The 118,503-nt window shown below is 44.3% G+C and overlaps 18 protein-coding genes across 26 annotated transcripts in view; 4 read left to right on the top strand and 14 right to left on the bottom strand.

Annotated features, from left to right (window-relative positions):
• Positions 1–2,484, bottom strand: part of LOC108099076 — a 2,851-nt gene extending 367 nt beyond the window's left edge. Inside the window, 5 exon segments of the mRNA XM_017202373.2 lie at positions 250–607; positions 610–752; positions 754–967; positions 1,109–1,130; positions 1,192–2,484. Of these exon segments, the coding sequence (XP_017057862.1) occupies positions 250–607; positions 610–752; positions 754–833 (581 nt within the window). The 5' untranslated portion in view covers positions 834–967; positions 1,109–1,130; positions 1,192–2,484.
• A 26,639-nt stretch (positions 2,485–29,123) lies between these two features.
• Positions 29,124–32,077, top strand: LOC108099616 (UDP-glucose 4-epimerase). 2 transcript variants are annotated; one of them, XM_017203251.2, is made up of 4 exons: positions 29,124–29,677; positions 29,787–30,027; positions 30,992–31,282; positions 31,348–32,077. In XM_017203251.2, exons 2-4 carry the CDS (start codon positions 29,788–29,790, stop codon positions 31,867–31,869), a joined length of 1,053 nt encoding a protein of 350 aa, XP_017058740.1. In that variant the 5' UTR covers positions 29,124–29,677; position 29,787; the 3' UTR covers positions 31,870–32,077. The 2 variants fall into 2 exon arrangements, with proteins under 2 accessions (XP_017058740.1, XP_017058731.1); XM_017203242.2 differs by having other exon boundaries at positions 29,125–29,646.
• A 283-nt stretch (positions 32,078–32,360) lies between these two features.
• LOC108099641 (tax1-binding protein 3 homolog) lies at positions 32,361–33,619 on the bottom strand. The gene is made up of 3 exons (XM_017203274.2): positions 33,428–33,619; positions 33,143–33,271; positions 32,361–33,074 (listed from the first exon to the last, which is right to left on the bottom strand). Exons 1-3 carry the CDS (start codon positions 33,479–33,481, stop codon positions 32,886–32,888), a joined length of 372 nt encoding a protein of 123 aa, XP_017058763.1. The 5' UTR covers positions 33,482–33,619; the 3' UTR covers positions 32,361–32,885.
• Positions 33,620–33,765: 146 nt separating this feature from the next.
• Positions 33,766–34,869, bottom strand: LOC108099630 (mediator of RNA polymerase II transcription subunit 30). Its single transcript, XM_017203263.2, has one exon. It carries the CDS (start codon positions 34,779–34,781, stop codon positions 33,819–33,821), a length of 963 nt encoding a protein of 320 aa, XP_017058752.1. The 5' UTR covers positions 34,782–34,869; the 3' UTR covers positions 33,766–33,818.
• A 67-nt stretch (positions 34,870–34,936) lies between these two features.
• LOC108099607 (DNA repair protein Rev1) lies at positions 34,937–38,616 on the top strand. Its single transcript, XM_017203232.2, has 6 exons — positions 34,937–35,053; positions 35,115–36,445; positions 36,497–36,779; positions 36,833–37,256; positions 37,324–38,170; positions 38,234–38,616. The coding sequence occupies exons 1-6, from the start codon at positions 35,018–35,020 to the stop codon at positions 38,385–38,387; spliced, it is 3,075 nt and encodes a 1,024-aa protein (XP_017058721.1). The 5' UTR covers positions 34,937–35,017; the 3' UTR covers positions 38,388–38,616.
• A 22,642-nt stretch (positions 38,617–61,258) lies between these two features.
• Positions 61,259–63,134, bottom strand: LOC108100200 (predicted GPI-anchored protein 58). Its single transcript, XM_017203978.2, has 2 exons — positions 61,797–63,134; positions 61,259–61,286 (listed from the first exon to the last, which is right to left on the bottom strand). Exons 1-2 carry the CDS (start codon positions 62,503–62,505, stop codon positions 61,282–61,284), a joined length of 714 nt encoding a protein of 237 aa, XP_017059467.1. The 5' UTR covers positions 62,506–63,134; the 3' UTR covers positions 61,259–61,281.
• Positions 63,134–64,638, bottom strand: LOC108100190. Its single transcript, XM_017203967.2, has 4 exons — positions 64,478–64,638; positions 64,314–64,418; positions 64,148–64,240; positions 63,134–64,083 (listed from the first exon to the last, which is right to left on the bottom strand). Exons 3-4 carry the CDS (start codon positions 64,183–64,185, stop codon positions 63,153–63,155), a joined length of 969 nt encoding a protein of 322 aa, XP_017059456.2. The 5' UTR covers positions 64,186–64,240; positions 64,314–64,418; positions 64,478–64,638; the 3' UTR covers positions 63,134–63,152.
• Positions 64,639–64,956: 318 nt separating this feature from the next.
• LOC108099878 lies at positions 64,957–66,673 on the bottom strand. 2 transcript variants are annotated; one of them, XM_017203540.2, is made up of 3 exons: positions 66,116–66,673; positions 65,635–66,051; positions 64,957–65,568 (listed from the first exon to the last, which is right to left on the bottom strand). In XM_017203540.2, the coding sequence occupies exons 2-3, from the start codon at positions 66,049–66,051 to the stop codon at positions 65,104–65,106; spliced, it is 882 nt and encodes a 293-aa protein (XP_017059029.1). In that variant the 5' UTR covers positions 66,116–66,673; the 3' UTR covers positions 64,957–65,103. The 2 variants fall into 2 exon arrangements, with proteins under 2 accessions (XP_017059029.1, XP_017059021.1); XM_017203532.2 differs by having other exon boundaries at positions 66,103–66,670.
• Positions 66,674–67,000: 327 nt separating this feature from the next.
• LOC108099868 lies at positions 67,001–69,879 on the bottom strand. The gene is given in 3 exon segments (XM_017203519.2): positions 67,001–67,993; positions 67,996–68,932; positions 69,375–69,879. Coding segments are annotated over 3 exon segments (1,740 nt in total). The 5' UTR covers positions 69,489–69,879; the 3' UTR covers positions 67,001–67,304.
• Positions 69,880–71,188: 1,309 nt separating this feature from the next.
• On the top strand, positions 71,189–75,773 carry LOC108099972 (retinoid-inducible serine carboxypeptidase-like). Of its 3 annotated transcripts, none has more exons than XM_017203682.2 (4): positions 71,189–71,286; positions 71,365–72,150; positions 72,212–72,397; positions 75,410–75,773. In XM_017203682.2, exons 1-4 carry the CDS (start codon positions 71,235–71,237, stop codon positions 75,703–75,705), a joined length of 1,320 nt encoding a protein of 439 aa, XP_017059171.1. In that variant the 5' UTR covers positions 71,189–71,234; the 3' UTR covers positions 75,706–75,773. The 3 variants fall into 3 exon arrangements, with proteins under 3 accessions (XP_017059171.1, XP_017059164.1, XP_017059155.1); XM_017203675.2 differs by lacking the exon at positions 75,410–75,773 and adding an exon at positions 72,457–72,820; XM_017203666.2 differs by lacking the exons at positions 71,189–71,286; positions 71,365–72,150; positions 72,212–72,397 and adding exons at positions 74,131–74,240; positions 74,319–75,104; positions 75,166–75,351.
• A 679-nt stretch (positions 75,774–76,452) lies between these two features.
• Positions 76,453–78,603, bottom strand: LOC108100182 (retinoid-inducible serine carboxypeptidase). The gene is made up of 4 exons (XM_017203955.2): positions 78,464–78,603; positions 77,153–77,944; positions 76,909–77,094; positions 76,453–76,804 (listed from the first exon to the last, which is right to left on the bottom strand). The coding sequence occupies exons 1-4, from the start codon at positions 78,528–78,530 to the stop codon at positions 76,509–76,511; spliced, it is 1,341 nt and encodes a 446-aa protein (XP_017059444.1). The 5' UTR covers positions 78,531–78,603; the 3' UTR covers positions 76,453–76,508.
• Positions 78,604–79,141: 538 nt separating this feature from the next.
• Positions 79,142–80,767, bottom strand: LOC108100219 (retinoid-inducible serine carboxypeptidase). The gene is made up of 4 exons (XM_017203999.1): positions 80,693–80,767; positions 79,814–80,599; positions 79,567–79,752; positions 79,142–79,507 (listed from the first exon to the last, which is right to left on the bottom strand). The coding sequence occupies exons 1-4, from the start codon at positions 80,742–80,744 to the stop codon at positions 79,212–79,214; spliced, it is 1,320 nt and encodes a 439-aa protein (XP_017059488.1). The 5' UTR covers positions 80,745–80,767; the 3' UTR covers positions 79,142–79,211.
• Positions 80,768–81,240: 473 nt separating this feature from the next.
• On the top strand, positions 81,241–82,727 carry LOC108100046 (ras-related protein Rab-11A). Its single transcript, XM_017203780.2, has 2 exons — positions 81,241–81,516; positions 81,682–82,727. The coding sequence occupies exons 1-2, from the start codon at positions 81,337–81,339 to the stop codon at positions 82,141–82,143; spliced, it is 642 nt and encodes a 213-aa protein (XP_017059269.1). The 5' UTR covers positions 81,241–81,336; the 3' UTR covers positions 82,144–82,727.
• On the bottom strand, positions 82,197–83,660 carry LOC108100039 (vesicle transport through interaction with t-SNAREs homolog 1A). Its single transcript, XM_017203767.1, has 2 exons — positions 83,465–83,660; positions 82,197–83,406 (listed from the first exon to the last, which is right to left on the bottom strand). The coding sequence occupies exons 1-2, from the start codon at positions 83,556–83,558 to the stop codon at positions 82,808–82,810; spliced, it is 693 nt and encodes a 230-aa protein (XP_017059256.1). The 5' UTR covers positions 83,559–83,660; the 3' UTR covers positions 82,197–82,807.
• A 190-nt stretch (positions 83,661–83,850) lies between these two features.
• LOC108100072 (formin-J) lies at positions 83,851–90,292 on the bottom strand. Its single transcript, XM_017203812.2, has 2 exons — positions 90,042–90,292; positions 83,851–85,750 (listed from the first exon to the last, which is right to left on the bottom strand). The coding sequence occupies exon 2, from the start codon at positions 85,630–85,632 to the stop codon at positions 84,049–84,051; it is 1,584 nt and encodes a 527-aa protein (XP_017059301.1). The 5' UTR covers positions 85,633–85,750; positions 90,042–90,292; the 3' UTR covers positions 83,851–84,048.
• Positions 90,293–97,904: 7,612 nt separating this feature from the next.
• LOC108100126 lies at positions 97,905–100,147 on the bottom strand. Of its 4 annotated transcripts, none has more exons than XM_017203882.2 (3): positions 99,995–100,147; positions 99,813–99,929; positions 97,905–99,648 (listed from the first exon to the last, which is right to left on the bottom strand). In XM_017203882.2, exons 2-3 carry the CDS (start codon positions 99,837–99,839, stop codon positions 98,131–98,133), a joined length of 1,545 nt encoding a protein of 514 aa, XP_017059371.1. In that variant the 5' UTR covers positions 99,840–99,929; positions 99,995–100,147; the 3' UTR covers positions 97,905–98,130. The 4 variants fall into 4 exon arrangements, with proteins under 4 accessions (XP_017059371.1, XP_017059379.1, XP_017059387.1 ...); XM_017203890.1 differs by having other exon boundaries at positions 99,828–99,929; positions 99,995–100,145; XM_017203898.1 differs by having other exon boundaries at positions 97,905–99,606; positions 99,995–100,145.
• Positions 100,148–101,589: 1,442 nt separating this feature from the next.
• Positions 101,590–103,882, bottom strand: LOC108099138. 2 transcript variants are annotated; one of them, XM_017202481.2, is made up of 6 exons: positions 103,227–103,882; positions 103,078–103,143; positions 102,782–103,000; positions 102,062–102,133; positions 101,953–102,003; positions 101,590–101,889 (listed from the first exon to the last, which is right to left on the bottom strand). In XM_017202481.2, exons 1-6 carry the CDS (start codon positions 103,806–103,808, stop codon positions 101,635–101,637), a joined length of 1,245 nt encoding a protein of 414 aa, XP_017057970.1. In that variant the 5' UTR covers positions 103,809–103,882; the 3' UTR covers positions 101,590–101,634. The 2 variants fall into 2 exon arrangements, with proteins under 2 accessions (XP_017057970.1, XP_017057979.1); XM_017202490.2 differs by lacking the exon at positions 102,062–102,133.
• Positions 103,883–104,386: 504 nt separating this feature from the next.
• LOC108099175 lies at positions 104,387–105,414 on the bottom strand. The gene is made up of 2 exons (XM_017202540.2): positions 105,299–105,414; positions 104,387–105,241 (listed from the first exon to the last, which is right to left on the bottom strand). The coding sequence occupies exons 1-2, from the start codon at positions 105,309–105,311 to the stop codon at positions 104,475–104,477; spliced, it is 780 nt and encodes a 259-aa protein (XP_017058029.1). The 5' UTR covers positions 105,312–105,414; the 3' UTR covers positions 104,387–104,474.
• Positions 105,415–118,503: the final 13,089 nt, after the last annotated feature.

The following is a 118,503-nucleotide window of genomic DNA, read 5'->3' on the forward strand; positions in this document are numbered from 1 at the left end:
TTAAAGGAAATATTCAGCATTTCAAAACTATGTCAGGAAAATATTTTTTAGAAATGGAGAGTTGTCCTTAAAGGACTTAGTTTTATAGAATTTATTTAATGAAAGTTTACCGCCAAAATCCAATAACTTGAACTAATGAATGGTATTCTGATCTCAGATCAAACACCAGTTAACCAAATGAGTGCAATTATTTGCAACAACCATATTAAATATAGCAACTGATCAAATATCTTATTTAGAATCACATACTTTAACATATTTAATTTATAAATATTTTTAATTTTTGTTGCAGTCCAATCCTTTTTCTTGAGGTGTAATGATGCATAATGCTGCTGTTGAGATTGCTCGTGTTGCTGTTGTTGGCCGATGATGTTGCCGTAGTTGCTTTTGCTGTTGCTGCTACTTTGGCAATATGTTTTCGTATTTCCCCCGCCGTTCCTGACTTTGCTTTTCGACTGCGTTTTGGGCGGCCGCCCAGAAGAAGGAGGCGGTTGATGATGGTGGGGAGTGCGGAGTCTGAAGCTCCAAAGGCTGGTGGAAGGGGAGATGGGGAATGGAGACCCAGGCCCATAATGAAAGTCGTCTCCATCGTCGTCTGCATCTCCAGTCCGTCGACATCGTCGGCGGTTTGATCAAATGAATGAATATTATCATCGATGCCTCTTGAATGTTGAACGAGCTGACTTGATGACCGTGCACCGGAGCGAAGCTCGTAAAGAATTCTTTTTTGTTGTTCTCCCAGTCTTCCCCTGTTGTTGTATTGTTGCACCCAGCCAAGGTGTGTGTGTGTGTGTGCGTGGTGTGGTGTAAGTTGTTTGATCTAATTGGTTCATCGAACCAAGGCTCCCAGAGCCCCGATCTCGTCTGCCATCTTCGGATCCTGGATTATGATGTTGGAGCACTCTTTGGCTTGCCAATTTTGAGGACAATCATAGGCCAGGCCATAAAAAACGCAGAGTTGCTATAACTGAACAGGATTGGAGTGGGCGAACACTTGGATAAATTTAGAAAAACCATTTCCTAAATACTATGTTGATTATACTTATTCAAGAAATATATGTTTCAATTTAAATATTTATATTAGCTTCCTGATTTTGGCACTTCTTACCGAAAATACAATTATTGGTTTCCTGAAAAATAAACAGAATATAAAAAATAATTTTAAACACAAGTATTTATTTATACAACTACCTGTTTAATCATTCAACTTTCAGTTATGTTCTTCCCTTGGGAAATATTAAATGCCTTGAATCGCGTAGTGATGACCTCTTCGAAATGCATTCCAAACGCATTTCCCGAAATGCATGCCCCATTTTCTCCGAGTGAAGGGCCGGCGACATGAACAAATACAGCAGTTGGTTATTTAACAAGAGCCAAAGTCGAAATTCCAGGAATTTAGGATTGGGCCCTTCTTTGCTTTCCGAGCGAAGGCGATGGCGACGGCGAAGGCACGCGGGGGGGTCATAATTAAGTGGCCCTAAATGCCGCTAAAGGAATTTCTCGCAGGCGACATTATTATCAGTGTTTTCGGTGCCCTGGTACCCGGGTACCCTGGTCTTTTACGGAGCCAACTGATAGGCCAGAAATTTATATTCTCCTCCGCGGCCGATCGGCATCGTTTCATTATTGACTTGGCATTGATCGCTTTTCAAAGAGTGGAATGTGCATGTTGGACAAACGAGGGACAATGGCTCGTCGCTGGATTTATGTGTGTGATTCGACTCGACTCCACTCCACTCCACTCCATTCGATTCGATTGGATTTGATTCGTTTCGTTTCGTTTTGATTCGAGGCAAGGCAAGGCAAGTGCATCTGCATCTGCATCTCGGCGACATTAGAGCGACAATCTTCTAGAGCTTCTGTTCGACTCGTGGTTCGTCATCGGCAACGGCAACGGCTCAGAAATTCCAATCACATGAGTTCATGCTGGAGTACCGAGTACCGAGTACTGAGTACTGAGTGCGGGTACTCGAAGTTGTACTTGTTCTCGGCATGTTCAGTGTTCGGTGTTCAGCTTTTGAGGTTCTCAGGCCGCCAGTCAAGTCAAACCAGTTGCCCCATGACTCAGAATTGCAGAGATGAAGGGGCGGAGGGGAGTTGCCACTAATTGCATATGCATTTTGCATAATCTCGTAGTAATTACAATAGTTCGATCCCGCGTTGCCATTCACAAGCCGCTTCCACCCGTCTCTTTTTCCGTTGCAGTTGCACTCGTTCATTCATAAAACTGGCCGCAGTCGCAGTCGCAGTCGAAGTCACTGCCTCTGCCTCTGCCAGCGTCGGCGTCGGAGTCGGCGCAGGGGCCAGCTGATCGGATCTGGTGTGGCTTATATAGCATAGTGCTCATATTATATGCAGCCGACCGACCGCTTCGGCGCTGCACTCTGCACACCGTGCACTTCATCCGCGTTCTAACTTGGAATACTCTTCATCGAGGTGGGCACAAAGTCTGATGATCTTTGAAAACAGTATATCATAAGAAACTGGAAACCTTAAGTATGTGAGTAGAAGAATTAATTTGCCACCTTGATATGAAACCATTAAAACATATTAACTATTTAGTAATATTGGAAAATACTCCTGGGACCTCGAAGAATCATATACGATCTTTAGAAGGCGGCTTCGAAATCGATTCTGCAAAAACCAATGCATGTAAGTCGAAGATCCATGTTAAGCCGTAATAATTTCTTATTTAAATATGAGTGGCATAATACTTAAATATGGTATTAGCTTAAGGATAAACATTGAATATTTAAATATAAAATTAGATCCCCTTTGGCTTAGGTTGCTAATGCGCTCCACATGCCCTTTGTCTTATGTTCATCTTATTTTAAAATTGCAATTAGAGAAGATTTTCTTGATTTTCTTAACGGCTAAAATGCATTCCTTAAAATATGCTTAGTACAAAACACATTATCTATAAGAGCTTTACAAGAATAGTGAAGGTCTGTAAAGTATAGAAGGGAAATGCTTTATCAATAGAATTAAACGCTTTAATTAAGAAGCATATGATTGATTTGACCTCTTTAATAATCTGCGTTTAAATTTGAAAGGATTGATGGGGGTTTTAAAAAGAAAGCATTTGAGTTTGAATATGAAGACCACCCATTTCTGGTTTCAGCCAACGGATTTCGAAACCACGAATCCTAACACGATCGTAAATCCATCGGCAACTGCGAGATAGATCAGTCAGGGTATTCGAAAGTGCGACCTCAAGTCTCAAAATCTCCAAACCCCGAACCATTCCATTCTTGTTTTTTGACACCAATGCACTCCGGCTCTTATCGCACATAATTCATATCTGGTTTCTCGCACTGTAGTTGTGCGTGTGTTAATCTCCCCTGTTGTTTTCTTCGTTTCGGTTTCAGTTTCGGGTTTTCAGTTTTCGGTTTTCGGGCCTTGGCCCCTGATAAACTCCACCGGGGAGATGGGTGGGTATAAAAATTAAATGCCCGATGCAGCTCATTGTTGGCGCCTAATACTTATTGTACATATATTTCAATTTATTAATTTCGTATGCATAAATCTTGCGCTTTATTTATTCAATTTGAGTCTTTGTTGTCTGCTGATCGCTGGCGGTGGCCCTGGACCCACAGTCTCCGCTCGAAAAGAAAAAACACAATGCATCTGGCTATTGATGATGCTCAGGGGCAGCAGGGGGTTAAAGGGGGAGCTGGGAGGGGGCTGAGGGGGCGGGGCACTATCGTTTGAGCGGCGCACATTCGATCTTTGACTTGTAAATTCTTGGAATGCAGTTAGTGGGGCATTTTAATGGAGGCTGTCGCCCGTCGAATCTTTCGGACTCGGATGCAAACGAGGTGTACGTGCAGCCAAAAGCTGCAGAATGCCAATTATTGGGGTCAAACTTGATTAAATGCCTAATCGGTGTAACTATGCGGCCAACTTGCGACACTTCCTTCTCAAGCCGACAGTCTTTTCGCTGATTAAGGCAATTGCAATCATTTTTGGTCCCCTAAAAACTATAATAAGAATAATTATTTTATAGTGCCTTGAAGAATTACTGTGAAATCAAGCAGCCGCCGTCATTATTTGTGATGCAACGTTGAGCAACTCTCGAGTAACTTATAATTTTATTGACAAACGTGGAAAGTTTTAATTGAAATTCGAGCTCAATTCATTTGTGTATAAGGGCTTTAACCCTCAATTGAACTTTGTGATAAATTTACTAGTATTTGACATATAAGATTTCATAATGCCCCTCTATTTTCCTACAGGTTTTGGTATTGAAAAGTAATGGTTGTTTATATAAAACTTCTACAAAGGAGTTTGTAGGGGTTAATGTAAATTTTAAACTTGTATAGAGAAACCCAATTAAACAGGCAATAACAAGGCCTAGATTATCTGTTTATTATTTACTGTTTATCAAAAATGATTGCAAAGGAAATCTTTATTGTGACGATATCGTATGGAGCTTCTCGGATGCATTCCAGCTCAAAACCGATCGAATATCAAACGAAAATGGCGAAAATATTATTGCAGGGCTCAACTACGAACAAAATCGGCGCCATTCTGGAAAGACGCCATTTTGTAGACGTCCGCTATATAGACTTTATATACATATTTACAGTTAACTGCATATTTTATATTTTTTTTTTTTGTGTGATTTGGGTATTGAAAAATGCAACTGCAAATGGGAGACAAAATGGCCGAAAGTTTTTGGATCTGGAACTAAACACGTCGACAGAAATTTCTACACCTGACGGCCATTTTGTTTTCGACCGCTGTTGTTGTTGTACTCCATTTGTTGTTGTTAATTTTTGTTATATATTTTTTTGCTTGAGTTTCGCTCTCAGCGAGATTATTGCTAATTTCGGGTGCCTCTCTTGTGTGATTGTGAATATTGTGCGTGTGTTTGTGCGAGAGGATTACTGTTTTTTTGTTTTTGATGGGGGGATGTGTGGGGTTTTTGGGGGTTGGGTGACCACGTGATGCGCTCTCGGCTAATAATTTGGGTGGGAGGAATGCGGAAATCCTTGAGGCTCCTCTAGTACCTTTCCATAGGTTCCAGAATTGGCTAAAAGTATTTATTGGAATCGATTTGGGAGCTCTTTTGGAGGATTCCGCTATTTTATTGTATTTATTAAGTCGTAGAAATTTGCGAATTTTTTTCTGCGAGAGTCTTGGCTTTTTGGTTGTGTGTGTGAGAAATGCTCCGAAAAAATAAGTGAAATACCAAGGAACAACAAAGTATCACTGTGTGGTGTTATTTTTTATGGACTGGTATTGGATGTTGTGCACGCCCCTATGAGTTGTCGTATTATTACGTCAGCAGTAGCACGTGGACTCTTATTAAGGCATTTAATTAACTCGAAGCATTTAGGATCAAATTCATAATTGCAGCGACTGCTGAGTTGCGTGTTATCCGAAATGGTTTGCAGGCCCAGTACAAAATCCTCTCAAACAAAATATTTTCCAGCTAAATTAAGGGTGTACTTAAGGTTTTAATTTGTAACTGTTTACATTCATCAACCCCGAGGAGGGTGGGTGCCATATGATTTGATCTGAAATTCATTTTCTAGAAGAAATTGTGCCCCCATGGCACACACACACGCAGTCGAGAACCCTCTCGCCCGCACACACACACAACTCGTAGTATCCGTATCTGTATCTGTATCTTTGTGTCGGTGAGTTGCCAACGTCGCTGTCGCTCGCTTGTGATATGAGCTTGATGTTACATATTTCATATGGCACAGTGTTGTACGACTGGTGTTGTATCTGTATATTCAATGTATGCGTAACTAGCTCCCCAAGTCCCCCAATCCGCCGTTCCCCCGAAAAGTCGTCTTTCGCGCGCCTCTGCCACAGGAATTTGTTCTTCTTCTTTTTGTCAGATTTCTGTTGGGCTTTTTTGTTGCTTTTTTCGGGCTGCCTTTTGATCGTGTGCGTATGTGTGTGAATCTTTACACTGAGCCGAAAGTGGCTAAGTTCGCATCTTCAATTCCAGCTTGTAGTTATGAAAAAAATCTGTATTGAAAAATGTTTCGGTTGTAAATCAGATTCATTTAAATACAGATTTAAGGAGTTCTGGCAATTAAAAAACCTTCTTTGACCTGAATTTGATTGAACCAATCTCTCAATTTCATTCTTTAATTTCGATTCATCCAAAAAGAAATAATTGCATCAAAAGAAACACCTTGAATCAATTCGCTTACCTTTACACAATCGCCAGCACAATTTACAATGCTGAAACCAATAAAAATAAACTTGTTTGACGCTTATTAATAGTAGCATTTAATACTAATTGTTGTTTGCTTTGGGGCTACACGCTATAATACATGAGCATGTACTCATAAGTCAGGTCTGTAAAACGGTAGAAATAATAATAGGTGTCAGTTTAAGACAGTAAAGTTGCAATCGATTTGTTATATTCTATTTTCATAACAAGAAATTCAAGAAACCGCTTTCATCATTAAGAACAGAGCTTGGTTCTTAAAATGGTAACTAGGTTAATTGCAAAATAATCAATCGGACATTCAGAAAAACTGAATGAAAACTCAATTCCTAAACTCCGCTCATTAAATTTGTACAGCAGATTTTGATTTAATTTTTAAAAGGTTATCAATCAGCTTATTTTTTTAAACTTTATAAATTTCAAAAGATAAACAATTGAAGCCTTAAAGAATGTAAAAACGTCAAAGGTTTGTGAAGCATGGAATTTTTAATCGTTGTATTTAAATAGAAATATAAATTATTACCTATTCATTTTATAACCAACTAATGTTTAATGGGTTCTTCAAAAAGCGCGAACAGTGCAAATAACCGTTATGATTGCCTTCGCCAAATCCGCCATTTTGCTTTCGATCGTTTCGTTAATGAAAATTTCTCGCTGTGCTTAGACGCCACTCACGCACACTAAAGCCGCCGAGCAGCTAGGCTTTTCAAGGCAGTCGGGAAGAGAGTCTGCGAGCATGTATATGTGCGAGGTTTGTTTGCTATGTTTTTCAGAACACAGCGGAGCAACAACAAAAGCAGACAGAGCGAGCTAAAAAAATTTCAGATGCCTCCCCCCTCCGAAGGCCCCCGACTCCGAGTCCCCCCAATTGTGTGGCGTTAACCATTACATGCAAACTCACACTTACAGGCGACGCCGACGGCGGCAGAATCGTCGAAAGAGGCGGCATCGGCCACCGCTCATTCATTCATACTTGTTGCTCTGCATCTGTGGCGGTGTACGTTGTATCCGTCGGTGTGTGTCGGTGTGTCTGTGTATCCGTGTCCGTGTTTGTGCTTGGACTCCTCCGCCAGTGTTGGTGTGTCGTTGATTCCGCCGCAAACTAAAGTTTCGTGAGGCATTTGTTTCAGTACGTCACCGACAGCGCCAACGAAAAGAAGGAGGAGGCGGTGAGCCGGACTCAGCACTTGGGAATTGGAGTGCAGAGCGGAATAGGACTGAACTGTCGCTAGCATCTGGTCACACTGTTCAGAGGGTTTCTTCTAGAGTAACGTGCCGGGATTTTCCCTTTTTCAAGTCCAGTTCGAACCTCAAAAGTGCCTCCTAACCAATCGAAAGCAGTCAAAGTGTAGTGTCTCTAATTATTAATTAGCTTGAAGCAGCACAAAAAAACACACAAATTTTTTGCAAATTTTTGCGACGCAGTTGCAAAGAAAACAAAGCAAGCCAGCCAAGAGCAACTTAAACGACGTATTTAACAAACCAAAAAAACAGAAAAAAACGTATAACGAGAGAAACAAAACTAGGGGAACAACAACAATAAACGCGACAACAACAAGAATTGAAAACAAACTCGCTCGCGACTTTTGAGCCTCGCAACTGAATAATTAAAATTAGAAGCGGAAAAGTAAATACAAAAAATAATAAATTTCAAATAAAGAACCCGAAACGCTTATACATACGTATGTACATATGTATTTGGAAAGAACAAAAAATGGCGCACAAAGAAACTGTGAACTTATACAATCAAAATTTTTTTATTTGATTGCATGTACATATATATATGTATGTATGTATGTATGTATATGAACTTTGTACCAGTGACAACGAGACTACGAACGCTGCTGATGATGATTAAGGCAATGCGATGATGAATGAAATTGTGCCCTAGCCTCCGATGTACACGACCATCAATAAAAGAGCCCTAGAATATTGAAGATATATGGAGAAATCAAAACAAATACCCCATAAAAGAGGTGCGGGCCATTTTAGAGGTGATAAGCCCTATATACACACACGCTCTTTTGGCGGCGTGCATTGAACTAATTTGTCGTTGTTGTTGCTCGACTAGTTTTCCTCGTTTCTTTTGCCTTTTTATAATACCCTCTGTGTATTTATTTAAAGCGCAAATGTTTTAGATACGACATATAGCTAGAGAGCCAGCGAGAGGTGCGGAGAGAGGGGGCTGCGAGGGGGCGGGGACCAGACCAAAGCTAGCCAGTCAGACCGCTGTGGACAAATAAAGCAACAAAGTAAACTACAGAAACAACTAAAGGCAAACTCGCCTATCTGCCTGGCCTTGTTGTTGTTGTTGAATTGTTGTAGTTATTCCTGTTGTTGCTGCTGTTGTACTTCGGTGCGTGTGCTCAGCATTTAACTAAACTGGCACACACGCACACCAACACCAACGAGCAACAAAAAAAAAGACGAAAAAAATGAAACACCAACACTCAACAACACACAGACACCCCAACACCATCTCACTTGGTTGTCAGGGCTGGCGGTCTAGTGTGCTTATATAATCACCGTCTAATGGCCTTTGTTTGTAAGTATTGAATGCAATTTGTTTAAAAAATTATTTTATTTCATTATTTCGTGTGGGAAAATGTGCAACGCACGCAGTTGTGTGCGCTTGTGAGTGTGCAACACGAACAGCTGTTTGCCATAACACAAAACAGCTGTTCCACTGCAAGTCCTCAAAGAAAAAAAATGAGTAAACCAACGAACAAAAAAAGGAAAACAAGAAAGAGCGACTGCAACGCCGGCTGCGCAGCCATGTGTCCTTAAAGCGTTCGTTTCATTGGACTTTTTTGCGCACCAAAAAATATCAAGTATACGCAACCGACACCGCCAAGACTGAGAGCCAGAGAGAGCAGCCCAGACGTGGCTCTCTGGCACACACATACAATAGGGTCTCCCACTTTTTGGCGCTCTCACCCACACGCGCAACAAGTTGTTGTTGCTCTGCCATCTCCCTCTCGCTCCCACTCACGCACATACACACACAAACGCACACAGACAGCTCGCCCTTGCTCTCCCTCTCCATGAAGAGTTGCCAGACTGCCATTTACTGTTATTTAAATGAATTCATTTACAGGCGAGCTTCGCTCAAGAGAACTACAATCAATAGTAATCATAAAACATTTAGTGGCATAAAGAAAGATTTTAGAATACTTGAAAACCGATAATCATTTTCTGGGCTTATATTGACGCAATATAGAGTTTTGTTAGGTCAACTTTCATTTTAAATGTTCATTTAGCTACAAGGTCAAATCGTTACAGCAAACCAACCCTTGAACTGAAATTCAAATAATTTGTTTTCCAATTTTATGTGGGCTACCGCAGATCGAGCGCATTTAAACGAATTCACTTAATTCGATAATTGATCAGCGTTTTTCATTATGACGACGAGTATTATTAATATTTTTTGTGTGCCTGGGGTAATTTGAAACCCATTAGGGTTGCCGAAGCGCCGCTGTAATTTGGTGAGCGGGAAAACTAGTGCGCAAAAAGAGTTTTTCGCCCCCCGAAAACCCCTTTTCCCAGCCCCCCTTGCGGATTGTCCATACTATATAGTACACAATAAATAACCAAGGCGCAATATGCGCAGCTTCAATACAGAGCCGACAGATACAGATACAGATGGGCACACACGAAATAGTTTTTCGGAAGGGGTTTATTCCGGGGTTTTCGGGGCAGCGGCAGAGGTACCCAGTTCTGGATGGTTGTTAATGTTATTGTTGTACTTGGAGGCGCCTTTTTCGAGCCTCAAGTTCGCATCGACGGACTGACAAACGGGTCGCCATGTGTATCTGTGTTTATAGTTATTGTTGTGTGGTAGTTTTTTCTTTTCTGTAGTTTCTGTCTTCTATTATATTTAAATGCGCAATTAAGATTGGCACAGCCCGTGGCAGGGCAACAACACTAACAAAAACAACAGCTACAACAACAACAACAGAAGCAGAAACAGCGGTAACAAGATCAAAGTGTTCACAAAATTGAACCAGTTTGAGTGTTACGCATTTATCATTCGTCGTCCGAATCTGATCGAAATCGCATAACCCAAATTCGCGAACAAAAGATATCTCGGCTGTAGATTAAAAAACACGAGCCAAGAATTATAATAATTTGGTTTTTCAAACCTAAATTAAGTTAAATACTTAACCACATGCTCCATATTCCATATTCGTGATTGATCGTTTTGATTTGACACAAATATTTTTCGTAAAGTTTGTGGGAACCAAACCATAATGGCAGAGAAATTAAGAGGTTCAACTACAAATTGATTCGGCTGGATGGTTGGTCAAGCCTCCAATTAGCAAGTTACTTTCTCCCCACAAATTCTTTACAAGAGAAAAACTTTCAGAAGAAAACAACATAAGAAAAATTAGTACAAATAAAAAAAACCTAAGTATGAGCTTATTATAACTTATATTAAGTATACGCCTTGGTAAATGTAGGGCTTTTTATCCATTAGTATAAAAAAATACTACTTATTCTTTAAATCGCTGCCAATTTAAAACTAAATAGCTCTCTTCAGCTTAATTTAAATTTAAAACTAAATAGCTCTCTGAAGTTTTAAAGCTTAATAATATCAAGTATACGCCTGGTGAAACATACAAAGCTTTTTATAACTCCTTGCTTAGTTTGAACTTGGCAAAAAGTACTTGAAAGTCACCCTATATCTCGGATGCTTTATGACATTTTACGGCTTTTAATTGACCAGACGCTGTCGCACATGTCCGACGATAATGATCCGTTTAGTTATTTTCGTATAGACAACAATTTATTTATAAATGCCGCGACGGATCGTTCCTTCTGTTAGCTATACAGCGATTTGGCTATACAACTCGCTCTGCCACAGTGTCTGCCATAATTATGCGCACAGTTGGCGCAATTAAGGCGCTGGCCAAAGTCTTTACAATCGAACGTCATCGAGCCGCATAAATAATCGCAATCTAAATACGCGGCCAAACAAATATTAACAAGATCTGAGGAGGAAAAGGTGGCTGTACGGCTGTACGGCTGGAAATCGTTTAGTTTTCTTCGTATTTCTTTCATTTTTTTTCGGCTCTGACGTAAAATGGCCCGAGCCAATTTCGATTTCATTCAGCTCTCGATGACGTAGGCATTGGCCTCCCATCGCCCACCACCCCCTTTACATCGCCGCGGCAGACAGCCTTGTAAAGTTGTTGTGCGTCATTTGGCCGCTCGTACTTGCCGTTGATTTTGTTCAGCCGCATTTCCACGGCACTTTCCCTTCTTCTGGGCAGTTGTTTTGCAATTTTATCGCCGCCGCATCTCCAATAGTAATATCAACTCGTAAAAGTCCGGGCCCTGCACAAAGTACACAGATATATTCCCGGGTCCGTGCGTCATAGTTTTCACAAAGTTTTGAGGGCTCCGTCGATTTTGTTATTGTTCTGGGCATTTCCATACTTATTTGCGGACTATATATATTCCTAATCTGTCGGCGAGGAGGTCGTTGATCGCAGCCCTTCGCGTGTACTCATTGAGTTTCCCCCAAAAGTGACTAAGTACTTCCCTTCTAGGCGTTTCGGGTTCTATTTGCATATGGCTGGTTCATAGGTCGTTTGTGACTCAACCTGCAAATGTGCCAATCTGGATTGCCATTCCGGGAACTATCAAATCGCGACTGTTCTTAATAAATACCAAAGGGTTCTATAGAATTCTTGGTGAGTAAGCGGAATTAGTAAGACATTTTTGTGACTTTCGCAGAGTTTTGAAATTCCTTTCATGCGCAGAATAAGGAAATGTTCTATGAGGTTCTATTCGGGAAGTTTCTTTAAATAATTTATAAGTATTTATTGTATTCTTTAAAGTATAGTTTATTCATATCTGCTATCGCCTTTATAGGCTTGCGAAGTTCGTATGCCTTGAATGAAACAGACACTAACACTCGTCTATCCAGGACAATTGGGGCAAATAGGAGCGACTCAAGTGGTCGCAGGCGAAGAATGTATTCCGCTGTATAAATATCCATATATGCCGCATCAAATCCTATATAATCCGGACAAGTAGCTGAGAATCAAGCGAGCATTCAAGCGACTTATTTAGACACTCGCATTTCGACTTGAATGAGTTAGTTGTGTTTGTTGTTGCTCGTTTACTTCCGTTACTACTATAATGGGTGTGTGCGTGGGTGTGTTGTTGTGTTGGTGTGTGGGTGCATGTGTGTATTATGTTTTTGTCGCTGCCTGCGATTTTCATTCATTAAATGCGAGCGCAGCACATACACACACACACACACGGCGATTGCGACGGCACGTACACACGAATACGATTTCATTCATTCATAAATTCATGCGGCAACAACATCCACCGCCCCCCACCACGCCCCTAGCCCCTCCTCCCACGCCTCTGCTTCTGCCACGGCCGCTGCCTGCGTCGACGGCGACGCCGACGTCTCGTGTCATCGTTCCAACAACAAAACAGGCAGCAACCTCAAATGCTGCTGCACTGAAAAGAATTCGCGTTGATTGAACCACCGATAAAGCTAGTATTCAAGTATAGTTTGTTTATTATTTAAAAATAGTTTGTCGTGGTGCTTTAATTACTATCAAGTTGCCTCAACAACAACCTGAAAAAGATCGCATTGTTAAAAAAAAAAAAATTGTAGCCTACTTAGCAGCAAATCGATCACATTATTAATATCTCGTCAAGAAACTATTTAAATTGAACTTATCTAAGTTCACCTAATTTTGTTGTTGTATATTTTTGTAAAATAGGTTCCTTTAAATAATTATATACATATTTAAAAAATATTGATATCTACTAGTGATAGGCATTGCTGGGAGAATTACAATTTATTTGAAGTGGCAAAAAAATTAGATTTCTTATTATAGCTTATAATTTGGTTGGTGATATAGTATAGAATTTGTCGCGGTGTCTTGGTTTATCTCTGACAAATATCGCACCGTGGTTCCCGTTTCCAGTCTCCATTTCCACATTTTCCCCATTTCCCCACCCCTTCTGGCTTCGCCTGCTTGCTTCGCTGCATTTTATAGATTCGTTCTAAATTTCAATGAAATTTCATTGAGCACGCATAGCGCAGCAACAAAAACAGCAACAACAACACCATCAACATCAACAATAACTGATAAGTTCGGAACGGATCCGTATCTCTATCGTTTGTCGTTGTTTGTTATGGGGTCAGTCATTCAATACGATCGCCGATCTCTGGGATGGGGGCTGTGGAGCTCTGAAACTGTCGCAATCGCCCCGAACATAACAGAGAATCTCCTCCCCACCCAAATCGCCATACATTATACGATTGAGCTCAAAATTATGGTAATAAAATAATAAAAACTCAATTATACTTATTTCCGGTAGGCGATATGACTTAAAGCCAGCCTAAAAATAAATATAATAAGTCACCAGCTAAAAATGAACCTGGTACAACATACGCAAGCTTAAATAGCTTTATGATTAGTTGTTTATCATTTGACCATATATGTATATATTTTGAATTGGTATTATATATGTATTTAAAACGCTTAATCTAACTATAAACTACTAATGGCAACTACTATTTTGCCCACTACTGTGATTATATACTTCATACATTTATGAATGAATGAAGTTCACCCACACACATACACATACACAGGCACCCACCCACACTGACAGCCGCGTGTTTGGCTCGTCGGTTTGGTTTTGGTCACATTATTTCCGGCCTGGCGGTTTTGGCTTGGGTTTTATTTATAGCTGGGGCGTTCGGAACTTCTTTTTCAGCAGCAGCCGAGTCTTCTGCCTACTTACGGCTCTTCAGCTGCTGCCTCTTCTGCTCTTCCGTTCCGACTCTTTTCCCACACTGCACTGAAAATAAATGTTTGTTATCCATAGTTGAATATCGAAAAATGTTACCCTATCATTTGTTACCTTCGAAAATATTTCACGTTTATTTTTTAATATTTATATGATAAAATTATAAATCTTAAGGTTGAACTACCATCCCATTTTCTTTGCGTGTGCTCGTTGGCTGGCCACTCCAAAAATGCAGTTGGCAGCACTTCCTCATTTGTACGCACCGGAAGTGAGCGGAAATGCTCGCACACTCGCATTAGTCACTTTTGTTTTCACTTCTTGTGGCCCCCTAACCCCCAGGCCCCTCCAAATATCCTCTATGCACACATGTGTACGTATATATCCCCACTTTAGCTTCCGCTGATAAAACCCATGCCTCCTGTCCCGCTCCCACTTGCGGCTATTTATGGCGAAAGTGTTTGGTGGAGTTTGTTTTTGTTGGGCCCCCGAGTTCAATAGTGCTTTGAACTTTAGCTGCGCCCCTCTCGTGTACCTCCCTCCCCTTTACATTTGCCATTGCCGCCGTCTCTGTCGTTCTGTGTGTGTCAGACTTTTCCTTCTTTTTCTGGCTGGGAATGCATCGAAAATAGAGCGGCACATTGTCTGGCTGCTTTGGCGAAAAAGGGCGAATGAATGGGTCTCAGAAAGAGTGGCGATTGTGGGAGGGGCACTACTTCCGCTGCGCCTGCGAGGCTTACGCAAAAAGACGTTAAATTTATGAATATGAATGAGACTCCTCCGTTCGCAGTCCCCCATCCCCCATCCTCCTCCGCTCCCCGCGATCTCCAGCGATCTCCCCCACGCTGCTCTTACATGTCGCTGTCGCCGGCACCGAAACTGGGCCAAATGTCATTAATACATCAGATCCGGACATGCGAGCGGGAAGCAAATCATGCGATGACAGCGGGGGCCACACAAATAGGGGCAGCATGGGGGTATTCCGTAGTGATGCAGTGATGTAGTGGGGCGACGCCCACATTAGGAGCAGATTCCAAACTCCAACTACGACTACTCCTACTTGGCCACAGCAACATCAACATCCATATTCACATCCACATCCACATCCGATTGCAGCCAGTTTGTTGGCCGCGGAATTTGCTATTATTATGCCAACCCAGAGAAGAGAGAGCCACTCCGCATTCTGCATCCGCCTTTTGCGGAATGCCAAAGAACAGGGTACACTCGTGTTTGTGTTTGTGTTTGTGTTAGTGTTTGCCGCAAAGGGGTCTTATACTTTCTAGAGCTGTCTGGTGATTCCCAGCTTTGGTTTCACTGTTTAGCTGGATTTCGTTTGATTTTGATGCTTCAGTTGCACCTATTTCCATATTCACCTGGTTAAGCCCTTGATAAATTGAACATAAAGACGTCTCAGTGTCAGTTCCATCTTTTCTTTTCTGACTTTAATTTGGGAAAACTGAATATTAAGGTCCTCTTTTCCTAGAGAGACGATTATCTGTTCAAAAACTTGGTACTTGATATATAATAAAGTGTACACAAATTATAGTCAAACTATAGTTCTCTTTTAAAAACAATACTTGTGTTTGCAAAAATCAATTAATTTGCCCCGTGTAAAGGCCTGGCGCCTTTGAAGCTATCGGTCGGTCATAGACACAGACTTGGATAAAGATACAGATACAGATACAAATATAGATACAGATGCAACTACAGTGCATCCAAGTGGAATTTGGGTCGGGGTGTAGCGGCAAGACGCTCGACTGCGCTTTCTCCACTTCCACAACCCTTTTCCCATTTCCCATTTCCATATCATCATCCTCCCGTTCATCAGCTTCATCGGGTTCATTCAGGAGCGAATTGGTGGGTGGGGCGGCGTCCGTCGGGCGGTTCGTTAGCGGGCCAATTGTTGTCACTGCCGCCGCTTCTGCTTTTCTTCTTTTTCTGCTTTTCAATTGTGGGACTTTGTGGCGCTGCCCAACACTTTTATGCTAATGCAACATGCCGACAGCCTTCGTTTTTCTAAGCACAGTGTGGCAAAATGAGAAAAGGTTTTTAAAAACGTCCTATTGTCATACAGTTATTAATTTACATCAATAATTTTTGGCAACCCCATTAAGATTTCATTTCAAAATGTATTCAATCTTTTTATTTTTGTTGCACATTATATGTATTAAAAATATTCTTCTAGATCACCAGAAAAAGTTATTTGATTTGTTTCACCCGCACACCTTTTTCCCCTTGGAGTCATCCTTTCAATCATTATCCTTGCCCCACTGTACTTTCCTCGTCGCTGTTGCGATTGCAGTTGCAGTTGATGGCTCTCGAGTGTGCGTGTGCCCATTTGCAGCGGCGTCAGCGTCAGCGGCTTATCTGCAACCTGGCGGCACTGCACCACCAGCGGCGGCGGCGGCGACTGCACCACCGTGCAAATGCAACTGCAACTGCAACTGACGAGCCACTGTTAATTTTGCCAAGTTTTTTTCGCTGCCCAGTTTTTGCTGCTGTGCAAGTCTCTCATGCATAAAATTGTACACGACATAATTTTTCATGAAATGGCTGGGATCCTCCCGGTGCAACAGCGTCGTCGTCGCCGTCGCCGAAGTCTTTTCCTCTGCTCGAAGTCTAACCAACCCGAGTGGTACTATATAGCCCACGGCTATATCTATGTACGTCCATCCCGTTGCCGTTGTTTTGGGCAGGTTCGGTGCACTTTTTGCCGGCTGACCGCGCTCACTCGAGTAGAAATTATGTGCAATTTGTCTAGCCAGGGGTCTGGTCTCTAGTCTCTAGTATCTGGGCTCTGGTCTACAGCTCGATTTCATTTCATTCCGCCTTTAACCGGTGCACTTTAAGAAAATCGCTTATTGAACGGCCCACAGAAATAAAACCAAGAATAGGAATAGAAGTATTCAAGTGATCGCAATAAGCAGAGCTTAGAAAACGAAGTTTTTAGATTGAGTAAATGTTATTTTGGAAAGAGTTCCCAGAAGTGGTTGGCTTGGAAGTAACTCCACTGAAAAGACCCCTCCCAGATGGCAGACGAACATGATTCAGAGCCGGGGGTTTTTCGTAGTGCACCAGCGCTCCTTAATGATCGGTGGGCTGTATGCGCATCACGTGCTCCCTATTAGATCGCGGGTATTATCATTAGGTTCGGTTCGGGCCGACTTTCGACCAAGCCAAAAGTAATTACGCCGGCAGGGGGAATTCTTTGCCATCGAATCGGATCGGATCTACCGTACGATCGTTGACCATGCAACGCACACCGGCTAAAAACGAAAACAGTAATGGTAATGGTAGTGCCAGTCGACAGTGGCAATGCCTCCACGTCATAGGTGACTTCAAGTGGCCTACGTACCGTACTTCACCCCTTACTTCACCCCTTACCCCTCACCACTCCCCGCGGCCACGCTGATAAGGTGTATTAATTATTTTTATGGTCTTGACGTTGCTCTCTCGGTGTTGTAAATAGTACAAACAGTCGAAAGTCCAAAAGCAAAAGCTTTTGATTGGGAAATCTCCTCTGTGGGTTTTCTTTTCATTTTCCTATTGTTTTTGTTTTAACATTTTCCTTTCAGAGAGCGAATCAGAAGCTACAGTTTCCGCCCGGTAAGTGTTGAGCATGTGACTCAAAAAAAAGCCAAACATTTTATGTAGCCCTGCTGTGTGGTATGTTTGTGGCCATGGCATCACATGTCATTTATAGTTTGGCCTTTAAATGGGCCTATCGTGGGCCTTTTGATAAGCCGTAGATTGAGCGCGTGCTTTTTGTCCGGGCCTTCTTCCGAGGGGTTCGCTCCCCACTCGCGCGGACACAGGTGTGTGCACACTTTCGAAATTCCAGAAATTCTTGCGTCAAGTAGCCGCCCCGAAAACCTTATCGCCCAGACGATCGTCCACTAACTGTTCTGTTGCCGCCTCACTGGAGTGGAGTGGGCGCTGCGGAGCTCGGAGTACGAAATACGAAATACGAAAGTTCGTCAATGGATTGCATTGATAGGGGACAGTCGGGTGGATTGATTGGGTTGATTACGGACGGACGGACAAATACACCTGGCGCCCGCGGAATTCAAGGAACCGCTAATCAAACCAAAGGTGCAAAGACTTTCCGATCAAGGAGCCTGAATCACTCGCTGTATTTATAGAAGGAGCTACTTATCGCGCTCACTTAAATAGAAAGCCAATATTTGCATTTAGTAACCTAGTGGAAATTTATGGCAGATTTTTGTATCACAACAATTTCGATTTAATTTTAAATATGTAGCTTGAGTTAATATTCTTGTATTACAATCATTTTAATGTGTCTTACAGATTTGTTTTTTGTGACTAATTAATGTGGAAATATGGTCATATTTTCTGAATTAGTCTGCAGAAAGTCCCCCGATCGACTTGTTTCTAATTTAGTTCCGATTTCGTGATATTTTCCTGACAGTTGGGGATTGTCCCCACTGGCATTTGATATGCATGTCAGCCGATCGACACTCCTCCGCATTTCGGACCTAAAATATATCCCCCCAGCGATCTGCGGCCATAAATAACAACTAAAGCCTATGGAATTTCCTATAAATACGTTCATGACGAATATAACAAAAATTCCCTGAACAACCTTAGCCCCGCGCCCTTCTTTATCGAGTGTGTGTAGGAATGTGTGTGTGTTGTAAATGACCTCGTTCACATAAAGTTCAGAAATTCCATTTACAAACTTGTAATTGAAAAAATCCACACACACGAGCGAGATAGCGAGATTGTCTAGAGACAAAGTCAAACACGTTGGAATTTTTGTTTTTACCGTTCAATGACGAATTTTCCAGTGTGTGTGTTGTTTACGAAAAATGAAAAAACAAAAAAAACCAGAACGCCACCAGCTACAAACATACGAATAGAAAAAAATTCGAAAAAGACACTTACGAAAGCCACACAACATTTTTTATTGTTCCGTAGATTACAACATATAGGAAAAAGGCAAGAAGAAGAGCCTAAAGAATTTCGGTGGCGAGAGCGAGAGGGCGCTATGCACATTGATGTTGTGACAAAATGCAAAAGTAGCACAGATACAGATACAGATACTTTTCTCGCCGGCTTGGAAGGCGGACGACTGGATGGGGGAAGGGGCTGCAGCGGGGCCTGGAAGGGGCAGTGTCAGTTTGTTGTGGAATGCCGTTTTGTAAGTTTCTTATGCATGCGACTTCAAACATAGTTCGGTATCGAAACTTTCTAGCACACAGACACACAGCTACATCGCAGATCCAGTAGATACACACACGCACACAACCACACACGAAAACGACTTTCGAAAGGTACAACTTTTTTCGAAGTCGCTGCCTCTGCTTCAGCCGCTGCCTCTGTCGCAGTTGCTGCCGCAGTCGGCGCCTTGGCCGCGGCCGACTTCGAGTTCCAACTCCAAGACCAAGTCCGTTACCAATACCTTCAATGATTTAGTTAACGGACTAAACCCGAACGAGTTGGTAGACGACGAGACGAACTGATACGTATTCTACCATGACTTCGAGTTCCAACGTCAAGACGAAAGATCGGCGCAAAAGAAAAGAAAATATTCATTCATTAAATTTTCGTAGCTGTAGCCGCATGGTCGTGCGGCTCTCGCCTGCTCCTCGCGATATAAACCCAAAAAGAAAAACCGAACGAAAAAATAAATGCCAAAGTGTTAAGTCAATATTTAACTTGCATCTTAAAAACATAAACCTTTAACTTGTCCAACAAAAAAAACGAAACAAAAAAATAAAGCACTGAAGGTTTCCAAGAAGAGCAGACACAACCGCATTCCAGAAAGTTCAAATATCGCTGGAAGAAGGGGGGAAAGTGGAAAAACTAAACTCGAACTCAGTGTGCCAGTGTATGTGTGTGGAATGCAGAAGAAGAAGCAGCGGCAGCAAATAGAAAAATATGTCTTCAAACTGGTTTTTTGGTTTTTAGACTGTTTGACGACGGCCGATCGCGGGGTTCCATTGACATCCCAAAAACGAACAGAAAAAACCTAACCTTCGATGGGAACACTCGTAAGTCGGAATTCACACACTCACACAACCTCGTTTATTGGCTGAAATTGGATGCTGTGTGTGTGTTACTTAGAAATTCAAATTGAAATTTTTCAAGCGTGAGTCATGCGATTTGAGCGTGGGTTTTCGAGACCAGTTTTTTCCCCAACGATCGAAACCCTTGCTGGGAACAGCGGCAAGAACGGGAATATGGGAACAGAAACGGGAACAGTCATAAAAGTTGCATCACTCAGCAGAAAAAGAAGGCGAAGAGACGGAGACACAAACAACAAGTCAACCACCAGCATAGAATGCGGCTGCCAGACAGGCGAGACGGCAATAGCGGAGGAAAGAGAAGGAGCGCCAAGCAGAAGAACCGTTTTACTGAGCGAAGGGGTGAGCAAAAAGACGGGAAGTAAGCGGAGCAATAACGTAAAGGCGAAGGGAAAAAGGAGCAGTAAACACCGAGAAAAATAGAAGAAAGAATATTAATAGAAACATGCTAGGAAATATAATTAATAAAAAATTATTGCAAGAAAAAATGTTAAACAGGAGTTTTTAAGGAACACCATGAAAGTTTTCTATAAATAGGTCCTAGTGATTTTCAGAAAAACATTTTTAAGATATGAAAAAGTTGGTATTTAAAAGAAGAAAGCTAAATTTTAAAATAAATCATAAGACTTAGTCAAATCATCAGGAGAAAACAAAAGTAATTCAAATGTTAATCCAATCTTAGTTTTACCGTAGTGCTAGTCAAATGAATTAAATTTCATGTCTAATTCTTTTTCAATTTTCCAAAAAAAGTTATTTTTACAATTAGATTTTTATAGTCAAAAACTTTTTTTTTTTAATCAGATAAAACTGTTTGTCTTTAACATTAGTTGATTTGCTTCGAGGAATCCGTAGTCAGCAGATCAGTTCCCCTTAACTGGAGTATCGATATGCTATCGATGGGACACTCAATTACCACCTCTAATTTACAGGGCACTAATTTACATTAAGGAAAACGAAAGAGTTGCAGGGCAGCAAACTTGCCGTTTTTATACCACATCATAAATGTCAATTAAAAATGATATTTGTATTGTCAAGTTCCGCCTGTCGGATTGCCATAAAATGTGCTATAAAAAAGCTAACGGTTAATGCTACGGTCTGCTGAAGTTCGTGTGTGGCTGCAAAAAGTGGAAAAAAAGAGGAACAGAAAAAAAACAAAACTATTCCCCGCTCGATAGAAAGTTTGTGTTAATAAAAAAAATACCTAAAAACTTAAACACACAAAATATGTATGTCGAAATATGGCAGCAGCAACAAAAAAGAGTGAATGAAAAAATGTTGACCTAATTTCGGGGCCCCAGTTGTTGTTGTTTTTTGTTTTTGGTCTTGTTTATTTCAGCGACGTCGACGGCGCATACTTTCCCACACAGCTTCAGCTTCCCTGCCCATTCCCATTTCCATTCCCCCGTACCCGCTCCCGTTCCAGATTCCAGGCCATCATTCCCAGCAGCGTGTGATCATCGCGGGAGCAGCGCCACCGTTCCCTTCGCACGCTCCCCTCTTTCTCCGCCGGAACGACGTCTAAATTAATGATTGTTAAACGGAGATTGTGTATTTGTTGTTTCTGCTAGGCATTCGGCACACCAATACACCGATAGGAATACGGGCGCGCCTGCGCAGAAACTATTTATAAAGGTATGTAATCCCCAGTTTGATAACTCTAAAGCAGTATTTCCCTAAGTGTGGGTCGCGACCCACTGGTGGGTCGCGGGTAGATTTTTGGTGGGTACTAATTGCCATATACAAGAATGTAGATCTTGCAATTTTTTGTGTAGATGGGTCGCGGTCCCGACAAGTTTGGGAAACACTGCTCTAAAGCATTTACAGTTCCCCCAAAAAATAAAAGAAAAACTCAGCGCCACTAATTGTGTGCTATTTTTATTAAACAAAAAACAAAAAAAAAGTAAAGACTAAAACCCTAAGATCATTTTTTCATTCGCGGCGCGTGTGAAAATATTTAGGCTACCCAAGGTATTTTTATTCTCGCTTCTTGTGGACTTCTGAGTTCGTTTTTTCGCCTCTTTCTTGTCGCTCGTTTAAAGTGTTAACTGGCAGCATATAATTTCGGTCGACTTGACATACATTGTAATTATAGTTATTAAATGTGAGCCAGGCACGTGCGTGAAAAACGCACAGATGTTGAGTGTTTACCAAAACCACGATCAGAGGAAAAGAGGAAAAACGGAAAACGAACGAAAAACGTTTGTAACTTCAATGATTTGACTACGAAACCGGTTTTCGATTTGGTTTGACTGTTTTTCATACAAGTGAGATCATTTTGAAAGCTGATTTTGTCAATGAATACCACATTCCACATTCCAATGGCTGATTTTTGTTGTTTGGTGTGCCTACACAGCGATATAGCGATATCGTGTAACAAAGCTTTGAACTAATGCCGACCGATCCGAGTTGGCTCGAAAGACGGAGAGGAAGACGAAGTGGAGTGGAGTGGATATGAAGATGGAGATGGAGATGGAGCTGGGAAGTTGAAGGTGAGTACAATGCTCTGGGATGAGAGACTTCACTGTAGAAAATACATGTTGAAATTAAAACTGCAAAGGCAAAGGAATTTAACCAAACAACTAAAGTAATTTATAATTATACGTATTACATATTCAATTCAGAAAAATCAACCAAAGGATTATCAGTTTCACAAAACTTATTTATTTTTATAACTGTAAAAGTAATGGCTAAATTTCACTTACAACTGCTTAAAGGATTAAAAAACTGCTTTCCATTTTAACAAATTTTTTGAAAACTAACTTTTAACTTAATAAATGAATAGAATTTTGTTGGTATAGAATTATAATCCATAACTTTCTAGTAGAGTCTTCTATTCACACTCAAACTTATTTATTCGGATTTGTTTGCATTTTTTCCACTGTAAGAGCTGCGCCTGCGCCGCTGCTGTTGCTGTATTGTCTCTATTTTTCTTTTTCGACTGTCATCCCAAGGTGAGTTGGAAGTTGGAGCCAAGGGAAGAGGGGGAGGGGGTGGGGAGCTGGGGCGCCCGCCTGGGCAAACAGCATTCCAAGCATGCCAGCGGCGACCGAATCTAAACAACTTGATGTTGGTATTTTATGCTTTGTTTGCCTTTGCCCATTACAAAAGCCCTTTTTCAGTCGTAAACGAAGCGCTGATAACGCGGCGAGGTCTGCGAGGTGATAAGCGGTGTGGTTACAGAATGTAACCTGGTCGTGGAGAAGGGGGAAAGAGGGGTTAACCCACCTGGGCAATGAACTCCCCGTCGAATGCCCGAAAACTCCTGCCAGCGACGATTTTTTCATTCATGAAACGATCGCCAAAGTGGAGCAGGCGGAGTGGAAAGAGGCGGAAAGCTATGCGGCCGAAAAAGTCGTGATAAACATATTTACCAATTGATTATTTTCCAACCCAAACACCCGTTGGCTTACATAAGTAACGGCATACATACATACATACACGGATGGGTATAGCATTATAGCATGTAGCATATAGCACATGCCAAGGTGCTAATCAGCATCACACATACATAAATACATTTCCACATAGGTGCACGTATGAACCATACATACATACATACATACAAGCAAGCAGAGTGTATGCGATGGATTTGGATTTGGAATCGGAATCGGAATGGGAATCGGAGTGCCAATGGGCATTCGGATTTGGGGTGACTTTCTAAATGCCCCGTGGCAGCTGCAGCTGTTCTTCCTCTCCACCCCCCACTTCCCATTCCCTACATTCCACTCCCCACTTCCAGTTCACAGTTCTTGGTTCCCGGTTCCGATTTCCTAGAATCCCATTCTGGAAAACTGGAGCGACGACACCCCGCATGGAGAGCATTTGTAATCCGCCCTGGAATGCATTGTGTAACTAAATTTAAACGTTTTATTAGCCCGAGATGTGCCACTTTACATGGTAATTTAGTGGGCAGTTATTTTGTTATACCTCATTAAGATGCGAGATCAAAGAGGAAAACTATACGAGTCGGCTTGTTTATGTCTTCGGAAATATTTGAATGTTTCAGTGTATGTTTTGAAATGTTGTTATTAGGCTTTTAAGACGTTCGCAAATGATTTGTAATAGTGTTTAATGAAGTTATTTGGTTAAAATAAATTGTTCAAGCCAATAAAATGTATATGTAATGGGAATGTTTTAAGAAGAAAAAGTATTCTGCATCCGATTCGAAAAAAACTTTAGCTTTAGTATGGCATCGAGTCGCGTCGAGAGTTATTTATTGTGGCCCATATATCAAAATGTCTGTTAACGATCTTAATACCTCTAATAAATCCAATGCACGCCGCTCGGGCCTCCGGTCTCTAAGGAATGTCGCTTCTCTGCAATAAAATGCTTATAAATAGAATCGCTCCAAGTGTTGTAAATGGCCAAGATACAGAAATAGTTGGCCAGGAGAAACCTCTGCGGAGCTTAGCTCATCGCATTCCGATTCCTTGGCTTGAACTGTGCCGATATTGTTTAAAATGCGGCACGTATCCAGAGGAGAGTGGCCAAGAGAAAGAGAAACAGCCGAAAGCCGCTCGCAGATACACTCGGATACAGAAACCGAAGCAGAAACAGCAAAAGATACACTAACAGATACAGATACAGATACACTAACAGATACAGATACAGATACAGACTGGCTGCAGACGCTAGACGGCGGTAAATGTGTCTCCGTTTCTTGAAATGAAAAAATTTCACAATCCCGGATACGCATCGGAATGTGGCCGGTGGCACTAACCGGGAAAGTCGCCGGGCGAAAGGGGGGTTTTGGCCATAAAGCCGCGCTCTGCAGACCACTCCACTCCACACCACACAGATGCAGATACAAATACAGATAGAGGTGCAGATACAGATACAGCTGCATCTGTGGGCCAAGAGAAAAGAGCCGCAATTGCCGCAATAGAGAAACACGAAAAAAGCGGTAGAAAAATCACCGGAGGCTCTTTCCATGCACTTTCCATTGTACTCTTGGCCAGGTGATGTGGGCTGGGTCGGGATTTCGATTTGGATTTGGATGTGGATTGGGATTTGTATTTGGGCTCGGCTTTGGGTTGGCCTTCACTCGGCCACGTTGTGGTGCGACTCGCTTCCTCCGCCGATTTCCCACGGAGATTATATCACCAGCGGCGCTCACTCGGATCCTGATTCCGAATTGTTCCGGAAAGTAAGAGGAAATTGCCTGGAGATACTCGTACTTTTCTTTTTTCGAAGTGCGTAAATTGAGACAGGAGATGGCCGGAACTTCACCCTTGCATTATATTCAAATTTATTGTAATTTGTACTGCCCTGCAGTCTCATTTGGAGAAAGCGGACCTAAGTACGATGATTGGGAAACGCCGCCGAATAAAAGCAATTAAAAAAGAGTGTAAGAGCAAAAGGCAGGGGCCAAAGAAAACCTTGTTAATGATCGAGTTGAAACTGTTTTGAGACCCCTGTGAAAATCCTGTTAGCCAAGGGGAAAACAAAGGCAAACTGGGCATAAATTACGGAGGAACAACGCCACTTGAAGTTTGTTTTCGCATCGTGTTCGATCGTGTTTCCCTGCCAGTCAGTCAACATGCAGATGTGTCTCCCGGATCCTCGTCCTTTGTCCTTTTGTGCTCTTCCCATTTCGCTACAATAAACATGCCCGAGGGCAGGCAGCCAACAGACAACTAATTAAATTTTCTATGGTATGAATGCGCTTTTGTCGCATTAGCCCCGCGATCCAGAAGCCAGACCCAAACCCTAAACCCTTAAAGCCCAAACCCAACCGAACTGAAACTGAACCGAACCGAACCGATCGGATCCTCGGCGGAGAAGAAGTCTTATTAAGTTGCCATTACCTCGGCGACTCAGGTAGGAAGTAGGGCGCGCCATTCATATTCATAAGCCCATTGCCACCGCCATCAATAGCTCGTAAAAGTGTGTGAAACCGGGAGGCACTGGGAAACTCCGGGAGGGAGGGTGCCCGAAGGTCCCCGCCTGCCTTTGGTCGATCCAATTCCGTTCAGGGTGGTTGCCCCCTATATCTTGTGCCATATCTCCTCGCGAGAAGAGCAGTAGCACACGTGTTCGTCATTTGTTTGTTGCCTGTTGCTAGGCCGAGTACCCTGAATACCCACCCCATCCTAAGATATTACCCCCTCCCCCCTCTTAACCCCCTTCACCCCTCCCCCTCGCAACTCCTCTCTAAGCCTTTGTGGTAGTTTTGCCAAAAAATACAACGAAATGAGATCACTGACAACTGGAAAGTCGAGAACTTGCGTTAAACTTTGGCCAACCGAGTTGTTGCTTTCTGTCCGTCTCGTTGCTCTGTTGTTGGTTGTACTTGTTGTTGTTGTTATTGGCTGTAGTTGTTGTTTTAGTGGCCGCTTCCCAGTGCCTCCTGTTGGTGAGAAACTTATGCCGAAACGCCGCACATGCGCGTGTACTCCACTTACTGCTGAAACGACCGAGAATCGTACTCGAATTCAAGCCGAGAATCGTACGGGACTCCGCCTCACTGCCCAAAAAACTAGCCACTACTCACTCATGGAATAATTTTATTTCAAAGAGATAAAAATTCTATTAATCAAATAACTTTAAAACGTAATACCCTAATTTCTTATCAGCTTTTACAGAATATTTTACTAAAAGTTCTCAGGAGAGATATTTAAAGTACAAGCTCTCCTCATATTCAATTTCAAACGAGTGCCTCAATAAGAACTATTTAATTTCAAACCATTATTATGCTAGATAGCAGTTTTAAGTACGTATTTATTTCATAATCACTACTAATATTTCTCAGTGCTTTGTCGCCGAGGCAAAGTACTCAAAAGTCCACCCAGATAGCCAAAGCCAGGCACTCGAGTGTGATGAATTTATGTGTGTAGCGCCAACTGGGGATCGCGCATAGAAAAGTTTAGATAATTGGCTAATTATATGTTCATGTGCGTTATGAATTTCATTTTCCATATCTCCAATTTATGAATTGAAAAACGTTCAGTCGCCATCGGGCCATGCGGGTTCTGCCAGGCGAAAAACGGCACGAAAACTAAATTGCTTAATTTGTGATAAACGTTTATGGTGGCCCGGGCGGAGTGCAAGTCCAAGTCGGTCGCCGTCGGATCAGGGCCATGTGAAAAGTGCAGCACTTTCACTGCTTTCCCATTTCCCCGCCCCGAATTCGAATTGAAGTGCCCTGGCGAAGAGTCGAGGTTCGTTTGGGGTGGCCCCTTCCCACAGAATTCAGAATACAGAACTCAGAACCTAGATGCTTATCGGGCGAAAACATTAATGCGGAAAATTGGTTTTATTAAGATGGATAACCGAAATTTACATTTAATCTAACGGAGAAAATTCTATTCGTTCCATGCGCGAACATTTTGGTGTGGGAACTTTTGAGAAGTGGCTTAAATATTTGAGGAAGTGTTTTGGAATTTAAAATCAAAATAAACTATTTTAACTATTAACTCAAGACATGATTTAATATTGTAAGGGTTTTTTTAAATTTTGATTACAACGAATTGGTGCTTAGGGAAGTGAACCTTATAATAGCTTTTTCATTTGGTAATCTTCTCAACTGAAAATCGAGAACTGTTCCGAAACCCAGCTCGATTAAATTGGTACGAATATAGCGTTCGGGCCAGACCCCCCAAAACCTTAACCCCACCAGCCCCACGATTCCCGCGCCGAACTGATAATGCCGATGCCATAACATAACGCTCGCTGTTTAATGTCGCATGTACGCAGGGCTTTCTATATAGCCAGGCGGCACTATATTATATATGTACATAACTGTCGGAGCGACCACGTCCACTTCGAGACTTCTCCGCTCCGTCTGCGTCTTCTCCTCCGTCTCCTCCTCCACCTCCTCCACCTCCTCCTTCTCTTTCAGTTTCAGTTTCTGATTTGTTTCTGTTTCTGTTTCTGTGACTGTGCAAATTATTGTCGCTCACATAAAATTATTGCAGGCCAGCGCCATCCAGAGGCGAGCGGTCGTCGGAAGTTCAACTAACTCATTTCCGGTTGTGTCGGCCGGATCATCAATGTGTGTGTGTGTGCGCCGAGAATCTGGAAATATTTGTACATACGCCCTGTGTGCGGTATGCATGGTCTTATATAGCATACGGCATATAGCATATATGGCACATCGAGTGGGCTCTTCTGCCTTTGCAATTCGATCTTAACGATGATAACCTAAAAAGTAACCGGCATGTAATAATCTTATAATCTATCTGTATATACATTTTCATGGGTATTCAGAGTAAATCAAATTGTTCAAAAGTGATTGCCCAACAGAGCTCATCAGATAGAACTGAACAAACACCTCTGTCGATAATCAAAAACCCCCTAAGATAAACCCAATCAAAGTGCTGGTGGAAACCCAATCTGGGTTAAAGCTCTGAAGCTTTCGATCCATTCATGCATTCCGTTCATTGAGAACCAGCAGCAGGCGCATTTCATTGAGAGACTCGTTGCGGCGCAAATACATTCGTAATTAGTTGTAAACGAAACATGTTGAGGTTGTTTTTAGCTTATTGGGCACATGCACTTAACACTTCAGATTTGAAAGGAATTTGGGTCACCGAAAAGCTGATTCAATTGCCCCACTCAAGAAATCCGGTTATCTACAGTTCTTTGCAAAGAAATTGTGTTTCACTGAAATTTCATGAAGCTCAAAAAACGTCCGTTAGAAATCGATGTAAAATTTGAAAATATCTACACAGATGTAAGCAAGCAGTGCAAAGGGATGCCGGACTGTGGGTAATAGGATGGTGCTCTGCTAGTATGTTATCCGGCATTTAGTATATTTTTTGATTTGAATAATTTTAGTCTACTTACTTAACTGTTCATATTAATACAAATTCAAGCGTTTCCCACAATTGTGTTAGTAGTAATAAGATATTCTTAAAGTTTGTAGATAGAATTTCAAATTAATTTCTAAAAATTGGTTACTTCTACCTTGCCCCATTGACTTTCGATTAGAGTGTTATAGTTTTAAAGGCCTTTTTTAACTAAAACAATTTTTGAATTAAAAATTTTGAATATCGATAGCCAGCCAGGGACTGCGAGTCAACCTTCCAGCTCTGTGGATGTGGCAACGCTGGTTGGGCTGAATACCGTGGCAACTTTGCTACTTTGTTTACTTATTGATAATACAATTTTCAGAGCGAACGAAGAGCACCTGAGAATTGCATAAATGGGCATTAAATCGGTAGCCAAAGGTCATTGCTGATAAGAATGCACTTCGAGGGTGACCCCGACAATCTGTCAAGAAGGTAATTCCACAGCAAGCACTTAGAGCCGAGTGACGGATGAGCAACCGAAACCCAATAACAACCCAAAACTGATAAGAAGCACGACCGCGGAGAACGGAGAACAAGTTAAATAGGCTCCGTGGAGAGCTAAACGCTCAGTTGGCAAGCAAGCGCGGAGCAAAACAGACGTACGAAAACACAGATGCATGAATGAGAGTGCCAGAAACGGGTTAAGAAACGTTAACACTCAACGGTCAGCGATCTTTGGCATCATCTTCATCTGCAATCTCGTCCGAGATCGGGCGTTTTTAGGCATCGGAATCCGAAGAGTTTCAAGGGCAACGCTCGCCTTTTAACCAATCTGAATCACTAGACGGGGAATCTTCAATTTACTTTTGAGAAATCACCTGTAAAGCAGGTGAGTTAGGCGGTTTTTGCCAGACAGACAGGTAATTCGCACGCCTGTAGAACGGTTTTTTGGTGACGTCAATAAGAATTCCGCTGTCGTGTGGCCTAATTTCGTGTGTATAATTAAATGTGCCCTTCCGCCTGCTTTAGGATGGCCCCACCCACCGTTTTGGTCACCGGAGGAGCCGGCTACATTGGCTCCCACACGGTTCTGGAGATGCTGAACGCGGGCTACAACGTCATCTGCGTGGACAACCTGTGCAACGCCTACAGCAGCGGAGCCAAACTGCCGGAGGCCCTGAGCCGCGTGCAGGAAATAACCGGCAAGAAGGTCAACTTCTACCGCGTGGACATCACGGACAGGGAGCAAGTGCGCTCCGTCTTCCAGGAGGTGAGACTCGGGAGGATGGTCACGTCAGCAGTTCGGGGCTTCCATGCTCTACACTGCGTATAAACGTGCCAACTGGATACCATTCAATCAGCCTTATCTGGCATGCGCGCTATCAGCTTTTTCTCGTTTGCGCTTGTTTTGTTTGCTCAAGTGGTCGGGCACTTCCGACGAAACCGCGCCGATCGACCCTGAACAAAAGACCCACTTTGCGGGGTCGGAATCGAGTTGGCGCGCTGGCATCCACTTCCACAATTGTGCCCGAGCACGTACGCTGCAATCGAGAAGATGCCGCTAAAGGCCAAAGAACTCGGGAATAGCATAGACACCCATGTTAACATGGTGCCTACAAGATTTCGCTATGATCGCTAATGGGAAATTGGGCAGGTTTTCACGTACCCAACTCGCAAGATATTTGCTAAAAGGGGGTTTTACCCATTTCTTACTATTTATCTATAAAATTTTTGTTTATATTCGTTAAGGCCACTAAAAAGCATGTTTTTTCCAATCAGCCAAGAGCTTTAAAAATTCAAAGCTTATGTTGTTGCCTAATTGCTTTGTTTATTTTCTATACAGAAGTCGGAGCTTGACAACCATTATTGCACACATATTTATAACCGGCCATAGATAATCATATTCACGCGTACTGATTACTAAATAGATTTGGTGCAAATCGCCATAGTGGAATTATTTCTTATCAGCCATAACAAAGTTATTTATAAAACATTTATTTGCTACATATTAACCTTCGATCAATAGTAGACTAATATTGCCATGAAATCATTTATGAGGTTTTAAACTAGTTCTTACTCATAACAAAAATTTGGAAGTTATTTTTATGAAAAGAAAGTAATCAAATTTGTTTTTAGTAAGATTATACCTTTGATAGAAACATTACATTCTCATTAGTATTATAGGGAATTACCTTTGGAACTTCTGTAACTAATCGAAATACTCTTTTTTTTAGCACAAAATCGACATGGTGGCCCACTTTGCCGCCCTAAAGGCCGTTGGAGAGTCCTGCCGCATCCCTCTGCAGTACTACCACAACAACATGACCGGCACGAATGTCCTGCTAGAGGCGATGGCCGACAACAATGTGTTCAAGTTCGTCTACAGCTCCAGTGCCACCGTCTACGGAGAGCCCAAATTCCTGCCCGTGACCGAGGAGCACCCCACGGGCAACTGCACATCGCCCTACGGCAAGACCAAATACTTTACCGAGGAGATTCTGAAGGACCTGTGCAAGTCAGACAAGGTGCGTTGTAGTTTTCATGGAGTATTTGTTAAACATCGTTAAATGGATCCTAATTGCTGTTTCAGCGGTGGGCCGTGGTCTCGCTGCGCTACTTCAATCCGGTGGGCGCCCACATCAGCGGGCGGATTGGCGAGGATCCCAACGGCGAGCCAAACAACCTGATGCCCTACATCGCCCAGGTGGCCGTGGGCCGACGTCCCAGCCTGAGCGTCTACGGCAGCGACTTCCCCACGCACGACGGCACCGGAGTGCGCGACTACATCCACATCGTGGACCTGGCCGAGGGCCATGTGAAGGCGCTGGACAAGCTGCGCAACATCGCGGAGACGGGCTTCTTTGCCTACAACCTGGGCACCGGGGTGGGCTACTCGGTGCTGGATATGGTGAAGGCGTTCGAGAAGGCCTCCGGCAAGAAGGTGAACTACACGCTGGTGGACCGACGGTCTGGCGATGTGGCCACCTGCTACGCGGACGCCACGCTGGCGGATCAGAAACTGGGCTGGAAGGCGGTCAGGGGCATAGACAAAATGTGCGAGGACACGTGGCGCTGGCAGAGCCAGAACCCCAACGGATATGCCAACAAGTAGAGCAGTCCTGCCCCGATCCTGCCCCTCTGCAAGTTCCTGAGTTACTACACCCTCCTGACGGCTCAGGTAGCAATTTCTATTCGCCTCTAGTTGTGTATATTCTTTCCAAATTTCGTGTAGTATTCCATATTTTCGATGTGTGCAAGTGTGTGTATGTAAATCCAAAGTACTTTGTAATTAAAAAAGGCTTTTCGCTGTTGTCATGTAATTCCCGGCTCATTTTCTGTGTTTAGTGACCGCTGGCATCGTTAGTTGGCGTCGAATCGCGGCGATTGACGCAATAACGTAATTAAGGTCGCTGCCAAGGTGGCAGACGTTGCTACTGGGAGATTGTACTTAGCAATAGGGCATTTTCACCTGGGATTAAATAAAACGAGCGAGTTAGTCAATTGTTTGTCGGTTATCAATCTGTATTGGATTGACTTTGTAAACAGTAAGCTGATATAGAGCATTCAGTAAACAACTTCAATAAAACACTGATCAAAAACATGTAATTTGCAAACATTTATTCAAATGCAATCAAACATTAAAAACTCAATTTTAAAACTTAAGTATTGCGCTTTCGACGCACATATCTGCACAGTTAGTCATTTATCACAAGTATATACTATGAATGTATGTTTGTTTCAACAACTTTGCGTTCGTTTGCTTCGGATTGTTTTTGGAATGGTCTGCACATATAAAAGTACAAAATTGTTTATATTCGAGTCTGGTGATTGTGGATTTGTTTGTTTATATCGGTATTTGGCAATCTGTTTTCTGCTCTGGGGCTTGGCGATTCGGAGGCAAAGAAATCGAATTCAACAAGAAGCATTGCTAGGTGCTACATTTACGGCTGGCTATATGTGTGCGCGATATGCATACGTTATGAATATATATTTAATACGATGTATCTAAGTATTGGGATAGGTTCAATGGGGGGAAGAGATCCTTAGCCAAGAAAGGCAGTGGAGAGAGTAGTTGAGATGCCGCTTAAATTATGCGGGAGTCGCTGGAGACTCTGCTCCTAGATACAATTATGTGGAGGTGACGCCCTTGCGAGCTACCAGCATATTCAGTATGGGGTTTTTGCGGATGTAGCTCACGGCCTTTTTATGGGTGACCATGGTGAAGTCGTAGCCGTTGCACTGCAGGATCTTGTCGTGGATCCGCAGACCGGCTCGAGCAGCTGGGCTGCCCTCGTGCACTTCAGTCACATAGATTCCCTAGTTAAATCCAAAGAAACAGATCTGTTAAAGAACACATTTTTCAGAAATTTGAAAGATATTCTCACATAATCCGTGTATCCTTGGGGACTCTTTTTGTAGTCCTGATCGATTCCCCCGCCAATCTTAAATCCGCACTTCAGAATCTCACGCCCCTCCTGATCGTAATCCTTCTCCTTGTGCAGCGTGATGGGAATCTGGGAGTCACAAAACAGGTATGTAAATCTATTGTTAAAATATGATAGTGGTTTCTATTTTTCTTTTGCTCCAGCGACCCAATTCCACCAATACACACAAAGACCGCGCTGGCGACTGTGTGCGTGTGAGCCAGGTTTAATTCATTCACAACTCACGCTCAAGCACTCCATCGCCGTGCCGGCCTGGTGTTGAAATGCCATTTTCGCCATGTCTGCAGATGTTTTGAATAACTTTGGTTTGCTAAACAAAATTATTTCCAACTGATAAATTCGGGATAAAAATCTCGTTGTCGCCCACAACAAATTCTGCTTCTTCTTAGCAAGCGTAAATGCGTAATGGTGTTGGAAAACACGGAAATGTATGTATACAAATCATCTGTGGCGAAGTTTTACCCATGGTCGTAGTTAAAGGGGTTTTACGGTTTTCGAACTTTTGTAGCTGCTTACGTTTGCTTTAGTAAGCTATTACAGTTCCCTTAAAACAAAACCAATCATTTTCTCGTTGGCAATGTTTCTTTTATTTATAACATATCTATAATTTATTAACCTAGGATCGCCGCATGGCCAGCATTGTGTTGATCTCCCAGATAATGATCCGTGTCCTGTCGATGATCTCGCGCAGCTGCCGATTCTTAAGCTTCACAGTCTCTATAAGCTCATGATTCTCCTGGAGGACCTTTCGGTATTCATCGCACTGCGAGGGCTCGATTCTCGGTTCCGGCTCATCCCGATAGGGAATCAGGCTCTCCGCACTCATGTAATCCATACCAGCGTCGTTGCACTTTTCGTAGATGATTCGGACTCTTTTAAAAAGTAGCCTGATGGTGCGGAAATATTCCTGGACCTTTTTCTCCGTGTTATTGTCTCTATGGGAGGTCGGCTGGATGTTCTTCAAAGAGGCGAAGACCTCCTGGAAGCGCGAGGCGATGTCCTGCACGGTTTCCTGACCCAACCGCGAGAGCTGAACAATGTTGATCTCCTTGTGGGGATTTTGCTGGGAAATAGCCAGCATATTGTTGTTGCCACCGGCGCCACCAGGAGGAATTCCACCGCCAGGATTTAATTGCTGCTGCTGTTGTGGAATGTTCTGCTGCGGCATGTTCTGCTGCGGTTGCTGCTGTTGGGGCACCACTCCCCCTCCTCCCATGCCCACGCCGCCGCCCATTCCCACGCCCACTCCGACTCCAACACCTACTCCTTGCTGGGGTACCATCATTTGCTGCTGCATCATCTGCTGCTGCTGCTGTTGCATAGGATGTTGCGGCGACATGCCGGGCATCAGGCCACCGGGACCTCCAGGTCCTTGCGGATTCATCTGCATTCCACCGGGTCCACCCATCATTCCCATTTGTTGTTGCTGCTGTTGCTGATGTTGCGGCGACATGTGCATCTGCTGCATGTTGCCGTGCTGCATGCCGAATCCTCCCATTGGCATCATGTTGGGGCCACCACCTCCTCCGCCGGCGCCAGCAGGACCCTGGTTGCCTTGGTTTTGTCCGTATTTCCACATTTTGCAATTGTATCAAAAACAAACAAAAATTTCCGCAAGCGTAAGAACAAAACGGTGCTGGAAAACTTGAAAAGCCTATTAAAGCAAACAGCTGTGAGAAGTTAGAGCCATATTTTGCAACACTGCAGAGGCAAGAAAGTTGCCAGATGGCGCTAGAACAGTAAGCGCGAAACTGACAGCTGATTGTGATTTGGGGGAATTTAATTTTCTTGCATGCTTTTATAAGCCCATTATAAATGGCTCGCGACGATGATAATGGTTTCAGTGAATGGGTAAGCTTCTTATTAAAGTGTATATTAAGACCATTAAAAACCAGAGAATTCTGATTTTAAGGGCGGCTACTTTGAGGCCAAGAAAGCTAAGTTGGAGGAGCAGTTTGCCGCCGCAAGCGATCCATTTCGCAAGTCGGACTTGTTTCAGGGAATTTCGATATTCGTAAATGGCCTGACAAACCCATCGGCGGATGAGTTGAAGCGCATCATGATGGTGCACGGTGGGACCTTCCACCATTACGAAAGAAGCCACACGACCTATGTTATCGCCTCCGTTGTGCCGGATGTCAAGGTCAGGAACATGAATCTCAGCAAGTTCATAAGCGCCAAGTGGGTGGTAGATTGCCTGGAGAAACAAAGGATTCTAGATTACAAGCCCTATCTGCTGTACACCAACCAAAAGACCTCACAGCCAAGACTTAACTTTGGGAAATTCAAAGATAGTAGTATAAAGGAGACCGTAAGAGAGGAAGACGTCCCCGATGATGAGTTTGACTTGCAGCTGCTCGGGGTTCTTAAGGAGCTACAGCAGGCAGTGGCCACTTCACCGGAAAAGGAGGCCAAGAGCATCAGTTTATCCGAGACAAAGATCACAAATTTATCAGCATCCAGTAGTTCCAATGTTGCTCGTACTGCAGCAGATCCCAATTTCTTAAGTGAGTTCTACAAGAACTCCCGTCTGCACCACATCGCCACTTTGGGAGCTGGCTTCAAGCAGTATGTCTGTGAGCTGCGTCAGGAACATGGCGCCAAAGGTTTCCCCAAGAGGGAGGAACTCAAATCCCTCGAGAAACTTCTTGGAACAGGATCAGATCGGTTTGTAATGCACATCGACATGGACTGCTTCTTTGTATCCGTGGGGTTGCGGTCTCATCCTGAGCTCCGAGGGCTGCCGATTGCGGTGACCCACTCGAAAGGCGGAAGTGCAGCCACCGACGTGCCCGTGCATCCGCAGGCGGACAGAAAGGCAGAGCTGGAGCTCTTCGCACAGCGCTTCGAGCATCATTTGCACGATAACATAAAGGCTGACAAGGTTCGCTCAGGCTTTGACAAGAAGATGTCGCTGTCAGAGATAGCGTCCTGCAGCTATGAGGCTCGTGCGAAGGGCATCCGGAACGGAATGTTCGTGGGTCAGGCCCTTAAACTGTGTCCCGAGCTGAAAACCATTCCCTACGACTTTGACGGCTACAAAGAGGTGGCCTTTACTCTGTACAATACAGTGGCGCAGTACACTTTGAACATAGAGGCTGTAAGTTGCGATGAGATGTTTGTGGAGCTGACTGATTTGGTGAACGAGCTGAAGGTGGATGTGATGGCTTTCGTGGGGCATCTCAGGAAGGAAGTGCACGCCAAGACGGGATGTCCCTGTTCTGCGGGAGTCTCGGGCAATAAGTGGGTAAAAAAATAATAGTGACTTAAAATCATATTAACCAAATTTTTAAGATTGCTGGCCCGCATGGCAACTAAGAAGGCTAAGCCGAACGGTCAGTTCTTGCTGGACTCCAAGCAGGATATTTTGGCCTATATGGCGCCCATGTCTCTGGACTCGCTGCCAGGAGTAGGCAGCAGCATGAGTCACAAGCTCAAACAAGCGGGCTTGAACAACTGTGGAGATGTTCAGAACACGTCGTTGGAGAAGCTGGAGTCGGTGCTGGGCAAGAAACTTGGACAAAACTTATTCCAGAACTGCAGAGGAATCGATGACCGCCCCTTGGCCTATGAGCAGGTTGGTTGTGCAACAGAGTTTTGTTGTTATTAAATCCATTTATTAATTTTTAGGCCCGCAAAACGGTTTCTGCTGAGGTAAACTTCGGCATTCGCTTTACCAATTCCGCAGATTGCGAGAAATTTCTGCGCCAGCTCAGCGACGAGGTTACCAAGCGTCTTACTGAGATCAAGCGCAAGGCCAGGTCTATCAATCTAAAGATCATGGTGCGTGCCGCGGAAGCGCCAGTCGAAACATCAAAGTACATGGGCCACGGAGTGTGCGACATCGTCAATAAGTCCTCGATGATCAAACATGCCACGGATGATGTAAATGTGATCACCTCGCAAGTATTAAACCTGATGAAAGAAGCCGCTCTGCCGCCCCACGAGCTGCGCGGAATTGGCATACACCTAACTAAGCTGGAGGATGCCACCGAAGTTAAAAAGGACAGCATCCTGAAGCAGATGTTCGTCAAGATGTCAGAGACGAAGAAAGGTATTCAAAGCAACCGTATTGTACATAATCTAAACAGCGAAGTTAACGCACGCTTTATTATTTGCAGATCAATCTTTATCGGTGAAACCTCCCACAGAAGCAAAATCTAACCCTAGGGAACCCACAAACGTGATGACCATGTTAACGGCTGCAGCGGTGGGCAGGAAGTCTCTAATCGGGGATAGTGGTAAAACCACGGAACGATCGGCAGGGGAAAAACCACCAACAGATGACGTTAAACCAAAGCCTCGTGAGTCAAGGAATGTGATGACTATGCTGGCGGCAGCAGCGGAGGGCAGGCAGTCCTCCAACGAAGTTAAATTTCCCAGTGATGCTGTAAAACCGAGTAAGCCGCCATCACCCAGTGGTCCGGAGCTCGATCAGGATATTCTAGCTCAGTTGCCGGAGGATATACGACTAGAGATCCTTTCCCACAAGGAAGAATATCTGCGCATATCCGAAACTGATGAAAACGCTCCTCCCAAGGCAGCTCCAGCTCGAACTCCAACGCTCCGTTCGCCGCCGTTAACAAAACGTAACCGCTCGCCAGTCAGTCCCTTGAATGCTAGCGATCTCAGACCATCTACTTCGCGAGAAGCTCAGGAGCGTCTGCAAATGCGCACGGTTCGCAAGGAAAATGAGCTGCGCGTTAGACCAGATCAGATCGTGGCGGACTATATCAAGGAGCTGCCCAAGCACACGCACCCTGCCATTCTGGACTACATCACCAGGCCAGCCAACGAAGTGCCCAATTTGCTGATGGGAGAAAATTACAAGAGCCTGCTGAATGAATGGGTCAGCTTGGAGGAAGTGCCCAAGCCGCCGGACGTGGAACTAATTCACCGACAGATAACGCACATGATCAAGAGCGACAATTTGGATCACATGTACGATGTGATGAAGTATTTCTGCCGGTATTTACATGATCTTAAGCTGATTATACTTCTGTAATCGAATTTATTATCCTTTTCATACAGCATCATCAATTCAAAGCGGAGCAGCTCGTGTTGCTGGCACTTGGCCTATAAGCACATCGAGGAGAACCTTCAGAACCAGATGCTGGAGCACGACGGCTACAACCTTTGCTTCACCCATGACATTCGCTGCCCAAAGTGTCTGCCATTCACTTAAGCACTTAATACGCTGGGTCACAAATTAAAAGCAAATTTAATACAAGCCATCTAATGTTATGCCTACAATGGTATACTTTAAATTGTTTTTAGTTCTAAAGAATAGGATCTCAAGCACTCAGTTCAGTTTAAAACAGGATAGAATCCTGCAAATATGATTTGAATATTATGTATTTCTGCTGAAAGAAAGTAATCCCTTTTTGTTTAATAAATATTGTTACCAAATGTTACTGTAGCATTTGCATTGGTTTTAATCGATTTCAGCTCTGAAAAGAAATGCCTCCGAGTAATTTACAACTCCAGTTGCGTCCAGGTAGCAATTAATGTTGCAAGAGCGGCAAATAATGTGCGGCTCTTGCTGCGATGGCGTTGATAACTTCATACGCTAAAGGGCAGAGCCCCCGTTTTCTGGCGGTGGCTTAAGCCGAGCTCACCGGTGGCTCTTTCCCAGCAAAGCCGGCCACTCAAGACAAATAGGCCAGGCGGGCCAACACCTGGCGGAACTGGCAAGTCATAATTTGCACTTTAATGAAAGCGGCATCGACTCGCCCCGAACAGGTTAGTGTTGAACAGTTCTCCAAAGTCACTGCAGTTAATCGCTGCGACGGCTGTAATATGTAATTGATTCGCATGCCTGCCCACTCCCCCCTCAGAGCTCCACGACTCCCGGCTCCAATCCTATCCGATCCGAACCCATCCCATCCCATCTGCAGCCCCATGACAAACCATAACAATTACAATGCCACTGCCAGGAAGCCAGAGATGGGAAACCTATCTGGGGGTATACCTGGGAATCTATTTTTAGAAAAAATATACATATGTAATATCTGAGAACAGGTGATTAATCTTATCTTAAAATATCTAAGAACTTAATCTCCTTAAATTAATAATTGATCAATATCTGAAGAATACGTAAGGGAAGAGTTTTAAGATCGCGTATCAGAGTATTTTCAACCTAGGTACCCATTTAATTTAGGACTCATATTAAAGCACATCTGCTGAAAAACATTCGCAACATTCTCATCTCTGAAGGCCACCCCACATTGGCTGGCAGCTGGAGCTCAAGATAGAGCAGATGTTGCCCGGTAATTAAAAATAGTCAAGCTGCATTTCTGGCTCAGCATCCGGTGGCGATGTGGCTGGTGTCTCTGTGGGATGGGACGGGATGCCATGGGCTGGACTGGGATCGGTCGGGATGGAATGGGATGGGATGCGATGGGATGGGCTGGAGCCGGCTCCCGGGATTTACATGAGCTACGCTTTGTCTGATTTAATTATGTGCGCAAAAGGCGTCGTTGTTTCATAAATTTTATGCATCCTGTCGTCGCGGAACTCGGTAGCAGCAACATGGGGCTCCAACTTGCCCCCTGTTGTAGTCGGGTAATCTGGCTCAGACCAGATGCAAATGTTGTCAAGTTTTGATAGACTTGTTGGCTGCCAACGCGATTTGTCAACGACTCCTCGGCGGCTGGCTTGGCGTGGTGCCAAGATTCTTGGAAGCGCTGAGTCTTCTTTTCTACCTGTGGATCTGTGAGGTTCCTACTCTTTTTAAAATGAGAAAAGAAATTTATAAATTTTCCTGTTGCAATATAGAAAACAACTTTAATAAATTAAAACTCGATACTATAAACCAGAGATCTTTATCTTTTATATTAACCTCTCATATCAAAAAATTTATCAAGAGTAGTAGTATTTAAATTTGTCTTGTTAAATGTATTTCTTTTTGTGAGATGTACATATGTAAGGGATTACTGAAGGCTACCTTCCAGCGCAGACTGATGGGTGAGTGTGAGTGCCTAGCAGCCAGTAGCAACATGAGGCCAAAACAAAATCGCAGCGTGTTGCCAGCTTTATTCCCACGCTCGTGAAGTCAACTGAACTGGCAACAGAAGCTGCCGGAGCAGCTGGAAACTGTCAACATTATCGGACGTGACTCTGCGCGACAAGATCACTGCCAGAGCCTTGCCTCATGCTCAGCTGGTTTGGTTGGGCCCTATGCCAAAGACATTGGCCACATGGAAATATATGCCGCGTTTCGGGGAGCTGCGCCTCCGATGCTGATAATGCCTGGGGTTTTCTGCTGCGGTTTCGGCTGCTACCAAATAAGTCGAGGCAGACGATTCGGATTTAGCCGCCAAAGCAGCAGCAGCTGAGGCTGAAGCTGCGGCTGAGGTTGGCTCTATGCAAAACTTCTAGCCAATTAACTTGGCCGGCGGCAGAGGAGAGACCCCAAGTCTCCGTTCCTGGTGCTGTGCCTTATGATTAGAATCGTCGACAGCAGGCCGCCAAACGGGCACAGCAGCAGCAACATCGGCAGCAGCAGCAGCAGAAACAGCAACTGCAACATCAGCAACTGCAACAGCAGCAACTGCAACATCAACCGCAAGCAACCAAAGCTAATGAACCATGTTGCCGCTGATGAACCCAAACTGATTAATGATGCCTCTCTGGGATGGCAAATGGAGTGGGGCAGCAGAGGCCCCTGCAACTGCGAAATCCGATGGGGTTACACACCCGAATCCCGATTCCCCCTGCCAAATCCCTGGGGCCCAGCTAACAACTTAACTAGTTCAGTGGTGGGCTTAGGGTTTACGATAAAAACAGTGAGAGAAACATTGGTAGATTTCTATATTTGGAAAAGGTTACCTACTAATTTAATGGTACGTTTAAAAAATCGAATAATTTTAACTATCAATTTAATTACTCTAAGAATAAGGTATTTGTTTCTTTAGCTTTGCAATTCTAAATACTATATATCTCAGTATTGTAAATTAAAGATTATATGTTCACCGTGCAGTTGTAGAAGTCCAGTCAATTTTCGGGCAGCTGAGTAAGGAGCTGACAAAACCCGGCGAGGCGACGGCGATGGCAATGGCAATGGCGATGCCCAATGGCCAATGGCCATGGCCGAAACAAAGGCCGCGCAGGCGCACCTGAGAATGTTGATAGCCCCCATGGACTCGCCGGAGTGGGAGTGGGAGTGGAGCCGCGATGGCCTGCAAGAGGATGGAACGGAGGGAGTCCAAGTGCAAGTCGTTTTTTATGCCACTCAAGCGGCGACAACAGGGACTGCAACAAGGGTCCAAAGATCCCGGCCCGCAGTGGAGGGGCAGAGGGAGCAGAGGGGAATAAACCCGGGCCAAAGCTCGTTTGTGCCGGGCCCTTTATCACATGCGCACATCATTTACTTGAAAAGGAGACAGGAGCAGGGACAGGGACAGGGACAGGGGGCAGCGCACTTCAGCAATTGCCTTTAAAGTGTTTGCGTCGTGACAAAATCAATGTTGGCCGTCTGTTGCTGTTGCTGTTGCTTCTGCTGCTGCCGATGCGATGTTGCTCTTGCTGTTGCGATGTTGCTGCTGCCGCTGCCGCTGAGATGTGGCTGCTGTGCTCCGAAGCAGCTGAAGCTCTGACAGCCTCCTCGCGGACAGTGATTCATGGTTTATTAAGCGCATTATGCCGCAGGACACTTTGAAGTTTCCAAGGAGGCGGAGTTGCACGTGTTGCGAGGCCCTTAAAAATGCGGCGATTGTTGCCTGGTTGCCGTTGGCCATGGCTTTAGACTCTTCGGCCTCTTGGCCGGGTTCTAAGTGGCTGCCGCGTTGCAGGGCCAGCAATTGATTACTTAACGTGTTTTATGCGTACGGCGAGTTATGTGTCGACTGCCGCGTTAATTTGCCTCAGCGGCCTTGGTCTAAACTAAACGTCCAAACAAATTGCCGCTCGGCAGGCGCTGGCCGTAAATCAGCGCAGCGGTCAAAACACATCAGCAGCATCAATGGCCAAATGGCCGGCGGGCCATGCGTTTGCACCACAATGCCGGCGATCGAGCTTCCCAGCCAAGAAGTGGCTGCCAAATTCCCAAGCCCTCCAGCTGCAGACTCCCACGTGAGGCGAGACTAATTTCAAACGGGGCGGTTCGAAAATCACCTCAAACGATAAGCCAGTCGGCGGAAAACTTAGAGTTGATGGCGTGAGGACCTCAAAACTTTATGGCTATGTCCTGGAAAAATTAGAAAAAAAGGAAAACATGAATATATATTTAAGAAAGTGTGAAAACATAGTAGCTAATTACTAGCTAATTATGACTTTGTTTGCTTTCATACAAGTTATGAAATTAATTAAACATTTTTTTGTTAATTAATCTAGTTCATTTTTTAATTGCCAGCTTGTAAACTTATTAAACCTAATTAAATCAAAAGCTTTCAGTGCTTAGTAGTCATATTCCTTATGATAATGGCTCAATTCCGAGTTATTAGATAATAGCTCAATTTGGCTCGTGTCACGCGACGAACTCTCGGTGCGGGACAACACGGCGTATGCGCAACGCTCGCATGTACAAACGGAATTAATTATGCGCCGCGTAAACAAATACAAAACGAATGGAAATTGAGTGCGAGATGAATTGCCAGGCGGAGATGTTGGCGGGCGATAAGGCATATAAACGGGGCTCTGATTTATGCTCGTGTTGCTGTTGCTGTTGTTGCTGTTGCTGCTGTTGCTGCTGCAGCCAAGTGTTGCTGCTGTGGCTGGCATTACGTATGCCAAAAATATGCAAATTGGCAATTGGAAGTGTGAACACCGCCAGTGGCAACAGCAACATCAGCAGCAGCAGCAGCAACAACAGCAGCAGCACCAACTTCCCCCTTGCAATATGCAATACCTATATGTGTGCACTTGCCATTAGAATGCCGCCGCCAATCGAAGCGTCAGAAATAAATTACAAAATCGTGTAAAGTGCAAACTGGACTCGGACATGGATGGTGGATGGTGGGTTTTTCTGCGCCGCATTTTGTCTTTTGACGTTTCGCCTGGTTCTCTAATCGCCTTTATGGCCACATAAATCTTGGCTAAAATTTGCCGTTGCCCGCCAATGGATTTCCTCTATTTATTTATATGTTTTTCAGCTGATTTTTCGCCTTTTCAATCGAACTGCAAACTGGTCCACGCTTTGATTTATTTCAGCCCCTCAGCGTAGCGAAAGATAACATTCTGCGCGCTTTCACGCATTTTTAATTACTCCCCCGCTCGCATACATATCGCATACTATATATATCCGATCGAAACCGAGCGATAGTGCCATGTCGTGTGCAGCCGGCCAGTTGCGGCTGAATCGCTCTGGCTGGGAAATATGCTAAGCGGGCCCCGCCCCTTTTCCCGGGGGTGGTGGGGGGTCAAACGCCCAGCTGTTGACGCCAGCTGACAGGTGCAATAGCTCTCTGCAAATTGCCGTCATTCCGAGAGTTCAGGTGAAATCACCCAACTCCCTATATGGTCGGCATTCGCAGTCGCATGACATTAATCGCCGCATTACATCAGCTCCGATATATCGCATTTTAGCCCGCTTCTGTAAGCCATGCTAATTAGTACACGAATATTTGAGAGATTTTTGAGTTTCAAAAAAAGGTATCATAATCAAATCATATTTATATTAATATAGTTTATAATAAAATAGTTAAGTTCTCATTAATTATAAAAAGAAGACTACATACTTTGAATTTTAAGCATATCATTTATTAGGTAGTTCATTTATGATATGTACTATACTATACTCCCGCAGTCTTCTGAGGGATATTAAAGAACTCCCCATCCATCACGGTTAGCACTCCCGCTACTGTTACAATTAAGCTTATCCTCCACCCACCCAGAGAGTTTAAAAACCAGAGCGTTCCGCGCAATCACAGCGGCATTTAGTCATACCAAACGCTACATAAACTGACAGTCTATTTGTTTTATGTCAGGCAGCGGCCGTTGCCATTTGCCGGTCGAGATTGCAACTGCTGCTCCGGTGCAGCAGCCACAACAACAACAACAGTTGCTCTGGTGCAGCAACAGCAGCAGCAACAGCAACGGCAGCAACTGTTGCCGCTGACACGCCTGCAATTGCGCCGATATGAATCACACGCCGCGACGGAGAGTCGGCATTATCTAGATAAATAATTATTCAACTTAAATCGAAATCGTAATGAATTTTTCGCGGCTCTCCTCCGGTTTTTTCCGCGGGAGTGTCAAAGTGACGGCGTTGCATTGTCAGTGGTTCGTTAGCAATATCGCACAGCGGCAACATGTTGCCGCCGCATGTTGCGCGGCTTAATTGGACAGCGATACAAATCGGATTGATCGCACTACGAGGGTTTTGGGACCCATAATCCGAATCCCAATCCGAATCGGGGCGGCCACGCCCAGCCGAAACACCTGCAACCGTTTACACGACAGCAGCAACAGCAGTAACAGCAGCAACAGCAGCAGCAGCAGCAAACCCACCAGCAACATGCGCATGAGCAGCCGACACGACGATGGCAATTTGTCAAATTTCCGCATCGAAATTGGAGCTGAGGCTAAAGCCCAGGTAACCACTAAGGCCAAAGCCCCGGGGCCAAGTGGAAACTGCCCGTCTGGACTCACTTAACGCCCAGTCGGCGTTGCAATTATCCTTATTAGTTGTGGCATAAAACATCGGTACCCTCGCCAAAGGGCGTACAGTAGACAGTGCCTAAAAATAATCACCATCTGCAATACATTAATTAAATATTCACTTTTAAAGAAAACAAGTATTCCTTGCTAATTATTTTTTTTAACAATTGTAATATTTGTTTTATAAGTAAACGCTTTGATTTGAAAGGGATTCCTGTAGAATTCTCTACATTGATGATTGTCTGTTCTCCCCACTTTTATATCGCACTTCGCTCTTGGTTTTCGCGGCTTTCGATTTTGGCTTAAGCGATCTCTTAGCGCTTGTTTGCACTGATAAATGCGAGGGGCAAGAGCCCCAAAGCCCTAAAGTTTGAACAGCCTCGACAGCCGCGAGATCGGGCGGGCATCCGCCTAATTACACGGCTCGAGTGTTGCGGCTTCCTGGAAGACAGCCACTTGGCCAATTTCACACCAATTGCCAAAGTCGCGGCGATCGTTGCGCTTCAAGTTTATGTTCTTTTCACCTTGATGGGCTGGCGGGGGCCATCATTAGCCACCAGACTTGGCCAGGGACACGGACCTCTGCCTGTCCTGGATCGCTCATTCGATGCCACCAATTGGCAATTGGTGCCCGGCAATTATGGATCGCAGCCCTGCGATTCCTCCGATTTCAGACGACTTCGGACGATCGCGGACCACTTCGAACCGCATTGTGCGGCATTTATGGCGCCGCATACGAGGCAATTAAACAATCGGCAACAACAATGCCTGCGAGTTGGCCAAATTAGGCCCGCTGACCATAGTTGGCCAACGAAATCGAAACAAGTTGTAAGCGATAAGAACCCGGTGGCTGGTGGAACAAACCATTGTGGCTGCCTTAGATGTTGCTGCCGTACATGTTGCTGTCGCACATGTTGCTGCTCACGTTGTTGTTGCTGCTGCTGCTGCTGCTGCTGTTGGCATTGTTGTCGCCGCTTGTTCATTGACTTTGCCCGCGCTCCGCGTGTAATTATGGACATTATTATTATTGCTCTCGGCTTACAGCGAAATCTACATGTGGCCGCGGCGCCAGCAATTCGAGCGCGGAGGTCGATTAACAATCGGGGAGGCGGTCCCACAAACGGCTACCGAATATATCCAATTACTCCCGGCAAGGAGATCAAGTGCGCCTTACGATCCATCGACACCTGTCCGGGGATAAGGCTGGCATCACCACCAATTAAACTTGATTAGTGGATGCGCTTTGCAGGAGTCCTCGATCGTGTTTCTCTGGGAAACGCATTAAGTTTATAGCGAACTTAATGAACCACTCGGAGGTTTCTTCTCCAGGCGCCTGGTGATTTATGCACTGGTGGAAGAGTCATAGCTAATTTACAACTTGCAAAAGAGAACCTTAAGGAACATAAAAGTACTCAATCTGCCTAAGCATTGCTTTAATTTCGTTATAAAAGAATGCTCAGTCCTGTGGAATCAAGTCAAGTGAAACCAACCTATCTCATAGCTTTAATAAATTCCAAAAATACTTTTCTTGACTGCATCATTACTTATTTCCCGCTGCTGTCAGAATTATTTAGAGTTATTGTACAGTGGCGTGGTTTCGGTGCCCGGGGCTAATTAATTTGCCATCGGTGTCCCATTAGGGTAATTGTCTGTCTCCCCTTTGACATTGCTGGCCATGCAATATTCCGAGCCGATCCGAGCCATTCCGCTCCAATCCAAGCCACTTGTAGCGACGACAGTTGGACAAGCCGCTCCAACCAGTTGGCTTAACTGCGTCTTATGTGTCACCGAGTTACCACCGATGGTAATTTGCATACTGCATAGCGTTCAGAGAGACGAGGCCATGTGGAATCCGCATCAAAGACTGCCGCTCCGCTTTTCCTGGCGCCTTTTCATTGAAGGGGGCGTTCCGCAGCGCCCACATCGCGTCTTCTAATGGCGCCCATCAGTCTGAGCGAACACCTGCAGTTGGCCCACGCAGACTCGCCTCCCAGCCACGCCCACTCCCCGGAGCAGCACTCCATGCTACATACCCATCGTACCAGTATGAGCAGCCTTGCAGCCTGGAAAAACACGCAGCGATCGCCCAGTCATCACGGCCATAAATGAACCGAACGAGAACATTTTCCGAGGCACGTTTTAGAGATGGTTTCAAGTGGGTAAACTTGGCTCTTACCTTATGGAAATATGCGTGGTTTAGAAAAAAGGTAAAGAGGTACAAGAAATCTGAGATGGTGATTGGTTGGAAAGAATATTGTCAGATATTTAACAAACATTTCAAATACATTATTAAGAGGTCAATGATAGGATTATCCTTATATCCTTATAGTGCACAGAGAGTACCAATAATGAAGGAAAAAATCAATCTTTGCGGAATGAGAACGTTTCATATGCCTGAATTTTGTTCTAACTTACGAGTATATTGAATCGCAATGAGTGAGAAGCTGCTTTACCACCACTGGAAATTGAGAAGTGCAGCTGCACCACAAAAACAGAACGTGGACCGGGAGTCCTCGTGGACGAGAGGGAAGTGTCTGGAGACTGGCGGCCCAAGATGTCGGCTCGTTTGCCTTAAAAAGGCAAGTCTGCCGAGGATCGCAGATGTCGCCAGTGGGAGCTGGAACCGGGGATTGGGAAATGGAAACTGGGAACTGGGAGGGGAATCCAGACTGGCGTCCCTTTTGGAGGCAGCTGCGGTTTCTGAGTTTCAGCCTGGCCCACGCACTTGTCTAGCAGAATGGCAAACAAAGGCTGCCAGTGCAAACTCAATTTGCCGAGAGGAGTGGAACAGTTGGCGGGGCGTGGGCGGCGGCCGAGTCACGACTTGGTCAATCACCGGGCCGCAGCTCGGGAACCCAAGCTCCAATCCCAATCCCAAGCACATACTTCCAAGGCCTGGCTTTTAAAGGAGTTGCTCGCATGGTTCCAACGGCACTTGAGCGAAAAGTCCAGGCCAAAAGGCTTATTGAGCACAGAAAGAACACAAATTTGAATATTCAATTTGCATTACCACTTAAAATGGTTTACTTTGGCCTTTGAATAATGATTTAAATGCTTATGATACTGACTTTTATATTTTATGCAAAAAATACTTATATATATTTTAGTTTCAAATGGGAAGCATGTGGAATTTTTCTTAAATTTCCTCAAAGATGGATACTGATTATTTCTCCTTGTGGAGCGTCGAGGGATCCTTTATGTTGGACAGCCCATAACCCGCTGGCTCATTAAAGCTGCGCCCCAATTTCGTTCGGGATCCTCTCGGGCGCTATCTTATCATAAAAAACGCAGTTTCTTTAACACCTGCGAGCAGCACCAAACACGCATTAGCACTCTGATGGAATTTCGCCTCATTTCTCAGACTTTTTCGGCGATGCCGCATAAATTTCAATCAGCCTTAATAAACTGTAAATATTTCATCCGTCTTCGCACAACACGAAATTAAAATGAGGCAAGCGAACGGCAAAAATTGAGATGCAATCGATTTTTTTTGGTTGGGTAGATGGGGAGTGGAATTCTTAAATATTTTTTAATCACAGGCTGGCAGAATGTTCTCGCCGATTTTCCATTTATTTTTATGTGCCCAGTTGGCTGCTCCCTGGGCCACATAAAATTCACTTTAAGTGACCATAAAAATCATCCAATAAGTTTGTTCGAATATCGCTCTGTGATGAAATTTATGTGCCTGCCAGTCGGACTTCAGAAGTCCTCAAGTCATTGTGATTTCAATTTGAGACCCCGGGGCCTCTGGCCAAGCAGAGGATTGTCTGAGTGCGTTTGCGTGTTCCTCATCATTTGTTTGCAATGAAAATAACACCAGCATAAACAACCAGGCCCAGACAGACGCGGTTCGATCCCAATTCCGATCCCGATTCCGATCCCGATCCCGATTCGAAGAGCTGGCTTTTCCTCGACGTTGCCACCGTCGGAGGCATTAAAATGCACAAGACCCGCTGTGTTTGCCCCTGGCCAATGGCCCTGTCCTCCATTCGGTGTCCATGTCCCAGTCCGCGTCCATGTCCATGTCCATGTCCTTTGTAGGCGCCACACCCTGCTGGGGTCCAGACCCGATCCCCTCCCACTCCACCTCATCCCATCCCAACCATTCGAACTTCGAGTGGGAGCCACCGCATCTAAGTTATGTCAAAGCCCCAGAACGACAGTTCCTTAATTGAATTTCTTTCCCTGTCGAAGGATTGCGTGTCCCGCTTTAATTTCTGATTCCTGGCCTCGCAGGCCACGGGAACACTCATCATTTGTCTGGCTGCCTGTGCCACATGAAGATGTAACCTTGCGGCCAAAAATTGATGAGCGAAATTGGGGAATAAATAATGTTATTTTGGGCTAACCGAACGAAGGATGCGTTTTGAGGAAGAATTATTGTTGCTGATTAGCTTTGCTTTTGAGTGGAAGAAGCCCTTGAAGTTCCACAAAACGAAAGGAAACTACATTTTCGTAAGGCAATTATATTTATTAATAGAATTCTTTATTAACAAATGAAGTTCAAAGTTTAGGTACAGGAATATTGTTTTTCCTATTCTTTTGAAAAATGCCAGAGCTTAAGACCAAAGTAAATCACCTGAAAGTACGATATAAAATCAAGTCAAGAGCGTGCCACTTGTAACTCGAGTGGCCTCGATTTTTGGCTACCGTTCAGCTGCAGCTTCTGTTCTTTATGGTCTTTATGGCCGTGGATTGAGACATTAATGACGCAGCTGACACGAATTGCCGATGTGTCCTGGTTGCCAAGTGCGAATTGGGGCTTAGATGGAGGCGACTCGGATTACGGGGCCGCATCAGCCAGCTGATGGCTCAATCCCGGCTCAGGTTACCAGTTAGCCTCTGGTCTCCGGTCTCTGGTCTATTCGGCTTGGACATTTGCTTGCACCGCCGATCGGCGTGGCCAATTAAAAAGTCATTAGGCAGGGGCTTCGATATCCACTCCCCTTTTTTCGGGGGGCAGGGAAAGGATGCGGGGAAGGGAAAGGGAAAGGAGCCTTAATTGCCGGTTCGCCATGACCAAAATGTCCGGCGGGCAGGCGAAGGAAATCACTTTCAGCACGTGGAGCGGCCCAAAATGATGGGCACTTGCATTAAACGAAATCGTTTAGCCGAGGCTCAAGGGGCCAAGAGCTTCAGAGCTCCAGAGCGGTTCACTGGCAATTAAGGCCCCGACCATCCCATCCCATCCCAGCTTTAGTCTCAGTCCAGTTCCACTTCCAATCTGCAATCCGAATCCCAGCTCCCAGTCCATGTCCTAAATGTGTTCAATTTAAATTAACGATCGCGAACGGAGAGTTGCAGCCCAGTTGCAGCCGCATGCAAGCGATGCAATTAAGCAAAAGTTTTATTTAAATTGCTGGCGCTGTCGGCTCGAAATTTTGGCGTGTTTATGGCCTGTAACTTCTGGCCAAGAAGTACCAGCCATCAGAGCCTTCTCCACTCGCACATGTGTTTGCTAATTTCTGCGTGCAGCCCAAACATTAATTAAATCGAACATTTTCGCTATAAATTGTTTGCTTAATTGCCATTTAGGGGGACACTGGGTGCTCTGTGTTGGATGCAGGATTCTGGATGCTGACTGCTGACTGCCAACTGCCGCATCCTCGCTTCCATTACAGCCATACAGCCCAGATTGGCCAGTCGCCATTGGCAGTTGAATGCGGCAGAGAGCCAAACCATAAATAAATTAAAAGTCCCAGCGAAATGACAGCAACAAGATCAGGCAACATCAGAACAAGAGCAGCAGTATCTGCTATTGGTAGCATCAGCATATGGCCATTGGGATTATTAATGATGGCGGAAGCGAGCGCGGCCTCCTTTGATATCGTGTGTCCCTGTTGCTGTCCAAAAAGGCTGACAAGCCATGTTGCAAGTTGCAAGTTGCTCTTGCTCTTCTGTTGCTCTTGTCGTTGCGATGACAAACGCAGCAACATCTGCCCATCAGCAACACGAATGTTACTCGGCAGCAGCAGCAGCAACATCAACGATTTTCCAGCCCAAATTATAGTTAATCGAATGCCGCTGACATGGTGTTCCTGGCCAAAAGTTCAATAGACGGAAACCCGAGCCTCCGACCGGCGAATGCAGCTGGGCGCCCACTTTGGTTGGCCTTTTCGCAGCCATGGGCGACGCATAACTTGGCACCAAGCTGGCAAATCGTTTTCACTACCAAATAAAGCATTCAATGCCCCCGTTTGCGGCTGTTGGCAAACAAAACCCCAGTCGTGCCCACAAATCTGAATCTGAATCGGAGTCTGAGTCTGCATCTGAATTTCAGTCTGAATCTGCGGCTGAGGTTGAGGTGCGTGGTCCGCTGCGCAGCTCCAATTCGAATTCTCCTTGTTCGGCGGGGGTTTCTCTGGGCTTTCAGCCGTTCAGCCTTGCTTTGCATGTTGTTCAATTTCAATGGCGCCAAATCTTTGCCGTGGGTTGCAGACGCCAAGAAAGTTGCAGACGCAACAAAATCCTTGGCTTTCCTTGTCGAGTTCAATGTTGCCGGCCATTTAGGCCGCGGGCAAGCAGCCAAATGGCCAGATAGTGGTCGCTATGCAGATATAGACAATCAGATAAGCAGGAATAGTTACCATTCAGAGCCGTGGCCAAGGTAAAGGGGAAGAGATGGGCCACGTCGATAAGGTTATTTCAGGATGGTGAAACAGACGCAAGTTTTTCCTATGAAACTTGGCCAATAAATGTAGTATCTCGACCAAAAATGGTCCTAGAACAAAAAGAATGACTGTTTTTTACTGCTGACTACCTAGGCTAACCATCCCAATCACTTTTTAGCAGACTTGGAAAAATTCATTTTTTGGCCATTTTTCGCATTTTTCATAAGGGGTAACATCGTCATTTTTTGCGAAAAATGGCCAAATTTCAACTTTTTTGGGTGTTTATACCATCGGATAGGAAATTTTATTGCGAATTTAACGATGCATGCCATTCCACATTTGGAAGAATATTTCCGGAGATATTGCTAAAAAACTGGAATTTGTTGAGTCATTTTATGAAGTTTTGGGCAAAAAAAAAACTTTTTCCATTGGTAATTTGTCTGTTATTTGGGCAAAAAACAACTTACAGCCAAACAAAGTATAGTTTTGGAAACTAGAAAAGCCCAACTATTCATGCCACCGAATGCAATTTAATTGTTATTTAACTGATCCTCTAGTTAGTTCATAAAAACTGATTTGGGAAAGATCAGTTGACAATTTTGGTAGAAAATCCTATATTTTGAGTGGTTTTTTGGTTGTAATAAGGCCAAAAAGTGACTTACAGCGGAACCAAACACTGTTTTGAGCACCTTATGACCACAGTAACCGAGCCCAATCACTTTTTGGACGATTAAAAAAAAATGATTTTTGGCCAATTTTCGCATTTTTCATAAGGGGTAACATCGTCATTTTTTGCGAAAAATGGCCAAAAATAAAAGTTTCCGGATTTGAACGCCAATCGATTGGAAATGTCAATACGAGCTCAGCAAGGTATAACATTCCATATTTTGACCCTTTTTATGGTTGTTTTTGGTAAAAATACTGATTTTCGGATTGAAGGTTTGCTAAAAAACAAAAGTACAAATTTCCCCCATGTCCTCCCCTCAAACTACGCCTTGTCTTATTTAATTGCGAGCCAATTTCAGTTCAATTCAAAGCTGTGCCAACGCCTACAGTGGACTTAGAGCTAACGACAAGACAAATTTGTCTCAGTTAGTTTCAATTAGGGGGTTCAATCGAGCTGTGAGCTGTGGATTTGCTTTGGCTTTGGCTTTGGCCATTTGTCTGGTAATCATTAATCCCGCGAATTCCCACACGAGCAACAAAGGCGCTTTGAATGCGTTTCCTGTTTCGCTGGAAAACCTCCAATCCCAGGAGACCCCCACTCAAATTAGCAAGACAAATGCGAACGTGAGAACTTCAATTGAACTTGATGAGTGTTAGACGAGGGTTTTCAGGCACAATAGATGGGTTCTGGGACTACCTTAGATGTGTGACCTGCCCTCAAAGCTCTGCAACCTTTTCGCAGCCCATTGTTATCCTAGGACAGCTGCTCGCGGGCCTCAATAAAAAACTTTAGTTGCCCGTTAAGCTCATAAGTGAAAAATAAAATCAAACTACATTTTCTTTCAATTTGCAGCTGCGGCCATAAAAAACCCATATAGTTTTATTTGCGCTTAGCTGTGTGCACCAGCAATTAAATATCAATTAAAAAATGGCCGCAGCAGCCGAATGCAAATGCACGCACTCCGCCAAAAAACGAAAGACTTAAGACACGAACTTGACAAACCGAATAAAAAGACTTAAGACACAAACTTGACTCCGCTGCCTCGTTTTTCTGCGTTTCTGCTCGCTGTTCACCTTCGAGCCTTCTCAGCATGTCGCACACATGTAAATGGTAAACGCTTAACGCAATTTATGGCGACCGACAAACGTTATTAAATTTTGCGAATTTCATTTTGGCTTTTATTATGATTCTGTGTCTCCTTCGGCCGCCAGTCGCAAGTTCAAGTCGTTTGTCATTCGCACACCCGAGCTGCAGCTGGGCGTTGTTGTGGCATTTGCATAAACGAATGCCCCGCCAAATGCCTTCTGACACATTTCCCCGCCCGCGGGGGCGGTGGTAATTAGAATCCGGACTCTTAATTATGTGGAAACGCCGGACGACAGCGACAGCGACGACGAAACGAAGCTAAACGAAACAAGTCGAGTGGTCGCATTACAGCCACTAAACGTCTCGTGTAATTGCCTACAGCCGATGTTCAATTAAACGGAATTGAGTCATTAAGCCGATATTGTTTGGCATTGCCCACCGGCGATCGCAATGTGGTCGCCAGCTCTTGGGCGAAAAATTCCCTGCCACTTCGAACCTTCAAGTGGGTCAAGTTTGCCAGTCACCTGTAAAACAAAACAAATTCGATCGAACTTTTTTCTTTTCGAAAATGCCACACAAAGAGTGCATTTATATTTTATAGTTTATATTTATTTACTTTTTATTTCCGTGGTGAATGCTATTTTACTTTTGGTTACTCGTTTCGGGTTTCAGTTGCATGCGAGTCGCAAATAAATAAGATGCACATTGTGCGGCCCCCTGAAAACTGAAAAACCGTTTTTCCCATGACCTCGAAATCTGGTAATATCAGACGCTGACCACAAAAAGCGGCAGAAACCGAAGAGCGGGGGCAAAGAATTCAAATCAGACTGCGGCGAGCAGAAAAACCCGATGTTGGGCCAACTGTGACGACGTGACGTTGAAATTAAATTAACTAGACTAGAGAAGACCCGACTTGGTCAACCAACCAGCCAGCCAAGCAGCCAGTTAGCCAGACGCTCCATCCACTTGACCAAGATCGCCGGCGAAGACGGGTTTTTTCCAGCCAGACACCGCTTTTCGGCCATCTCCCTGACTGCCTGACTGCCTGGCTCCTTGGCCGCCTGACTAATGCTGGCGAGTGCAAATTGTTTAACATTTAGGCGGCTTTAATTTGCTACCACGACCATAATGCGGCGCATTAATGCCGGCCAAGGCCCGCGGGCGACAATTTTGATTAAAATGCCATTTAGCCAAGCTGCAGACGAGCGCGGTAAGAGCAGATCTTTAATAAAGTAATCCGCCCGATCGCCGTGACTGCGAGACTAAATCCCTCGCGACCCCAGTGACTAATTGTGGCCATAATGGATGGGCAGACAGGCGCATTCGATGCAGATTTAAATCGTCAGATAAGTGGTTGCAGGACTGGAAGGAGAACGAGATTATCTTCACGAAAAATGATATCTTAATTTGGGTGATTAAGATTTGCTTTTTCGATCATTAACTGTTTTACTTTAAAGACTTTTGGCTAAGCAAAAATTAAAAGTTTTAATACTGAATACCTAACTTACATTGAGGTACAAGATACTTCTTATGAAAATATTAAAGAAATATCCTCAATCACACCGTATCGAAATGATGGCCAATATTTGACTTTAAGCCCTCCGTTGGCCGCTGATTATTTCACAGTTATTGAACCTAAATCGGAGTCCAAGTTCGAGGTGGAGATTGAACCTGGCCCTGGCACGTACTCGTGGCTCCACGGGTTCCTTCTTCTCGAACAGCCAGTCGACAGTTCAAACTGATTGCAACTACAAATCTCGGACACGTAGCCGCAAATTGCGCGCCATGGGCTGCGGTCCAGGTTCAGGTTCAAATTCAGGTTCGGGTTCAAGCAAAGCAAAGATCGGGATGCGAGGAGCAGCTTCAGGTTCAGGTTCACCTTGGAGCGCCCCAATAAAGCGAGGACCCGCGAAAGCCGGCGCAAATCAATAATAATTGTATTGACTGAGTGCAGCAAAGCAGATCAAAAGGTCGAAGCTGATTTCTCGGCAGTTGCGATTATTTGCATGGAGTCTGTCAAGATGGGCATCAAATACTGCAGAGAAAGAAGTTTGAGGTGGGAAATCAAACTATGAAATCGAACAGAAATCTTTATTGGAACTGTTTATACTAAAATCGGATGGTCAAAAGCAATTTCTAAGCCTTGAAAATATAAAACTCATTATGATCTAACTTTAGTTTCTTTAAAATATAAAAGTATTTGAAAATATTCTAACGCATTCATTCCCTAAGTGCAGTATTTACAGGTCCAAAAGGTGGCTCTGAAATCTCAGGCAGACTGCAACCGCAAAATGCAGACAAATCAGAATGGAAAATGCAGAGTGCAGAATGCAGTCAGCAGCTTGTGGATTTGCCGAAAGGTCAGTGCGATCATTTCCGCATGATTACGAATGCAATTCGTTTGCGGCTTTAGCTCTGAATTCGTCCGAGAGCCGATCTCACAAGAGAGCCCCGAGAAGTTAAGCGCCGCGGATCGGTTCTCCCACGGATCTCCAAGCTGGGGAAGTTTCTGCGGCTGGGGAAGCGGTTGCGCATGCTCAGTGAGGAGAAATGGAGGGGCAATTCAGGGGAAACTCTCAGTGGAACGTGTTTCCAATCAGGGGTTGAGGGGTAGAAATAAGCTTAAAGGTGGTGGGTTTGCGTTGAGGGGTTACCGCAGGGGTTTCAACTGGGGTAAAAAGTCTCCGTTGGAACGTAAAGAGGGTTCCCCTTAATTTAAAAGAGGGGGAGGAATTTAAGGAGCAAGCAAAGGATCTCTTGTAGGGGGAGGTTTCCTTATATTTTTTATTAATTATATTTTTTAATAAAGAGGAAGAGCTTAAGGTTGCTTCACCGACATATTAAAAACGGAGGAAAATAATATTTACGTTCTAAAGAAAACAGGAGAAGACGAAGGGGAAATGCTATTCAAAAAGAGGGGCGACTTAATAAAACAAGAATGTAAATATGTTGGGTACACAAATATTTCAAAGGAGTACATCATGTTTGCAATAACATACTCGATTAATATTAATAATATCTTTAGGACAAGCTTTTATTTTATGGAAAAAATATAAAATTACACATAAATTTAGGTCCTGTTCTTGAGGACGAAGAGATCACTCATAAGATTCCACACCTGCCGCTTTCGTACTCATTTAAGGATTGTCATTCCACTTAACTGATATCGCTACCCAATGATGATCGATGATCTGTGGTGAACACGGCTACCAGAAGAGCTTCACCGCATAAAGATCCCCTCTTCGGAGCTGATAACAATGAGTAATTGCCAGGCGGTAAATGATCATCGTAAACGAGTGATTTCGCAAATAAAGCTGCGTCAGATGGGGCTCCATCCTCCTCCTCATGCGAAAATATTTACGTATAATATCTCGCACCTCGACGATAAGCAAAAGTCAAACTTTTGCAACCGCCAGTTGGCTGTTGTCAACATATCATTTGTCACAGCCGCATCGATAGAGGCTCTCCTCCCAGACAACTAGCTCCTAACTTTGACTTCAGGTTCCGCCTGCACGCAGAAAAACGTTATCTTCCATCAAGTTATAATAGTTTCACCAACAAGATTAGTAAACGCTTCTAATCTATTGATTTAGTATTGATTAGTTTTTACATTCAAAACCTCACATAATATGTTTTGAATCCGCAGAAGGTGAAATTTCTCTCTGTGCTCCTGCGTCTATGACAAACGGCAGCTGACTCAGGGAAAACCTGGCTATCTCTGTTATTAATGAAGTTGCCAAATCGAAGAGCTGCGACTGGAGATGCACATGGGAGGATGCAGCTGGGGATGGCGACGCCTCACGGCCAATTAACCCGCTAATTAAACGGCTGCCACGGTAGCCGGTAGCCAGTGGCTGCTGTACAGGAAGCTCTCCGACGGCGAATGTGTTTTATGCCCCGTTATCGGGGCCGAAAAAGAGAGATGCCTCATGAATTGCAGCTTCGCTGGAGCTGAAAACGCGCTGCGACATTTTCTGGACCGGCTGCCACTTCATTAACTCCAAATTGATGGGTTCAATTAGGCAACAAGGTCCCGGTTTCGTTCCCAACTTCAATTCCAGTCCCGATCCCGATTCCGAATCCGACTCGGATTCCGATTCCCAGGCAGCTGCCTGTCCCCGATTCCAGTCGTCGGTAATTAGCGCAGAGATTTTCAAATTCCCAAAACTTGTTGGCAAAAAACGATGACGATCACCTGCTGCGGTTTCACTTTCGCAGGATGGCGAAATGGCGAATGGAATCAAACGAATATGAATTCCGTTTGCCGAATTCTCCGTTTGCAGCTGCCAGGGGCATTCGTAGAATTTTGGCCCGTCCTTTTATAAAAGTTTGTGCTTTTTTTATTATTTCGGCAGTCGTTAATTAGCTCGTTTCGCAAATGGTATTCTCGTGTTAAAACATTGATTCGATTGGCGCGCTTAAAAGGTGTCGCCGAAAAGCCAACTTTTCGGCTTGCTCACTCGATCATAAAAGTTTCGGCCACAAAAAAAAAAAAACAAAAGGAAAAGAAAAGAATAATCAAAAGCCATGCAGAGCAGAAAATATGGCGAGAATCAAAGGCGCCGTATCCTTTTTTCGGTTCGTCCATCATTAACGCTCCATTGGGGTCGAAACCGAAATTCGGGCTGTGGATTTCTGAATTTCCAGCTGCTCTTGTCAACCTTTATGGGGCTTATGGGCCGGGCTTAATAGGTAATGCCCGTTTAGCAGCGCGGCCCCAAATGGCCGGCAATTCATTAAGATGCACGCAGGATAGCCAATATGTGGGTATAGGTGTCCGGTTCGGTTCTCAGTCCCACACTTCGGTCATGCGAAAAGCACCTGAGATATTTCGGAGCTGAACGCTGAATGCTGAGCGCGGCAAAAATGCGAGGAGAATTTTTGATCATGTAATTGCTGGCCAAGAAGCAGGCCAAAGAAGCTCGCGAAGAGGCCAAAAATCGGTGGTATTTCTCCCATCCCGATCCACCTCGCATTCTGGCCTTGTTTCCCACATTATGCCAGACACACCTCCGCAGAAGAGTCGCTGCAACTTAATTTAAATCGCTGCACAGGTTCCTTGGTTCCCGAACTCGGGCGACTCTCATTAGCCCGCCGATGATTCCCCGCCAAAGTTCACACGACACGGGAATCCCACCCTCACTTTGAAGGGTTTTTCTCCGGATTCCCATTCCCATTCCCATTCCCGTTCCCTGAACAACTGAGCAACTGTTTCGGTTCTCGTGTGACTCTCTCGATTCCCAATTCTCGCGACGGCTGAGAAGCAACAGACTGTCCAGAGCCCTGATAACTCCGCGGATCGAATGGGCTACCCACCCCATATGACACCATATCGTCTATATCGCCTCGTACCCGCACCTGCAATCCGCTGGATGCGCTCCTGATTTCGGGGTGGTTTCCTGCGACGCGTGCCGAGCTGCGTGGGAACTGCAATTTGTTATTGTTCAACTGTTAACACACATTTGGGCCCTACAAAAGGCTGTCTGGGAACACACATTAAATGAGCTTTACGTCTGTTGTTCCAGCTGCATTTTGCAAAATAGAAAGAGAAAATTAAATACGATGCGAATGCTTGCTCATTGCGAACTTTTGTTACTAATTTAAGTTAAACCTCTTCTTTAAGTTTGAGTGGAATTGATTCCCGCCAAGTACTCATCAAGCCTATTTGATTTTGATCCAAACAGAATCGGAAAAGATCGTGTGTTGCTCATAATCGAACCGTTCAAAGGGGGCTGAGCTCTGGTTTCGGCCAAATTGCGATCATTTGGAGCGCAGTTAAGGCTAAATGCTGCTCCTTTCGCCGAACTAGGCACTTCGGAAAGCGTTTATTTCCCAGTTGCAAGTCGCAGCTGCTGGCGAAGAAACCAACAATCCGGCCAGCAAACAAACAAACGATATCATCATCATCTGGGGGAAGTGGAATGGAGCCCGAGCGATAAAAAGATTTTTGTTGCTTGATTTCGTTGCACCAAAAAAGGCAACGGCAACTCCCATTAAATGTCCCAAAAAGGCAAAGGCGCCGTGTTGCAGATTGTTTGTGTTGCAGTTGCTGCTGCAGATTGTTGCCGTTGATGTCGATGTTGCTGTTGCTGTTGCAGATTGCTGGCGCCCACCAAGCCGACGGAATCGAAATCGGCGACCACCGCGGGTATTTCACTCCATGGTTGCACTGCCACGCCCCCAACACGCCCACTGGAGCAGCGTTTGTTGCATATTCACAGATTTGACCAGGCTATTGGATATGCGCCCTCGCCCATCGCATCCTAGCACATCGGTGATGCCTGTGTCGAAAAACTAAGCATTCTCTTAGAGTACTAAAAGTTCTTAACATCGGAGCACAGATTTAATACCAGATAACTCCCATAAAATGCCAACTAGTCATCTCTGAATCTGAGGCCAAGCCGGCAAGCTGCAGCGTCATTAAAGCAGCTGCATTTAATTTCAATGCCCATTTAGGACCTGGCCCCTCGAAGGGAGCTTTTCTCTGAGCCTTGGCAACTAGGAAGCCCCCCACTTTTTAGCGGCAGCTGCCTTGCATTTCTTACAGCATTTTTGCCGCGACTAGTTTGCGGGCAACACGTGCAACTGCAACTGCAACTGCAGCCCATCGCACCCAGAACTGGGTTCCCAGCACCCCGGCCCACTGCGGCTGTTGTATCAATTAAAGCTGCGCTTGAGTTTTCACTTGCGTTGGGCGGACGACAGGTGCAAAGTGCTACAACAGCTCACAGCCACCAGCCACCAGCAAGCAGCCAGCAGAACCAGCCCCAATCGGCATCTCCCAGTGATTTGAATGCTTCCCTGTAGTCGTCTAGCTGAATTGAAGGCGGCACAGGAGCGGTCAAAACTATAGTAATCGGGTGCAAGACTGTATCATAAAACTGTCATATGGAAAATTTCAAATGTAAGTCCTACAAATTGCAGTGCCAAAAAGAAAGTTTGGCGAGGCGCCTCTCGAATGTGTCCCCTGCCTCGCTCAAGGAACTAGAACGGGTGAGTTTTCATAATAAATAAATACATTTACTATTGTATTTCAACCACTGACCTACGAGAACAGAAGGCAGTTTCCAAGGCGTGGAGTACAGGCGAACGAAATGCAGTAATAACACCAGCTTTATTTCCTAATTTTTATACTTTGTATTAGTGTTTTTATTATGTTAGATACTATTGCTAATATTTTATTAAATTTCATATTATTTTATTAAACAAATTATGTATCTTTTTGTTTTTTGGGAAACAGGGGTATATTTAAGTATTTCAGTGCCAAAAAGGAAATTTAGTATTCGCCATTCGATCAGCCAAATCCACAATTTTTAGGCCAAACCAATTTTGAAGTACCAGGCGAACAGAATGCCATAGCAGGTAGCCAAGTTTTAATTTTTGTATTTTACTTGCCCCCAAAAGTATGCTACACTTTTTAATGAAAATTGCAAAAATTAAAATTTTAATTGTTCCCAAAAGTATGCTACATATTTTTTCAGTAAAATTGCACAGCCAACAAATCGCCTACTAATGACTTCTGTTGGCCTGGTATTTTAAATCCTAAAATTCCAATTTGTCCCTTCGAAATCGTTCCGCCAATACGCACATATTCAACCAAACCTCATTTTGAAGTACCAGGCGAACAGAATGCAATAGTAGGCGGTTAATCTTTTTTTTTTAATATTTTCAAATTGCCCGCAAAAGTATGCTATAAAAAATAAGCAAGAGCTACACTGCGTTTTGTTTACTTGCCCCCAAAAGTATGCTACAATTTCCATAGTTTTATTTTATTTATTTATTCATAATTCATAATTCAACTATGTATTCCTTAGACTTATACTAATACTGTACATTTTTAGGACAATCCATGTCTTGTAAGTCTTAGATGTCTAGTCAATTAATAATAATATATACATATAGTTATACATATATTCCGTTTCTTTTTTTACTGCACTAACTTAAAATCCATCCCAAAATGCATGGCAGCAACTGAAGGGCGGACGCTGCATGGCGCCCAGCCGCTCGAATAGTCCGCTGCGGGGCGAGAGGCCGGACGGGTAGCGCGGAGTCGCGGAGGGGGTCGCGGGTGGCATGGGAATTCCCGGGATGAGTCGGGGAGACCTGTTCGCCAAAGGCTAACCTGAAATAAGATTACAAAAAGAATACATTAGTTATCACTTTTTAAGATGAGGATTATATTATATTAGTTATCACTAGTAAATTTTTTATTTTTTGACCGATTTTTTTTAATTTTTATGATGTAAGTAACCCTCTTCCATTTCCAAAAAATGGGTTGGCTTAAAATTGACCAAATTTCACCAGTTCTAAGTCTTCAACTTTTCTAGTTTTAGTCTGATTTTGAAGTGCCATACCTCTTATAGTCTTAATTCTCAAACAAATTACATCATTTGTTAATTTTTTATTATTTTTTACGAATTTTAACAGTTCATCTGTTGTATTGTATATAAGGCAGGTTACAAAAAATAGAAATAATAATAAGGAAGTAACATATCAATAATTTTTGATATTGCTTTACTTCTTGATAAATAAGCTAAGTGCTTCAAAGCAATTTAAAAAATAAGAACTTAGGGCCACTTAATTAAATGTTTTCATAACATTAAAGTGAGTTTATATATAGTTTAAATCTAACCGTTTTGGGACGGTGCTTGAGAATTATTCACCGCTCCTCTCTGAAGGCTTATTTTTAGCTGATTGGCAAGGTGGAAGGCCTCCTGATTCTTTTGACAATAGGCAAAGAGCTCGACCTGGGCCAGCATGCCCAAGATGTTGGCCAAATCGGCTCTTGGATCGCGTCCGGTGGGTTGGTTACTGACGGGTACTGCAGGAGCTGGAGCCACAGGGATACTTGGTGGTCGACTTAAGGGTGTTCTTATTCTTATCACTAAGGGAGCTGGAGCATAGCTTGGTTGATGAATGGGAGGCCGAATCGCTGAAGACGGTGCAGAGATGGGCGGTGGGTACCTGGAGTACCCTGATGCTGGAGCCGCAGGCATAACAGATTGGTAATTGGAGCTGGTGACTTGAGGTCCTTGAGAATTGGAGCTGGCCACGGGATGATTTGATTGATAAATGGAGGCGGGAGCCACAGATATAGATGGAGGATATCTGACGGAAGCTGGAACCGCTGACACCACCGGCTGATAACTGGCGGAGGCAGAAGGTGCTGGAGCCACCGAATACCTGGGTGTTGAGTACGTGAAATTGCTGGCTGATCCATTGGCTATGGGCAAAATTGGTCGATAACTAACGTTGGCAGGTGGACCAGCACCAGCAGTTAAACCTTCTGCGGAATATCCAGTTGAGTATCCCAAATTTGATCTAGGTTGGCAACTGGCCATTGGTTGACAATTGGAGGAGGCAACTGGAGCAGCAATTGCAGGGATGTTATTCGGATAACTGAAGGTGCAAGATGGTGCAGCAGATATATTCACTGGGCATCTGGATGTCGGAACTGCAGCAGGAATACTTGTATCCTGCGCTGGCCTTTTCGGCTGCGCATGCAGGTCTTCCGAAGACGACCTGGCTTGATTTACTGCGGGTTCCGGCGTGAGTTTTCGCTTCTCTGCTGATCCCGCAGGAATATCCGCCGGTGGAATCCCATCAACTTGAGCGACTGCTTGGTTTAGAGGTTCAGCAGAAGCTAGTAGATCGGTACGAACGCGTATTACATCCCGAATCAATTCGGTTGGTACATGGATAATGCGTTCCTGAACTCCCGGGGAATTTGGTTTTGGGGTGATGTGGCATTTGGAAGGTTGTTCCGTTGTTGTTAGAGCTTCCTTTCGTATCGGCGTGATTTTAACTCTTTGGGAACCGCTTATTTTTATAATTGTGGTTTGTCCTTCGGTTTTTGACAGAATTGTCTCTTTTTTCTCAACAGTCGTTTCAATGGATTTATTTGGTTTACTATTTTCTTTGGTGTCTCCGTTTTGCTCTGTATTTTTTAGAACATCAGGTGTTGATTTGGGTTTAATTTCTTGGTATGTTAGTTTATCACATGGGGAAGATTCTTTTTTGCCATGGCATTGGGCTTAGATTCCTTTTTTTTAATAGCATCTTGGGAGTGCTCTCTGGCTATTGGAGATTTTGGTTTGCTGCTATCATTTTCCAAAGTCTTGGGTTTCGATTTCCCTTCTGTCAGAGATTGAACATTTTCCCCTGGGCTCAGTTTATCAATGACTTGTTGGCCCGAATCCGAATCTTCCATAGATTCCTCCTTATTCGAATCGGTTTCTTCCTCAAAATTAAGTTCTCGAAGTATCAAGGTACCTCGCTTTCCATTGGCCTTTGTCACTACCTTTTCCTTTCCAATTATAAGAGACCTTGATTTTCTGCTATTCGTTTTCGCAAAGCTCCTGGACGACTTCTTGGGGGTCAAGAATTTCTTCATCGTGGTCTGTTTGTTGGCCCTGAATGAGGTCTGTTCCTGCTCCCTTAGCTTCCGCTTTTTTATAGTGTCTGCATCCAGTTTGCCATCGACGTGATCCGAATAGTCCTTTAAGTTAATCTCGCCCAGTTCATCATCGAGGAGAACAAGTGAGGAGGTGGAGATAACTGATTCGGTGTCAAAGGAATCCTGCTCCATCTTCGCCTCATCTTCTTCATCGCTGCAAAGGTCCACGACAGCTGAGTCCGCTGGTTTTCTTGTCGGCCTTGTCTTTTCGGCCTCTTCATCAGAATCGACGGATATTGTGTCCTTCGGATGCTGATGGGAATTCACCTTTAGCCGCACCACTCTGTCCTTCTCGTCCAGTCGAGTGAGCCATTTGTCAACCCATACCATGAGTTCGTCGAAGGAGTCCGCAGGTAGGGAGGACTGCAGCTCATCTCGACATGTGGTGTCTAAAAAGTGGCCGTATGGACCCTTCTTTACCCTCAGCTTTTTATGGCCAAGGCGAAGAAGGTGCTGCCAGGCCCTGCAATAAAGAGTTAGTTTGCTTTTATAGAGAAGTCTGCAATTAATAGGTCATTAGCACTCACATGGTATTCTTTCCTAGCTCGCTGCACTTCTGCATCATTGATCGGTTGACCGTATTTCGTGATAGAGGGAAATGTCTGGTTCAATCTCACTCACTACAAATTGACAAACATGGATTTGATCAGTGGTCGTTTGATAATATTGAGTACACTAACTAGTTTTACTTACAGAGAGTTGCAGTTTCGCGTAAAACAATTCAAACAAAGATCAATGAATCTAATGGATGTACGCAATGTAGCCTTGAACACTATGTTTTACTATGCTTACAGGTACCTGTATAAGAGTAGTGAGTATAATGCTAGATCTTCGCATAATAAATTCAATTCTTTTACCATAAATCTCTTGATGTAGCTGTCCTGGTAATGTTGTTATTCCTCCGGAGCCAAGGCGCAATTGACTTGCGAGGAGTTACGCATGCGTAGGACATTGCAAAAGTCAGGTAGAATCAAAAAACATCATATTTTATCCTTCCGAACTTTAAAACAATTTTAGAGATGGGTGCGTGACTGTTTTTTTTACAGCACGAACGACAACCATAGGAATTTTCACGATAACACGATGGATAATAAAAAACGACTAAAACCGGGAACATCAAATCTTAGAAAAACTATAAAAATATTTGAGGGGTTATTTTTGTGGAGGGTTTTTGTGCCGAGAACTCTGAAAAGAACCCGCCTTGCGTGCTTGTGTAGTTAAATGTTATTATTTGTATGTATCGTTACTGTATGGTTCTTGCCTCTGCTGACCGATTTCCAACACTGTCCATGTTTGGCGGAGAATTTAAAAATTGAAAAGATATTGAGTGTTCGATTATTTTCTTTGTATTTAGAATTGGCCTGAATTGTTATAATATGGCAAAAATTATGTTCTTTAAATTAAACATTTTTTCGATTTAAATTAAAAACTTTAAACAGAGAACACAATTATCTCCTTTTACTTAGAACTAACCAATTAAATATTACAAGTGATTTCCCACAGTGCTTCCGTTATCGCCGCGGTTTATCCGCAAGTTGCCCATGCAGCCCTCGAACAGGATGTCCGCAATGGCTTTTCTGGCCAGGATGCGTTGCGTGGGGGCCATCTCTTCGTACTGAATGGCCCAGGATTTGGCCAGCACCTCGGAGGACTCGCTGAGAGCAATATTTCCCGATTCCTGCCCGTTTTCGCGCTCTGGTTGCATTGAGCAGTCGGGTTCTATACTCTCCGCACTATGAACTATATTGGGTTTCTCGAGGAGATCAGGATGCCCCATTCCACTACGCGGGCTCTCGTCCTCAGGCTCTATAATCTCCACCTTTGGACTGAGCAGGGAACACTCGTCGTGTTGTGGGGCATTTGGCTTGGCTGGGTAATCCGAATCCACAAGTCCACAGTCATAAACGCTTCCGGGTTTTAGATCTGTGTTTGGTGCGTTGTATGTGTCCTAGGGGATATTAAAACATAAATAATTGATGTAGGTAAGAATGTTCTACAAAAGCACCTAACTCACCATTTTTTCCAGGCAAAATACCGCTTTCTGTCTGGCTCCCCTTCTTCCTTTTCTAGTCCTGTGCTGGAAGGTCTCCTGGGTGAGGAGGAAGCCCATGTAGTCATAGAACCACAGAGTGGGTTTACAAAGGTCCGAGTGCAGGCCCAGCTCCTTCTGCTTAAGAATTCGCATCTGTTCCCGCCTGTAATTTGTGCGAAATATGTTGATCCTTCGTTTAACTTCAGCCCGTGTGGCATTAGGCTGGATCTCCCGGAGTTTTCTTTCCAGTAGTTCGTAGGCTTGGTTCCGCAACTCCTTGTTCCGATACTTTAAGTTGTGAACATCCCACAACTCCGGCATTCCTTGATAAAGAGCTAGAAACTCACGCCAGAACTGTCGTTTACCGGCACTAAAGCGATCCGGCAGGGCAACTGCCATCTAGGGAAATATATATTGACTAGTGCCTCAAAACTAAACATAAATATTTACCTTTTTTGTTTACCTCAATCAGCTGTTGTTGTTTACAAGTCGACCAGAGTTGCCCAACTGATAGAGTGTTGGAAAACGCCTTGGTTACTGCCTCTGATTGTTGTTGGTACTGTTTGGAATCCGAGTGTAAATTTCCACCACCTGACGACCGGCGTTATTGCTTTGTGTATGTTCTCCCCAAGCTCCAATCACGAACTGAATTGATGTAGAACCAAATGACCAGTGTGTGTGTGCCTCGATTGAGTGATTGATTAGTCGGCTGGTGGCTCTATGTATGCGTGTGGAAATGCGCAATAAATCACTTCATTTTTTGACATTTATGATTAGGTAACGGGGTCTGCAAATGCATTTGACAAATAATTTAATCAGTATATTTTGTTTTACATTTCTCTTAATAATTAAGCCTTGTAAATTGGTATTTTTAAACAAAGAGCTTCAACTCCCCCGCAAATTTCATGCACGTGTGTGCGAGCGGAAAAAAGAGAGGAAATAAAGAGAGAGTGGAAAAAGCAATAACAAAAATTCAAAACTAAACTAAGGGCAGACATGCGCACTTGCTTGTTTTTACACAATCAAGATTGTTGGCCTTTGCTAGTTAGCTAAATCCAAAGGTATAAATAAATTGTCTTTCAGATGTGCGCTGAACGCGGAAAAGTTCCAAAAATACTCGCATGTACTTGGGAAATTCTCTCGCCCAAATAAGATTGAATTTAATGATTGAACTCATGCTCCGTTACATCTCTCGGAAAGTTTCTCTCTTTCTGTGCGTGTGTGAGAGAGGGTGACCTCCCGCCCGGCAATGCAAGAACCTGAACTAAGGGCAGACATGCGCTGTCGCAACAAAACAACCAAGCGTATATTTATCCGATTTTTTGCTGACCGTGAATACGCGGCTATATCTGCGAAATCTCACAAAATAGGTCAATATAATTGGGTTGTAACTGAAATTTTACAGATGCATTTCTTACTCGCTTTCTTATCTTTCATTGTTTCTGCAATCTTCAGCTGTTTCAAATTATTTGGTTTGATTGTGTTTATTTGGTTCGAGTAAAAATTAAGGTTTTCTTAGCTCTAGTGATTGATTTCATCTGACCGAACTGCATCTTCGAGATGCGACAGTTTGCATAGCTAATGCTCTTTGGCTGCAGCTGTTCCTCATCCTCCTTTTCCATTTCCACGTTATGCTCCTTTTTTGAAGCACTCTACGCCACACCGTCGTCGTCGATTTCCCGCATCACCTCGTCGGCGCGGGTGATCAAGCCAATGAGCCGGTAGTTCTCCTTGTACAGGGCAAACTCCTCGAGCAGTTTCAGGTACTTGCGGGCATCGGCGCAGCTGATGACACTGGAACCGCTTCCCTGCCCGGACTCCCCGTTGTTGTTGTCGTCGTGAAGGGACTCACGTCGCCGCTTGTTGTTCTGGCGAGGATTCGAAACCTTTTCGATTGGCGGAGGCGAACTCATCTTGTGCTGGCGCATCTGCTCGATGTACTCCATCTCGTCCTCCACATTGGCGGCCAGGACCTCGGCCAGCGAGGTGACACTAGAGCGTCCGTTGTTCGCATCCTCGTCGGGATCAGCGGGCTCCTGGTCCATTTCCGATTCCAGCTCTGCTTCTGGCTCCTGTTTAACGTGCACTGTAGGCATGATTTTTTCTGGCTCCTTCTCCCTTGCAGCTTGGTTTTCGTTTCGAGATTGGTCCACCTCCGTCTGGAACTCCTCCGGGTCCTTGGGCTCCATTTTGATGTCCTTCTCCTGCTTGATCTCCAGCTTGGGCGGCGGCACCACCGGGCCCTTGTCCTGCGGCAACTGCTGCGGGGAGGGAATCTGGGTGATGCTCTGGGCCAGCGTGGCCAGCGGTATGATGGTCATCGTCATGGGCTGGCCCCCGCCTGCGGCGGCACAATTGGCGTGGCCAGCAGCACCTTCTGCGAGGTGCCGGGCGGGGCGTTGGTCTGCAGGGGAAGCCGCACCAGTGGCGGCAAGGGCTGGAGGGCCCTGGCCAGATTCAGCTCGCTCAGAGAGGGCTTCACATCCGGCTCCTCGTCCAGATCATCTTCTCTGCCGCTGACATCGCCCCCGTCCACGTCTACGTCGTCGTCCTCGTCCTCGCCGCAGCTGCGCGGATTGCTGCTCAGTGGGCTGCCCAGACTGACCTCCTCGTCGTCCTCCTCCCTTTTGCGCGGTCCACTCTCCGGCATGCACTCCGACATGACGTCCTTGATAATGTCCTTGATCTGCACCGAGTAGCCCTGCTTGTAGCCGATCTTCAGCTCCTTGGTGTCGTCGTGGTGGATGCTGTATGTGCGCCGGAACTTGTCGCACCACTCCTGGTGCGGAAAGAAGTGCGCCAGGCCCATCGAGCTCTTGAATTGGAGCGCCATCTTCTGGATGAGCCCGTCCGAGATCTTGAAGTCCCTGTAGTACATCATTCGCCGGATCCAATCATAGACGGCCTTGCCCAGCATCGACACTCGCACAGTCTTCGTCTCCATTGTCTTGGCATCCTGGCTCCTGCGTGTCCGTTGGTCCCAAGCGTTCAGGATCTCCTGGCGCTGCTGCACGATGCGCTTGATCTGATCCGGACTGCAGTTGAACAGGCGGCCCACGTGCTTGTAGACCGGCAGGCGATCGTACTCCCGCAGGGCGGCCACCTTTTCGTTCAGGGCGAGGACATTCTTGCGCTTGATGCGGTTGTCGAAGGCCACCTTCTCGGCTGCCGGCAGGCTGGGGGTGGGAGTGGGTGGTGCGGATGAGGAGGGTGTCGCTGCTGTTGGAGCAGGTGCAGGCGCAGGCGCAGGAGCTGGTGTGAGAGCCTCCGTGTCGGTGGCCTAAGGACGAAGAAAAAGTGGACGGGTTAAGACCGGGTGTTATGGCGCATACAGTCGAAATTATGCAAGGCAAACCACCAACGAGGGGCAGACCCCTTAGTAAGAATATTACAGTACTCACTCTGAACGTGAATGAAATAAACAAATGAGGAAATAATAGCGGTTGTTACCTCAGGAAATGTATTAGATACTTGAAAGTATTGGATGAACTATTTAGGAGCTTGTTAGGAGCTTATTTAATGCATAAAAACATTTGAAATTTAATTTAGCTTTTAATTGTTTCTACTTAATTTATGGAAGTTAGTGGCTAAAGCCTAATCAATATATCCATTTAATTTCAGTTTAAACTATGTATCTTATAAAGATCATTGAATTGAAAAAAAAATCGCATTGTGTCTTTATGGTGACTTGCACTTAGCGAGGTTTGACTGTGGGCACTTACCTTTTCCTTGTTTTCCTCCGTCTTTATTGAGAATTCCTTGCGTTCCTTCTGAGCCTTTTCCCCTCTCTGCTCCCTTGCTTCTCGTTGCAACTTGCGTTTTTCGCGTATTCGCATTGTTTTTCCGTTTAATTTACACGGCAATCGTCGTTTGTTTTCACGCTGTTGTTGTTGCTGCTGCTGCGCCCAGTCACCCTCGCCCACCCACCTTTTGGCCCACTCTCTCCTTTACACCCTCCGCGTGTATGTGTGTGCCCGTTTGCTCGAGTGTGTGTGCGATGGCTACGATTATGCGCGTTGACTGCCGACTGAATTCAAATCATTTCGTCATTGCTTTTCTCGCTTTTCTTTGGCCTTTCCGTGTGCTTTGACTTAATTCGGTTTTTGTTTGGTCGGGCTTTTATTTGCTGCTTTGCTGATAATAATTTTCCAACTGGCCGTGCACCGAGCTCTGTGTATTTTCCGATGTCGGTGTGAACTAGACGGCGACCCATACGAAAATAGCTGCCGCCGCTTTATCTCGCCTTTACTAGACTGCTCTCTCGCTCTCCCTCTCTCAGTAGCATGCGCAACGTGGGCAGCTAGAACGAGAGCGACACACAGCTAGCCGGAGCGTGTGTGTGTGCATCTGAGAGGGTGCAACTGCGCATGCGACAACATTACTGTTACTTTCTGAATGTGGCAACGCCGCAAGGTGATCGTTTTTTTTATAAAAGGGATTTAGATACTGTATAACGTTTCTTACAGATAAAAACCACTTTTACCTGTATGTTGCAGATACAAATTAGGCAAAGAATGAATGCAAATAAGGTACTTATAAGGAAAAACGTTCCAATGACTAAGAATAAAATTTGTTATTGAAATTGAAACGTTGCAGACTTATTCAAACACACCCACATACGTTAAAAAGCATTTAAATATTTTATACCCTTGCAGAGCAAAGGGTATAATAATTTCAGTCAGAAGTTTGCAACGCAGGCAAGGAGACAACTCAGACCCCATAAAGTATATAGATTCTTGACCAGCATCACGATCAGAATCCAAATACGTCTGTACATCTGTCCGTCTGCCCTCCTGTCTGTTTCTATATAAACTAGTGTCTCAGTTTTAAAGCTATCTTGCTGAAACTTTCCAAAATGGTGTGTAGTTATTGCACGCAGTATATATGTAAGTCGGAACGGGCCGGATCGGCCGACTATATCGGATAGCTCCCATACGAGAGAAAAATTCTCCCGCCGTTGTTTTTTATCAGATCGACTTTATTTCTTTCAGGTGGCGTATATAGCTGTCATAGGAAAGATCAAAAAATCTATATAGAAATAACAGAAATAAAATTTTAACATCGTTGTTTTTTATCAGACAAGCATAGTTTTTGGAACACAGAATTTTATAGTCGAAAATATGAAAAATTAATAGAAAAATCGTTAAAGCTTTGGTTGTTTAGCCGTTATGTATTTAGTTAAACTACTTGATGTCTGCAAGCTAGCTTTCTTTGTTGTTTTCTATCGAATTTAAATGACCTTATCACTTGCAATTTAGATTAAGACTTTTGTTTTACAATAAAGCTATTACTGTTGACTTTGGTTTTGTGCTCTGCTCGTCTCTTGATTTATGGTTCTTCGTTTGCGGCAATTATTTTTTTCTGTTGTAGATATTCGCTCATAAAATGTTGTCATATTGGATAGTTAATAAAAAATAGTACTTGCACAACTATTTGTTATTTAAGAACTAATTACTATAAAGAACCAGTTCGACAGGTGCAATTATTATTTTTTAAAAAAACATAAGCTAATGTCAACTGCTGCTGATAATGCACTACCCTTTAAATAAAGCCAAGAGCTACTTCGACTTCTTCAGTTGAAGATGTCGACTTGTCTGGTGATATTCCTGGCGTTATTCGCCGCTTTGGCGAGTGGTAAGAGTTGTAAATTAATCACTATCCCAAAGAGTGGAAGCAAGTAAAATTTTTGGCTAAATCAATGGCCAATCATAGGAAAGCCCGGTTACGGACCCGGGGAGCAGGATTGGGGCTACGTGGATGTGCGTCCAGGTGCACACATGTTCTACTGGCTGTACTACACCACCGCCAATGTTTCCAGCTACACGGAGCGGCCCCTGGTCATTTGGCTGCAAGGAGGTCCAGGTGCCTCCTCAACGGGACACGGAAACTTCGAGGAGCTGGGACCCGTCGATCTGTACGGCGATTGGCGCAGTTGGACCTGGGTGAAGGACATGAATGTGCTGTTCATCGACAATCCCGTGGGCACTGGCTTCAGCTACGTGGACGGATCCTCCTACTACACGACCACCAACAAGCAGATCGCCCTGGATCTGGTGGAGCTGATGAAGGGCTTCTACAAGAACCACCCTGAATTCAAGACCGTGCCGCTGCACATCTTCTGCGAGAGCTACGGCGGCAAGATGGCCCCGGAGTTCGCTCTGGAGCTCTACTACGCCAAGGAGCGCGGCGAGGTGAAGAGCAACCTCGCTTCGGTGGCTCTGGGTAGTCCCTGGACCTCACCCATCGACTCCGTGCTCGCCTGGGGACCCTTCCTCCGGGAAATGGGCATCGTGGACCACGCGGGCTACAAGGCCATCCAGGAGGCGGCGAACTTTACGGCTCAGCTGGTGGAGGAGGAGCGCTGGTTCCAGGCCACCGAGCAGTGGGGCAACACCCAGAGGGAGGTGATGAAGGCCTCCAAGGGCGTCGACTTCTACAACGTGCTGAAGGAGACCAAGGGCGGTCTCGACCAGCGGCAGATTTCCCTGTCCGCCGAAGGTGATGATCTCTTTTGTTTCAAGCTAAACAGATCAAAAGAACGCTGACTTTCCTCCTGCAGAGCGCCTCTATCGCACCATGGTGAACTACGACATCGACGAGGACCGCACTCAGTTACGGAAGGATCTAATGCGGGGACCAGTGGCCGAGACCCTTGGAATTCCCTCAAACGTCGTCTGGGGATCGCAGAGTGGCACAGTCTTCGACATCCACAGGACCGACTTCATGAAGCCCGTCATTCACATAGGTAGCGATCAATATAAAAGCTTAGGCGAAGAATTTAATAGCAAGCTGTGTGGTTTTCAGTTAATGAATTGCTCGACAAGACTCCTCTGAAAGTGGGCGTATTTTCCGGTGGCCTGGATCTGATTTGCGCCACTCCGGGAACCGTTAACTGGATTGCCAAGCTGGATTGGAGCCGCAGAGATGAATACTTGGCTGCCCCTCGTAACGCCATCACCGTGGACCGCATTCTGGAGGGCTATCAAAAGTCGGGCGGCAACTTCACTATGTTCTGGATCAACCGAAGTGGTCACATGGCTCCGGCCGACAATCCTGCAGCCATGAGTCACGTTCTCCGCAAGTTTACCAACTTTGGATGAACTTGGTGTACAAATTAATTGTATAACTTATAAATAAAACAAAGTATTGTTTTGCCTTTCAATATCAACTATTTGTGTTCATGTACTTAAAAAAATTGGGTTAATAAAATAGTATTATTATATATATTAAATAGTATTTTTAAAAATAAAGTTGTATTTTTCAACAAAAAACAGCGAGAATTTAGTTGCGCACCTAATATAAAAATCATTCTCTATTCAACTTATATTATCTGATTTGATTTCTTCTAGATGGCGATTTCTAACCACTATTGAATTTCGGATAAAATCAAAATCGGATAACTCTATCATATACCATATATATATTCTTGACCAGCATCACGATCAGAATCCAAATACGTCTGTACATCTGTCCGTCTGTCCTCCTGTCTGTTTCTACATATATGTATAAACTAGTGTCTCAGTTTTAAAGCTATCTTGCTGAAACTTTCCCAAAAGGTGGGTAGTTATTGCACGCAGTATATATGTAAGTCGGAACGGGCCGGATCGGCCGACTATATCGGATAGCTCCCATACGAGAGAATGAAATAAAAAATTTGCAAGCCGCTGTTTTTTATCAGATCGACTTTATTTCTTCCAGGTGGCGTTTTCTAACTACTATTGAATTTCGGATTAAATTTCATCAAAATCGGATAACTATCATAGGAAAGATAAAAAAATATATATTCAAATAATGGAAAAAAAATTTTCGCATCGTTGTTTTCATTCCCACGAGCACGATTTTCAAAACATGGAGTTTTTTAATAACCGTTGAATAATAACCATTGTTATCGTATTGCTGCCATAGGAAAGATCGAAAAATCTATATAGAAATAACAGAAATAAAATTTTAACATCGTTGTTTTTTATCAGACAAGCATAATTTTTGGAACACAGAATTTTCTAACGACTGCTGAATTACTAATTAATATCGGACGACTATATCATATAGCTGTCATACGACCAATAGTCGAAAATATGAAAAATTAATAGAAAAATTGTTAAAGCTTTGGTTGTTTAGCCGTTTTGTATTCAGTTAAACTACTTGATGTCTGCAAGCTAGCTTTCTTTGTTGTTTTCTATCGAATTTAAATGACCTTATCACTTGCAATTTAGATTAAGACTTTTGTTTTACAATAAAGCTATTACTGTTGACTTTGGTTTTGTGCTCTGCTCGTCTCTTGATTTATGGTTCTTCGTTTGCGGCAATTATTTTTTTCTGTTGTAGATATTCGCTCATAAAATATTGTCATATTGGATAGTTAATGATAAATAGTACTTGCACAACTATTTGTTATTTAAGAACTAATTACTATAAAGAACCAGTTCGACAGGTGCAATTATTATTTTTTAAAAAACATAAGCTAATGTCAACTGCTGCTGATAATGCACTACCCTTTAAATAAAGCCAAGAGCTACTTCGACTTCTTCAGTTGAAGATGTCGACTTGTCTGGTGATATTCCTGGCGTTATTCGCCGCTTTGGCGAGTGGTAAGAGTTGTAAATTAATCACTATCCCAAAGAGTGGTAGCAAGTAAAATTTTTTGCTAAATCAATGGCAAATCGTAGGAAAGCCCGGTTACGGACCCGGGGAGCAGGATTGGGGCTACGTGGATGTGCGTCCAGGTGCACACATGTTCTACTGGCTGTACTACACCACCGCCAATGTTTCCAGCTACACGGAGCGCCCCCTGGCCATTTGGCTGCAAGGAGGGCCTGGTGTCTCCTCCACAGGATACGGAAACTTCGAGGAGCTGGGACCCGTCGATCTGTACGGTGATTGGCGCAGTTGGACCTGGGTGAAGGACATGAATGTGCTGTTCATCGACAATCCCGTGGGCACTGGCTTCAGCTACGTGGACGGATCCTCCTACTACACGACCACCAACAAGCAGATCGCCCTGGATCTGGTGGAGCTGATGAAGGGCTTCTACCAGCTGCATCCGGAGTTCGAGGAGGTGCCGCTGCACATCTTCTGCGAGAGCTACGGCGGCAAGATGGCCCCGGAGTTCGCTCTGGAGCTCTACTACGCCAAGGAGCGCGGCGAGGTGAGGAGCAACCTCACTTCGGTGGCTCTGGGTGATCCCTGGACCTCGCCCATCGACTCCGTGCTCGCCTGGGGACCCTTCCTCCGGGAAATGGGCATCGTGGACCACGCGGGCTACAACGCCATCCAGGAGGCGGCGAACTTTACGGCTCAGCTGGTGGAGGAGGAGCGCTGGTTCCAGGCCACCAAGCAGTATAACATAACCCAGGAAGAGGTATTGAAGGTTTCCAAGGGCGTCGACATCTACAACGTGCTGAAGGAGACAAAGGGTGGTCTCGACCAGCGGCAGATTTCCCTGTCCGCCAAAGGTGATGATCTCTTTTGTTTCAAGCTAATCAGATCAAAAGAACGCTGATTTTCCTCCTGCAGAGCGCCTCTATAGCACTATGGTAAAGTACGACATCGACGAGGACCGCACTAAGATGCTGGAGGATCTAATGCGAGGACCAGTGGCCGAGACCCTTGGCATCCCCTCAAACGTCGTCTGGGTATTGTTCAGTGAAACAGTCTTCGACGTCCACAGGACCGACTTCATGAAGCCCGTCATTCACATAGGTAGCTATCAATATAACATCTTAGGGAAGAATTTAACAGCAAGCTGTATGGTTTTCAGTTAATGAATTGCTGGAGAAGACTCCTCTAAAAGTGGGCGTGTTCTCCGGTGGCCTGGATCTGATTTGCGCCACTCCGGGCACCGTAAACTGGATCGCCAAGCTGGATTGGAGCCGCAGAGATGAATACTTGGCTGCCCCACGTAACGCCATCACCGTGGACCGCATTCTGGAGGGCTATCAAAAGTCGGGGGGCAACTTCACTATGTTCTGGATCAACCGAAGTGGTCACATGGCTCCGGCCGACAATCCTGCAGCCATGAGTCACGTTCTGCGCGAGTTTACCAATTTTGGATGAACATGGTGTACAAATTAATTGTATAACTTATAAATAAAACAAACTATTGCTTTGCCTTTCAATATCAACTATTTGTGTTCATGTACTTAAAAAAAATGGTTTAATAAAATAGTATTATTATATATATATTAAATTAAAAATAAAGTTGTATTTTTCAAAAAAAAAAAAAAAAACAGCGAGAATTTAGTTGCGCACCTAATATAAAAATCATTCTCTACCTGATTGAAAACTTTAGACTGGTATTAAACTTATATTATCTGATTTGATTTCTTCTAGATGGCGTTTTCTAACCACTATTGAATTTCGAATAAAATTTTATCAAAATCGGAAATTTCGAAAATAGGAAAGATCGAAAAATATATATATAAATAATGGAAAAAAATTATTATAACGTCGTTGTTTTTAATCCCACGATTCAAACATGGAGTTTTATAAAAACCCTTGAATCGGAAAAAAATTTCATTAAAATCCGAAAACATTATCATATAGCGGCCATGGAAAAGATCAAAAATCTATCTTTATCGAAAAAAATCTTTTGAATTACATATTAAATTTCATTAAAATCGGACCACTATATCATATAGCTGCCATTCAAACAATAGTCGAAAACATGGAAAATTCATAGAAAAATCGTCATAGTTTCGATGTTGTTTAGCCCTTATGCATTTTGATCGACATATTTGATGACTTCAAGGATATTCCTTTCTTGTTAATTTATAAGAAGATATTGTCAAAAAATAACTTGGCTTGTTTCAAAAATGTGCTTTATTTAATGTATTTAAACTCCTTGGTTTCGGGTTAATCTAACCAAAATTGGTGAAATGACGCAGGATGTGCGACATGGCCGCTGGATTGTCGGCGGGGACCATGTGTCCAGCCCGGTTTACCCAGAACATGCTGAAGTTTCCGTGGGTCTTCTCGTAACCCTCCAGCACTCGGTCGACGGTGATTCCCACACGGGAAGCTGCCTCGTACTCGGCCTTGTGGGTCCACTCCATGTCGGCAATCCAGTTCACTGCTCCCGGAGTGGCGCAGATTAGGTCGAGGCCACCGGAGAACACGCCCACCTTCACGGTGGTGTTGCTTAGCAGCTCACCCACTGAAATGTATAATGTCCATGATGAACGTACTCTGATTAGGTAGTTTCCGTATGGCTCCCTTTAACAATTTCTCCACCTTAAGCTTAAGTTCCAGATCACCTACCAATATCCACTGCGGGTTTCATGAAATCGCCCATCAGCTTGCTGAAGGTTGTGCCACTCTGGGCGCCCCACTTGACTCCGGTGTCGATTCCCAAGGCTTCGGTAACGGGTCCCAGCATCAGATCCTCCAGCATCTGGTCCCGATCCTCATCCACGTCGAATTTAACCAGCGTGCGGTACATGAGCTCTGAATAAGAGGCAACTTGGGGCCACTTCAACAATTAAAACTATCAGAGCGAGCTTACCCTCTGGAGTCATGGATGCTCGCGACATAATTCTGTGCTGATCACCGAGAGTGGGGGTCTCCACGTTGTAGAAGTCCACGCCCTTGGACTCGCGCAGCACCACCGACTGCGTGGAGCTCCACTGCAGGGTGGCCAGGGTCCACTGCCCGTTGTCCACGTAGTTCTTGGTCCTCAGGGCCGAGGCCTCGATCTTGTCGTGGCCATCCTGATCCACGATTCCCAGCTGCAGCAGGAAGGGTGCCCACGAGAGCACGGAGTCGATGGGCGAGGTCCAAGGATCGCCCAGAGCCACCGAGACGAAGTTGCTCTCGATCTCTCCACGCTGAATGGCGTACTCCAGCTCCAGCGCGAACTCCGGAGCCATCTTGCCGCCGTAGCTCTCGCAGAAGATGTGCAGTGGCACGGTCTTGAATTCAGGGTGGTTCTTGTAGAAGCCCTTCATCAGCTCCACCAGATCCAGGGCGATCTGCTTGTTGGTGGTCGTATAGTAGGAGGATCCGTCCACGTAGCTGAAGCCACTGCCCACCGGGTTGTCGATGAACAGCACATTCATGTCCTTCACCCAGGTCCAGTCGCGGTAGCTGCCATCCAGCTTCTGGGGACCCAGCTCCTCGAAGTTTCCGTATCCCGTGGAGGAGGCACCAGGCCCTCCTTGCAGCCAAATGGACAGGGGACGCTCCGTGTAGCTGGAGACATTGGCGGTGGTGTAATACAGCCAGTAGAACATGTGGGCTCCGGTCCGCACATCCACAAAACCCCAATCCTGCTCTCCAGATCCATAACCCTTGCGAGCTAGAAAAAGGTTTATTTAAGGTAACTCCTTCTCTCACAATAATACTCTTCTTTGAACTATTTGAATGTTTATAGTTTTACAAAAAGAATCTCAAGTCTATTACTTAAGCTTCAAATACACTGTAAATTGCTACCGCATAAACGTTTTGTAGATAAGCACTGATTTCTTCGAAACACTTAAGTGTGTAATCTTTTTTAAGTATATTAAATGGACTCAAGCAGCTACTTCGATAACGTTAATTGAAAAAGATATTTAATAAGGTTGTCTAATAAATGGCTGCCCGATAGAAATAAAATTTCAAATTATCAGGGATAAGCTTCATGTAATGATTTTGAAAAATGGAATACACATTAACTCATTAAGAGTTTGAATTGAGAACAACTACTAATAGCAATAGATAGTTTTCAGGAATTTATTCGCTTCTGCTGACCTGGTCTACAAGTCGTAAAAACCGCTTGGCTTGGAACACTTTCTCGCTGATTAGCACCCCTGATCGGAATATAAAACGGTCTACTCACCGTCAACAGAACCCAGGCTGGCGATTGCCAGAAGCGCCGAAAGACCGATGATAACCCGTCCAGTCATGGTGCACGAATTTCAGAAGTCACCGCTCGAAACCCAACCGAATACTGTGGAGTTCCACCGCGGAATGATCGTTGTTTGCTCCCAGATACCGAAGGTAAAATAGCCACAGTACCTGACACACCTGGAATGTGTAATCTTCGGTCGGGGCAGTTGTGTTTGCAGAGTATTTATGGCCCTTCAGCGGACAATGACGCGGATTTTTTAGTCAGTGTGTCTTTGACACTTGTCCGATTTGGCAAAGCTCTGTGTCATATATTTAGAAAGAGCCTCTAAGTCTCCCGAAATCGTCGCAAAGATTGCATTGGTTATCATGATTGGATTTTCCAGGGATTTTCCTAGTTGACTGTCGATCTTTAGTGCAGTTAATGCTTTGTGACATATCTAGCAGACTACAAAACAGATACCAAGGACCTTTTTTCGTTGATTTGTTATTGATAAGGATTTATTTTTAAATTATATCATACTTATGCAATTAGAAAAATTGGTATTCAAATTTTCCGGACTTTAGATAATATGAATTTAATGCCAGTCTTAATCGGGTAAAGAAAGTTCCACCAATTTTAAGCTATTTTATTAACCCAATTTTTTTTTAAGTACATGAACACAAATAATTCATATTGAAAGGCAAAACAATACTTTGTTTTATTTTTAAGTTATACAATTAATTTGTGAACTTGGTATTCATCCAAAATTGGTAAACTCGCGGAGAACGTGACTCATGGCTGCAGAATTATCGGCCGGAGCCATGTGACCACTTCGGTTGATCCAGAACATGGTGAAGTTGCCGCCCGACTTTTGATAGCCCTCCAGAATGCGGTCCACGGTGATGGCGTTACGAGGGGCAGCCAAGTATTCATCTCTGCGGCTCCAATCCAGCTTGGCGATCCAGTTTACGGTGCCCGGAGTGGCGCAAATCAGATCCAGGCCACCGGAGAATACGCCCACTTTCAGAGGAGTCTTGTCGAGCAATTCATTAACTGAAAACCACACAGCTTGCTATTAAATTCTTCGCCTAAGCTTTTATATTGATCGCTACCTATGTGAATGACGGGCTTCATGAAGTCGGTCCTGTGGATGTCGAAGACTGTGCCACTCTGCGATCCCCAGACAACGTTTGAGGGAATTCCAAGGGTCTCGGCCACGGGTCCTCGCATTAGATCCTCCAGCAACTGAGTGCGGTCCTCGTCGATGTCGTACGTCACCATGGTGCGATAGAGACGCTCTGCAGGAGGAAAATCAGAGCTCTTTTGATCTGTTTAGCTTGAAACCCAAGAGATCATCACCTTCGGCGGACAGGGCAAGCTGCCGCTGGTAGAGACCACCCTTTGTCTCCTTCAGCACGTTGTAGAAGTCGACGCCCTTGGAGGCCTTCATCACCTCCCACTGGGTGTTGCCCCACTGGTAGGTGGCCTGGATCCAGCGCTCCTCCTCCACCAGCTGAGCCGTAAAGTTCGCCGCCTCCTGGATGGCCTTGTAGCCCGCGTGGTCCACGATGCCCATTTCCCGGAGGAAGGGTCCCCAGGCGAGCACGGAGTCGATGGGCGAGGTCCAGGGATCACCCAGAGCCACCGAAGTGAGGTTGCTTCTCACCTCGCCGCGCTCCTTGGCGTAGTAGAGCTCCAGAGCGAACTCCGGGGCCATCTTACCGCCGTAGCTCTCGCAGAAGATGTGCAGCGGCACCTCCTCGAACTCCGGATGCAGCTGGTAGAAGCCCTTCATCAGCTCCACCAGATCGAGGGCGATTTCCTTGTTGGTGGCGGTGTAGTAGGCCGTGTTGTCCACGTAGCTGAAGCCACTGCCCACGGGATTGTCGATGAAGAGCACATTCATGTCCTTCACCCAGGTCCAACTGCGCCAATCGCCGTACAGATCGACGGGTCCCAGCTCCTCGAAGTTTCCGTATCCCGTGGAGGAGGCACCTGGACCTCCTTGCAGCCAAATGACCAGGGGCCGCTCCGTGTAGCTGGAAACATTGGCGGTGGTGTAGTACAGCCAGTAGAACATGTGCGCACCGGGACGCACATCCACGTAGCCCCAATCCTGCTCCCCGGGTCCGTAACCGGGCTTTCCTACGATTTGCCATTGATTTAGCAAAAAATTTTACTAGTACTATTAAGCCTTGCTATCCCTCTTTCAGATAGTGCTTAATTTATAACTCTTACCACTCGCCAAAGCGGTGAATAACGCCAGGAATATCACCAGACAAGTCGACATCTTCAACTGAAGAAGTCGACGTAGCTCTTGGCTTTATTTAAAGGGTAGTGCATTATCAGCAGCAGTGGACATCAGATAATAGTTTTTCAAAAAATGATAGCTGCCCATGTCGAACTGGTTCTTTATAGAATTTAGTTCTTAAATAACAAATAGTTGTTCAAGTACTATTTTTCATTAACTATCCAATATAACAATATTTTGTGAGCGAATATATTTAACCGAAAAAAAATAATTGCCACAAACTAATATTTATTTATGTAATATTAATTATTTATTTATGTACTTAAATATTTTGCATTACGAAAAACAATAAATCAAGAGACGAGCAGAGCACAAAACCAGTGTCAACAGTAACAGGTTTATTGCAAAACAAAGTCTTAATCCAAATCGGAAGTGATAAGGCCATTTAAATTCGATAGAAACAAACATGATATCTGTAATCGATAATACTTGCAGATGTGGCAACTCTGCGATAAACAATGTTTTCGCAGTAACAGCTGTTTTGGCATTGTTGTTGTCGTCTTTGTGTCTGCAGGTGCAAAATAGCAAAGTAATTGGATTAAATCGGGATAACTCACAGGGAGTCACAGACATGGCCACGATGCGCATACCCAAACAGAAGGTGATCCTGTGCGGCGACTACGGAGTGGGGAAGAGCTCCCTGTTTCGCCGATTCGCCACCAACACCTTTGTCACGGATACGGACAGGAAATCCACGCTGGGATTGGACCACATCGATAGGGAGTACAGCGTCAACGAGAAGCAAATAAAGGTGGGTTTCTGGGTGGTGCCATGGTCCTGCGGTTCTAGCTTATTGGAACCCAAAAACTATTGAGTCCTACTATATCAGTTTCATGTGGTCAATGATAGACATCGATAGATAATGATAAATCCAATAAAAAGTCAATAGCACTAATTTTCCCTGTTTATCTAACAGTTGCAACTCTGGGACACTGGCGGTATGGAGCGCGTGGCCTCGGTGACCTCCTCGTACTACAAGTTCGCCGAGGGAGCCATCCTCGTCTTCGCCTTGGACAACGCCGCCTCGTTCCATTCGCTGTCGCAGCATTTGCTGGATATCGTCACCTATGCGGAGAACGCCAAGATCTTCATCTGCGGCAACAAGAGCGATCTAGAGGGAAGGGAGCCGGAGGTCAGCGACGAGGAGGTTGAGGCCTTCTGCGAGCAGTGCCACTCGCTGATCAGTGCCACCTACAAGACGTCCTGTCGCAGCGGTGCCGGTGTGGAGGAGATGTTCCGGGACATCTCGAGGCAGTTGGTCCATGCCAACCGCTCCAAGATGGAGCTGCAGGCCCTGGAGCACAAGAGCTTCCAGGTGGACACTGCTGGCAGCAGCGGGGCGATCAACGAGGACGACGGATCCTCCTGCGGCTGCTAGCAGTTGGGGAACATTGAGTTTGGCTAGTTCGAGCTCAATGTCCTATGCAGAAATGCATTTTTAGTGTTTGCTTTATTTATTAACAAGTTCTCGGCTATGTTTTTGGTTTTTAGATACATGTTCATTTCGAATTTATGCGAAACACGTCCCGAATGCGAATACGAGTCATAGAGTAGGATTAGTTACTATTAACCAGGCGCCAAACTTTAACCATTTAAACTTTTTACACATAATTGAGGATGGGTCTATGATCGTAGGCAAGGAATGCAATGTGTGCGAAGTTTTTGACTAGGAACAAGTAAGTAATAAGAAATAAAACGTAAAACCATAGAACAGAACAGTTCACGGACAGGCTGGAATTATTTGTAATACTTTACACAAATCCTTATGCTGGGCCTACAAAATAGATTTGGTGAATTTATAATTTCTGAGAGAACATATTCAACACAAACCAAACTTTCCAGCATTTTCATTTAAATAAACATCTTTTCGTATATAGATTAGTGCGTAAGTCTGCAGCTTTCTTCCACAGAGTATCTCGTAAAGATAAAATATGCTAAAGAATAAATAATCAACTCACGAAATTGGAATGGGTAGGCTTCTATGCCAACTAAATTTGGGCTACAATCATGGGCTTTCTTCTTTGGTTTCTTATCTAGAATTACTACGAGGTGACGGCGCTTGTGGAACTTGGGGCAAAGGTCAGGTAGAGACTGACGCCCACGGCTACCACAAAGCAGACTCCCACTCCGTACAGAACGACCTTCTCCCGCAGGGCTCTTAACATCATGGTGTTTAGAGTGCGCGATGCCCTTCCAAGCTCGGCGTTGGTTTCCCGGAGACGAGCCCTGGCTCCCTGGAGGGTTTCCCTCTGGTGGTGAAGGTCGCTTAGTACCTGGGCACCCATTTGCTCCGTTTCCAGAGCCACGCGATATCCTTCGGTCAACCTATTGCCCGTCCTCTCGATCCTCTCCGAGTTGTCCAGCAGACGCTGTCGCTGATCTGTGCTTATGGACACGTCCTCGTAGCTGTCTCCCAAATCCAGGGTGGTGAATGCGTTGGCCTGCGAGCGCTGCTTGTCCTTGGTTTGCCTGTACTCCGCCTGCAGGCGTTTTAGCTCCGCCTGGGCCACCTGCAGTTTGCCGTTGAAGCTGCTCCGTTGGCTGGGACTCAGTTCCCTGACCTCCAGACCCATCTGCTCCAGCAGTTCCTGGGCCTCGGGCAAGCTGGCATCGATCTTGCTGCACAAATCATGACGTTCGCCTAGTGTGAAAAGGTGTAATTCAATCATTGTGTCCCTGAAAAAGTGGTCACAACTCACTGTTGTTGTTTTGCTGCTGCAGTCGTCCAATATGGGCAGTTATTTCTGCTATTAATGAAGCATACTGCTGTTCATATTGCTCCAACAGCGACATTTGTGCGGTTCTGTGGCTTTATTGTTGGTGAATTTTATTTGTTTAGCAACAATTGGCAGACTTTTTCGCTGTAAAACGTAAACATTGGTAGAGTGTGACCGTTTTATAGGGTGGGTAATCTTCCTTAGCTATCTCCACAGCTTGGTCACTCTTATGAAGAGGCAATATTGCCAGACTGTGCAAAAAATAACCGACCACTGAAAGGATCAAAATAGTTCACCAAACAAAAACAGTTTAAATTTTGTATAATAAAATAAATGCTTAGCAAAAACCCATTTAAACAACACATAAATCATTATTAAAATTCCATTTTAATGCTCTTATAGTATTTAATAAATTAATGAATTTTGTTCAGCTTTATGCGAGTAGAGATTCTTTGTAATCCTAAACAACGCGTTTAGTGGTAGTACGAATTAATAATACTACTTGATACATATGTACACTGTTCATCACATTTCTGTTTTGTGCTTGTAAACGTGGTTGTTCCACCTCAACCCTCCACCAACGTGGCCTTGTCCCCTTTGCGGAGCACCAGTTCCAGCTGCGAGAGCAGGCCGATGGCACGGAAGTTCTCCTTGAAGAGCACAAAGTCCTCCAGCGGTTTTAGGTACTCCAAGGCCTGATGGTAGCTCTCCAGCTCCTTGAGCGCGGTTATGGCTTTCCTCTCCTCGGGTTCCGGCGAGGTGTGTCCATTGGTTTGGCTGCCCGATGACCCCGATCCGTTCGGGATCTTCTTGGGCGAGGCGGGAGCAGAGGCGGATTTGGCTGAGGCGGGAGCTGGGGAGTCCTTTCCCTTGGCGGAGAGCGCGGGCGTGGACTTGCCACTCGGACCGCCTCCCTTGGGGGCGTTCTCCTTGCTGCTGGCGCTGTCCCTCCCCCCGCTGCTGCTGTTGTTGTTGTTCTGCTCCTTGGGGCTGGAACTCCGGCTGTCCTTGCCGGTCAACGTGGACTCCGCCAGGGGAGGCGAGGTCATCGCCGCGTTGATCTCCTGCACTTCGTCATCGTCGGGCGACTCCATCTTGGGCCGCTTGGCCAGCTGCACGGGCTGGAAGGGACTGGCTCGCTGGGGCGGAACATTTGGCGGTAGTTGGGGCTGAAAGGGTTCCCTTTGCGGCGGCATACTGGGTGGGAACTGAGCCTGCTGCTGCATCTGCTGCTGCTGGAGTTGCTGCTGCATTTGCTGCTGGTGCCGCTCGAAGTAGAAGTCATTGAAGTTGGCGAAACCGGGATGCGGAGGCGGAGGATGCCCGGCGAACGGGGGCCACGGGTGACCCATCTGCTGTTGCTGCTGCTGCTGCATGTGTTGCTGCTGCAGGGCAAAGTGCTGCTGCTGCTGTTGCTGTTGCTGCTCCTGGTAGCTCTGCTCCTTGACGTCCATGCTGTCGTCGTCCTCCTCGTACTCCCCATACTGCTGCATGTAGCTCATGTACTGCTCGGGCATCTCCTCCAGCTTGGCCACGCGTTCCGCGCTCGCCGGCGGAAAGAGGTGCGCCAGGTCCTGCACTATGTCCGGGATCCAGAGGGAGGAGCCCAGGGGCTTCAGCTGGTTGCTGGCCAACTTCTGGGCGAAGCCCTGCAGGTGGGTCTCCCGGAAGCGGTTTAGCCAGCGGTTGTCCGCTATGAAGGAGGTGCTCCCGATCACCTGGCGCGCGTTCTCCGCCTTGTCCTTGATCATTCCGTGGGTGATGCTGCCGCGCAGCTGCGGGTTTATGTTGGCTCGGACCAGCCACTCGTAGACCACCGCGTTGATGTAGGCGCACTTCCTGCTCCGCTCGATCTCCTCCACCATCGCCTGCTGCTCCACGGCCTCCAGGTTCGAGGGCACCTCCAGCCGCAGCGTGGGCAGTGCGTTCGACTGCAGCCTCCTGCCGCCCAGCACGCTGGGGTCAAAGTGCAGGGCACACACCACCGGCTTCTTGAAGGGCACTATCCGGCGCAGCGAGGCGTGGCACGCCTCCTTCCACAGCTTGTGGAAGGGGTTCTCCGGGCGGGGGAACGCGAAGAACTGCATGCTGGGATGCTGGCGCGAGTTGGACAGACAGCCGATGATGCAGCACCGCCGGATGGTCGGCATCTCGACCTGCGGATGGAATTGCTGTTGGCCTCGAATCTTAAATGCTGAATTGCTGGCGATGCTCACGCTCCGCCAGGCCACGAAATGGAGGAAAATTAAAACAAAGCCACCGGAGTATCTGCAATGAAGGGTATACCATCATCAGTAATCTGTTAACTTAGAGAAAAAACTTTATTCTTCATTCGGTTTTCTTTTGACCGGAAGTGCGGAAGAGCGGAAGTGGAAATGCAAAGGATCTGGCAACCTGTGTTTATTTGGCGGCTTTTTGCAACAAGTGTTTGCATTTCAACTTTGCTTAGAACAAACTACTCTTGGTTTATTAAACACCTTGCAAACTTGGAGCTTCTACAAATGTCTGGCATAATGTGAATTCGATCGAATGATTAACTTGGTAAATTCCCCGGTTGATCTCGGTTTCTCAGAACTCAAAATTATACATCAATCCCATGAATCAGCTTTTCGAGAAGGACAACTATAAAAACTGAACAATAATGTCGTCAAGCAAGTGAATGTTTACCTCATTGGACCATAAACTCGAGCTCTAGCTGATGACTCACCAAAGCTATGGCAACCCAAATGCATAAAATAAACAAATATATATAATATCAGGGTATCTTATATAGATTCGACCTCGAGGCCTCCAAATAGCATCTGCTAATAACGCGACCACTTCAGAGAGTTTGAGCAAACAAGAGCAATACGAGGGCAGAAGATATAGATACAGAACAGCTATAGATAAAGATACAAACACACACACACACACACAAAGTACGAAAAGCTACAAAAGTGTTGATAGTTGGAAGCGCTGCGTAAGCGTTCGGAAATCGATACAGCCCCCGAAAAACCAGACCCCAAGCCATACCTCCAAAGATCCATTTTGGGGAGTACTCCCACAAACGCACACACACCCAATGTGTCGTGTATTTAGTATCTGGCAGATACACACAACTGAAGATTTTCACAGAGATGCCTGGCTAATGTGAACGAATCGGGGCCGCGCCCCCTCGCTGAACGCCCCCAGAGATACATCTCCAGATCTTGACTGAGTCACGGATCCAAGCCCACCTGACTTCGTCAGAGCCGGTCTTTGGATTAGCACAGTCTCCAGAGATGAAGATCGAGATGACTTAATGCGAACAGCATGTCCGTTTCACCACGATTATGGCTCGCTATAAAATCGGGTCGAGTGAGCGGGATTTGTTTTCTTTAGTATTTAACTGATTTTAGATAAAAATTGAAAAAGGGAACAATGTCAACAAATTTACAAAACTATAATTACGAAATGGAGTTTTTCTGTTTTCCCATTCAGAACAACTGGATCGATAAAATGTTTAGATAATACATTTGTTTTTCACCAATTTTGTGTATATAAATACATCTATATATGTTTATAGAAAACGAAAGATATATGCTACAGCAAAAAAAATTCAGAGAGGTATGTCATGTTGGGGGTTGAATCAACTATAATTTTAAATATTATAATGAAGAAAATAGAATCCATTGTGGGGGTTGAAACACCTACAAATTTTTAAAATGATGTGACAGCTTGAGCTGACTAATCTCAGGATTCGTTTAGCTTCAGCTAATGATAGTAATCGCCCCTTTGTTGCTCTCAACACAGAAGTTAATGTACAGCGATAAAATGCAAATTTTACAGACACGTATGGCCAAGTCCCGAGGGGGCTAACTCGAGGTTACGTCCGCTGGTTAACCAGCCTCCTTGCAATTCCTGATTTGCCGACTCGGATTTACGGAGATGGGCTCTATCTCCCGGCCAGCTTAGGGGTTGCTCACTGTTCCATCGCTCTTTCTGGCAGATTCCCGTCCCTTCTGCTCGCCTCGGGCAGCTTTTCGCTCTACTTGAGCAAAGTTTTTGTGCCGGAAACTTCTTGGCAGCAGCGCTGCCAGCGTCAAAAGTTCGCAGCCCGAGAAACCCAAGCTCAGTCGAACCGAACCGAAGGAACCCAAGCCCAAGGAACCCTTCCACTTTTCCATCTTGAAGACACTCGCACCTTGGCACTCACACACACACAACGCGACTGCGCTTCGTCTATGGCCTGGACCAGTGTGTGTGCGTATCTGTGAGCACATCCGCACACACACCACGGCACAGTCGAGTGCACTACACCATCAATTCCAATTCAAATCTCCCCTGACTGACTCGCTTTATAAATGGTTTTATATTTCCTTTTATGTCGCTCTCTATGGCCCAAGCTATGGCTATGGCTATTGCTATGGGTATGGCTATGGCTCAGAGTCTGGGTTTGGCTATATGTTTACTATAGCGGCCAAGGAAATAGTATTGGGTTTCGAAAACTTCAGGAAATTTTCATATCTTGAAACATTTTCGTGGAGAATTAATTCTTATATATTTTTAAGGTTTAGAAGTTTTTATTGTTTTTAACTCATAAATACTTTGTTCTTCAAATAATAAAAAAAATCTTTAAATATGTATTGTCAATTCTTAATTTAATCCTGTTCCTCACGAAATATTTTTCTATAATATTTTAAACTTAGAAAGTACCGCTTTTGCATTGTTATGAAAAACCTGTTAATGACACTATTTCTTTGGCGGCTCCTGTAAATATATACAGGCTATCGGACTTGGCTGTTGGACGAGGACGTGGATGTAGCTCCAAGTACGAGTATCTCGACATCTCAGCTCGCTCTGTTCAGCTCGCCAGTTCAGTTCTTGCCTTTCTTTCCCTTATATCGATTGGCACTTTATCTTAATCGCCTCGAGAGTTGTCCCTCGCCAGTCCCCGGGGGGATTCCCCGTGCCAAGTCCTCCTCCTCCGTCGCGTCCGCCTCCTCCTGCTCCCGCTCCCTCCTGCTCCTCCTTGCCCCCAATCTGCAGATTCCGATTCCGATTCCCCTCCCACAGCAGGCTCACCCTAATGGCTGGGCTGCCTTAGCTCCTGGGTTCTTCGTGAAAATTCGTGCAGCGTCATTATCATCGGAGCCATCAAGATGATGCTCCGGTCTGAGTTCGAGTCTGCCAGTCCCAATCCCATTTCAGTTTTGCAGTTCCCTAACCGAACCGAGCGAACCCTGGGTTCCCTTTTGTTGGCCACATATCTTTTGTATCTCTGTATCGCAGTATCGCCAGCCATTGTTCGCCTAGGAAGTTTTCGGTTCGGTTTTTTGGCTCGGTTCGTTTATACGTCGTTCTACCTACATACTTCTGCCTCGCGCCCTTCTGTCCGTCCACTATACTTCTACTATATATAGGTAAGTATTCCCCCGTCCCGGATTCCGCCGCACTGGGGATTAAGCTGGTAGTTTTAGGTTTCGCTCGGTTCACGATGTCAGGTAATTTTGCGATTGGTTTTCGTCTTTCTTGGGCTCGGGCTCTGGCATGAGTTTACTTATTTATCTTATATCTCAAGGTGGTTTGGTCGGAGTCGGACCTTTTTGGGCTGGTTTAGCAGCAGCGCATAAATGGATGTTATATAGCATGGCATGCCATGATTCGAACTCGCCCCGTCTCGCTGTGTTCGTTTGTGAGTTTGTTCAGATTCGAGGGGGAAGATATACTCATGGGAATAAAGAAACAGACGATGTCTATGCTGGGTACATATACATATTATGGGTGTTTGTATCTCGGTTTTATGTCTATGAGGTCATTAATGTGAGAAATGGATAGCAAATGCCAGGCAGTTTTCAATACAACAAATTATATTTAAAGTAATGCAATAAGAGAGATAAAATGATTTTGTTTAAACGTTATTTATGTTCATATAATACATAATTATAAGCTTTAAACCCAATCAAAAGAACAGCAATAAGTTGAACAGGAGAATATTCTTGATAATAAACAAAAGGAACCATCCAATTCATCTTTATTAACACTTATCAAAAACAGTCAAAGTAGCCTCCAATAAGCAGCTTTACTTGTTAATCATGCCCCATTTAACCCAAACACACCCATTTCCGCCCACGAACACGCCCAGTCCAACATCCAATTGTCCTTGGCCGTTTCAAGGACTCTCTCCCCGAGGAGCACGTTTTATTCAATTGGCGCCAAATCAGCGGGCAATGTACCCTTATCACACCCACAGAGGCAGAGGCACACAAGTACACTCGCCAAACATCGGAATAAATAAGCTGGCGAAAAATCAAACAAATGCAAAACCAAAACAAACCGCTCTGCCGCCGCTGACTTCGCAGCCGCCGCGCGGTCTAAGGAAGTCAAACAAAAAACAAAAGCGCCGATTTTTCAAAGGCACAAACGCACATGCAAATGCGGCTTTTTTAATTGCAAACACTCTCTCACACCTACACACACACACAAACACTGCGAAACCATAACAATAACAAAGCGGCCGAGTCTCAAGACCCCGTTTGTTTACACCCTATACACAGGGTGTGCCGTTATTATCACCCATCCGCACAGTTGTACAACTCACATCCAGTGTCACCGAAAAACTCGACTGCGTGCAGATATATCCACTGGCACCGGTCTGAAAAATCGGGGCTCTTAGAGAGTCTAGTATTTCCGCGATACTATATATATAGGCGATATTCCGAACCACTCGGGAACTTGGATACTCGGGGAAAAACAGCTGCGGACCGCGATGCGTGAACCGCCGCCAACGAACGTTCAGCGCAGAGTGTACGAAACTGGCGACATCATCATCGCCACAGCAACTACGGCTACAGCCACAGCCAAGCGGCCAAACAGCCAAACAGCCAAACAGCCAACAGCCACGATTCGACGAACGACCCCGACCGACTCGTTTTTCCCATCTATAGGAAATATTTAATCCCAAACAAGCCATGCCAAACCAAAAACCTAAGGCAGCGACGGTGGCAGCGATGCGGCAGCGGCTGCGGCAGAGGCGTCGGCAGCGCAGCAGCAGCGGCTGAAGAAGCGAAGAAGCGTCGGCAAGGACGGCTCGATGCCAAGAACCTCTCGACCTGAGATGCCAAAGATGCCGTGCAAATGCATAGCTGGTATGGAAAGTCAAGAAGAATTTTGTATCAATATTATTACGTCCGCTAAGGAGACGCATTACTTTTACGTATGTTTTAAAGAAATGTTTATCAAGAGACCATACATACATACATATATGCAAATTATTTACTTGATACCTCAACTAAATTTGATAGGTTATATATTCCCAACGTAAATTCATTACTAAATATCTAAAAAATATAAAATAATAATTAGAGCAAACTTTAATTGATATGGTATTGTAGGTATTACCAAGCCCCTGTTTATATTTGTGTAAATCCTAGTTATAAATACAGATGCATTGGCGATTTTTGCCAGTATATAGCTGGTTAGTCAGCGCTGCTCCACAAGGGGGCGCCGCAGCCGGCGTTGGCGCAAGACGTGAAAAACAAACAGGCAGAGCGACAACAACAAAAGCGGCAAGAACTGAACGGGCGACTGAACGTGGAAACGCCGGACGGAACTGAGCGGGGGTGGTGTCAGTTGTCGGGCGTCTCGTCTGTCAGCCGTCGGCGATATATGCCCGAAGACCCGAACTCGAAATCCCAGCCGAACCAGAAGCCGAACCCAAATCCGATTCCGAATCCGAGTCCGAAGCCCAACCTGTCATCTCGTCCTACCTTTGGGGTGCGTTTCACGGCTCCAGTTTGAGGCGCCTGTGTATATAGCTCTCTGATGGGTTTTTCGGGTTTCGGGCTTACGTAGAGCCCGCCATGGAAACCGCCTCCCTCACACTCCAATCTCCATCTTTTTGTGTGTATCTGAATCTCTCTTTTCAGGTGGTTGAGTGGTTTTGGTTGTGGGTCTGACGAAATCCACTTGGAATTCCGGTATCTATATCACTGAGTCGGATATATCTATTGTATGCTATAGTATGTACACACATCGACTCTCAAGCACTCATAATCATACCTATTTTTGGGTATTATTATGAAATTTTTTAACTCTATATCGGTATTGGGATGGACCATGTTTGGACAGCTTATATATATGTACTTTACTTGTACATACTGTATTAAATAAGATATCATTTGTAAAGTTTTTTGAAAATTTGTTAAAAGTGATCATTAGAGGGTTATTTATTTTTAACCGATCACCAGAAATCATGAAAGTCGTAAACGATTTTATTAATAAAATTTTTATTAAGCAACGAAATAGCGGATATCTCTTTTTAAGGATCCTATCATAATGGGTTGTTGACCCTGAACATTGATAATCCTCTTACAGGTAGATCGGATTAAAGAACCATTAACGTGAGCGATCTTACCTGAGTTTATCTGGCTTTGGTCCACTCGAATGGCTTCGTCTGTACGATTTTCGTTTGGCATCGATCCAATTGAAACAAGTTTTCCCATGGATACTCCATATAAGCGAGTCGTGATGCTGAGATGCTTGTTCGGATTCGGGTTCTTGGGACATTCGTTATAGGCATCGGAGACCCACATCCGTTAGCGAAGTGCCATGGCAACTACAATATATACACATATACAAAAGCGCACGTACAGAAAGCCAATTCCAAGCCAAAGCACACACATATCTTTGAGATGCTGTGGAGCAGATAAACCGTGGCCATGTGTATCTTGTATGGTATATAGCTGTAACTTGAAGTATCGCTGCCTGGTTTGGTAGGTGATTGGGTTTGAGATTGGAACCAAATAGCTTGGACGTCGGCAGCGACGTCGGCAGAGGGCGAAACAAGAACAAAACCAACGACTCGAAATCGTTTTGATGGATTAGTCTTGATACAAGTTAAGATACAAATGGATAACGCTCAATTTGGGCTCGTATTTGTCGGTCGGTCGGTTCCCTTCCATTCCGATTCGAATTCCATTCCATTCAGATTGTGCTTCGGTGGTGGGAATCCGCACACATAGCATAAAGCATATCCAGCTAGTATATATTAGGTGTGTGTATATATAAGGAAAAGTATTGGAAAAGGTATAAAACCACAGCATCAACCTCTGCGGCGGGTGGCGCTAATGGGTGGGTTTTCGGGCTGGGCGGTCGTTCTGGGTGGTCCGTGCGCTTGGGGACTCCGGGTTTCCTCGGATGCTCGGATGCTTGACGATGACTCGACTCTATTATATTGTATTCCAGCAGCTATCCGCCACTGACCAGCCAAGGAAACTTTCCTGCAAATGCTTTTTTGCGGCAACGGCAACGGCGACGGCGACGGCAGTCGCAGGGGGTAAAAGCCCTTGGCAACCTTTAGAAAACGAGCTCGGGCATCGAAGAAAATGACCTTTCCTTTTGCCATTTCATGACTCCGAATCCGAAGTGATTGCGATGAGCCAGGAACCCTACAAGCTCACACACCCCCCAGTAAACACATTTGGATTCGCACAGCAATATATAAACAGTTAAACGTCTATAAAGCGCATTTCACTAAGCCGAATGTTCTTCAACTCGAAACATTGAGTGGTGATAGCATTCAATGCTTAATTCCTGTACAGGTTGGTCTTGCTAGCGTGAAAATTCGCATTTAATAATCAGGTTTTTAAAGGTTTAATTTTGCTTAAATTTAAGCTGCAATGTTAAAATAGATAAATATATAAATTATATTTCAATTAATTAAACATAAGATATTACCCTTTAAATACATAATTAGAAAAAGTAAAAAATGTTTATTTACTATTTTGAATGTAATTGCGCCAAAAGTATGCAATGATTTTTTGAAAAAGGACATTTCCAAACAAGTGTAGAAAAACTAAAGCAGAGAATAATATTATGTGTATAACCTTTAAGCTTTTATGTTTTAAAAACTCCGGAACATATTCTTAAATATAATATGTGTATTAATACCTATATTTTTTTGGATTTATCCATCCACTTTGTTTCTTGTAGTAATGCCCACTGTAAGTGGGAGGACCGCCCCTTAGCCCAGAGCTCGACTAAGCTCATCTATTATGACCTTTTTCTGGAGAGCCAGATGCGGGGATTTAGCCATGGAATTTATTATGGTTATGTATTATATTGAACCTAGCACACCCGCCCTCCGCCCTCTGCTGTCCTCCTGGGACTGAGTGAGCATTGTGAAATCGCTGCCACGACCCGAGATAGTGTTTTTCCATTACCTTTTTTGATTAGGTCCCGGGCCTTGGCCTCCGCTATTCGCTCGATTCCATTGCGATGCCAGTTTGAGGTTCGGTTTCGGTTTCGGTCTCAGTGCTCCGTTTTTGGTCCCTCGACTGAAGGTATGTATCTCCACCGGTATCTCGGCATCTTTCGCTCGTTGCCCCATTGTGCGCGCTATAATCTATATGTGATGTCCGCCTGCAGCGTCCGTCGGTCGTTCAGTCGGTTTCCCTGATTATCTCCAGCTATATGGCTGTGTGTGTTGGTGAGTATCCATGCGACGACTGTCGCACCCAAAAGCACCATAGGGACCTGAATTTTTCCTAGTAATTTCCTTTGTGCCTTTTGCCACTCCAGTTGCCTCCGTTTTCCCCTCGCCCGATTCTCGATTCCGTGCCACTGGCCCCTCGTTAGCACAGTCAACGCCGCTGCTAGTAATCCCAATCCCAATCCCAGTCCCACAATTCCTATTCCTATACCGAATCCAGTCCCCCCGCCGTCCATGGGATGCGAGCTCATTGCTGTCGCTACTACGAGTTTATTGCCATTTCCATATCGGGGTTATACATCTCTTGCCATTCCTTTCACTACTCGGTGGTGTAACATCGTTCTGTTTGCACTGTGGTGGTGAATTCCGGATATTGGAAAAATCAGTTCGGGGTGCGGGATAATGATATATGCGAGAGATCAATATCAAACTTATCCCTTAAATCCAAACTTGATTATATAAGGAAATTGCAATAACATTTTGGGTGATATTTCATTAAAATTAATCCCGGCTTAGTATAACGAAACATCGCACAAAAATCAACACTGTTTATATGGCTTATACTCTAAGTGTCATAAATTAAAATTATTTAATTTTAATTTTTTTCACATTTTCTTCTTGAATAAATCCAAACCAAATTATTAGTAAATTCAAAATGTTTATGTATCTAAAATCTTAACAGTTTTTTATATAATAACTCTGGCTGTACCTATTGGTAAATTAATTTAGAAAATAAAGTGAATTACAAGAAGGCACACCAATCAATTACGACTCATTTACCATAGGAAATCCCTCTGGACAGTCAACTCTAGCAAGGCGAACATGCGCAAAACCCAACGATTTACTATCAAACCAAAAAAACGAACAAATCGATTTGTTCATACCAAAATCGAACCCAAATGAAATCCAATACATGTCGCTGGCCAAGATGATTGGATTGGTATTTATAGCAGCCTCCGAAAGGAGTCGGAACCACTGAGCGATTGAGGCTCTCACAGCCAGAGTGATGGGCATTTTTCTTTTGTTTTCCGTAGGTTTGGAGGGTAAGCGGCTCAGGAAAAAGAGGGTCAGAGCTTCTTGGTATCCTCTCGACATCTTGTGCACAATAAAGATAGATTAGCATCTATCGAAAGCTGTGTGCCAGCGAAAACGAAGACGAGGAGTGAGTACGAGAAACGAACTCGAAACGCTGGAGCGGCGCATGACAGAAAGCCGGGGACTGAAATGGAAGCTGAGGGCACATCGTCATTATCGTCAGAACCTCCAGGGCCCCAGCTGAAGGGCCGTCATCATCATCGTCTGCGGAACGGAATTGAAGAGCTGCCTGCAGTTTCGAGGGCCCAAGAGGCTTATGTCGGCCGACAACCCAAATAAGAAGTACGGGGTATATAAAGCTGAGTAGCAGAACCAGAGACTCAGCGAACCAGACTTGTTTCGCCTTAGTAATCAGATCCAGTCGGTTCTCACGTTTCCCGCTCGGAATGCATACTCTCGTATATAGTATATATATATATCTCTACTCCACATGAACGGGTATTCGTAGAGCCGCTCTTGAGCCGGGGTCTACAGTTTTGGCGAGCCGTTCATATTTGGCATACAATGGAAACGATTATGGCATCGTGTGTATGTCTGGTGATTAAAGGGGTCGATTGGGTGAGTCTGGTATGATGAAAGAATCAATATTATATGTGCAACTAACCGCCAGCCAGAGTAAATAAATGAAATGGAATACATTTACAGGATGCTAATGGATATATAAAGGGGACAATAAAAGGTGACTGAAAGGTTGACTGTTTGTTTTCCCACAGAAACTTCACCGATATATTTAGTGATCTCATTCAATTTTTAAATGAAGGTAGACTTCCCCTTAGTCTTTGCAAACCAGGAAGTAAATAGGAATTTTTTTATTTCACATATACAAAAAATTAGCTGAAAAGCAGCTAACCACCAAATTAAATATATTTAAAAAAAATACACATAAAAACCTATCTCTGCTTAAACAAAGCATAACTTTTGTATAAATGAAAAGACAAAATTACCTTCATAAACTTTGGGAAGCATAGCATGGTTGTTAGTCACGCAATTTTTAATGCCCACCCTTGTGAGTGAACAAGCCGAGGACCACTGGGACTCGATGATTCTATAACAATAAAAAAGTTACACCCAGAAGCGCTATATAAACGCTATAAATAGAATAGCTCCCAGAGCTCCAACATTTATAATCTCAATAAAATGCTATACGATTTCTTTATAAAGACGAAGGATAAATTGCAGAGGGATCTTAAAAATACGAGTTTATCAACAAGATAATGACTTATGTTGTATTTAACGTATCCTTTCAGTAGCTGGAGATATTTTTGTAAATTACATTTTAAAATATTTTTGATGAATAAGATAATGTTTAAATAATTCTCTAAATAAATATTTAGAATTATTCGCAATAATGTCTATATGATTTTAAGAAAAGATTAATTTTATGAACGGGTAATTCTGCTCCGATCACAAAGTGTTGGGTATTATAACTAAGCTCCTGTCCGACCAAGCTCAACTGTACCCAATCGTACATCAAAACGTTTATTTAACCCCCGGCTATTCATCCTCTCCATCCTGCGATTGGCATATGTACTATACTGTACTATATATACCGAACCCCAGCAGAACTCGGGCGAAAAAGAAGAAGCGACGACGACGCAGGATGAGGTTGAGGTGGCTGAAGAGGTATATATAGTCTGTCCTTTCGCTCGTCGTATATCCCTCAACGGCAATTTCGCTTTCAGGGTTTTATGTCAGAGCTCTTAACGCGCTGGGGTTTCAATTTTGTTTTGGGGCGCAGCCGTGTGGCAGTAACCTGAGCCGAAGTTGTTGTGTTTGCATTGATGTTGCTTCTTCTACCTTTATCGGGGGAGCCCCCCTCGCACCTAACCCTACACTCGTAGGTTTTCCGCTCTTGCGAGTGCTATAGTCAAGCCGTCAGTCGTCGAGTCGGACGGCAACGGTCGGAAATCCTTGAAACGAAAGTCCTGAAGCTCCCGCTCCTGCCGCTTCAGCTTCAGCTTCTGTTCCTGCCCAGAAGGGCTGCCATCGAATGGCGGACGAAACTTTTTCGCAATCGAGGACGAATGGCGATTGCGATGTGGCGTTTCCAACGCTTCGTAGACCCGGTTGCGAAATCTTATCGCTCCAATTCACACTGAAAAACTTAAAGCTGAATATCACATAGTAAATCGTCAAGGCTAATCATCACACACTGATTGACAGAAGTTTCGCTGTAATTAGCTAATTTAATATTCACAAAATAATATTTTGATATAATAGCCACATGACAGGAATCCTTTTTGCTCGATATTTATATATTTAACCATAGTATGTATAATATTAGTATACGTGTAGTACATAAAATCAATATGTGTTACTGTTTCTCTCACTGCACGTATGTGCTTAACAATCTGTGTGTGTGATTGTGAGGAGTGTCCACCTCCTGGCACCGCAAGGTCCCTCGCCAGGATGCTGCGCTGCTGGCATCCGCTCCTCGTCTTTCGTCCTGCGTCCTTCATCCTTCGCCACTCCACCTCCGGCTGTACTACCCATCTAGAATTGATGTAGCACCTACGGGGCGCCGCTCCCTTCCCTCTGCCCACTTCCGGAGCCTCTGTTCCACGCACGTTCAACTTCAACTTCGCTGCAGGTCATTCGGACCCGCTCCATCTCATTCCACATCCTACATCCCTCGGCGGACAGGACGCGTACAGTTTTAGAGGACGAAAGTAGTTTAGCGTTGATTGTGTTTCTCGCTGGAAAGAGTGAAAAAATTCCAGGGAAACAGATATTCTGGTCAAAGACCAAGTAAAGCATCTGAAAGCTTCTTATGTGAAGTATGCATTAGAAATTCAGGCGCATTATAAATGATAAACTATAAAAGATTATTGAATCCTGCAACATTTCTAAAGACTCATGAAACTTAATGTTCAACCATAACTGTTTATCACTTCATTTTTTATTAACTTTCTTTTAGTTCTTATTATTTATTTGTGATTGGACACTTCATGCACTTACTGTGTTGTTAAGATTAAAATATGTTACCTGACATAACTAAAGGAATTCATGTTTATACCCTTTAATAGGGTTACTTTCTTGGTATGATGTAGCTTAGCATATCTAAGTTAAACTTAAGGCACAAGTATTTGGTCCAGACTTTTTCTTAGGAAGATTGGTCCTTTTCTTGGTTCTTTTTTGCACCAGTCTCAAAGATCTTCTCCAGCTGGGTGAGCAGCCCGATGGCGCGGTAGTTCTCCTCCATTAATGCGAATTCCTCCAGGGGCTTCAGCAGACGCAGTGCGTCCTTGTAGCTCTCTACGCAACGCGGCAGATGCGCTTCGTCGCTCGTCTCGGAATAGTGACCCGGACTGTGGACTTGTGGCAATTCCATGTCATCGGGCAGTGTGCCACAGAGCGATTGAATCTTCTGTATCTTGAGGCCACAGTGCAATGGATCGTCCTCCTCCAGCTTTCGTTTGGCTGGCCCCTCCGGCGGATTCTCCTCCTCCGATTCGTCCTCGTCATCCTTAATTTCTATAAGTTCCTGCGGCACTTCAATGGCCACGCAGTCGTCATCGTCCTCGGGCTCCTCGGGTTCCTCCGGCTTTGGTTCCGCCACCGGGCAGTGCTCCTGGCCAGCTTTCAGCTTATCCTGCGTCTTATTGTGGGCCAGGGTGATCTTGTGCTCATTCCGGCCACAGTAGCTAACTATATCCCGGAGGTCCAGGGAGAGCGGCACCCGGCGATTGGTCACCGGCACCCCAACCGAAAAGGTGAAGTTGTAGCGGCTCTTGAAGTGATTGAACCACACTTTGTCTGGGAAGAAGGACTCGATCTTCAGGATGTCCCTGAGGCTGATGGCCACCGTTCGCAGGTTGTCCAGATCGAGCCGGCCCTTGTGGTGCAGCTGGGATCGCTGGATGTACTCGTAGAGGCACTTCTCCAGGAAGGTGATCTTCCGCTTGCGCCGCAGGTGCACCTCATCCGAGGTGGCTTGGTTCTGGCAGGACGTGGTGACCAGGGTCTTGGTGCGGTACAGGGGTCGATCGATGGCCCGCTGGTCGCTGGTCGTGGGAGCGGGTTCCGGCGACCTGGGCACCAGACTGCAGGCCATCGAGGTGTGGCGCCCGCAGTAGGACATTATGTCCCGCAGGTCCATTGATCGCGGCGGTCGACGGGTTATCGTGATCTGACGATTCGACAGGGTTATATTGTAGGCGGCCTTGAAGTGGTTGATCCATGGCTTGTTTGGGACAAAGCCCTCGATGCGCATGAGGTCGCGAAACTCTATGGCCCGGTTGCGGATCATCTCCTCGTTGACATCGCTGTGCAGGTAGAACTGGGCCCTCTGGATGTACTCGTACAGGCAGTGGCCCAGGAAGTTCAGCTTGCGCCGGCGCAGCTCGCCATCCTTGTTGGCCGGCTGGCTCAGGCGGTTGGTGGCCTCGTGGAACTCCAGGATGGCCTCGCGATTGGACACAATGCTCTTGATCTGCTCCCAGCTACAGTTGAAGTTCCGCGCAATCTTGCTGTACATGGGCACAATGTCGTACTGCCGGATGGCTGCCACCCGCTCCTCCAGAGTCAATACGTTCCGGATGCGCTGCATCCCATTCGAGTTTTCCTGGCCGTCGTCATTCTGCAATTGGTCTGTGGTCAGTTTCGATGGGCTCTTTAAAAGCTATTCCAAGAAGGGGGTACCACAAAAAAAAAAGTCTTTTTAAAGTTACCTTTTTAGATTATATCAGTTTAAATTTTTAAAGGGTATCTCATTAACCAACATATGAATTTTAAAAACAAACAAAGGTATCGAGGTATCGAAGCGTTGCCCTCTCAGCTACTCACTGTAAAAGTACTTACGTCAGAGTACATTTCCACTCTCACCCATACAGATAAAGATTGGTATTTGGTCCCGCTCCTCTTGGCTCTCTTTTCAAGGGCTCTCCGTTCAAATGAAAATGTCTGCACATAAAAGTTATGCTATACTAAACTATTTATACTATAACATTGCATTATAGTTTACATACCTCTTAGTCACTCCGGTTAAAACACACAAACTGGTTTAACACAAATTTGCAGCAGGGTTTTAGGCACATAAAACACACTAAATCGGCGGAATAACGTTTCCAGATCGGTTGAGTGCGAGAAAGAGACTAAACCGCTATGTACATGTTACTAAAAAACACGAGCGAAATGTCTCTCTTGAGCTCCGCGGAGAAAGAGAAACCCGTTCGACGAGTCTTTATGAAATTTCTCAATTTTCAGACGGCGGCAAATGCTCTCTTTCTCTGCAGAACTTTCTCCCGATCGAAGCTATTTCTTTGTGCACCTGCCTGGGTATTATTTTTAGGCGGATCGAGAGTAAATACTCTCGCGATCTCTCGCCAAAGCAGCTATAACTGGTTTTCCATGCCAAAATATACAAACCGCATTATCACTCTTATCTGAATGAGAACTGGTTTCAAATAAACTTGCAGGTCAATTTAATTCGAATGCTTTTAAGTGTGATTTATTTTAAATGTCTTGCCCAGGTGAAAAATACGTTTAAAAGTCTAATTGGACTCCCTTGTCTCTAGGAGAAATCAAAACAAATTCAGATGGTGATGCTGATCATGTTTGTATAGGGTCGGAGATGATTGAAGTTAAAATAATTTTAGCAAGGGTGTAGAAACATATTGGTCTATTAAAAATGGTATAACAACAACACCAGTAACTACGCAGAAAAGCAAAATATAAACAGTTTTCCCCATCGCCGACAGTTGCCGATTGTGCTCTGTTTTCAACGATTCCGTCTCGACCAGGTTTGAGTACTCCAGCTCAGTAATTTGTTTCATTAGGGTCGATATTTTCCGTTTGTAAATAGTCTCCTTACCCTTAACGTCAATGATCGACCTTTCATTCTTTTTTAGCTGTTTTAAGTTCTCCAAGGAAACAGATTCCAGTTGCGCTATTTGTTCCGCAAGAGTCGATTCCACTTTCTTTTTCTTATCAATTAATTTAGCGTAAGCGATAGCAGCTTCACTTTTTATATTAGCAACTTTTTCGTTTAGATCCGAAATTTGCTTTTGGGTCTGCCAATCGATTTCCTTTTGGAACTGAGTTGTGTTCTTCTCATAAATAACTACCCTGAGTTCCGATTTGTATATTTCTATTTGAATTGTGTATAAATTACTTGTTTTCAAGAACAGATTGTTTTCATCGAAGCAAGTCTCGAGTGCCTTGTTAAGCGCCTTTACCAAAGGTTTTCTTGGATAGTGTTCCATTTTGCATGCCTCAGTAACTAAAGTATGTAATTGATTTCTTGGTAAATAATAATTAATTATGTTTTTACTAGCCAGCTTACCGACAAACTATAATTTACTAATCTTAAGACCAAAAGAGAAAGTTTAGTGACAAATAAGTGTGGCCAAAAACACAAGTTCGTAGATAATCCTTATCAGCAGCGTTTCGGTTTGCATTTTCGCCTACAAACTCACAAATTCATTTCATTGCTATTTCCTTAGATGGTGCATTCATATTATTCAGAATATAGACTGTTCAAATAAATGTCTTAATAATTTAAAAAAAATGTAAATGTTATTCAACAGGTAACAATAAAATTTTGTTAGGAACCAATAAACCATTCATAAATTTAAAATTTATTCAAAATATTCAGTATTTACAGAATTCAAAGATCAAAATCTTCGTTTTGAGGAGGATTTAGGATTGATTTTTCAACCTCAGTAAGGAGTCCGATGGCCCTAAAGTTATCATTTAGCATGGCGTACTCCTGTAAAATCTTTACGTGTGCCAGAGCCATATTTTTACTGTCGATGGATTTTAATGAATTCTGTATAGATGATACTGTTTTGGAGTCAATCAAGTCTTTATTCGCAGCAACTTCTTGGAAGGCAATCAAGTCTTTACTCGTAGTTGGCTCCTCCTGGTAACAATGAATCAATCTTAATGTTATTTAGAATTAAAGTTGTGAGTTATATCTACTCACTTTAACTGCAGTCATTGTTTCAGACCTAACATCAAGGATCATGGGTACAACCTAAAGAGAAATACATATGATTTTTAAGGGTTTTGAAGTATTTAATCAGAGTGCTAACCCAATCCTCATTAACAGAGGCCTTAGAATTGGCCCCTTTTTCCTTTTTCTCTATCTCGGTAAGTTTTTCCGGCTGAAATTGTATTTATAATATTTTAAGTTACTTAATATGCACTTCCAAGCCCACCTCACTTGCTACCCTTTTTCCTTTTTCCCTTTCCCTTTTTCTCTGCAGTTTTCGCTGGCGTGCTTGTCTTGTGTATTTACTGAGGTTCGAACGTCTTCTTCTAGGCATTTTGGACTATGGACAGAGTGCTGATTTTAACCTCAAATGCACGGTCCACATCATTTACACAGTTCAACTTACCCCCTTAAAGACAAATGCCTGATGTTGAAATTAAAAAAAAAAAAGTTATTTTTTTCACAACTTCAGGGAACACAGAACTGAACAGAGAACACTAAGGTTTGCATAATATGTGAAAAAAAATTAAGTCAATTGAGTGAAAATGCTATGGTAGCTTGGGTTTGTCAGAGTGATGAAGTAGTTATTCCTTTTAAACGTGTTATCAAAATCGGACGACTATATCATACAGCTGTCATATTGACAATAGACAAAAATATGGAAAAATAATAGAAAATCGTCATAGCTTCGATGTTGTTTAGTCTCTATGTATTTTGTTCGACATATTTGATGACTGCAAGGGTATAAAAGCTTCGGCTTGCCGAAGCTAGCTTCTTTTCGTGTTATTGTTGATTCACTTAAGCTGGAATTCTTACTCACATTAGATTTGTTTAACTGCTCTTCTTTTGATGTTATAGGAAAGGATTGTGACACTTCCTTTGAATAAATTGTTACTTTCGGTTTGGTAGTGTTGTTGTCTTTAGACCATTTGCTACATATACTACAAATCTTAGGCTGACCTGGTTTGCTTTCTTTTACCAGAGCTGCACACCTTTGGCAGCCAGTCTCTATCATTTCTTTTTGGTCAGCCTTCGGTTCCTAGAATACGATTGTGAATTATTAAAATAAAAATCTACTTTGAACCGTGCCAATGAGTTTAGTTTGCTTCTACTCACGGATGCTTCCAAACCCGAAACTTCTTTTGGCTTTTGCGCATCAGCTGTTGGCTTTTCCTGAGGTTTCTGAAAATATGGGAAACTGTCATTTCAGCCAATTATCCAAGCTATTATATCCCAAGTAAAATTGCTTTCTCAAGATTTCTTACAGGTGCCGAATTTGGAATCCTAACACTCATTGGTTTTTCCTTCCTGATCCTGGCCCTCGTCAGCTGACCGAGGCGATCTCTCCACCGCTCGCAAAGACCCTTGGTCTTGTGCTGTTCCCGCACCAGAAAGAAGGAGTTGCATACGTGGATCTCGCGTCGTTTAGGATCTGTTTCCGCCTTGATTTTGGTCCTCAGGTAGCCCAGGCGAATGTTAACCTGTCCTAGGACCTTATCCATTTGTTCGAGGTGCTTGGTAACCTTTGATATTTCGGCTTCCTGCAGCTCCATCAGCCTAGACCGGTACTTAAGGATGAGTTGCTCGGCTCGTAATTGTTCCTTGGCAAACATCGCCATCTTCTCCTTGTAAGTCTGGCGTTTCTTCCGATTTTTTTCCGTCTGAAGACTTTTACGCAGAATTTGGAGCTGGCGGTTCGTGTCTATGAGAAAGCGAATGGCTTTGCGAAGATGCGCCTCCAGGGATGCAAAGAAGCTGGCATTTGGGGGCTGAAATCCTGGTGGAGCAGGTCCCAAAGCAAATAGCCTTGTTTGCAAGCTGTCCGCTATATTAGCTTTCTTCTCCATTAGGCCGACGATTAAAATAGAGTTTGTCCAATGTGTTTTTAGGGCTGTCGTATCGTGCGTTTAATATTGCCAGACTGATCTATTGGTGTTGCCAGTCCGTTTTATCCAATATGATTTTATAAATTATATGTAGATTCGATGTTTTTTTACACTTAACTGTTAAGCACTTTTTATTAACTATGCTCCATAATAAATTTAAATTTATTTTAAAATTGCCTTGCAACCGATGAGCTTAGAGCTGACGTTCGTTAAAAATAGTATTGCCATCCTGTTTTGTGATAGTTTGTATTCAAACCAATGTTTTAAAGCATATGTTATAGCAATATACCGGTGGCGCTTACTGGAAGCATGTTTTTTTTTTTTTTTAATGTGTATGTGCACAGCTATGCACATTGTTTTGCATATTTATTAAATTTATTAGATACTAGTGTTTAGCTGTGTTGCCATACGTTATCAAAAGCGGTGCCAGACTGGCGAAATTGATTAAAGCCAATACAGAAACCACCGATTTGCAATCAAATTAAACTACTTTTCAATACCAATTTAAATTTTCCAAAAATAATAAGAGGAGAACAAAATCTTGTTAAATAATATTTTTATCCTTTGAAATAATTACATTTTTTTTTTAGTATACTAGCTATGTTTATGATGTTTTCACTATGTTTGTTATATTTCGAAATCGTCGCTTTTGGGCGGAAACTGGATGGCTTGCTCTGCTTGCGTTAGGAGACCGATGGCCCGGAAGTTGTCCTTGAGCATGGCGTACTCCAGCAGTGCTCTCACATGCTTCAAGGCTTCCTCGGTGCTGCCTATTGATAGCTCATCCTTATCATTGGTCGCCAGATCGATGATTTGGGGCTCTGCCGCATTGAAGACCGGGATGTGGTCTACTTCCCTCGCCGGTTTTGCCCGTTCCTTGTAGCCTTTCCGAGTTTCCTGCATTCCAACCTGGCTGGCTTCCTCCGACTTTCGTTTGCGATTGCGACGAACCCGCGGGGTTAGGACTGTCTGCACAGAGCCGATGGATACCATAATGCCGTGTTGCACATCTTCTACCGCCTCATTCGATGGATAGTCGTCGCTCAGGAACGTGCTCATCGCGGAGTAGTGGTCCATGGTCAGGATCTGCGACGTTATGGGGTCATCCTTCAGAATCTCCGTCATTTCGTCGTAGAACTGCCAGTTGGGATGGAAATCAGGTCCTTTCGCCAGATGCTTGTCCCTTATGCAGTAGTAGGTTTTTTTCAAGTTCCTAAATTTTCGGTCCAGCTGAACGGCGTCGATATCTGTTATTCCAAGATGTTCCAAGGCCACCACTAATTCCCCCCAGACGTTTTTGATCTTTTTATTCGGATCCCGAAAATCGGCCTGGCGCTCTTTGTAAAGGGAAAGCAACATGCGGGTGTTTGCTGCATTCCACTTCCTGTCCTCGCCTGGATTGGTATAAATTCGATTGTTAATTTCGGTTTATATTTGAGTTATTTGCTTACATTTAACGTCCATTGTTTACAGTTACAACCTTCAATGGATGACGAAAATGTACTATCTCCTAGGCTTCGCATTTTTTTGACGGCGAGGCTGTTGTTATCGCGGGGGAAGGTATCATGATCCAAGCAGCTGGTTACGTTTTGTTTATATCGATTAGTATCGTTTGGGTAGCACAAATCGGAGATGGTATTTTGGATTTGAAAAACTATCGTCCGAGAGATTACTTAGGCTTGACTTAAAAAATAACAGGATAAGGACTCTTTATTGTTTTTGTACATAAATTAGTTATTCAAGCACATCAGACCTTAAAGATTAAAAAACGCTGCCATTCTGTGTCTTGTGAACCATGAGCAGTTTGTTACCAATTTTTATGGAAACACTGTCGGGAAAACATCTATTACTCTTATTATTATGAAATTATAAACATATATGAATATATTTTTATACCCCGATAAAAATTTTACAAGTCTTCTTTTGATAGGTCAGCACATTGTTAGCTTGCACTCATAAATAGTTGTTTAAGACTTTAAATAAATTAAAGTTGTTCAACAAAACTAATCGAATACAGTCTAAATATCAATGATTTGTCTTTATTCTTCAGATTTTCCCAATATCCCCTACGACTTAGTAGGTATTTAAATATCAAAATCACCACCTGCTGCCATCTGCCGGCATATAACTTGACTACGCAAGTTCTGATATCCGACGCTAGGTGTCGCTTTAAGACATTTTAAGTTCATGTAAAAAATTTGTGCAGTTGCAAAATAAAATTATTAATTCTAAATTTGTTGGGTTTCCGATTAATCTAGGAAAAGTTATTCCAATATTTCTAATATTCGAATGATATACGTTTTACAGTTTGTTCTTTTTAACTAGGTAAGTCAATAAATCTATCTGAAACACAATTTTCATTTGCAATCCAATCAAGCGTATCTATCTAACTTCCGATCGGTTTAATTTCCGCTATAAGAAAAAACAAAATTTACATACGCGCATATTGGAATCGAATATTTTGTTTTGGCATGTTTTCCCCGAAACACCTGCGCACTCAGTTGAATGTGTGAAAATGTTGGCCAGAAGATCTGGAGACGAGCACTTCCGTTCTGGACTAGATAATAACCGTGAAAGGCTAAAAAAACAGTAGTAAGTAGTAGCATTCCAACCCCAGAAAGTGACTTGGCTGGTTTTTCCATTCCGCTTTAAGAGGGGGTTCAGCGGAGCGCAAACTTGTAGAAGGTGTTTCGGACCTCAATAGGGTCTATTGTGGAGGGCTCGAAACCAGAGTCAAATAATTGTTGCGCAACTAGGCGAAGCCAAACACTCACTGATTTTCCCATGAGGAGTCGGACCAAAACGCGATCAGCGGGGCATAACTTGTGGGAAAATCAAGTCTCGAATATGATTGACAATGGTGCGGGGTCTCTTTGGGTTTTATTTAGTGGTCTGCCCATGGCAATGGCTTCATTATGCTGAACAGCTCCCACAGTAATACCACTTTCTGACTGCTGACTGCCTGAAAATTGCACTTCGTGCAGGCGTACCTCAAATTCATTTCGCTTAAATGTGTGGCGCTGCCTTTGGGCCCAAAAAATCTCAAGACCCGCAGCTTGTTGCACTGTGGAAGCCAAGGTGAGATAGCCAAAACAATCGACCAGTAAATTGTTCTTTTAGGGTTTTATGGTTCACCGGAACACTGAAGGAAAAAGTCAACATCACTCAAGAAGGTTATAGTCTTATATACATTTAAATCTCCTTCATGCAATATGAATTAGATAATAACAAATTATCTTTTATTTTATTGCGTAATTAAATTACAATGTGGCTGCAATATCAGCAATAAGCAGAACAAAACACCTCACAAACAAGGCTATAAAAAGCCATAGACCATAAATCTAAAGTTTGTGTAGCAATTAAAATATTGAAATGGGAAACTGTTATAATTATATGCGATTAAACAGAGCTTGTTAACGCTGATATCGGTTTTCTTCAGTGGAAGCATCAAGTCGAATCCGCATTATTGGAGCTCCACAAGATCGGTTTACTGGGAGTTCAATGTTCGCGGGTCACGACTTTGACTCCATCGGGCAGACATAAATCGGAGCAGCCAGCAACTTGATGCGGGGACTTTGACAGACTGCTCGAGATCTGCGATTTCCTCGGGATCGGGACTCTATGCATCTGCATCCAGGCCCAGGCACTTCAATCAATTGACGGAAGTGCCTTTTTCGCCAGTGATCATGATCATGATGTATGTTATTGGCCCCGAACCCAGAGCTTGCCCATTTGCTATTTGTCAAATTTTCATTAGATGGCCATAAATTGAAATCACGCGGCATTTGTTTTGGCCGGCACACAAATAAATTTCGCGCCGCCGCACTGATTCTCACGATCTCAGAGGACCAGATGATGGTGGGATGAGTTGGGGGGCATGGTGTTGTCCAGGGTATTCCGGCACTAAAACTTTCTAGCTGTTCGCACCAGCTGGTCTTTCGATCTCGCTTTGGTCTTGGCCAATCGCCACCTGCAGTTGGGAGTTTAGCAGATCTTCCAGAGGTCTTACACTTGTAGAAACTAAAATTTACAGAGCTGTTTAAAATCAGAATAAAAATTCTGGAGAAGAGTAGAAACAAATAAGTTATATTTTCTTTAATATATATACTGAACTTTTTCAGAACATGTTGGAATCTTCTTTTTAAAGTAAGCAGTTCCCTTTTTTTAGTGCATCAATTGGAGCTGAATCTCAGTTGCTGGACCTGGTCCCCACACGTTCGAGTATGTTGCTTGGCTAAAAGCGAATTCCAGTTGCAAACCCATTTTTGGCACGATCGCTGAGCAGAAAACCTTTTTGGGAAGAAGCCGCCGCAAGGAGCCCGCGACTAGGAGCATTGGTTTGGAGTTGCATTTGGCATTGGTGTTGGTATTTGTACTGGTATTGGTATTGGTATTGGCCATCGGGCATTGCCAATTGCCAGACGGCGGGCAGAACGCACACGTGGATACGATGTGGCATGGAATATGGCATATGGGATGGGGGCTTTGTTGTTTGTTGTTGTGTTTGTGGCATGTGAGTTGGGGAGTTGGGGAGTTGAGGAGTGCCCAGGGGACTGTGGGCAGTGAGAGTTCGCAGGTGTGTGCTGCCGTATCTTTAGCCTCAGCTCTGGACCTGGATCGTGATTGCTGGCAGTTGGGCTGCCATCGGACTTGGACTCCGATTTGGACGCCGGGCATCCAGCTGTGAGAACGCACCCACTTGGCCGTCACACACACTCGCACATACACCCACAATCAGCGGGTCTCCAGACGAGGCCAGCGGCAAAGATCGTGTTCATGCGGTGGCTTTATGACCACACCAAGCAAAAAATGTGTAAGCTTGAAATAGTTTTGATGATTTTATAATTTTGTTATGGTGTATTATCAAATTACATATAAATATTTATTAAGCAAACCATATTAGAATCCATGACTCATGATTGATGAATAAGTGAAGCAGTAATACTCAATACCCTTTACCCTTTCCTTTTTATTTCTACTTCCCTAATATTTGATTCCAAACATTAAAATTAATATCGGGACTTTCGGTTAAATTTAGTTTTATTTAATGCATAATTTTCAGGAGTGTAACGCCAGCATTCACATATGGGAATCGGATGCTTAAGTCCGATATTCGTTTTCTGTATTTCAGAAAATCACTGTGCCCGTGCTGATTGATTAATCATTGCTGGTAATTTGATTTTGTGCCTTTTGTGCGCAGTTCCACCGTTAGACGGGCGGCCAGGCCCATTACTATAGCCACATATATAGCCATAAAGCTCTATGGCTCTTGAGGCTCCCATTGCCATACACTCGGTGCTCCGATCTGCTCGACAAGCCTCTTTCAGCGCTTTGATTGATTGTTTCATTGCATTTTGAGCACTGGGCTTGAGTTTGGCATATTCACCTGGTTGCCAGTCATACACTCGTACTCGTGGAACTGCGAGACACCCGACATGTGTTCCCTGCATCTCCGGCTGACTTATGGATTCGTTTCTTGGCCGGCCCCTCGCTTTTCTGCATGTCAGCTTAGCTGTCAAAATCCTTGAGCCGACTACAATGTCTAAATGGCTGGCACACTTTTGATTCGGCTGATTAACAACTCGCCGACGGAGCTGCCGTTTGACAGTTTTTTTCTTTTCGCGGAGAAAATCGGAGAAAGATCGATGACAGTTTTGGCTGATCTCCAGCTTGACGGATGACTCTAAATTAACCTATACGTCTAATAATGCACATAATATGTAAATTCAATATGAATTAACAAACTTAAAAACTTGAAATCCCGATTTAATATACCCTTAAATTCTTGCTTCCGAAATCAAAGCCATTGAATTTCTCATGGATCTTAGCAAGCTTAATCGTTTAATATTTTCGTGATCCCCGCCAGCAATCAATAATAATAATATGCCCACATAATCTAGGTTTAACCCATGGCTCTACCCACGGGGCAAAACACGCACACCCATTTCGAGGCGTTGCCCGTCGATGAAGAGGGATCCTTTTGTGGCCAGTCAAGCGGAGGACAAAGGCGCTCGCTGACTGGAAGGCGTCGAGTCCTGCCTCCAAACACCTGGGCATTTTGGGCATTGGCTGAATGCAAATATCTGGGAAATCACAAAGCGGTGAATCACATTGTGATTGTGACGTCACAATGTCACAGTATGTCAGCGACTCCTTTATCGAGATCCGGCCGGATGACAACCCCTAATTGAGGTTGCCGCTTGCCGCAGCCCCTTGTCGACGGTTTCTTCTACCCCAAGGACGCTTGCCAGGACTCACCGGGCGGCGCAAAAAACAATCGCGGAAAAAAGCGAAATCGAAATAGCGGGCACTGAAAAAAAATTCTACTCAAGGAAGAATGTACTTACAATAAAGAAAAGAATGTACATTAAAAAGAATGTATTTTATAATAAATGTATAAGTGGTAAATAAGTTTATTTACAAACAAAAAGTTATTTAGCGAATGTGTATTGTGATTTCTAAGTAAATAAAATTAAAAGAGTCTAAATATATTCATAGTGAGGTATTTTTTTCCATAAGAAAATAGTTTTACTTGAAGTGTTAAAACTTTTTTAAATCCAAATAATTGTGTTGGGAAATTTCTTCCCGTGCAGAACGATAAAAGCAGCGCGCAAAAGTGCAGCTGATGCTGACGCAATCGTGGGAAAAGTTCGGGGCAGCAACCCTGAAGAACCGAAGAACAGCAGCCCAGAACGACAACCCTTGGCCTCCTGATCCCGGCGAAAGGAGCCTCACAGCTGGTCAAGATGACTTCAGCTTCGATTCCAGATCCTTGGCCAGCTGCCAACTGACGTACAGTCGCGTTTCGCGTCTCGTTTCGCCGACGTCGATGGGTGATGGCCTAGGATGATTGGACGGACTGTGGACCGTGGAATGGATGCCATATGTCAACGGTGCGCACGCGCAGATACAAATGTATCTGTAGCGGGAAATCAGTCCAATTAAAAATAATAAAGGTGGAACTGCGGACCGTTCGGCAGCTTGTTAGTGTGGTGGACCAACCAGTGTGCCAAGATGGCAGATTGCATCCGAAACAATGGCGGGGATCCCCCTTTGATGCTCCTCCGAAATATCCGCTCTAGGCGCGTGGGAAAGCCAAAATAAAGTCTGCACCTGCCGCGCCCCTTTTGCAGAAGAAAACCTGCGTTTTTCCATTTTTGGCTTTTAGTAATAGGTATTTGCTTTATGGGTTCGTGATCGAATCAAAAGCGCGACCATAAAGCCGCTAAATTGCGGAATTCTACCAACAATTTGAAGGCAACACGAACATGCAAAGCGAAAAATGGGACACATATGCACAAATTCAAAATATTTTACTAATATTATGAGTTTACTTGGAGGAGACTCTCTTGAAATTTTTAAAAAGCAATGCTGGAAATTAATGAACATGGTTTATGAAAATACGTTCATTAATGTATTTTTTTTTTGTATTACTTTGAATTTACAAAATTTTAAATGGCAGTAATTTTCTTTTCTGCATGGAAGTTAGCCCGCTGACAATTCTATTTGGCACGAGCTCATTAAGCTCCATTTATATGCAACCTGAGCCATGACTGGTCCAAAAACGCGCATGCAACCGCAGCAACCGGGCAGCCGCCTCTCGATCTCCCGATCGCCACTCGATCCACTCGAGACCCCACTCCAAATCCGAATCTGAATCCGAATCCAAATCCATATCCCATGCTCATGCAGCCCCCCGTATTCCGTATTCCGTGCTCCATAACCCGATGACAAGTTGTTGTCTGTTGTCGCCGGCGAATGATTTACGGGCTCTCTAGAGAGCCAGCATCTCGACATCAGGTCGCATGCCAAAAGCCGGCAAAGCCAGCAAAATGCAGAAAATCAAATGGAAACATGGATAACACAGGTGGAGTGTTGGCTGCGCCAACATGCAGCCGACATTCTTGTCTCCGGTCATAGGGCGACACAAATAAACAAATGGAAAACAATGTTGAAGTATTTTAATTGCTAGCCAGTTATATTTCAGCCAAATGAAATCGTTGCCAAAGAGTTGTAAACAGAAAAATGCAGACAACTTCTTTTGAAAAACTCACCAGACAGTTGATGTTTTCATTTTGATTCAAGTTGGTTACTGGAAAAGATTTATGTCCAAAAAAATACACATACTTCATAGATCAGTGTGTATTTCCAAATTTATTTTCTGAAAAATGTACAAAGATCTTGTCGATCGCCAGACATATAGCTTCTGCACCTATTTAACTGAATCGACACCTTGTCGCACACGAGGAGTTTTATTATCGCGGGGTCATCAGGTCATCTGACAGTCAATCAGCGACTGCGTCTGGCTTTTGAGCTGCACAACTGGTTTTTCTCTGCAAGAATGTTGAGTCTTTTTGTCAGCTGCTGCCGTTGTTGTCGCAATTAGTTGCCGCCTGTGTTCACACGAGCTCCTAAACTCCGGCTGCGACTTTTCGCCGGAGCTGCGATTTTGAGTAATCATCGGCTGGCGGAAATCCAGCGCCCCGGCAGCAAAAGTAGCAACTCTTGACCCACAAACTTGACAAATCCATCAGCGGCAGTACGCCCCAAAACTCTTGGAGCCTCTCCCTCGATCGTAAATCAAACGCTCGTAACTTTTTCTGTAAATCATCGGAGGGGCCGGCGAAAAAAAGTGCGGAGATTCCACTGAAAAATCATAAGTCACTGCATGTCTGGGTAGTCATCTTCATCTTCGGTCTGCTCCCCAGGTGGTTGGTGGCTCGAGAGGGGGGACTTTACCGCCTCATATGCAAAGTGTCAGTCATAAGTGACTTTTTTGATTTTGTCTGCCAGCAGCAATAACAGCAATACTCCAAACAGCCAGCACAGCGAATTAATTATAGCCGAGCCAAGACACATTCAGACATATTTCTTTCGTGGGGTTTTAGCATAAGTAACCGCATGGAGAGTATGGCTGTTTTTGCAAAACGTTTAAAATAGTTAAGACGAGAGAAGTTCTTGAACCCGCAGTACTTAAAACACTCTTGAAATAGAATATCTTTTAAAGGAAAGAAATTATTTTTAACCCACATAAGTTTTATTTCTCTTTAGTTGGAGTTATGAAACGAAGTTTGAGTTGTTATGGTTAGGCATTATATTGTACTGTGTTATTATTATTTCTATAAATCCAAAAACCTTCAAAAGGGTATTTACGTCTTTGGTATTCCGAGTTAACCTTTAATCCTTTAATCTTTTCCTTAGTAAGATGGCAGTGTTTCATGTTGCATGTCCGCACAGCACCTTTCACCTTAAACTGTTTGCTTTATGACCTCTTTCAGATGGATATTGTTGACGGCTGCGGCTTGACTGTCGACTGTCAGGTGCTATTTTCCTTACTTTGTTTTCTTGTTTTCCCCATTTCAGTTCGCTTGATGGGTGTCTGTCCGGTTTGACATGGCTGAGGGCCAGAAAGCCGAGGCTTCTAGCCACCTTTCACTCGCGGAGAATCCGCAGGTTCGCACCTGTGTACGTGCAGCTTATTGGTTTTTTTTTTTTTGGACGTCTGCCGTGGTCCGCCGAGAGTCTTTAATTAATCGACTTTGCAGGGGCCTTGATTAAACCGAGCTCGCTGCCTTCCTCCTTTGGCTCGTTGTTGGCAGCGCTTGAACTTTCGACCCGGGCCCATAAATATCGGCAAAAGATGTGAGATATGCGGTGTCGTCGTCGTGGTACGCAGCAGCAACACCCCAACCCAGCAGCAACTCCCCAGCAACAACAACTACAGCAACAACAACAGCAACTCCAACAGAGTCATCATTAGCTAAGCTCCGACGGAGGCCACAGCCGATGTCGTTTAGCATGTCGGCTTTATGTCAATTAGATGTTCGTCTTCGATTAAGTCCAAGCCACTGGGCGAGTGCATATAATTTGGCGCTTGTGACAGCAATTTGACCGCCCCCCAGCCCCGCCCCCTACGTATATATATTTCCCTCCCCCTTTGAGGCGACATTTGAGGCACTTGCGAGTGACAACTAAGCCCGCCTTGAGGTCCACGATGACCCATTGACCAATCGATTTGGCTTGATTGATGTTTTGGGCTCTTAAGCCCAGGAAAATAATAACTATCGATTGCGAACACTGAAAGTTTAACTATCAAATATGAGATTACAAATGCAATTCATTGTCCCTTCTGGATTTATGATGAAAGCTACAATTCCACATCTAATACTTCTACGTTCATTAGGAGCTACTTAAAACTGTTTAATAAACTATTTTCGGTTCTCAAACCACCGCTTTCTGTCAGTGTACTCGCGGTCTGTGTGTTAAACACTTTTGATTGCCCCTAATCATCGCAGGTGCCCTTTATTGTGTCCTGGTTCTATGGTTCATTGCGTGAGTCCATCGAAATGGAAAAGTGGGAATTCGAATCGCTATTGATTTTCCTTCGATTGCGGGTTAATTCGATAGTTGTGCCCATGTTCAAATTGATTGATAGGTGTAATTTAGAGGCAGAAAGCAAAGGTCTAACGAGGAATCTAACAAGCACATTTGAGGCAATTTACTTGCCCGCTTTTAGGTTGTCTCAGTGGAGTTTGAAGTTAACAAAAAATGGGGACTTTGGTATGGTCTTAAAAGCGCAAAACACGGGTAAAATTAAAGTGTCCAAACTTAATAAATTTGATAAAGCTATTACTTCATTTTGGAAACACTTTCAACGGATTTTTGCATATACACTTTATTAACATTTCTTGAATCTGGTTGGGTTTCCTGCTTATGTGGCTCAGCGGCAATTTGCCAGACTTCTTGGCCAGCGGCCTAATTCGATATTAATTGTGCTGCCTGACTGACTGACTACCCCTGACTGATTGCCACAATTTGTTTGTCCAAAAGCCCACGAGTGCGGCTCCAACTAATCCAACTTATCGGGAATAAGCGATATGGCACTCCCCGCTTAACCCAGTCTTGGCTGCCAAACTCCCGCTGGCATCGAGCGCCAGTTGGCCAGTTCTTTTCAGCTTGCAGATCTCGGGCGGCACGCTCCCCGAGTTCCAGATACCAGATACTACCGACTCCCGGCTCATTAATAAGCGCCGTCTTTAAGCTAACGTTGGCAGGCACTTGAACCACTTGTAAAATGCAACATTTGTTTGAGCGATAAAATCGAGTCCAATAAATTCACAATGAACATACCAAAAGGTGCATAAAATGCAGCCACCAGCCAGCCAGCCAGCCAGCCGGGCAGACGATCTGCGATCCAGATACAGATACAGATACAATATGCCGCCTGCCATCTGTATCTGCGGAGTATGCGATGCATTCTATGCACGATGTCGATGCAAAGCCCAAATGCCGGTGGTTCGGAGTTAGGAGGTCCAGGTCCAAGTCCGGCATTTGCTGGTAGCCGATGGTCAGCTAGCCAACCAACCAAACAGCCAACCAACCAGCCAGCCAACCAACCAGGCTAATAAACGAGCGACCACCGCTGCAAACTGACTTCGGCGAGCGCGACAAAATAAAAAATAGAGTTGTACGACGACCACCTGCAGACCGGGTCGCTCCACCAAGAGACCCCCAGCCGGAGATCCAGACTCGGAGCCCCGGGATCGGGATTACACCAAGCAAAACATCTCTAATTTCACAGGTTAAGTACAGGAATATATCTACTGAATCAAGAAAGAACTCGTTTGATATCTTTACAAATAAAACAAATCAAAACGAAACTATAAAGCTTAATTTGAATAGGAACTATATTTATTTACTTAATTATGAACTTTCTGTTCGCCGAGTGTATTTTCTTGCCTCTCTGCCATTTGTCGTCATGGGGCTGCGTGGCACTTGTTGTCCATTGAAATGTCGCCGTGTGCCTCCTAAAATATTCAAATCCCCTTTTGAATGCCTTGTAAAACGAGGCAGTGACCCCCAACTGGATCTTTTTGCTTGTCGGTGTCAGGCGGAAAAGCTGATGGTCCGATGGGCTGGAGTTGCTGGATTTGCTCCAGTTGCCGGTTCCGAAAGGTCGTCTTGAGTCGTGTGTGTGGGCTGCTCATTTCGCCCGGGGGATTGTAATTTAAGCTGCTCCATTGTTCGGGAAATGAGTTTCGAAGGGGGAGAGCTTTCCGACATCTACTTCTCAGAGAATAGCGGACCCCAAATTCAGTTAAGATGGCTCTTGCCGTCCATTTCCAAGATGGGTTTCTTTATAAAAATGAGCAGCGTGAGGAAATAAGACAAGAAATAAGACAAATACCCTACTAACCCTATGCTCAATTAAACCTTGTTTATATCTTGTATTGGCCAATGTTCACGTATTGCATTACTTCGAATTTCCATCTCCACTTTTCGAGTCGAACTACTTCCTAGTAATCCAGACAAGCGAGCTTGACCTCCAGTGGTCACACCTTGCCGTACATGCGGCGATATTAATTGTCCGACACCAGGAATTGTCATCTGACCCAAACCGAGCTGTCCGGCATTCGAATGAGCCAATTTCAATTGCCCAACTGCACTGGGCTAAATTGAATCAGCAGCACCCGGAGCTGCGATCGATCTATCTATTACGATTCCAACACAACCAGTAACCATAGACACAGGAAGAAATATTTTAGAGTATAAAAGTTAACTTGGGATTTTCAATATTCACAATTATGAACAGCATCTGTTTGGTTAAAAAGTTTGTGAAGTTAAGAAGAGCATTATTGGGGCAAAGAATAAAAATTAAGTTTTCACAATTTTTATCTCTGTGTATTTGCCACACTGAAACCGAAGCTGCGGCGAGCAATTGAAGGAGAGCTGCGTGTCGATTGCATGTTCCGCAAACTAATCGAACGAATCGATCAAATTCTCAGCGCCGCCGCAACACGCAACCCCAGAAGATCAATGTATATATATTGGTATATATATAAGAGGGCTGGGCGATCGCCTAGCGGTAACTGGCTGAAGAAACGCCCGCCGCTGGAATTCAATTATGACGATTGGTTATAGGCGCGATCGCCGCGGCGAGCCAATAAACAAATGTACGGACAGCAAACGTACGTAATATTTAATAATAATAAAGCACGCGGCCGCCTGGACCAGCAACTAAGCTCCACTGCACAACTTCGATCAGTGGAGGAGTTCAGCAGGGGTTTCAAAATCGCAAAATGTACAAACACTTGAAAACTTTGACTCATATTTAGAGTAAAGCAAAAGCTGGCAAGATCATGTCCCCGTGTGAAAATGTATAAATAAAAATATCAACTAAAATATGTGTCATGCCGAATAATACAACGCCCAAGACATTTTGTTGGCACCCGTTGGCCATGTGGCTTAAGCCACCACCCGCACCCAACTCGAAGAAAAATAAGAAAAAAATGGAGAAAAGACAAAATGATTACGGTGGCCGAGCAACAATAAAACTTATTTATGTCTCTGGTCAAATTTGCGTTGCTATTTTGGGACTTATTTGACAGAGCCGGCGTTTGGTTATTGTTATGGGCATCGTGAGCTTGGCTCAGATTTCGGGATTGGGTTTTGAGTTTTGGGTTTTGGCTTTTGGGACCTGGATCCCCAATGGTGGAGTACGAGAGTGCGCGAGTGGTGCCAAGTGGTTTCAGCGCCTGTCTTTTGTTTGGTTGCGCCAAAAGGTTTACGACCTGTTAATGTCCAACTAGGCAAACTGCATTGGCCGTTTTGGCCACCGAATAGGCGGGCTATTGGCACTGCACACGGACAAACGGACAACGGCAACGGACAACGGCAACGGACACCCACTGCAGCGGCAACACGGCTGCTTGGCTACGCAATTTGGCGCACATTTTGTTTATATTATTAAATAAATTTCGTGTCGGACATATTTTGCTGGCATCGCCCGTGGGGAAGGTGTGCTGACCCGATCTGTTTTTACATGTGGGTTGGTAGTACTCGTACCGTTTTGAACGGGCGACTGCGAAACATGAGGCATACATTATGCATGGATTGGGAATTGGTTGGAAAATTGATATATTGCCTTTGTGCTTTGGATCTACAGTTTAATATGTTTTGATCTTTACTTGAAAGTGCATTAACTTTTTATGGATTTTTTGCTGGATTATAACGTTAAAGATTATGATTTATATTAGCTTTTAACTTATATAGTTTGTTGATTTGTCGAACTATTTCTGAGTGGCAGTGTTCTTTTCTAGGGGGAGGAGTATATGGTACTCGATTAGATTAACATTTGCCCTGCAATAGGGGCGCATTAGAGAGCTATTTACTTCCGTTCCCATCCGCCCGCCTCTCCCTCAATGCATGACAATTGTCATCTTATCATCGTCTAGTCTTGCGAATGACCAATTGATCGAGTGAACTTCTGCAGACCGACCGACAGACAGCCCACATGAGTGCACGTGCACTTAATTTATTTCAATAAAAACATAATTTCCAGTCTATTATCCGCACTCTCTTTCGACACACACTGAATACGACCAAAGCCGATCCAATTAAGCTCTGAATTTCTTGTGGAAAAAGGAGGGAGTGCGGGGTTCTGGGGGCCTCATTCTGAGCGTTAATCGCACCGAAAATTGGACACGCCGACCCGTTGGCATTTATGTGGGCTCAGCAGCATTTTAATTCGGGCGGCGGTGTTCTTTTCTCAATACTCGTACAATAAATCTCGAATTACATTATGCATATGAATGCGGCTTGTATTAAATTTCGTAAAGTGTTAAAATGGAGCCCCGCTGAATCGGACTCTCAATCG

The sequence above is a fragment of the Drosophila ficusphila genome, unplaced genomic scaffold (genome assembly GCF_018152265.1).
Source record: "Drosophila ficusphila isolate 14025-0441.05 unplaced genomic scaffold, ASM1815226v1 contig_286, whole genome shotgun sequence".
NCBI classification, from domain to species: domain Eukaryota; kingdom Metazoa; phylum Arthropoda; class Insecta; order Diptera; family Drosophilidae; genus Drosophila; species Drosophila ficusphila.

Excerpts from the sequence above, each read along its gene's own strand:
- LOC108099616 (XM_017203251.2), top strand. The coding sequence starts at position 29,788 with ATGGCCCCACCCACCGTTTTGGTCACCGGAGGAGCCGGCTACATTGGC. Across the intron at positions 30,028-30,991 it reads TGCGCTCCGTCTTCCAGGAG|CACAAAATCGACATGGTGGC; the intron begins GTGAGACTCGGG and ends TCTTTTTTTTAG. Across the intron at positions 31,283-31,347 it reads ACCTGTGCAAGTCAGACAAG|CGGTGGGCCGTGGTCTCGCT; the intron begins GTGCGTTGTAGT and ends TTGCTGTTTCAG.
- LOC108099641 (XM_017203274.2), bottom strand. The coding sequence starts at position 33,481 with ATGGCGAAAATGGCATTTCAACACCAGGCCGGCACGGCGATGGAGTGC. Across the intron at positions 33,272-33,427 it reads CGGCGATGGAGTGCTTGAGC|ATTCCCATCACGCTGCACAA; the intron begins GTGAGTTGTGAA and ends TGTGACTCCCAG. Across the intron at positions 33,075-33,142 it reads CCCAAGGATACACGGATTAT|GGAATCTATGTGACTGAAGT; the intron begins GTGAGAATATCT and ends GGATTTAACTAG.
- LOC108099630 (XM_017203263.2), bottom strand. The coding sequence starts at position 34,781 with ATGTGGAAATACGGACAAAACCAAGGCAACCAGGGTCCTGCTGGCGCC.
- LOC108099607 (XM_017203232.2), top strand. The coding sequence starts at position 35,018 with ATGGCTCGCGACGATGATAATGGTTTCAGTGAATGG. Across the intron at positions 36,446-36,496 it reads GCGGGAGTCTCGGGCAATAA|ATTGCTGGCCCGCATGGCAA; the intron begins GTGGGTAAAAAA and ends CAAATTTTTAAG. Across the intron at positions 36,780-36,832 it reads GCCCCTTGGCCTATGAGCAG|GCCCGCAAAACGGTTTCTGC; the intron begins GTTGGTTGTGCA and ends ATTAATTTTTAG.
- LOC108100200 (XM_017203978.2), bottom strand. The coding sequence starts at position 62,505 with ATGGCCAGTTGCCAACCTAGATCAAATTTGGGATACTCAACTGGATAT.
- LOC108100190 (XM_017203967.2), bottom strand. The coding sequence starts at position 64,185 with ATGATGCAGAAGTGCAGCGAGCTAGGAAAGAATACCAT. Across the intron at positions 64,084-64,147 it reads GAGCTAGGAAAGAATACCAT|GGCCTGGCAGCACCTTCTTC; the intron begins GTGAGTGCTAAT and ends TCTTTATTGCAG.
- LOC108099878 (XM_017203540.2), bottom strand. The coding sequence starts at position 66,051 with ATGGCAGTTGCCCTGCCGGATCGCTTTAGTGCCGGTAAACGACAGTTC. Across the intron at positions 65,569-65,634 it reads TATTTTGCCTGGAAAAAATG|GACACATACAACGCACCAAA; the intron begins GTGAGTTAGGTG and ends AATATCCCCTAG.
- LOC108099972 (XM_017203682.2), top strand. The coding sequence starts at position 71,235 with ATGTCGACTTGTCTGGTGATATTCCTGGCGTTATTCGCCGCTTTGGCG. Across the intron at positions 71,287-71,364 it reads ATTCGCCGCTTTGGCGAGTG|GAAAGCCCGGTTACGGACCC; the intron begins GTAAGAGTTGTA and ends GGCCAATCATAG. Across the intron at positions 72,398-75,409 it reads GAAGCCCGTCATTCACATAG|TTAATGAATTGCTGGAGAAG; the intron begins GTAGCGATCAAT and ends TATGGTTTTCAG.
- LOC108100182 (XM_017203955.2), bottom strand. The coding sequence starts at position 78,530 with ATGACTGGACGGGTTATCATCGGTCTTTCGGCGCTTCTGGCAATCGCC. Across the intron at positions 77,095-77,152 it reads AGCATCCATGACTCCAGAGG|AGCTCATGTACCGCACGCTG; the intron begins GTAAGCTCGCTC and ends CCTCTTATTCAG. Across the intron at positions 76,805-76,908 it reads GAAACCCGCAGTGGATATTG|TGGGTGAGCTGCTAAGCAAC; the intron begins GTAGGTGATCTG and ends TATACATTTCAG.
- LOC108100219 (XM_017203999.1), bottom strand. The coding sequence starts at position 80,744 with ATGTCGACTTGTCTGGTGATATTCCTGGCGTTATTCACCGCTTTGGCG. Across the intron at positions 80,600-80,692 it reads ATTCACCGCTTTGGCGAGTG|GAAAGCCCGGTTACGGACCC; the intron begins GTAAGAGTTATA and ends GGCAAATCGTAG. Across the intron at positions 79,508-79,566 it reads GAAGCCCGTCATTCACATAG|TTAATGAATTGCTCGACAAG; the intron begins GTAGCGATCAAT and ends TGTGGTTTTCAG.
- LOC108100046 (XM_017203780.2), top strand. The coding sequence starts at position 81,337 with ATGGCCACGATGCGCATACCCAAACAGAAGGTGATCCTGTGCGGCGAC. Across the intron at positions 81,517-81,681 it reads TCAACGAGAAGCAAATAAAG|TTGCAACTCTGGGACACTGG; the intron begins GTGGGTTTCTGG and ends TTTATCTAACAG.
- LOC108100039 (XM_017203767.1), bottom strand. The coding sequence starts at position 83,558 with ATGTCGCTGTTGGAGCAATATGAACAGCAGTATGCTTCATTAATAGCA. Across the intron at positions 83,407-83,464 it reads GCAGCAGCAAAACAACAACA|GCGAACGTCATGATTTGTGC; the intron begins GTGAGTTGTGAC and ends TTTTCACACTAG.
- LOC108100072 (XM_017203812.2), bottom strand. The coding sequence starts at position 85,632 with ATGCCGACCATCCGGCGGTGCTGCATCATCGGCTGTCTGTCCAACTCG.
- LOC108100126 (XM_017203882.2), bottom strand. The coding sequence starts at position 99,839 with ATGTACTCTGACGTAAGTACTTTTACA. Across the intron at positions 99,649-99,812 it reads CTGACGTAAGTACTTTTACA|CTTTTAAAGAGCCCATCGAA; the intron begins GTGAGTAGCTGA and ends TTCTTGGAATAG.
- LOC108099138 (XM_017202481.2), bottom strand. The coding sequence starts at position 103,808 with ATGGAGAAGAAAGCTAATATAGCGGACAGCTTGCAAACAAGGCTATTT. Across the intron at positions 102,134-102,781 it reads AGCAGTTAAACAAATCTAAT|CCGGAAAAACTTACCGAGAT; the intron begins GTGAGTAAGAAT and ends ATACAATTTCAG. Across the intron at positions 101,890-101,952 it reads AAACAATGACTGCAGTTAAA|GAGGAGCCAACTACGAGTAA; the intron begins GTGAGTAGATAT and ends CATTGTTACCAG.